Source organism: Bos grunniens, chromosome 18 (assembly GCF_055505025.1).
Source record: "Bos grunniens cultivar Pamir isolate PY7600 chromosome 18, Bosgru_T2T1.0, whole genome shotgun sequence".
Taxonomy (NCBI): domain Eukaryota; kingdom Metazoa; phylum Chordata; class Mammalia; order Artiodactyla; family Bovidae; genus Bos; species Bos grunniens.
Genome location: NC_141182.1, coordinates 65,232,878 through 65,337,518, shown reverse-complemented (window position 1 = coordinate 65,337,518; position 104,641 = coordinate 65,232,878). Strand labels below are relative to the sequence as shown.

The following is a 104,641-nucleotide window of genomic DNA, read 5'->3' as shown; positions in this document are numbered from 1 at the left end:
CCAAATAAATAGCCTTTAAAAAAGAAAGAAAAGAAAGGCAACAGGAGGAGATTCTTTGGAACTCCCCACCTCCATTTCCCAAGTCAGGTGGAGTGAGTGACCACCCCATATAAGATGAGGGAGAGTAAGAGTATGGAAAACAAAACAAGAGGATTGTGTTTGACAAGAAAGGGTCCAGTGCAGCAGCCTGGTCATTATCTGTTCTCTTCTTTCAGTTGGATCCAGGATCAAACCACTTTTCACCCTTCCACTGCCAGGACCCTCAATCCTGTCAACTAAAATTCAATTAACAATCAAGAAGACAGTGGAAACTTTTATTCAAGTCAAACTGAAGGTTATAACCCAGAAGACAGGCTTTCAGAATCTCTGAGAACTGTTGCACCTGTTAGAAGTAGAAGGCACAGTCATATACATTTTTGAGACAAATGACCGTACATCAAAGTGACATACAGACATTTTACATAAACTTCACTAATGCTACAGGGTCCAGGTCAGCGCATGTACAAGGCAAGAAACAAGTTCCTAAGACTCCTACAGAGTTGGGAAACAACGCTGATCCTTTAAGACGGGAGTCCCCAGGCTCCAGGATCTAATGCTTGGTGATCTGAGGTGGAGCTGATGTAATAACAATAGAAATAAAGTGCACAACAAATATAATGTACTTGAATCATCCTGCAACCATCCCCTGTACCCCATTCCATGGAAAAAATAGTTTTCCACAAAACTTGTCCCTGGAGGACTTCCCTGGTTTTCCAGTGGCTAAGACTCTGTGCTCCCAATGCAGCGGGCCCAGGTTCAATCCCTGGCTGGAGAATTAAGATCCCGTATGCTGTGCAACGTGGCCAAAAAAATTAAAAAAAAACAAATTTGTCCCTGCTGCCAGAAAGGTTGTGGACTGATGTTTAAGAAATAACTGTGGGGACTTCCCTGGTGGGTCAGTGACTGCGACGTTATGCTCCAAATGCAGGGGGGTCTAGGTTCAATTCCTGGTCAGGGAACTAGATCCCACATCCCACAACTAAAACTCAGCACAACCAAATAAATTATATATATTGTGCAACTTCCTTGGCCGTCTGGTGGTTAAGATACTGTGCTTCCACTGCAGAGGGCATGAGTTCCATCTCTGGTCAGGGATCTAAGAGCCCATAGGCCGCGTGGCCAAACCAAAAAAAGGTTATGTCGCTAGTGTCAGAAGAAAGGAAAAAAAAATCTTTTTATGGTTCACCAGGAATTCCCTCCTGTGAGGAAATCTGGTTAATGAATAACACAGATGCTCACAAAAGGGGGAGAGGCGAGGCCCAAACAAACACACAGAGGATTTTATGCTTAAGTTGCCTTGTCTTACCCTCAAATATAAATTTTGTGTCATCAGTCCATCCTCTGTCTCTTGGCTTGCTGAAGTCAGCTCCTGACCGGCCTCTTCTTTTCGCCAGGCTTCAGTCTATTCTTAAAGTGGCCACTAGAGGGAGCCTGTTCTACAGTCCTCCAGTCCTGGTGTGGCTCCACCTTGATTTAGCAGAACTTCCCAAACTGGGAGGGCAAGGACCTGCCACCCACATCCCACCCCAACCCTCCTTCCCGCCTGCCTGAACACACTTTCTTCTTCTTCTTTTTTTTCTTTAAAGGGTAAGTAACCTCAGATAATCATTGAGAAAGAGAATCAGAGCCATCACTGACATCCACTCTGGGTAGGCTTGGCAACTTCTAGTAATTCTAGATAGGGAAACAATGGAACTAGTGACAGACTTCATTTTCTTGGTCTCCAAAACGACTGCAGATGGTGACTGCAGCCATGAAATTAAAAGACTCTTACTCCTTGGAAGAAAAGCTGTAACCAACCTAGAGAGCATATTAAAAAGCAGAGACATCTCTTTGACGACAAAGGTCTGTCTAGTCTAAGCTATGGTTTTTCCAGTAGTCATGTATGGATGTGAGAGTTGGACTGTGAAGAGAGCTGAGCACTGAAGAATTGATGCTTTTGAACTGTGGTGTTGGAGAAGACTCTTGAGAGTCCCTTGGACTGCAAGGAGATCCAACCAGTCCATTCTGAAGGAGGTCAGTCCTGGGTGTTCATTGGAAGGACTGATGCTAAAGCTGAAACTCCAGTACTTTGGCCACCTCATGAGAAGTGTTGACTCACTGGAAAAGACCCTGATGCTGGGAGGGATTGAGGGCAGGAGGAGAAGGGGATGACAGAGGATGAGATGGTTGGATGGCATCACCGACTCAATGGACATGAGTTTGAGTGAACTCCAGGAGTTGGTGATGGACAGGGAGGCTTGGCGTGCTGCGATTCATGGGGTCACAAAGAGTCGGACACGACTGAGTGACTGAACTGAACTGAACTGAAACTGCGCAGTCATTTTGGATACAAGATTGGAAAAATAGATAAAATTTTATGTGTTCAGCACACTAAATAATTTTCAAAAAGACTTAAATTTGTGTTTGACATGTATCCTTTTATATGCTCTGTCAGAAGCAGCTACAGGATGGAACAAAGGAGAGGCCCAGGACAACAAAGTTTTCTCTACTCACAGGGACAGTCACATAAGGAGGCCACAGGGGAGAGCTCAGCCAGGCAGTGGGCTCCGTGAAGTAGGTGGGCAGGAGAGGGGGAGAAGGGGCGGATGATCTGAGGGCCAGTGCCTGTCCTGCGGTTCTGTGAGAGCACAGACCAAAGCGTGAAGGGGGATCTCACTGGCCACTCTGAGTGCCCGGTGGTCACAGTGAGGGGAGGCGAAGACAGCAACTGGTGGCAGAGCCAGCCTTCACGCTGGTGCACCTGGCCATCTTGGGGGGACGTTTACACCCTGTCTGTGAGGATGTTCAGGCAGCAGGAAAGTATGACATTTTAAAATTTACAATAGAGACAGCCAGGGTTAGGGTGTTTTTTTTAATTTTTCATTTTTTTGTTGCACTGCACAGCATACGGAATATTCACTGGACCGACAGGGACGTCCAAGCCATTTTTGTTTTTTTTTCTACAAACTCTAAAGTTTAAACCATAGTTGATTAGGATATTGATAGAAAAGATAGATAATGTAATTCTTTATTAGAGGACTTGGCCCTAAAATGAAATTTCAGCATTCATATGTGTATATATGAATCATTCAGTGCCCTTTTCAATATAATTTGGCCTTTTTTGGTGTTTATGAGAAAATCATATTTTATAATGTGTGATTTCTATAAATTGCTTATTCTTATCTAGTTCCCCCAAAAGCACTGAGGTTATAATCACCTCGTGGTTTTCTATATATTTAAATATATTTTCATTGAACTTTTAAAAATAAGTGATTGCTGTTTTATTAATGAGTGATAAATTATTCCTATATGATTTTGTTGACTCTTCCTTATTTGAACTCAATCTGGGTGAAGATGGTTGGTGGCTTCTCGCCAGCGAGGGTGGGAGGACAGGCCTGCTGCTCCTGCAGAAGCAGGGCTGTGTACTTTGGCTGCTCCCAGGGCTGCTGCGCCAGGCGCTGCCCCAGGGGAGCCCCATGAGGGCCGCCTGGTTTCCTGAGCACCACCCTACCCCACAGGTGCCCCAGCAGGACGTCCCCCACCCACCCCCCTGGGCCCAGAAGTGTCTGAGGCCGAGGTCAGGCCGGGGAGCAGCCCCTGAAGGCCCTGGGCGTTGCTGGGGACTCCCGCAGCTGGGCACCAGGGGTCATTGGCATTAAATAGTTTCATAGAGCCTTATATTCTTTGTTTTAGGAATCTTTCGGCACAGGATAATGTAAAAATGAAAAAAGTTATAGTTTTTATAAATACAAATGTGCGAAAAATGTTTTAAATCCTGAAGTTCAGTACATGCATAGTAATACTTTGCCCAGGCAACATTATGAGGATATATTGCAATATTTTTACCTAAGACATTAACAATTCCTTATCTGCAGATCTAGTATTTATTTTCTCTCAAAGATTAAAGTTGGAAATATAGCTCTAATGTCCTAATTAAATCCAATACCATATATTAAATAAGTAATTGCTCTAATATAATTCATGAATTTTTATCAAATACAAAATTCTATATAGACTTACCATATAAATACCTGCAACCATAGATAACTTGCAAGCTCCTTGCTCTGTTCTGCTTTTTTCTATTGTCAGTGGCAATGTGTAATTATTATCCTACTTTATGTAAGGCAAGTTCATTTTGTTAAACTAAATTTTTTTTCTACAAAATTTGTGTTTTGCTGTTAGTATTCAGTTTTCTTTTTTTTAATAATTTGTATTTTTAGTTTTGGCTGTGGTGGGTTTCATGGCTGAGCGTGGGCTTTCTCTAGTTGTGGAGAGTGGCGGCTACTCTCTAGCTGCAGGTCACAAGTCTCTCACTGTGGAGCGTGGGCTCAGTAGCTGTGGCACACGGGCTTAGTTGCCCCATCATACGTGGAATCTTCCTGGACTGGGGATCGAACCTGTGTCCCCTGCATTGGCAGGCGGATCCTTAACCTCTGGACCACCAGGGAAGTCCTAGTATTCAACTTTCATCGGAATTTTATTCAGTAACATAATTTTTAGTGAGAACTGAATTAGTCACGGAACTATTTAGTGAGAACTGAATTATGGTCAACACCAAAATCAGATTGATTATATTCTTTCTTTGCAGGCAAAGATGGAGAAGTCAGCAAAAACAAGATCAGGAGCTGGCTGTGGCTCAGATCATGAGCTCCTTATTGCTAAATTCAGACTGAAATTGAAGAAAGTAGGGAAAACCACTTCTTCGCTTCCGGGTCCGTTGCCAGCTGCACACGCGCAAAACATATATATCAATATATCAATAGGAACATATATATCAATAATTACTTTAAATGTAAATGGATTATATGCTCCAACCAAAAGACACAGACTGGCTAAATGGATACAAAAAAGACCCATATATATGCTGTCTACAAGAAACCCACTTCAGACCTTAAGACACATGCAGACTGAAAGTGAGAGGATGGAAAAATATATTCCATGCAAATGCGAAGCAAAAGAAAGCTGGAGTAGCAACCCTAACATCAGACAACATAGACCTTAAAATAAAGAAGATTACAAGAGATAAGAAAGAACACTCCATAATGATCAATGGATCAATCCAAGAGAAAGACATAATAATTGTAAGTATCTATGCACCCAACACAGGAACACCTCAGTACATATGAAAAACACTAACAGGCATAAAAGGAGAAACTAACAGTAACACAAAAATAGTAGGAGACTTCAACACCCCACTCACACAAATGGATAGATCATCAAAACAGAAAATTAATAAGGAAACACAAGTCTTAAATGATACGTTAGATGAGATGGCTCTCACTGATATCTTCAGGACATTCCATCCAAATGCAGAAGAATACACCTTCTTTTCAAATACACATGGAACACTCTCCAGGATGGACCACATCTTGGGTCACAAATCAAACCTCAGTAAATTTAAGAAAATTGAAATTGTATCAAGCGTCTTCTCCGACCACAATGCTATCAGACTAGATATCAATTACAAGAAAAAAACTGCAAGAAACACAAACACATGGAGATTAAACAACACGTTTCTAAATAACCAACAGGTTATTAAAGAAGTCAAAAGGGAAATAAAAAAAATTCTAGCATCAAATGACAATGAGAACACGACAACTCAAAACCTATCAGTTCAGTTCAGTACAGTTGCTCAGTCGTGTCCGACTCTTTTCGACCCCATGAATCACAGCAGGCCAGGCCTCCCTGTCTATCACCAACTCCCAGAGTCCACCCAAACCTATGTCCATTGAGTCGGTGATGCCATCCAACCATCTCAACCTCTGTCGTCCCCTTCTCCTCCTGCCCTCAATCTTTCCCAGCATCAAGGTCTTTTCCAATGAGTCAGCTCTTCGCATCAGGTGGCCAAAGTATTAGAGTTTCAGCTTCAACATCAGTCCTTCCAATGAACACCCAGGACTGATCTCCTTTAGGATGGACTGGTTGGATCTCCTTGCAGTCCAAGGGACTCTCAAGAGTCTTCTCCAACACCACAGTTCAAAAGCATCCATTCTTCTGCACTCAGCTTTCTTTATAGTCCAACTCTCACATCCATACATGACCACAGGAAAAACCATAGCCTTGACTAGATGGACCTTTGTTGGCAAAGTAATGTCTCTGCTTTTGAATATGCTATCTAGGTTGGTCATAACTTTTCTTCCAAGGAGTAAGCATCTTTTAATTTCACGGCTGCAATCACCATCTGCAGTGATTTTGGACCCCAGAAAAATAAAGTCAGCCACTATTTCCACTATTTCCCCATCTATTTGCCATGAAGTGATGGGACCAGATGCCATGATCTTCGTTTTCTGAATGTTGAGCTTTAAGCCAACTTTTTCACTCTCCACTTTCACTTCCATCAAGAGACTCTTTAGTTCTTCTTTACTTTCTGCCATAAGGGTGGTGTCATCTGCATATCTGACGTTATTGATATTTCTCCCAGCAATCTTGATTCCAGCTTGTGCTTCTTCCAGCCCAGCATTTCTGACGATGTACTCTGCATGTAAGTTAAATAAGTAGGGTGACAATATACAGCCTTGACGTACTCCTTTTCTTATTTGGAACCAGTCTGTTGTTCCACGTCCAGTTCTAACTGTTGCTTCCTGACCTGCATACAGATTTCTCAAGAGGCAGGTCAGGTGGTCTGGTATTCCCATCTTTTGAAGAATTTTCCACAGTTGATTGTGATCCACACAGTCAAAGGCTTTGGCATAGTCAATAAAGCAGAAATAGATGTTTTTCTGGAACTCTCTTGCTTTTTTGATGATCCAGTGGATGTTGGCAATTTGGTCTCTGGTTCCTCTGCCTTTTCTAAAACCAGCTTGAACATCTGGAACTTCACAGTTCACATATTGCTGAAGCCTGGCTTGGAGAATTTTAAGCATTACTTTACTAGCATGTGAGATGAGTGCATTGCGTGGTAGTTTGAGCATTCTTTGGTATTGCCTTTCTTTGGGATTGGAATGAAAACTGACTTTTTCCAGGCCTGTGGCCACTGCTGAGTTTTCCAAATTTGCTGACATATTGAGTGCAGCACTTTCACAGCATCAACTTTCAGGATTTGAAATAGCTCCACCGGAATTCCATCACCTCCACTAGCTTTGCTCAAGTGATGCTTCCTAAGGCCCACTTGACTTCCCATTCCAGGATGTCTGGCTCTAGGTGAGTGGTCACACCATTGTGATTATCTGGGTCGTGAAGATCTTGTTTGTACAGTTCTTCTGTGTATTCTTGCCACCTCTTCTTAATATCTTCTGCTTCTGTTAGGTCCCTACCATTTCTGTCCTTTATTGAGCCCATCTTTGCATGAAGTGTTCCCTTGGTATCTCTAATTTTCTTGAAGGATCTCTAGTCTTTCCCATTCTATTGTTTTCCTCTATTTCTTTGCATTGATCGCTGAGGAAGGCTTTCTTATCTCTCCTTGCTATTCTTTGGAACTCTGCATTCAAATGGGTATATCTTTCCTTTTCTCCTTTGCTTTTCATTTCCCTCTTTCACAGCTATTTGTAAGGCCTCTTCAGACAGCCATTTTGCTTTTTTGCATTTCTCTTTCTTGGGGATGGTCTTGATTCCTGTGTCCTGTACAATGTCACAAACCTCCATTCATAGTTCATCAGACACTATGTCTATCAGATCTAGTCCCTTAAATCTATTTCTCACTTCTACTATATAGTCATAAGGGATTTGATTTATGTCATACCTGAATGGTCTAGTGGTTTTCTCCACTTTCAGTCTGAATTTGGCAGTAAGGCTTTCATGATCTGAGCCACAGTCAGTACCTGGTCTTGTTTTAGCTGACTGTATAGCGCTTCTCCATCTTTGGCTGCAAAGAATATAATCGATCTGATTTCGATGTCGACCATCTGGTGATGCCCATGTGTAGAGTCTTCTCTTGTGTTGTTGGAAAAGGGTGTTGCTGTGACCAGTGTGTTCTCTTGGCAGAACTCTATTAGCCTTTGCTAATAGAGTTGTGTATTCCAAGGCCAAATTTGCCTGTTACTCCAGGTATTTCTTGACTTCCTACTTTTGCATTCCAGTCCCCTATAATGAAAAGGACATCTTTTTTGGGTGTTAGTTCTTGAAGGTCTTGTAGGTCTTCATAGAACTGTTCAACTTCAGCTTCTTTAGTGTTACTGGTCGTGGCATAGACTTGGATTACTGTAATATTGAATGGTTTGCCTTGGAAACGTACAGAGATCATTCTGTCGTTTTTGAGACTGCATCCAAGTAAAACCTATGGGATACAGCAAAAGGAGTTCTAAGAGGGAAGTTTAAGCAATACAATTATACCTTAAGAAACAAGAAAAACATCCAATAGATATCCTAACTTTGCACCTAAAGTAACTGGAAAAAGAAGAAGAAAAAAAAATTAGTAGAAGGAAAGAAATCATAAAGATCCTAGCAGAAATTAATGAAAAAGAAATGAAAGAAAGAATAGTAAAGATTAATAAAACTAAAAGCTGGTTCTTGAGAAGATGAGCAAAGTTGACAAACCCTTAGCCAGACTCATCAAGGAAAAAAGAGAGAAAACTCAAATCAACAGAATTAGAAATGAAAAAGGAGAGATTACAACAGACAATGTAGAAATACAAAGGCTTATAAGAGACTATTATGAACAACTATATGGCAATAAAACAGACAACCTGGAAGAAATGGACACATGCTTAGAAAAGTTCAATCTTCCAAGATTGAACCAGGAAGAAATAGAAATTGTGAACAACCCAATTACAAGCACTGAAATTTAAGCTGTGATAAAAAGTCTTCCAAGAAACAAAAGCCCAGGGCCAGATGGCTTCACCAGAGAATTCTATCAAACATTTAGAGAAGAACTAATGCCTATCCTTCTAAAACTCTTTCAAAAAATGTCAGAAGAAGGAACACTTCCAAATTCATTCTGTGAGTAAATGAATTTGATCTATTCATTTGATACCAAAACCAGACAAAGACAACACAGAAAAAGAAAACTACAGGCCAATATCACTGATGAACATAGATGCAAAAATCCTCACCAAAATTCTAGCAAACAGAATTCACCAACACATCAAAAAGCTCATACACCATAATCAAGTTTGGTTTATTCCAAGGATGAAAGGATTCTTCAATATACAGAAATCAATCAATGTGATACACCATATTAACAAATTGAAAGATAAAAACCATATGATCATCTCAGTAGATATAGAAAAAGCCTTGGACAAAATTCAGCACTTATTTATGATTAAAACTCTTCCAAAAAAATGGGCATAGGAGGAACCTACCTCAACATAATAAAGTCCATATATGATAAGCCTACAGCAAACATTATTCTCAACGGCAAAAAACTGAAAGCATTCCCCATAAGATGAGGAACAAGACAAGGGTGTCCACTTTCACCAGTATTACATAATTCTGGAAGTCCTAGCTACAGCAATCAGAGAAGAAAAAGAAAGAAAATGAATCCAGATTGGAAAATAAGAAGTAAAGCTCTCACTGTTTGCAGATGACATGATACTGTACATAGAAAACCCTAAAGAAAGTATCAGAAAATTACAAGAGCTAATCAGTGAATTTAGCAAAGTTGCAGGCTACAAAAGCAATACACAGAAATCATTTGCATTTCTATATCCTAACAATGAAAAATCAATAAGAGCAATTAAGGAATCAACCCCATTCCCCATTGCAACAAAAAGAATTAAATATCTAGGAATAAACCTACATAAGGAGACAAAAGAACTGTACACGGAAAATTATAAGACACTAATGAAGGAAATCAAAGATGACATAAACAGATGGAGAAATATTCCACGTTCCTGGGTAGGAAGAATCAATATTGTGGAAAATGACAACACTACCAAGTGTAATCTACAGATGCGGTGTGATCCCTATCAAATTATCAATGGCAGTTTTCACAGAACTAGAAGAAAAAAGAATCACAGTTCATATGGAAACACAAAAGACTATGAATAGCCAAAGCAGTCTTGAGGAAGAATAGAGCTGGAGGAATCAAGCTTCCTGACTTCAGGTTATATTACAAAGCTACAGTCATCAAGACAGAATGGTACTGGCACAAAAACAGAAATTTAGATCAATGGAACAAGATAGAAAGCCCAGAAATAAACGCATGCACCTTTGGGTACCTTATTGTTGACAAAGGAGGCAAGAATATACAACGGGACAAAGACAGCCTCCTCAATAAATGGTGCTGGGAGAACTGGACAGCTACACGTAAAAGAATGAAATCAGAACACTTCCTAACACCATACACAAAGATAAACTCAAAATGGATTCAAGACCTAAATGTAAGACCAGAAGCTGTAAAACTCTTAGAGGAAAACATAGGAAGAACACTGGATGACATAAATCAAAACGAGATCCTGTATGACCCCCCTCCTAGAGTAATGGAAATAAAAATAAAAGTAAACAAGTGGGACCTGATTAAACTTAAAAGTTTTTGCACAGCAAAGGAAACTATAAGCAAGGTGAAAAGACGACCCTCAGAATGGGAGGAAATAGTAGCAAATGAAACAACTGACAAAGGATTAATTTCCAAAATATACAAGTGGCTCATACAACTCAATACCAGAAAAACAAACAACCCAATCAAAAAATCGGGAAAAAAAACTAAACATACATTTCTCCAAAGAAGACATACAGATGGCTAACAAACACGTGAAAAGATGCTCAACATCGCTCATTATTAGAGAAATGCAAATCAAAACTGCAATGAGATATATCCCCTCACACGGGTCAGAATGGCCCTCATCAAAAAGTCTACAAACTATAAATGCTGGAAAGGATGTGGAGAACTGTTGGTGGGAATGTAGATTGATACAACCACTATGGAAGATGGTATGGAGTTTCCTTAAAAAACTAGGAATTAAAAAAACCACCATAGGACCCAGTAACCCCACTCCTAGGCATATACCCTGAGGAAACCAAAATTGAAAGAGACACATGTATCCCATTGCTTATTGCAGCTATTGCTATTTACAATAGCTAGAACGTGGAAGCAACCCAGACATCCATCGACAGATGAACGGATAAGGAAACTGTGGTACATATATACAATGGAATATCACTCAGCCATAAAAGGGAATGCATTTGAGTCAGTTCTAATGAGGTGGATGAACCTAGAACCTATTATACAGAGTGAAGTGAGCCAGAAAGAGAAAGATAACTACTGTATTCTAAGACATACATACAGAATCTAGAAAAATGGTACTGAAGAATTTATTTACAGGGCAACAACGGAGAAACAGACATAGAGAATAGGCTTATGGACATGGGGAGAGGGGAGGAGAGGGTGAGACGTGTGGAAAGAGTAATATGGAAACTTACATTACCATATGTAAAATAGACAGCCAAGAAGAATTTGCTGTAAGGCTCAGGAAACTCAAAGAGGGGCTCTGTATCAACCTAGAGGGGTGGGATGGTGAGGGAAACGGGAGGAAGGTTCAAAAGAGAGGGGATATATGTATACCTATGGCTGATTCTTGTTGAGGTTTGACAGAAAACAGCAAAATTCTGTAAAGCAATTATCCTTCAATAAAAAATAAATTAATCTTTTTTTTAAGTTCATGAAGGTTTGAAGTACTCTAACAGGAAAATTTTGGGGGGAATTTGGACAAAAATCTCTCACTTGCAGCTTTTTTAGTGTGCGTATATATAGTGTTTAATTATATACAACAAGAAATTTGCTATTTTACTACAAGTATACAATTAAGTGGCATTAAATATAATTGAAACGTTTTGCATCTACCACCACTAGCTTGAGAAAAAGATCAAGCCAAATGGAAAATACATACCCATAAAGCAATTACTGCCCCATCTTCCCTTGGTTCAGGCTCAGGAAAATCTCTAATCTACTTTCAGTTGGTGCAAGTTTGTCTATTAAAGATATTTCTGATAAGAGGCATCATACATTATCTTTCCTTTTATGTCTTGCTTTAATTGTTTAGGCTGTTTTCAAGGTTTATCATATTGCAGCTTGTGTCAGAACTACACTGCTTTTTATTACCAAATGATATTCCATTGTATGTATGTACCACATGTTAGAAATCCATTCATGTGCCAATGGACACTTGAGTTGTTTACACTTTTTGGCTATCATAAATAACACTGCTATGAACACTGGTGAACAGGAATGTGTTTGAATCTGGGCTTTCAATTCTTTCAGGTGTATCCCCAGCAATGAGGTTCCAGCTCTGGAGCCTGAAGTGACCCATGAACCAGCTCCAGCCTATCTTGGCTGCTATTAGGAGCCCCTGGAAAACGTTGATTTAGAGAAACACCCATGGAGGAGAGGGTCTTTGTGGGAACATAACAGTCCAGAAGGGAAATTCCAGCTCATCACTGGAGAAAAGAAAAATGAACACTGAGCACATTGAAGAGAGTAAGAGAATCAGTTTGACTCTCCTGTCAACCCACCCCGTAAGTAGGACAACCAAGTTCCAAGAGAGGCCTTCTCAGTTGCAATTTCTCCTGTAGGGGGGGAGGAGAGCATGTGAGGAAGTGCCTGCTCCCCCAGCTGCTCAGGATGCTCAGTTCTTATTCCAAGGAGGCTCATGTCTCTCTCATCTTAATCAGAGTGTTAAGGTGTGAAGCTACAAGATTAAGGGCTGGGGAGTGTCTGGGAGAACAGCTCAGGACACAACATATAAAAAGGGACTCAAGGATTTCCCTGGGGGTCCAGTGGTTAACACTCCACACTTCAAAAGCAGGGTGCATGGGTCCAATCCTGGTCAGGGAACTAAGATCCCACATGCCACGGGCAGCAAGTACAAACAATTTTCAATAAAAGCCCTCATATCCCCCATCTTATATAACATTTCTATGTAAAATGTTATATTTCTACTGTGTGCACTACACCATGCTCACCACCAAAATTTAAAATCCATTTATCACACACTGTGGATCCCTTTTACCCATCTCTCCCTCCCACCCCACCTCTTCCCTTCTGGTAATTGCTAATCTGTTCTCTGTCTATGCATTTTTGTTTTTCTTTGGTGTGTTAATTTATTTTTTTTCCCATTCCATATGTGAGAAGAATCTTATTTTATTGTCTTTCTCCATCTGAATTATTTCACTTAGTACAAAATCCTCAAGGTCATCCAAGTCATCACAAGTGACAATATTTCAAATTTTTATGGCTTACTATTAGTAGTATTCCATTGTGTGTGTGGCTTTTCAGAGTCTATTGTGTTTCCATACAATCCTAGTGTTTTTTTTTTTTAACAAAGAACTTATACAGCCTTGCAGGGGGGGTTTGCCTGTAGAAGCCCCCTTCCCAATTTTGTAGTCTGGCAGAACACCATTCAAGTACCTCTTGGATCAGTGCCACCCCTGCCACAGTTCTAATCAACCCCAAATAAACATCTCTTTATTTCAATCAGGTCTCTGTTCGTGAAAATTTGGATTAGCACTCCTCACCTCCTTAAAATATTTGCTGAACTATCGTCTTCCCTATCTCCTAAGTTGTAGTCCTCAGTTCGGCTTGAATAAAACTGTTTCCTGTTCCCACTGTGTGCTGTGTGTGCTAAGTCACTTCAGTCATGTCCGACTCTTTGCAACTCTCTGGACTGTAGCCTGCCAGGCTCCACGGTCCTTGGGATTCTCCAGGCAAGAATGAGCGGATTGCCATTTCCTTCTCAAGGGGATCTTCCCAACCCACGGATCAAATCTGCGTCTCTTATGTCTCCTTAACTGGTAGCCAGTTCTTCACCAGGGGCACCAGTGATTATTTCTGTTGACACTAGATAATGAGACAACAGCATTGTTTTTCACTTGTTAGATCTCAGTTTTTCTGTCCTGCTCCATGTTGGGTGAGTCTTTAAAAAATATTTCATAGGAAAATTGTTCCCAAGGTATTTCTGTAATTTTCAATAGAAACATTATAATCAATATTAATTGCTTTCAATGAATTATACAATCTGCAACTATTTTTCAAAGATAATTTCAACTCCCTCTGAAAGTATTGTCACTGAAATGACAGGTGGCAGGATAATCACTTCCCAGTAAGGAGATGACATCACGGTATTCCAAACCTTTATCTTGGTTGGGCTCAGATGCCCTTTCCACATCTGCACAGATGTTGTCTGGGAGCACACAGTCCTGATTGAGAATGTTACTTGGTAAGTGTCTCTTTTATAGTCAAGGGTCAGATTCACAGGATAACCATAGCACAGAAAATTCAGTTTAAAACACCAATATAAATCAGCTTCTCTCTCATGTTTCCTGGGGTTGGAACACAAGTATACCTCTGTATCCAGCGAGGAATTATGCTTCCTGCACACATTTGATGCATTCCTCCTCTACCCACTCCTCTGCTGCCTGATGTCTCTCCCCTTTCCTCGCATTTTCAGTTTCTATGAAATCTTCCTTCGTGTTTCTTTGACTAAAGATGCCGAAGCTCTCACCATCCACTAAAGACTTCACTCAGCAGGCAAGTGCCCAGCAACTGGATAACAATGCTGATCTCCGAGCTCTGAGTAGTGAATTGCCTGAGGTCTGACTGAGAGGATGGAATGCACAGGTGGTTTTGTTGTATTTTCTTGTTAGCCTGTGTGGTAAAGGGGGGGTCTTTATAATAGAGTTCTCTCATCAGCTAGAGTGCTCACATTTATCTCCTGTTTAGAGAACTGAAAGCTTTATCATTCTTCATGTAAGGAAATGAAATCTTTATCTTAAAAGAAATTATCTCTAATGATTGTAGGATATGGACAAAAAAGATGAATGAAAGCATTCACTATCTTAGGATAGTAACATTACCCTGACATGTAATGTGACTGTTCCAGGAAGGGGGACCATTTCCAGGACCTGAAACTGGGCTCTTGTCTAACACTTGGAAATGAATTGTCCGAGGAGACACATATGCTGACAAAGCAAGAGATTTTATTGGGAAAGGGTGTCCGGGTGGAGAGCAGTAGGGTAAGGGAACCCAGGAGAACCGCTCTGTCGCATGGCTCACAGTCTCAGGTTTCATGGTGATGGGATTAGTTTCCCGGTTGTCTTTAGCCAATCCATCTAACTCAGAGTCCTTCCTGCTGGTGTGCGCCTTGTTCAGCCAAGATGGATGTCAGCAAGAAGGACTCTGGAACGTGGTCAGACATGTGGTGTCTTCTTTTGACCTGGCCGTCTTGGGGGGACGTTTACACCCTGTCTGTGAGGATGTTCAGGCAGCAGGAAAGTATGAAGTTTTAAAATTTACAATAGAGACAGCCAGGTTTAGGGTGTTTTTTTTAAGTTTTCTTTTTTGTTGTTGTTGTTGCACTGCACAGCATATGGAATATTCACTGGACTGACAGGGACGTCCGAGCCATTTTGTTTGTTTGTTTGTTTTTACAAACTCCAAAGTTTAAATCATATTTGACTAGGATCTTGATAGAAAAGATAGATTCTGTAATTCTTTATTAGAGGACTTGACCCTAAAATGAAATTTCAGCATTTATATGTGTACATATGAATCATTCCGTGTCCTTTTCAATATAATTTGGCTTTTTTTGGTGTTTATGGAAGATCATATTTTATAATGTGTGATTTCTAGAAGTTGGTTATTCCTATCTAGTTCCCCCCAAAAGCACTGAGGTTATAATCACCTCTCGGTGTCCTACATATTTAAATATTTTCATTGAGCTTTTATTTGTATTGAATAAGTAGTTGCTGTTTTACTAACGAGTGATAAATTATTCCTATATGATTTTGTTGACTCTTTCTTATTTGAAATCAATCTGGAATTGAGATGGTTAACGGCATCTCACCAGCGACGGTGGGAGGACAGGCCCGCTGCTCCTGGAGAAGCAGGGCCCTGTACTTTGGCTGCTCCCAGGGTTGCTGCGCCAGGCGCTGCCCCAGGGTGAGACCAGGAGGGTGGCCTGGTTTTCGGAGCAGCCCCACACCCCATAGGTGCCCCAGCAGGAGGTCCCCCACCGGTCCCCCTGGGCCCAGAAGTGCCTGAGGCCGAGGTCAGGCCGTGGAGCAGCCCCTGAAAGCCCTGGGCATCGCTGGGCACCTAGGCACCAGGGGCCACCTGCATTAAATGTTTTCATTGAGCTTTATTTTCTTTGCTTTAGGAATTTTTCAGCACAGGATATTATAAAAGTGAAATAAGTTATAATTTTTATAAACACAAATATGCGAAAAATATTTTAAATCCTCAGGTTTGGTACATGCGTAGTAATACTTTGTCCAGGCAACATTGTGAGGATATATTGCAACATTTTTACCTAAGACAGTAAAAATTTCTTATATGCAGATCTAGTATTTATTTTTTTCTCTGAGATTAAAGTTGTTAAAGTTGGAAATATAGCTCTAATGTCCTAATTAAATCTAATACCATATATTAAATAAGTAATTGCTCTAATATAATTCATGAACTTTTATCATACATAAATTTCTATATAGACTTACCATATGCTGCTATTGCTAAGTCACTTCAGTCATGTCGGACTCTGTGTGACCCCATAGACGGCAGCCCACCAGGCTCCCCCGTCCCTGGGATTCTCCAGGGAAGAACACTGGAGTGGGTTGCCATTTCCTTCTCCAGTGCATGAAAGTGAAAAGTGAAAGTGAAGTCGATCAGTCATGTCCGACTTTTAGCGACCCCATGGACTGCAGCCCACCAGGCTCCTCTGTCCATGGGATTTTCCAGGCAAGAGTACTGGAGTGGGGTGCCATTGCCTTCTCCGGACTTACCATATAAATAGCTGCAAACATAGACAACGTGCAAGCTCCTTGCTCTGTTCTGCTTTTTTCTATTGTCAGTGGCAATGTGTAATTATTACCATACTTTATGTAAGGCAAGTTCACTTTGCTAAATTTTTTTTTTACAAAATTTGTGTTGTTTTGATATTAGTATTCAATTTTCATTGGAATTTGTATTCAGTAACATATTTCTTAGCGAGAACTGAATTATTCACACTGGGAAAATTTCCATCCAGGGCAACAGTTTTCTCTGCTGTTACTTAAAATGAATCCTATGGCTTAAATATAGATTTTGGTTTTCACTCACTGTTTTCTGCACGTTAGTTAATTTTAATATTGTTTTCCAAAATTTTACTTATTTATTTTCCTTATACATTTAAAGGAGACTCTTGCCACAAAAGAAAAAAAAATTGGCTATCTTGATTTATGGATATTCTGAATTGTATTACTATCATAATAACAATTCCTTGATTTCTCAAGTGTAAAACCATTTCAGTTCTTGATCATGGAAATGGAAATTCATATCATAGCTGTTATTCTGGACATAATGAAATGGCCATGCCAGGAAAGTGGTGACTCAATAACACCCTGTCCAGCATCGTGGATTTGTGTCTTCACCATTTGAAAATGTCCTCTTATCTCATTACCCAATACTGAAACATCGGTTCATCTGGAAGAAAGAATTGTCCTCATGGTGGGGAAGTCTCCATGGTGTTGTTGAATTAATTTTTCTATTTAATCTTGCATCACTGTATCTTTTCCCATGATGGACAATGTATTATGTGCATCTGCAGGTCTTATCCAAACCAGTCCACTTTATGTGTCAGTTCAAAGATTTCCTACTGTGAAATACTGTCTATGCAGTTACTGTAGGAGAAATGCTTGATATTTACCCTTAATAAGTTTTCTGAACAATGAACTGTTTCCTTAAGCTCTTCTAGCATTAACTTTTGCAATTAATTTTATATCATTTAGAGATATTTAGTTTACCTGAGTCCACTTTTTAGAGTTACTACTGTATGAAAACTGTGCAAAAGTAGCTTCTTTAGTGGGATTTGGTGACATCTGAGTTCTGTTTCCCTCCATCCTGTGTATGACAAGCAGCTTCAGGATTGTCTTGGAAAGTTCCTGTCCTAAGGGTTAAGTAAGCTTGCTTTTCCCCCTCCCCTCAAGACATTGTGTTTACTTATACTGGGACATATATTGAGTCCATAAACTGGGTGTTAGAGTTAGGCATTGTTGTAGGGTTGTCCAAAATTTCCAGATTCTTTTGAATAGCAAGTGAAATGAAATACATGTCAGTTTAAAATCTAATACTGTATGTGTATTTCCTGTTGTTACCAAATGTCAATTTTAACTTTTATTCAAATTCGTTGGCTTTTTATTGGCATTTATTTTGTTGTTGTTCAGTCACTCAGTTGTGTCTGACTCTTTGTGGCCCCGTAGACTGCAGCACGCCAGCTTCCTTGTCCTTCATCATTTCCTGGAGCTTGTTCAAACTCGTGTCCATCGGTTCAGTGATACCGTCCAACCATCTCCTTCTCTTTCACCCCTTTCTGCTCCTGCCTTCAATCTTTCCCAGCATCAGGGTCTTTTCCAATGACTTGGCTCTTCACATCAGGAGGCCAAAGTATTGGAGCTTCAGCCTCAACATCGGTCCCTCCAGTGAATATTTAGCATTGATTTCCTTTCGGATCATCTGGTTTGATCTCCTTGCAGCCCAAGGGAATCTCAAGATTCTTCTCCAACACCACAGTTTAAAAGCACCAATTCTTCAGTGCTCAGCCTTCTTTATGGTCCAACTTTCACATCCATACATGACTATGGGAAAAACCATAGCTTTGACTATAGGGACCTTTGTCGGCAAAGATTTTATCTCCCATAAATACTTGTTCCCATTGATACTAAGTATTTGATTCCGAGATATTCTGCCACTACATTATAGTGAAGTATAGAGGTAATATGTAATGTTTATTTGCAAGTAGTTTTACCTTCATACTATCTCCTTAAGGATATACAGTCAAACTTTTGTTATTTTTAAGTCACTTGAGGTGTTACCCTTACACATAGAGACCACAATTCATTTTTTTAAATTTGTAAACTTAGTGTCTTTAAAACATCTACTTTACTTTAATCGGAGAAGGCAATGGCACCCCACTCCAGTACTTTTGCCTGGAAAATCCCATGGATGGAGGAGCCTGGTGGGCTGCAATCCATGGGGTCGCTAGAGTCGGACATGACTGAGCGACTTCACTTTCACTTTTCACTTTCCTGCACTGGAGAAGGAAATGGCAACCCACTCCAGTGTTCTTGCCTGGAGAATCCCAGGGACGGAGAAGCCTGGTGGGCTGCCGTCTATGGGGTCGCACAGAGTCGGACACGACTAAAGCGACGCAGCAGCACTTTGCTTTAATATTGTTTTATAACTATGTGAAATATGCACACTTGTACAAACAAAACATTCTAACCAATTTTTTTTTCCGTCAACGTCTAGCTTTAGGATTTGCCTGGTGGTCCAGTGGTTATGATCCACCTGCCAATGTCGGGGACACAGCTACAATCTCTGGTCCAGGAAGATCCCAATGCTGTGGAGTAACTAAGCCCATACAACTACTGAATCCCACAACCTAAACCTGTTCTCCTCAAGAAGAGAAGACGCTACAATGAGAAACCCCTGGGCCACAATTAAGACCCAGTGCAGCCAAAAATAAAAAAAATTAAAAAAAAAACAAACTTCTGGTGAATGAGAAAAAAAGGTCTAGCTTTAAATTCTCCCCTACTCTATACAAATACATGTTCCTTGTCTGTATAGTCATTACTCCATGCACTTGGGAATACTCAAGTACACTCTACACACAGTTTTGTACCCAGTTTTTCAATGCATCCGGGTCATAACTATAGATAAGAGGGGTAGAGAACCTTTTCACTCAAACATGTACAAAACTCCGTTGCTCATTCAGGGCCTAATGTATTCACCCATATCCTAGAAATAGACATTACACATTACCAAGTAGAACCAGGATCTTCAGGAGTAAAATCTCCACCCATAAACAGATATTTGATGCTCATCTAAACTGGAAAAGGATGTATCAGCCTTAGCATTGGAGAATACTGGGCATGGTGGTGGTGGGAATAGATTTGTTTTTTTTGTTGTTGTTGAGCTACTCATTTCTCAGGTTCCAACTAAAATAAGTGTCCCATAGATACCAATATGATGGCTTATTCAAAGTGGGAAATGGGAATTGTGTTAGTCATTCAGATGGGAGTGGGGTTCCTTGGGAACTCATTCCTCCTTTGTCTTTATAACTTCATTCTGCTCAGTGGATGCAAGGTGAGACCCACAGACTTGATTCTCAATCAACTCGTCTTAGCCAACTCCTTGGTGCTTTTGTCCAGAGGGATCCCTCATACAATGGCAACTTTTGGATCCAGGAATTTCCTGAACGAGGCTGGATGTAAATTTCTCTTCTATTTTCAAAGAGTGGCCAGAGGGATTTGCCTTAACATGACCTGCCTCCTCAGTGGCTTCCAAGCCATTAGGCTTTGTTCCCATTTCTCTAGGCGGCTGGAGCTCAGTAAGAGATCACCAAAGTGTATTGCATTCTGCTGCTTCCTTTGCTGGATCCTGAATCTTTTAATAAATGTCTGTATTCCTTTCCATGTGACTAGTCCAACTCACAATGAAAACCTTAGTGTAAAGGTAAACTATGGATACTGTTCCACATTGAGTCCAAACAGAAATGTAAGGCTTGTATATCCGGCCATATTCTTCACAATAGACTTTATATGTTTGAGTCTTCTAGTCTGGACTAGTGGCACAATGGTGGTTTTCCTGCTCAGGCACAAGCAGCGAGTCCAACACATTCACGGCAACAGCCATTCTTCCAGAGCTTGTGCTGAGGCGAGAGCCACATCTACCATCTTGATCCTTGCGAGCTCCTTTTGCTCATTGTACTCACTGTCTGCTCTTTTGTCCATTTGGATGAGTCTAGTTGCTATTCCAGGCCAGTGGCTGGTAGACATCTCTATATTTTTGTCTATGTGTTTCCCAACAGTCAGCCCCTTTGTGCTTATTTGCAGTGATACTCGTGTGACTCATAATATATTTACTTCATCTTCTAGGCAAGGAAAACACTTTTTGCTAATTTGGCTGTAACCAGTTGACTCTATTCTCTACAGAAAATTCAATTTCTTTCCCTCGTCTGTTTATATTTAGTATACTAAAATTTTTCAGACTGCGCTTCCCAGTTTTTTCCCTGAATTTTATTTTGAAGCTTCTAGCACTAGAATTGGAAATTATGCTCGATATGTTTTCAATGTTCTTAAAATTACTCAGTATCAATTTGTGTTCCAGCATGTGGTCCATACTAGAAAATGTTCCACGTGCATATGAGAAGGTGTGATTTGTTGCTTTTGGATAAAATGCTCAATAAATATCAATGAAGTACACCTGGTCTAATGTGTCATTAAAAGTATATGTTTCCTTATTGATTTTCTGTCTGGATGATCTGCCCATTGATGAAAGTGGGGTGATAAACAACCCCCATTATTACTGCATTAATGTCAAGTTCTCCCTTTATGGCTGTTAGTATTCACCTTGTATATTGAGGTCCTCCTATATTGGTGCATCTATATTTACAATTGTTATATATTCTTAAATTGATCCCTTAGTAATTATGTAGTGCCCTCCTTGGTCTCTATACCAGTCTTTAATTTAAATTCTATTTTGTCTGATATCAATATTGCTACTCCAGCTTTTTTTTTAGTTTTCATTTGTGTGGAATACTTTTTTCAATCCCATCACTTTCAGCCTATGTGTACATCCTTAGATCTAATGTGTGTCTCATAGACAGCATATATATGGGTCTTGTTTCTGTATCCATTCAACTAGTCTACGTGTTTTGGTTGGAACATTAAATCCACTTACATTTAATGTATTTATTGGTATGCCTGTTATTATTGCAACAATTTTCGGATTATTTATAAAAGAGTATATTTTATGCAGATGGAACCAGTTAGGTCCTAAATGTTTATGTGTGTAAGAGGTCTAATATTGTTGGTGAATATTTATACACTCAAAACTAGCTGTGCTAGCTTCATAAACAGAAAAGTTCATGAAGAAGGGAGAAAAAGATGGCAGAGGAGTAGGTGGACATGGAGTACATCTCTCTCCATGGATACATGAGAAATACACCTTCAGACACAGATGTGCAGGCAGAACACCAGCTGAGAGCAGACAAGAGTACTTGACCAGTGGAAAAGACTATACAGAACCATGCAAAACTTGGTAGGACAAAAGTACTAGGCAGGGAAACAGAGGTGTTAGTAGGACTTGACCTGCCCTTGGCAGGTGGGGAACTAAGGCAGGGGTCTGATCCCCACAGCGGGGCAATTGTCTGAGTCAGAGGAGAAACATTTAAGGTTGAGAGTGAAACACCTAAATTTAAGGTTTAGGTGAGCACCTAAATGGAATGAGAATCAGACAGTCCTTGCCACAGCCATACATACACCAGGCAGGAACGCGGGTCTCCTGGAAGGGACAGAGATTGGGAGCTGAAGTTTAGGGATCGTGGAGCAATCCCAGAGTGAGGGCTGCTGCTGACTGTGGAAAGACAGGTCGAGGGGATGTGAGGGAAGAGATCGTGGTGGGAAATGCTTGGTGGGCTACCTGGAAACAAGGCGATACTGCTGAGTCATGCGTAGGGGGTGGAGCCATCACCATAGCCTCTCTCCACACACCAGCATCAGCAGCTGAACAATGGAGAGGCTGTCCCATCAAACGTCTGATGCACTGAACTACAGAGTAGGACCCCACCCAGGGTGCCCCTTTAAGTGCCTAATGCACCGATTTACAGAGTAGGACCCCAGTCAGGGCATCCCCTCTATGTGCCTGACGCACCCAACAACAGAGAAGGACCCCAGGCAAGGAAGCCCTCTAAGTGCCTGAATGGGCAGAGTTATAGAGAAAGATTGGCCAAAGAGGCCTTCTGATCGCCAGCTACAAGAGGCTTGAAAAAAGACTCTGATAGGGCCATAACTCCTGCCACGGAGGCAGTCTGTGTCCCTGAACACTTGGCGCCACCAGAGTCCCCACAAGCCAAGCACTGCCACCACCTTCATGCTCAACTCTCACTGGGGCAGAGCTGCCACAGGCAGGAAAAAAAAAAAAAAAGCCTTGTATTTATGCACTTCAGTAGTGTCACGCGAGTGTATGTTCCTTGGTTCTTTGTCTCATCACAACAAGGATTTGGAGTGATGGACATTAAAGCCCCTCAGCGTGTCACAGCTCTCAGGTCTTGGATAGACCATGATATAACTCTCAGGTCTTGAAAGGACCATGTTATAGCTCTTAGACAAATCAGTGTTACAGCTCAGTGTTACAGTTCTATTTTATTTAGAAGATAGCAGGAAAATCCATCTCTGAGGCGTGAGGGCACGTGGATCCAAAGACGAGAAGAGAAGAGTGCCCCAGCGCGTGGGAGAGAGAGAGCTAGCTTTGGCTCCTCTTTTTATACGTTTTTCTGTCCCTGGGTCTGTCCTATGTAAATTGGGCCAGCCAGGAGTGTTGTTTGTTTTACCTGAGGTCCTCACTCCAGTCCTCGGACCTTCCTTTGTTCTATTTTCGCGGGCTTTTCCCTTCCTTGTCTTTTAGCCACCACCATTTTGGACTCCTTTTCTCTATTCTACCTACCTAACAAGAGTGTGCAACTCTTTGTGACCCCGTAGACTGGCCTGCCAGGCTTCTCTGTCAGAGAGGGGGGTTCTACAGGCAGGAATACTGGAGCATATTGGCCAATATTTGTTGACATATCCATCTAGAGCACTGTATTTCCTGCTGCCCTAGCCGCCAACCTTCCTGAGTACCTGGTGCTGCCAGAAACACTGCCACCCTAGCAGCTGCACCACTTCCACACTTGGCCCTCACAGGGGCAAACCCAAGCCCTTCAGGGCAGCCTCAGAAGCTAAACCCCAGGGGATAACCCACATGCAGAGGTGAAAATAAAACCACAATTGAAACCCAGGGGCAGTGTGGCTACGGAAGAAGATTCAAAACCTTCTGACAAGCTGTACAAGCTGCGGATTAAATCCACACGATCAATTAGGCAGACTCTGTATCTATGACATATATAAAAGGACATCAAGAGCTCCCACAAAAGAAAACACAGTAGCTCTGATAGCTGTGGTCATTGGAGGCAAGAACACACAGGAGTAGGACCAGATTAGAATCTGAGCTGCCCCCACAGCAGGTCCAGAGATAACAGGGTGTTGGAGGGCATCCTAGGGAGGTAAGGTGGACTGTGATTCCCAGAACTGGAAATGACTCTGACAGCAGTGACTCAATAAAAACATTTATTATTCTTATTTTTTGACTGGATGATCTGCCCACTGATGAAAGTGAAGTGATAAACAACCCCCATTATTATTGTGTTAATGTCAATTTCTCCCTTAATAGCTGTTAGCGTTCACCTTATATATTGAGGTCCTCCAATGTTGGGTGCATCTATATTTACCATTGTTATATATTCTTGAATTGATCCCTTATCATTATGTAGTGCCTTCTTTTATCTCTATTTCAGTCTTTAACGTCTGTTTTGTCTGATGTGAACATTGCTACTCCAGCTTTCTTTTAATTTCCATTTGTGTGGAACACTTTTTTCCATCCCATCACTTTCAGTCTATATGCATCCCTAGATCTGATTTTTCTCTCGTAGACAGTATATATATGGGTCTTGTTTCCATTCTACACTGAATCCAGAAAGAATTAGAAGGTTTATATTCGTGGCCGTATTCTTCACAATAGACTTTACATGTTCAGGTCTCATGGTCTAGGCTAGTGGCTCCATGGTTGTTTTCCTGCACAATCACAAGCAGTGAGTCCAACACATTCACAGCAACTTCCAGAGCTTCTGCCACATCTACCATCTTTGTCCTTGTGAACTCCTTTTTCATCATTTACTCACTGTCTTCTCTTCTGTCCATTTGGATGAGTCTATTTGCTATTCCGGGCCAGTGGCTGGTAGATACCTCTATATTTTTGTCTTTATGTTTCCCAACAATCAGCCCCTTTGTGCTTATTTGCAGCGATACTCATATCACTTGTAATATATTTGCTTCATCTTCTAGGCAAGGAAAACCCTTTTTGCTAATTTGACTGTGACCCCTTGACTCTATTCTCTATAGGATTTCAAATTATTTCCCCTTAACTATTAATATTTGGTTGACTAATATTTTTCAGATTCTTGATATGAAAGCAAATTCTATGTTGATAAGAACAACTAGGTCCTAAAATTCATATTCCAATAAAAGGCCTAATACTGTGGGTGAATATTTATACAATCAATCTAGCTGTTCTAACTTCATCAAAAAACAAAAAGTTCATGAAATTTGATATAGTGTAACAGTAAAATTGAACTTAGGAATTTGGACAAAAATCTCTCACTTAGCAGTTTTTTGGTGTGTGTGTATATACAGTGGTAAATTATATATGACAAGCAATTTGCCACTTTAATTTTCAAATATATAATTCAGTGGCACTAAATACATCTACAATGTTTGGTATCTACTACCACTAAATTAAAAAAAATCAAACAAAATGTAAAATATGTTAATACTCATTCCCCTCTGTGGCCAACCCCTGGAAACCTCTAGTCTACTTTCAGTCTGTACAATTTGGCTATTCTAGTTATTTCTTATAAGTAAATTTGTATACTATCTTTTTATGTCTGGTTTTAATCATGTATTACATTTTGAAGGTTCATCATGTTGTGGCATGTATCAGAACTTCATTCCTTTTTATAACTGGATAATACTACACAGTATGAATGAACCACATTTTTAAACGCCATTCATATGTTAATGTACATTTAAGCTGTTTCTGCCTTTTCCCTATCTCGAATAACGCTGCTATGAACATTGCTGCCCACAGATGTGTTTGAGTCTCTGCTTTCAATTCTTCGGGTGTATACCTAGGAGTGGAATTGCTGAACCCAGTGGCATTTCTGTGTTGTTTATGGGGAGCTGCGGAACTGGTTTTCATATTATTAAACTCGTTCTCACATTGCATCATTTTATATTCCCATCAGCAATGGGCAGTTGTTCCAATTTCTCCACAGCCTCATCAATACTTATTTCCCCTCTTTCCCTGGTAGGTGTAGACTGGTATCGCAAAGTTTTAATTGGAATTTCCCTAGTGAACAGTGACGTTGACATATTAAGTAATTCAATCCTGTTTTTCATGATCCGTTTCCTCCCTATTTCCCCCTCTCTTCTGACCTCTCATCAGTGTACAAACGTGGACTGATATATACTTTCCTAACAGGAAAACTCTCTTCTGTCCACTACCTCCTCAAAGTATTATCTATTTCCTGAGGCTCCCTGGCTCCTCTTCCCCACTGCCCATCCCAATCAGGTTAAATTCCTTCTTTCACAATCTCCCTTCCACTCCCCAAAGTCAGGGAGAGCCATCTTTCTTCCTGGAATAAACTGCATATTGCATACAGCAAAATCGATCTCCAACAGGATATGGGTACATCCCATTAGGAACAGAGGTAGTATATAATGTGACTTGAGCCTGTCATTTTGGGATTTTCTGCCCCGCTTTCAGCTCAGAAAACAATGTCCTTAACTCCAGTAAGTCTCTTTGAAGGCGCTTCTACTTCAAACCACATTTCTTCCAGGCTTTAAATTATTTGCAAGTTTCATGCTATACTCTGAATTTCCAAGTAGTCAGAGCTCAGGGCAGAGGATGGTTGCATTCCTGTATGGGCCTGACAGAAAATGGGATGCCAGCAAGGAAGATGTCTCAGAAATCTGCATGGGGCCACCAGGGTGTCTGGAATAAAACTAAACTGTGCCTGGTCAGGGTGAGACTTCAAAAGGAGGCAGAAATTATTGCTTTTAGGGCTGAGAACTGACTGGAGGATGATCTGGCAATATTAGACCCACCAGAGTGGGGACACCTCCCTGAACACCTTAGGTGTGGTCGGTGGAGACCCCAGAGAGGCTTCACTAAGGAGTAACAGGGTGGCATATATATATATATATGGACAGTAAAGAATCCGTCGGCAATGCAGGAGACCTAGGTTTGACCCCTGGTTTGGGAAGATTTCCTTGAGGAAGGCATGGCAACCCACTCCAGTATTCTTGCCTGGAGAAGCCCACGGACAGAGGAGCCTGGTGGGCTACACTTCATGGGGTCGCAAAGAGTCGGACACGACTGAGCGACTAAGCACAGCACCCTAAGTCACACAACACTGCTGAAGCAGGTGGAGGGGTCAGGAGGAAATGAAAGCAGCCCTGGCTCCCTGCATTTAGGTTTTGACGGTGTCCTACTGCCCCACAAGGGTTTCCCTACTTCCTGAATTCTCTTCAGGTACTTTATTATTTTCTCGTTAAATAACGGGAGGAATTATACTTTAACAGAATCCTCTATTGAACCGTATTGCTTTTCCAGACACCCCGACTTTGGGAAAATGTGCAGGTGAGGGAGATGAGGAGGACCACGGGCCGCCCACCCCGTCCACGGCTGGCCTCCCTCAGAAGGCCCCGGGCCCAGGCGCAGGCTGGTCTAGGGCCCTCCCAGCGCTCTACGCCGGGGGTAGGTTCTGGCCCAGGCTGTCCCTGCTATCGTTCCAAGGGAATCTAGTTAGTTCTTTTCTCCGGAAACAGACGCACTTGAAGGTAGGGAAGCCACTTGTGATCTGAGGTTGCATCCTGAAGAGGGCACCGTCGCCTAGGCACAGTGGCGGCGGGAGGAGAGACAGGCTGGAACTTCAGACCCCATGGTGCCCACTGCCCGTGGGCTGACAGTAACTAAGGCAGAGAGCAGCGGGGCGCAGGAGCCCAACGAGACCCCCGGGGGGAATGGGCACTTTCCTCCCTGGCCCGAGTCTGCGTTCCTTTTCACCCAAGGGCTGAATTCCGACTTCCAGGAGCAGCTGCCAGGGGGCGCCCGCGGAGCCCCGCTAGCTGCCTTGGAGGCGTTCCGAGTGAGAGAGCGCAGAGCGGCTGGGACGCCCCGAGGGCCTCCAGACACCGCAGAGGCTCCTCGGTTCTTCACGCTCTTCCTGGGAAGGTTCAGCCTGGAGCCCCCAGAAGGTTTCCCCCGGCCCCTCTGGGCTTCAGGCACGGGCTCTCCTGTGACGAAGGTCCGCACCCCTCCCCGCCCCTCTCAGAGGTCAAGCCCAGACCCCGGCCGCCGGCGACCAGTCCACGCGGCTCTCCGAGGACCGAGTCCACCCCCGCCCCCCGAAGCCCCTGGCAGTCTCAACTTTTCGCCTATGAAGCCAAATCCCAATCCTTTCCAGGATAGCCCCCAGGTGGCGCAGCCAAACCCGCCGCCAACCCTGATCCTGTCAGATCACGAGCCTGTTTTGCCGTCAGGGGTCGGAGAAGGGTGGGAACGGCTCCCACTCCGGGGAGAGACTCAGGACGCTTCACAAAAGATGCAGATGGGGTCTCCCCTCAACCCCCGCTCCCGGGGAGACCTCCCACGTAGCTCAGACCACCCGGCTCCGCGTAGGGGGTCCAGATGTGAGGTCGAAGCGTCGCCAGCCCCTCACCCGGACAGTTCCCGGGAGAGCCTCCGTTCAGGCCCACAGGGAGACAGCCACCCCTCCGGGACTCCGCGGTCTCGGGGTGGGCGCCAGCTTCCGTGGCTGGTGGCGCCGTGGGAACTACGTTACCCACAATGCCGGATGTCGGGCCCAAGGCATGTAGCCAATGAACGCTCGGAATCAGCGCGTTTCCGCGACCCGAGGATCTGGGCGGGACTTCCGGCGCCTCTGTGGCGGCAGTACGGTGATTGCTCAGTGTACAGCTGCCCCCGGAGACCTTTTGGAGTGTGGACGGAGCCTGGGGGATGAACAGAGCGAGGAGCCTCTAGGGGAGAGGTTGTCCCCCAGCCCAGCGACGAGTCTGCAGGGCTGTGGCGGTAGATGATAATTGTACACAAGTTCCGTCTCTGTCGCCTGTCACTTAAAACCCCGCTGCTTTCAGACTCCGATGGCGGCCGCCGCGCTGAGGGACCCGCCTCAGGTAAACGCTCGACCTCCGGGCCCTCACCGTCCTCACCCCACCAGACACTAAAGCCCTGAGTGCGGAGCGCCTACTCGCGTGCCCTCAGCCCGGACCCCCGAGTCCAGGATGGTGAGGCGGTCATGGGTGGGGCCCTGTGTTTTACAGACAGTGTGATGACGCGTGGGAGAGGGTGACAGGCGGAGGGACAGGTTTATGTAAATTCGCGGAGAATCTTTCCCGTTTGGAATGGGAAGGGGAGGAGTTTTTCTCTCAGGACGCTGGAAGCCATGGAGGGATGTGAAAACAAGAGGTGTGAGTTAGGCTTTTCAAGTTTTCCAGAAGTTGCTTTTTGAACAGACTGCAAAGGGGATGAAAACACCGAGGTACAGGGAGGTTGACTCTTTATCCAAGATCACACAGTTTAAGAGCACTGAGGTCTCAGAGATAATGAGATACTCATTATACTCAGAGATAATGCAGTTATCTCAGGTCACCTTGCTTCGGGGCTAGACAGAAGTAGAGGGAGGCCTGAGCCTACTGAGCCTGCCATGGTTACATGCCTGTAATGACCTCCCTCTTCCCACAGACTCCCATGAGGACAGAAGTGCTTAGGGACTCTTCAAAGGTGAGCAGAGGATGTTCCAGGCCCTCAATGGTCCTGACCCCACCCTTTGTCTCTGGAATTCTTCCAGACCGTGCAACTGGGCACCCTGAAGAAACCCAAAGCCCACATTCGGTTATCTCTGGGAGACACAATTCAGGAGTCCAAGGGGAATTACCTGACAAGAGGGTGGATGTCCTAACGCCAGGCTCAGAGTTTAGATGGTGTCTCCCTGCCCACATGCCTGTAGTTGGTGAATAGACGGTGATCTTGATACCGTAAGAGGAGAGCATGGTACTTGTGGCCCCAAGGCCTGATACTTCCTTCAAGGTGGGGACACTGGGAGGAGAGTTAGCAGGGGATGGATGTCTGGGTGAAGGAACTTGGAATCCTAGGAGAGAAATTGATCATGGAATGATCTGTCCCCCTCATGGCAGGCCTGTGTGACCTTTGAGGACGTGGCCATTTACTTCTCCCAGGAGGAATGGGGGCTCCTTGATGAAGTTCAGAGACACCTGTACTGCAAGGTGATGCTAGAGAACTTTGCACTGACAGCCTCGATGGGTAAGGCCCTCACCCCAGTGTACTGATCTGGGTCGTACTTTCTGTCCCCCAGAGGCAGCTCTGCTCTTTCCATAGTCAGACTATGGGCTCTGTTTACTTCCCCACTTGCTTGGCATATGTGGTGTGGGTGCCAGTGCTGAGCTGAGTGCACTGCCCCAAGTAGTTCTAAGTCTGTTGCCCAAGCTTGCAGGTGAGGATCTGGGATGTAGGAATTTGGCAGTCAGGCTAAAACAAGGCATCTTACCTTGTTTACCTCACCCTGGCAGGATGAATATCCCAGGTGTCATGACACCTGGTGTCCCAAGTCCTGATTCAATAATTTTAACAATAGGCATATAATATTTGACAAACTGTATATATGATATATAATTTTTAGTGATGTTATATATGGAGTCCTGATGGATGGGATCACAGCATTCAGTTCAGTTCAGTTCAGTTCTGTTGCTCAGTCATGTCCGACTCTTTGCGACCTGATGAATCACAGCACGCCAGGACTCCCTGTCCATCACCAACTCCTGGAGTTCACTCAAACTCATGTCCACCGAGTCGGTGATGCCATCCAGCCATCTCATCCTCTGTCATCCCCTTCTCTTCCTGCCCCCAATGCCTCCCAGCATCAGGGTCTTTTCCAGTGAGTCAGCTCTTCGCATGAGGTGGCCAAAGTACTGGAGTTTCAGCTTCAGCATCATTCCCTCCAAAGAAATCCCAGGGGTGATCTCCTTCAGAATGGACTGGTTGGATCTCCTTGCAGTCCAAGGGACTCTCAAGAGTCTTCTGCAACACCACAGTTCAAAAGCATCAATTCTTCAGTGCTCAGCTTTCTTCACAGTCCAACTCTCACATCCATACATGACCACTGGAAAAACTATAGCCTTGACTAGACAGATCTTTGTTGGCAAAGTAATATCTCTGCTTTTCAATATACTATCTAGGTTGGTCATAACTTTCCTTCCAAGGTAAGCGTCTTTTAATTTCATGGCCGCAGTCACCATCTGCAGTGATTTTAGAGCCCCAAAATAAAGTCTGACACTGTTTCCAGTTTCCCCATCTATTTCCCATGAAGTGATGGGACCAGATGCCATGATCTTTGTTTTCTGAGTGCTGAGCTTTAAGCCAACTTTTTCACTCTCCTCTTTCACTTTCATCAAGAGGCTTTTTAGTTCCTCTTCACTTTCTGCCATAAGGGTGGTGTCATCTGCCTATCTGAGGTGATTGGTATTTCTCCCAGCAATCTTGATTCCAGCTTCTGCTTCTTCCACCCCAGTATTTCTCATGGTGTACTCTGCATATAAGTGAAATAAGCAGGGTGACAATATTCAGCCTTGGCATGCTCCTTTTCCTATTTGGAACCAGTCTGTTGTTCCATGTCCAGTTCTAACTGTGGCTTCCTGACCTGCATATAGGTTTCTCAAAAGGCAGGTCAGGTGGTCTGGTATTCCCATCTCTTTCAGAATTTTCCACAGTTTATTGTGATCCACACAGTCAAAGGCTTTGGCATAGTCAATAAAGCAGAAATAGATGTTTTTCTAGAACTCTCTTGCTTTTTCCATGATCCAGCGGATGTTGGCAATTTGATCTCTGGTTTCTCTGCCTTTTCTAAAACCGACTTGAACATCTGGAAGTTCACGGTTCATGTATTGCTGAAGCCTGGCTTGGAGAATTTTGAGTGTTACTTTACTAGTGTGTGTGAAAAGTGCAATTGTGCAGTACTTTGAGCATTCTTTGGCATTGCCTTTCTTTGGGATTGGGATGAAAACTGACCTTTTCCAGTCTTGTGGCCACGAGTTCTAGTAATCCAACATGAGTCACCTTTTCTTTCTTGCTTGCTTTCTTGTTGCACCTCTAGTTCCTGCAAGTTGGAGCTGCTCTGTAGTTGTAGTGGATGGCATTTCCTTGTGGTGGCTTCTCTTGTTATGGAGCACAGGCTCTAGGGCATGCATGCTTCAGTTGTTGTGTACGTGGGCTCTCTATTTGTGGCACACAGGCTCAGTGATTGTCATGCACAGGCTTAGTTGCCCAGTGGCATGTGGGATCTTAGTTCCAAGACCAGGGATTGACCCCACGTCCCCTGCATTGCAAGACAAATTCGTAACCACCAGACCACCAGAGAGGTCCCTAGCCTGTGATTTTCTTGTGTTGTAGTGTTCTTCTTTGGCTTTGGTATAAGGGTGATACTGGCTTTATAAAATGTGTTCCCTCCTCTTCAGTGTTTGTGTTTTGTTTTGTTTTGTTTTGAGCGTTGGTATTAAATGTAATGTTTCCACTTTCGTTTATAATTTTGAGTCCTCTTTTTTTATTACTCTAGAAGGTTTGTCAATTTTATCTTTTCAAAAAATTCTTAGTTTTCATCTTTTCTATTGTCTTTCTAGTCTCTATTTTATTTCCACTTTAATCTTTATTATTTCCCTCCTTCTGCTAACACTGAGTTCAGTTTGTTCTTCTTTTTTAATCTTTGAAGTGTGAAGGTAGGGTTATTTTAAGATTTTTCTTAGTGTATGTATCTGCTAAAACCTTCCCTTTTAGAACTACTTTTGCTGGGTCCCATAAGTTTTTTATCATATTTTGGTCAGAAAAGAGATTTGATATGATTTCAATTTCCTTAAATTGGTGAAGACTTGTTTTATAGCCTGCTCTATGATCTAATCTGGGGGATTATCCCTGCATTCTTGAGTAGTGTGTATTTTGCTGCTGGTTGATGAAATGTTCTGTATATGTCTGTTAGGTCTATTTGATTTATAGTGTTTAAGTCCAGTGTTTCTCTGGCCATGAAGATTTCTTAAGATATCTAAATGTTGTATTATACAGAAAGTTAAAAGAAAAACAAAACATGATGAATACTCTCCTACCATAATCAGCATAATTCACAAATATTTCTCTTCTTTCAGTTTGTTTGCATGAAACACAGACTAAAGAGACACCTTCTGAGCAAAACGTTTCTCTAGAAGCTTTGTCACAGGTCAGGACTCCAAAGGTAGGTCCATTCACCGAGAATGCTCACCCCTGTGAGAAATGTGTCCCAATCCTGAAAGACATTTTGTACCCTGCTGATCTACCAGGGCAGAAACCATACTTTACTGGGGCATCTGCAAACCTACAACAGCTTCAGAAGCATTTCACTACAGAGAAAAGTGACGTGGATAAGGCAGCATTTGTAAAAAGCTGCATAGTCCAGGTGTCAGGGAATCCCTTCACCTGTAGGAAGGTTGGAATGGACTTACCAGGTACAGTGGGTCTCCTCCAGCACCAGATCACTTCCAATAGTGAGAAACCCAACAAAATCACCAAGTTTGGGGAGACTTTTAATGGTAGAAAAAGTCATTACAAATTGCGTGAATGTGGGAAAGCTACCAGCCACAAACACAATCTTGTTTACCACCTAAGAGTCTCTGCTAGAAAAAGAGTTTATGAGTTTAGCAAATATGGGAAAGCCATGCACTGTAAGTACTCACTTGTTCAGCTCCAGAGAGTCCGCACTGGAGAAAGGTCTTATGAGTGCAGTGAATGTGGAAAATCTTTTAGGCAACGAGCCACTCTTATTATACACCAGAGAGTTCACACTGGAGAAAGGCCTTATAAATGTGGTGAGTGTGGAAAGTCCTTTAGTCAGTGCTCCAATCTTATTGAACACTGCAGAATTCACAGTGGAGAGAGGCCTTTTGAGTGTGAGGAATGTGGGAAAACCTTTGGGTGCAAATCCAATCTTATTCGGCACCGGAGAACCCACACTGGAGAAAAGCCTTATGAATGCAGCGAATGTGGGAAATTCTTTAGACAAAGCTTCACCTTGGTTCAACATCGGAGAATTCACACCACAGCAAGGCCTTATGTTTGTGTCCAGTGTGGGAAATCCTTTAGCCAAAGAGCCACTCTCATTCGACACCAGCGAGTTCACACTACTGAAAGGCCTTATGAGTGTGGGGAATGTGGGAAAGCTTTTGGATCCAAATCCAAACTTGAGCGACACAACAGAAGTCACACTGGAGAAAAGCCTTATGAGTGTGCTGAATGTGAAAAATCTTTCAGACAGAGTTACAGCCTCGTTGAACACCAGCGTATTCACAGTAGAACAAGGCCTTTTGAGTGTGGCCAGTGTGGGAAGTCCTTTAGCAGAAGAGCCATCTTCACTAAACACCAGAGAATTCACACTGGAGAAAGGCCTTATAAATGTGGTGAATGTGGGAAATCCTTTAGTCGAAGCACAAGCCTTATTCAGCACTGCAGTATTCACACTGGAGCCAGGCCTTATGAATGTGGGCAGTGTGGGAAATCCTTTAGGCAAAAGTCTGTTCTCATTCAACACCAGGTAGTTCACACTGGAGAAAGGCCTTACGAATGCAGTAAATGTGGCAAATCCTTTAGTCAACGTTCCAGCCTCAATCTCCACCGAAAATTTCACACTGTGGAGTGGCTCCATGAATGCAGGAAATATGGGAAATCCTTTACTCCAAACAGCTAACATTGTTTAGCACCAAGTAATGGTGACTTCATCCATGAAGTTAAAAGACTCTTACTCCTTGGAAGAAAAGTTATGAGCAACCTAGATAGCATATTGAAAAGCAGAGACATTACTTTGCCAACAAAGGTCCGTCTAGTCAAGGCTATGGTTTTTCCAGTGGTCATGTATGGATGTGAGAGTTGGACTGTGAAGAAAGCTGAGCACCGAAGAATTGATGCTTTTGAACTGTGGTGTTGGAGAAGACTCTTGAGAGTCCCTTGGACTTCAAGGAGATCCAACCAGTCCATTCTGAAGGAGATCAGCCCTGGGATTTCTTTGGAAGGAATGATGCTAAAGCTGAAACTCCAATACTTTGGCCACCTCATGCGAAGAGTTGACTCATTGGAAAAGACTCTGATGCTGGGAGGGATTGGGGGCAGGAGGAGAAGGAGACAACAGAGGATGAGGTGGCTGGATGGCATCACTGACTCGATGGACGTGAGTCTGGGTGAACTCCGGGAGTTGGTGATGGACAGGGAGGCCTGGCTTGCTGTGATTCATGGGGTCACAAAGAGTCAGACATGACTGAGCGACTGAACTGAACTGAACTGAATCCACACTTTGAGAAAGATCTTAGAGCTGAAGAATGTGCTCCCTCCTTTTTCATTATAACAGCACTAGACAGCTTTTGTAAGGGAGCCATCTGCCTGAAATTGAACCTCATACTTGCAAACATCTAATGACTTGAAATTCTCAATGAGTTCCAGGTGTCTGTGAGGCTTACAGGAGCTACATTCCATGTTCTAAACTCCCCAGGGCCGTCATCAGAGTTACATCACTGCCAGTTTCTCTGGTAGAACCCATGTCACCTCTTCCTTGTACAGTATTTCATTAGTCACTCTGATTTGCTGACACAAGGGTGATGTCGGTGTGCCCTAATGTTCCCTGGAGGAAATCTTGAGTAGTATGTGCCCTTACATTTTCCTATTTCAATTGATTAAGTATGAATTTGACCTTCGAATTCGTTGGTTTCACTTGATATTTGTGGTTGGTTTTCCTGCCTCCAGGTCACCAGTTTGAAATTGCCCCCTCTTTCTCTGGTTTATGCAGCAATAAAGGTCTTATTGTTTAATCTACCTTTGATCTTGGGGTTGTATTCACTGTGGAGGTGGGTGGAAAACAGAAGTGGCCTGTTTGTTTGAAAGGATGGACAGCTTTCATGGGTGCTCAGCTTTATGTGCCTCAGCAGGGATGATATAATGCTAGGAGAGTATAATATTATTCCAGTTTTAACCTAATATGAATTCCTCCTCAAGGTCTCTTAGGAACTAAAGCAGTGTTTTGTTTAGTTCCTAAATGTGTGACCTGGAATATATGACCTAATGTGTGATCTGGAAGCTTACATATTGTGTGACCAATAGGTTCCCCCTGGGGCTTCCTAGGTGGCTCAGTGGTGAAGAACCTGCCTGCCAATGCAGGAGACACAAGAGATGCAGGTTCAATCCCTGGATTGGGAAGATCCCCTGAAGTAGGAAATGGCAACCCACTCCAGTATTCTTGCCTGGGAAATCCCGTGGACAGAAGAGCCTGGCGGGCTATAGCCCATGGTGTCACAAAGTCAGACACAACTGATTGACTAGGCAACACAGCATATGTAGGTTACCCTGAGGAATGGTCACTCGTTCCAGCAAGCTCCAGGGCCTTTGGGAAGGTCATGAATTTGTTTTCATATTCCCAGAGGGTATCCCTTAATGCTCAGCACTGTTGAGGGGAAGCGTTCCACCAGGTTCTACAAAGGAGCCAAATGTCCTGGAGTTCATAATTCTGTGGACTAGTATCCCTCCTCAGACATCAGGATCCAGGTTTCAACCTTAATTGGTACTGAAATTCTGTTGTTGAGTCACTAAATCATGCCCCACTCTTTTGCGACCCCATGGATTGTAGCCTGACAGGCCCCTCTGCCCGTGGGATTTCCCTGGCAAGAATATTGGGTTCCCATTTCCCCCTCCAGGGGATCCTCCCAACCCAGGAATTGAACCTGAGTCAATTATGTCTCCTGCATTTTCAGACAGATTCTTTACCACTGAGCCACCAGGGAACCCCCTGAAATTGTGGGTGTGATTAATAATCAGTGGAGGCGCCTGCATCAAATTAAATGGAATGTGCCTCTTCTCATGTGCATCCATAAATCTCCCAGTGACTATGGCTGTGTGGAATCACAGCCCTTCCAGAGCTGTGTATCTCCTGTAGCTGAATTTATTGTTGGCAACGTAATCTAAAGGTTTTGTGAATCCCCATTGTCTTTCTGGGCTGGCCACCTCCAGGTCACTGCTGTACAGACAGGGAAATGAGAACAGAGAATGGAGATCCTGCTGTCCAGGAACGTGGCTTTTCTGGTCCATCCAGTGGTCCTGTTGTCCCACACTGGAACAGCCTCTGTTGCTTGCCAGTATTTCCTGCACTGGTTCAGAGCTACCCTTCTCCAGGAATGGGGGAAAATAGGGTGGGGTTAGTATTGAGTTGAGAGAAGGCAATGGCACCCCACTCCAGTACTCTTGCCTGGAAAATCCCATGGACAGAGGAGCCTGGTAGGCTGCAATCCATGGGGTCGCTAAGAGCCAGGCACGACTGAGCGACTTCACTTTCACTTTTCACTTTCATGCAATGGAGAAGGAAATGGCAACCCACTTCAGTGTTCTTGCCTGGAGAATCCCAGGGACGCCAGAGCCTGGTGGGCTGCCGTCAATGAAGTCGCACAGAGTCGGACATGACTGAAGCGACTTAGCAACAGCAGTATTGAGTTGTTAAACCTTCTGGTTTCCAGAAAGAGTGGGAAGTCTGGGTTTTGTTTTTTTTTTTTTTTTTTTAATTTTGAACCATTTTTAAAAGAAATTTTATTGAGGCATAATTGACATACAGTATACATATTTAAGGTATATAGTTTGAAAAGTTTTGCTATAATATAAAGTCATAAAACCATGAGAATCACGATGATGAACACAACCTTGATTTACCTCATGTCCTTTTACAATCTCTCGTTGTCCTTCCCAAGCCTATAGAATGCCACTACCTTCAACAGTAACTTAGTTTGCGTTGTCTAGGATTTATGTTTATCCATCCATCTGCTAATGTGCAGTTGGGTTGTTTCCAGTTTGGTGTTGTTAGAAATAAAGTTCCAATGAACATAAGCATACAGTTCTTTTATGAATATGTGTTTTAGTTCTCTTGTGCCAGTACCTCGGAATATGTGAATTGCAAACTGCCAAATTGTGATCTAAACTGGTTGGATCCTTCTGTGTTCCCATCAACAGTATATGAGAGCTCCTGTTCTTCCCCATCCTGCCGATACTCAGTATTGTCACTCTGTTTAATTTCAGCTGTCTTGGTGGGGTGTAATGGCATCTCACTGTAGTTTTTTAACTGTAGTTCTCTGATGTTTCATGATGTCAAGCACTTTTTTCCTGTTTATTTGCCACTTGTATATCTTCTTTAATGACTGTTAATACCAGTTGCTTATTTTGAAATGGATGTTGACTGATGTTTTCCTTTTTATTAATAAATAAAAGACATTTGTCGAACAAAGATGTGCTGGAACTTCACTTACTCTTCCGCAGTGATGTGTCATCTTTACTAAAAGGAAATACTGTTTTTGATGCTATTGAGCGAGTCATTTCCTAGGCAGGTTGATAGGGAGTCTAGGGGTCCCCAAGGAGAGAGGGGTCTGGAATTCTCAAGGAGGAAGAAAGGACAAACTTTTTTTCTTTCTCCACATTCCTTAGGATTATATAACAATCATGTATCCTGCCTAAGGACAGTCTCTGGATTAAACCTGTTATCTTAAAATGTAAATTATGGGAGTAGACCTGGTTTTTACAAGGATGTATCCTGCCTGAGGACAGTGTTATCTTAAAATGTAAATTATTGCCTGATGAGGTCTTTACAACCTCCAGACATTCTTTGGATTATATAACTTCATTGTTAACACTAGCAAGCGGGTACTCTTTCTGCCCCCTTCTGATGCCTATGTCAGAAGCTTTCTCTGTCTCCTTTATACTTTAATAAAACTTTATTCCACAAAAGCTTTGAGCAGTCAAGCCTCATCTCTGGCCCCGGATTGAATTCTTCTCTTCCGGGGGCCAAGAATCCCAGTGTCTTCGCGTGATTCAACAACAACCTTTCATCTTGGGGGCTCATCCGGGATCCTTCAGGACAAGGTAAGGATGCTTGGAGCTTTAGTTCTTTGTTCTCTTAGCGAACACGTTTTCTGCTGTGCTTTACGAACTCTACCGTGTGCTTGTGTGAATGAATGGCATGCCCTGCGTGAAGCAAGTAAGGAGCCCTGCTCTGCGGTTCCACGGTGATCTCATACGGCTTATGGCAGAAACCTGTTGGGGCGTTATACCGACCTGCCAATGCCAAAGGCACCCAATATCTCCTTCGGGAACCGACCAGAAATGGGCAAAGCGTGTGGACCGAACTCTCCTTTCTCGGTCAAACTTTTTGGTCTCTTTGACCATTTCATAACTCCTTGGGAATTAGAAGTACTAACCTAATCTATCGGATCATAGACTTTCAAGGGACTTGTGATCTATACTGTTACTGTGTACTGCAGCTTAGGTCCCAAACTTGGATTGGTATTCAAGAAAGCACCTAGCCTCGCTAGGAATCGGAAGTTCAGAAACTAGATGGAGCTCTAGCTCCAAGAACATCTCAGAGGTTAAAGGTTACTCAGATTGGGACTGCGATGGGTTTTTTTTTTCTTTGGTAACGCCGGCTTTTAGTGGATCAGAGGAGGCTGTTATACTGGTGTGGTGATGCTTGGAAAGAACATCTCAGTTTTATGTTCCTGTCAGTCTTATTGTAGTCAGGAAATACTCAGGGTCATTCACAGGCACTCAGGTGACGAATGTTTCCCCTAGTAGTCTTAGCTTGGGAGGCATTCTGGAAGGTTACTCTTGATTCACCCCGGGTGACATCAGAGGCAAGCAAGGTGAAGAGCTGGACGTCAAGTAGGGATGCTATCAAGTCTACCCCTGGTACATCCCCACCCCATCTCGGTGGTAGAACCGGGAGGGACGAGTACGGCCCCTGCATCGGTAAGGGACAGACTAAGTCCGACCAGGAAGGAAAAGCTTTTGGTGTAACGTCTGTCTACACCCCCATCTAGAGCAGGGAGGGATGCCTCCAGTAGAAAAAATGGCGCTGGTCGCTTTTTTTCTCTCTTACAGATGGGAGCTAACAATTCCAGCCTCACTCCTTTGAACTGTATCCTGAAAAACTGGGATAGATTTTAATCCCCAGGGCTTAAAGAAGACACACCTGGTCTTCCTATGTGATACTGCATGGCTATGGTATCCATTGGAGGATGGCGAACGGTGGCCAGTTGGAGGGTCTCTTAAGTATAATACTGTTGTACAATTAGACCGGTTCTGTAAGGAACAAGGGAAATGGGTAGAAGTAGCATATGTGTTGCCCTTTTTCTCTCTGCAAAACATGCCCGACTTATGTCCTAAGGGTATAGATTTGGGTGTGAAACCTTCAGCTCCCTCCTGTCCTCTTACTTTGCCCCCGTACCTGGAAATCCAAACTGAGATTCAGACTGCCCACATGGAGGGGGAGGTCCAAACATCTCCTGTCTCAATACGACCTCAGACTACTCTGGTTTCAGTAGAAACTCAGACCATCGAAGTAAGAGATGAGATGGAGGACAGGAGACAAAGAGAAAAAGAAAAACAGGTTTTTCCAATCTATCCCTGGGATCATATGCGCAGAGCAGCCAGAGAGACTGAGGAACAGCCACACAAGCTGTTGCCTCTTTATGAAACACCCACCAGGAGAAATAATCAGTCTGTGAGAGTTAATAAGCCTTTTTCTTGTCAAGAAATACAAAGAATCAAGGAGGATCTGGGAGACTATTTAGAGGACCCAGAAAAATATATTAGAGCCTTTAAAGGTGTTACTCTGCTTTATGACCTCACTTGGAAGGATGTGATGTATATCTTGGGACAAACGCTGACTCCCGAGTCAAAGACTCGAGTTTTGGGAAAAGCGGTTGCTTATGGAGATGAATGGCTTGGTAATGAATCAGTAGGGAAGAGGGAGAACAAGATAGCGGCCTTCCCCACTGGGAATCAGGCGGTCCCAACTATAGAACCAGACTGGGACTACAACACAGCTAAAGGAAGATGGGATCAGAGTCATTTTGTTAGATGTATCCTTGAAGGACTTAGGCAGGCGCATTCTAAGCCTTTAAACTATGGCAAATTGGCAGACATAGAACAGGAGGAGAAGGAAGCTCCTGGTAAATTCCTAGATAGACTGAGAGAAGGCCTTCGCAGATTCACTGAGATTGATCCCGAAAATGAAGAGGGAAAAGTGATCTTAAAGGATAGATTTCTCACTCAGTCGGCTCCAGATATCCGCCGTAAGCTATTAAAACGGGCGTGTAGACCAAATCAGTCTTTAGATACTCTGTTACAACTGGCTCAGACAGTCTATTATGGTAGGGAATACGAGGAAAAGAAAGGCAAGAAAAGACAAAGGAAAAGGCGGAAGCCTTCGCCATGGCTATGAAAAACGTTCTTAAACAGCCTGAGAAAAATGAAACAGCCAGGTGAAAAGGGATGGGCTTGCTGTTACTGTGGAAAGGAGGGGCATCTCAAGCGGGATTGCCCTCAGGCATCTAAGCCACCCCCGGCTCCGTGTCCGGTCTGCAAAGGACCACACTGGAAGAGAGACTACTCCCAGAGGCGTAGGTCTCCGAGGTCGGACTCTCAAGACAATCAGGACTGAAGGTGACCGGGGGTCCCCACACAAGCTCCCATCCTAATAACACCTGAGGAACCCCGGGTATTAATAATTGTGGGGGGCCAATCCGTCAATTTCCTTTTAGATACTGGGGCAAAACTTATTCTGTGCTTACTGAAGCCCCTGGCCCACTTTCTTCCCGATCCGCTTCCGTAATGGGACTGTCTGGATGAGCCAAAAGGTATTATTTCAGTTATTCTTTATCTTGCAACTGGGATTCTGTGCTGTTTTCACACGAGTTTCTGATTGTGCCAGAATCTCCCTCACCCCTTTTGGGAAGGGATGTACTGAGCAAGGTCCATGCCTCTGTTTTCATGAATATGGAGCCCTCCCTTTCTCTCCCTTTAGTTGAACAAAATGTAAATCCTAGAGTATGGGCTGATGGAAAATCTGTGGGTCGAGCACAAAATTCTATTCCTGTAGTTGTTAAGCTTAAAGACCCGCATATATTCCCACATAAGAAGCAGTATCCATTGAAACCTGAGGTTAAGGAAGGGTTAAAACCCATCATCGAAAATTTAAAGGAGCAGGGACTATTAATTCCCTGTAACAGTCCTTGCAACGCTCCTATTTTGGGTATAAAGAAATCGAATGGTAAATGGAGACTAGTTCAAGATTTACAAATAATAAATGAGGCTGTAGTTCCTTTACACCCCGTGGTGCCTAATCCTTATACTCTATTGTCTGAAATTCCTGAAAGGGCCAAATATTTCTCAGTAATTGATTTTAAGGATGCCTTCTATTCAGTGCCTTTGGTGGAAGAAAGTCAATTTCTATTTGCTTTTGAAGACCCTACACAGCTAGCTTCTCAGTTAACCTGGACAGTTTTGCCTCAGGGATTTTGTGACAGTCCTCACTTGTTTGGACAAAGTTTGTCACGGGATCTACAAAACTTTAATAGCTCTGAAGCAGTGGTGTTACAATATGTTAATGATATTTTGCTCTGTGCTGAGACAAAGGAAACTTGTTCGCGAGCCTCAGAAGATTTCTTAAACTTTCTGGCAGGCTGTGGTTACAAGGCATCAAGAGAAAAGGCTCAGCTTTGTCAACAATCAGATATCTGGGCCTAATCATATCAGAAGGGAGTAGGGCCATAGGCCCTGAGAGAACTAAACCTATACTAAATCATCCCCTACCTATGACTTTAAGACAATTGAGAGGATTTTGGGGAATCACAGGTTACTGTCGCATTTGGATTCCGGGCTATTGGGAACTTGCCCGGCCTTTATATAAACTTATAGCTGAAACTCAGCAGGCCCAAACCAACAAACTGATTTGGTCTCCAGAAACTCAAAAGGCTTTTAAGTTTCTTCAGACTGCTCTCCTGCAAGCTCCAGCTCTGAGCTTGCCCACAGGCTCAGAATTTAATTTGTTTGTCACTGAAAGAAAAGATGTGGCATTGGGAGTTTTGACACAACCCCGAGGGCCTCACCAGCAACCTATTGCTTATCTAAGCAGAGAATTAGATGTAGTTTCACGTGGGTGGCCCCACTGCCTAAGAGTAATTGGGGCAGCGGCCTTATTAGCACCTGAAGCTTTAAAAATAATTAATGGATGAAACCTTACTGTACTGACTTCTCATGATGTGAGTGGGATATTAAATTCTAAGTTTAATATTTGGATGACAGACAGTAGGCTTAAGTATCAGTCATTGTTGTTAGAAGGACCAGTAACTAAGCTTAAAGTTTGTGGAAATTTAAATCCTGCCACTTTCCTTCCTGAGAAGGAAAATGAAACACTTGATCACGATTGTTGTCAATTCCTAACTTTAAACTATGCAGCTCGGGAGGATGTCCAGATTTGGAAATCTACATCAGCAGGTTTCACGGTGTTCCTTGAAGTCTTAAAAAGTGAAAGTCGATCAGTCCTGTATGACTCTTTGCGACCCCATGGACTGTAACCTGCCAGACTCCACTGTCCATGGAATTCTCCAGGCCAGAATCCTGGAGTGGGTAGCCTTTCCCTTCTCCAGGGAATCTTCCTAACCCGGGGATTGAATCCAAGTTTCCGCATTGCAGGCAGATTCTTTGCCAGCTGAGCCACCAGGGAAGCCCAAGAATACTGGAGTGGGTAGACTATCCCTTCTCCAGGGGATCTTCCCGACCCCAGGAATCGAACAGGAGTCTCGGACATTGCAGGTGGATTCTTTACCAGCTGAGCTACCGTGGTGTCCTGAGAGCGGTCAATTTCAGGGGTTCACGGTATCCTAACTCCGTTGCTTAAACATTCCCATGATAGGGAAGCGGCAAGGAGGCCGCAGAAATGCCGGGACCCGCCCGCCACCCTTCTATCACCGCAAAGGTTTCCGTGACGTAGGGGCTCATTCATAAAATGCTGTTATAAACTTAGGCGCCGGCGACTGGTTCTTGCCAACCGCACTGCGAGCAGCCCAGCCGTGGGCGGAAAGGCGAGACCGCCCGCCGCCCCCGGGCTCCGCCCCCGAATTCCTCCGGCCTGTCACCACGTGGCGTCCTCCTGCTTCGCCTGCGCCGGCGGGACCAAGACAGTCTCTCTTGATGCCGTGCCCTGGCTGACTTCCACCGCGGGCTCTCCAGACCACGCTCAGGAAGGTTGGGCTAGAGGGGCCGGCAGCTTGGGGGTCACTCCTTCGCTGGGAAGGGAGGCTTCTCGGAGCGCTGGACGTGCTGGAGGCGCGCGCACTGTTGTCCCAGTGAGAACCGTCCCTTCCTCGCGCCGGCTGTTTCTGAGCGCTTCGGCCCTTGGCTCGGTGGCTGGTGTCCGACGAGAGCCGATCAAACGGGTGCCAAACGGACTCCTCACTGGAGGCCGGCTCCCCGAGGGGACAGCAGAAAGCGGCCAACCTCTCTCCGACGGCCCCCCGGAGCAGGCCGGAGGGGCGGGTGTGGGAAGTTCATTGATAAAAAGCGAGTTCCTTCAGGTGACTCTAGGGGGCTCCTGTGTCAGTGCAGAAGTCGGGGTATGCTTATAAACAACCCCTGCGACTGCGTTCCTAGTATTCCCTCAGTATCCCTGGCTCGAAAGAGGGCCGATGACTCAGCTGGTAAAGAATCCGCCTGCGGATGCAGGAGACACAGAGGAAGTTTCCATCCGTGGGTCGGTAGGATGCACTGAAAGAAAAAATGGCAACCCACTCTAGTATTCTTGCCTGAAGCATCCCATGGACAGAGGAGCCTGACCGGCTACAGTCTATGGAGACCAGCACCTGGGGGTGGGGGTCCCCTAGATGAGTGCTATTACTGGGGATCAGGGCAGAGTGTACACAGGTAACAGTCATGAGGGGATTTCACTGGTGGGTTGGAATACCACTAGGTCACAGGGGGAGATAAGGGAAGCTTGAATTGGGGCCACAGCTGCATCACTCTTGTGTATCTGGTCACCCGGGCGGGGTTCCTACAGCCAGTCTGCGGGAACGCTGAGGCAGAATATTTAACTTAAATATTTTATAATACAAACATACATTACCATATGTAAAACAGACAGCCACTGGGAATTTGCTTTATGACTTAGAGAACTCAAACCTGTGTTCTGTGACAACCTAGAGGGGTGAGATAGGATGGAAGGAGGGAAGTTTAAGCCAGAGGGGCCATACGTATACCTATGGCCGATTCATGTTGATGTATGGCAGAAACCAACACAATATTGTAAAGCAATTATCCTTCAATTAAAAATAAATTTTAAAAATTTAAGTTTATGTTACAAGGGTCTTAAAAGACAAGACGCAGAAAACACAACAGGGACGCCTTCAGGAACATTCCATGCCTCGCCTGCTTCACTAGAGCCTCTGCAGTTCCTCCGCCAGCTCTTCTCCAGACCTCTGGGCCCCAGGGTCCTCTGGAGACACCTTTCTCCTGGAGGGATGCTGAAAAAGAACTACCCAGAAGCCTCTGCTACGTTTGGGAGCGCCAGGCTGATGACGTCAATGAAAGGGGCGTTGCCGGCTCGCGTGGTCTGAGGCCGGACTTCCTGCGCCGCCAGAGCAGGGTTTTCCTTTCGAGGCTGGTGTCCCCGCACTCGCTAGGATCTGTAAACGGGATTTGGGTTGCTATTTCCACTCCAGGGGACCTTCCTGACTCAAGGGTCGAACCCGCGACTCCTGCATTGGTAAGCGAATTCTTTTTTGTCAGTGATGGGGACGCGGTGTAAAAGGGAGAGGAAGTGTCTTCTAGAATCCCCCTGACACCATGCCGCTGGTGTGGAAGGACTCGTAGGGCAAAGCGCACACCCCACAGTCCGGAGACCGTTCTGTATGTCTCAGCCACACTCCTTCCCAAGTATAGGACCTTGAGCAACTTTCCCTGCTGCCCTTGGCTTTTATATTAAAGTTCCTCCAACTGGATTGAAAGAACTAGAAAACGCGCGTGAGCTACCTGACGTGTATTCCCGTGTCCAGTGCGGTCCAGGGAGCATCACTCTGGCTCTCTTTTCATGGAGGTGCCTCCTGAGCCCATGTTGATGGCAGAGGCTCATCCCTGGGGGAATCTGACCCTTGGGCTTCCGTGTCCTGTATCCTCTATAAAGATAAGGACTGGGATGGGGAAGAACAGCAGTTGTCTGCAGCACTTTGGGGATTGCTGTTCTACTAGGACAGAGGTGTAAGGACAGTCCAGGAGCCCAGGCCAAGGAATTTACCTTTCAGTTTACAGCCAGTGAATCTAGCTTCCCCCTGACAGTCGTGAATCTATCTTCCTGTTTGTGGTTTGGTTGTATTTGACAAGTGAGTCTGTTCAAATGGTCAGGTATGATGGTGTACAGGAATGTGGGTCCTTTTGGACATAAAAACAAAAGAGGTCCTGCAAAAGAGGGTAACTGCATAGCCATCGCCCTGAGTGCCCTCATCATAGTCTTGATCACTGTCAGAACTTGTCGTATTTGTTACTTTCCCACCCACTTGACGCCCTTCTTCACTTTATGTCAGAATCACTCCCATCCGCTGTCCCGAGAGAGGCTTTCCCGGTGCCCAGTCACAAGTAGACAGTCACCTCAGTCGTCTCTGTTTTCTTGAGTTCGGAACCTTTAGGTCCTCTGACATGGCTGTTGTTTAGTCACTCAGTCGTGTCCTACTCTTTGCGACCCCACGGACTGCAGCACGTCAGGCTTCCCTGGCTATCATCAACTCCCGGAGCTTGTTCAAACTCATATCCATCAAGTCGGTGGTGCCATCCAACCATCTCATTCTCTCATTGCCTTCTCCTCCTGCCTTCAGTCTTTCCCAGCATCTGACATGGTGGTGCCCATTTATTTAGTTGCTTGTTTAGGATCTCTTTCCAGTTCCAGAGTGTGAGCACCTGTTGCTGCTCTCTGCTAAGACATAGAGCAGCTGAGCCTGTAAAAGGTGCTCAACAAATGGTTGAGTGACTGAATGGGTGTCCCACTCAGGTGCTCAGGTCACACTTACAATAGTCTTTCTCCCAACTATGGCCCACAGGGCTACCCTAGCTGTGCCCCTCGCTTACCCCCGCACTTCTCCCCCTTGTCTTCCCTTGCTCACTGCATTCGTCCCTGCCCAGTGTACAGCCTTTGCTCTTGCATTTCGTTCTGTCTGATTCCAGATCTCTGCAGGGCTGTCTCTCCCCTCTCCCTGTGCCTCAGTGTCTCCTCTTAGGATAGTCCTTTCCTGGCCATTTTCCTTCCGGCTGAGATACCCCTGGCTCCCACCTGCCCGTCTTCTGGAAACTCTCCGCCATCTTTTGCTGAATGTTCAAATCTCACATCCTTCCTTAAATTTGAGGTTGTAACTGCCTTTCTTTCCCTTCCTTCTTCTCTCCCTCGCTTCCTCCCCCCCCCTTTTTTTTTCTTTTTTTCCTGCAAGGCATGTGGAACCTTAGTTCCCCAAGCAGGGACCAAACCTGTGGCCTCTAGTGGAAGCATGGAGTCCTAACCACTGGGCCATCAGGGAATTGCCTGTGGCTGACTTGCTGGAGCTGCCTGAGACACAGAGTTGATGATGGCCTTTACCTCGTGTGCCGAGTGGGGGCATTAGTAAAAGTCACAAAGGACGTGGAGCACTTCACTGTGCCAGCCCTCCCGCATCTGGTGTGTGAACATGTTATTTTCTCTTTAGTTCTCAGAATCACGGCACAGTGGGAATGAGCATAGTGTTGATGGTGACACTGATGCTTGGAGAAATGATAAGATGTTGTGCCTACGGTCACACTGCCAGCGTCAGACTTCAGACTCTTCATTTGAACCCTGGATCTCTGGCCCAGAGCAAGGGATCTGCAGTCACTTGAACGTCAGCGTGTGAAGCCCTCCACCTGGGCAGGCGCTCAGACAGGGTGAGGGCAGCTCCGGTGCTGTCGCTGCTGTGGCCATTGTTGGAGTTACGTCTCGAGCATTTTTCCCAGAGCACTTCCCTCTGCCCCCAGACCTCGTGGAACACCACTGTCTGTGTCCTCTCCCGTGGCCTCCTGCACCTGGGCTTTCCTCTCAGCCACAACTGCTTTATGTCCCAAGGCTGCATCTGCTTCCCCCTGAACCCAGCACAGAACTTGGCCATCAGAGGCCTCGTGATTCAGGCCTGGGTCTCTGCACCTTCACCAGCACCACGGTGACAGGCCTGATCCCACCCAAGTGCACATCACCAGTGCTGCTGTGTTTGACTCTCCAGGTGGTGGTGACCTTCAAGGATGTGGCCGTGACCTTTACCCGGGAGGAGTGGGGACAACTTGACCTGGATCAGAGGACCCTGTTCCGGGAGGTGATGCTGGAGACCTGCGGGCTCCTGGTCTCCCTGGGTACGTGCTCAGCTCTTAGACCTGTGGGGACCCCAGGCTCCTCCTGGTTTCTGGCTGATCAGAAGGTCACAGGAGTCACCTTTCCTGCTCCCCACGGGCCCTGCAGTTTGCTGGCCCCTCCTCCTCCTGCCTGATCTGTGTATGTAGCAGGGATCAGAGGGATAGAAGCAGTGTCCCTCTGAACACCTGCCCTCGTCCCAGCGCTCAGCACCCTCAGGCTCAGTCTGAGGTCCCTGTTCCTGACTCCTCTGCTGGGAAGCTGATTGACCCAACACGTGGTGGGGTCACGTGTGCTCACAGCTCAGTTAGCAGGGCTATTCTCAGAAGGGGGCGGGGGTCAGGCAGATCCTCATGGCATTTGTCATCAGTACCACAAGAGATCTCCCTGACCAGCACAGTCTCAGCAGAGAGGCCCCCTGGTTGGCATGACCCTTACATGTGTCCGGGGGCCCTGGTGGATTGCGTGGGGCAGTCCTTGGAGGGCCAGGAAGAGCTTTCTCAGGAGGCTGTATATGCTCGGAATCATCAAATGACAGCTCAGACTCTTTGTCCCCTAGCGTGGAAGCAAGTGGCAGACACGTGAGTGGCACCACTGACAGTTAACCACAGCGAGGCATGAGGGGACATGTTTGCTTTCCGTCCCCACGAAGTGCTGATTGTGTAGAGGTCTTCGTTCTAATGGGAGTTGTGCTTCTGCTGCTGCAAAAGAACGACTCCGTTGTCCTGGAAGGTGACCCTGCCCATCAGCCACTTTGTGCTCCTCAGACTTCTGAATCAACAGGGAGAGAGTGACTGTGCTGGCTCCGGTGGTTCAGTCTGATACCAGGAGCAAACTGGACTCTATTTCCCACTGCTGCTTGCACAAAGGAAGTGTGTCTGGAATGCAGAGGCCCCTGAAGGTGTCTTATTGTGACCCATGATTAAGGCCAATGAGAACTGTAACAGCCTTATTTAGGCAGGACAACTCATAGCCCAGACCCTTCAGGAAGGAATGATTGGTCACCTACTAGGGAATAAAAAAGGAATATCTGAAGTGGTACTGAGAACCAAAGGATTTGGAATGGGTTGCAGAAGAGATACATACTGGTTGTGGTTTTTTGACCATATAGAAATGAGGATAGTAACCTGTAATGTCATAATTATTTCTTCCTTCTTTTGCCATGAATATGTGTGTATGTTCAATATCTTTCTCTTCCTTCTTTCATCCCCTTATATAACAAAAGTAGTGTTGGGTAGTTCCTGGTAGTTCAGTGGTTAGGATTCTGCATTTTCCCTGCAGTGACCCAGGTTCAATCCCTGGTTAGGGAACTAATCCTGTAAGTCACCTAGTTCAGTTCAGTTCAGTTCAGTCACTCAGTCATGTCCGACTCTTTGCGACCCCATGAATCGCAGCACGCCAGGCCTCCCTGTCCATCACCATCTCCCGGAGTTCACCCAGACTTACATCCATTGAGTCGGTGAAGCCATCCAGCCATCTCATCCTCTGTCGTCCCCTTTTCCTCCTGCCCGCAATCCCTCGCAGCATCAGAGTCTTTTCCAGTGAGTCAACTCTTCGCATGAGGTGGCCAAAGTACTGGAGTTTCAGCTTTAGCATCATTCCTTCCTAGTACAGCCAAAAAAAACCCCAAAAAGCTGACTTAACATCTTCATATTTATTCACTATATATCATTAAATTTATACTATTTACTTCTGTTTTATGCTTTGGTATTTTGGCCACTAGGCTTGTGGAATCTTAGCTTCCTGATCGTGCATTGAACCCACATCATTGGAAGGTGAAGTCTTAACCACTGGACCACCAGGGAAGCCCCATATATCATAGTATTTGGTTGTAGCATATCAAGCAGAAGAGTGACCATCACCCAAGGAATCTGCATCCTTTCTGTAGAAACTGTTAGTGTATTTTCTGTCGTACATAGGATAGTTGTATCATGTTAGGTGGAAGTATGACCTTGTTGTCTTTATTTGGAGGATAGGAATGGTTTGAGTTTCTGTGGATGCCAAATTGAGAAGAGCTGGACTTGTGATGATTAATTTTATATTCAACTTGACTAGGGTATATGACGTCTAGATGTTATTCAAACACCAGTCTAGCTTTTGCTGTGAAACTTTTTTTTTTTATGGACTGCACCTATATTTTTTATGTATAATTTTTAAATTCATAGATCAAACACATATTCAAAAAGTATGACTTCAACTTAATGGCATATTGTCCCTTAAGTAAGTAGAGGGGAAAAAAGAAAGTAGAAAAGTAAGGCAAATTAAACAAGACTTGGATTCAGTAGCATACTGAAAATTTTAGTAAAACTAGACATCTATTTAATATTGAGATGTAGGTTATAGTCACCATAACGAGGCAATAAAAAGAAATAAAATTACTCCAAGTTAAGGGTAAAATAAAATTGATCTAATTGATCTAGCTGGGCTGGAAGAAGCAAACGCTGGAATCAAGATTGCTGGGAGAAATATCAATAACCTCAGATATGCAGATGACACCACCCTTATGGCAGAAAGTGAAGAACTAAAGAGGCTCTTGATGAAACTGAAAGAGGAGAGTGAAAAGGTTGGCTTAAAGCTCAACATTCAGAAAACTAAGATCATGGCATCTGGTCCCGTCGCTTCATGGCAAATAGATGGGGAAACAGTGTCAGACTTTATGGGCTCCAAAATCACTGCAGATGGTGACTGCAGCCATCAAATTAAAAGACACTCCTTGGAAGAAAAGTTATGACCAACCTAGACAGCATATTAAAAAGCAGAGACATTACTTTGTCAACAAAGCTCCATTTAGCCAAGGCTATGGTTTTTCCAGTAGTCCTGTATGGATGTGAGTTGGACTATAAAGAAAGCTGAGTGCTGAGGAATTGATGCTTTTGAACTGTGGTGTTGCAGAAGACTCTTGAGAGTCCCTTGGACTGCACAGAGATCCACCCAGTCCATCCTAAAGGAAATTAGTCCTGAGTGTTCATTGGAAGGACTCATGTTGAAGCTGAAACTCTAATACTTTGGCCACCTGATGCGAAGAGCTGACTCATTTGAAAAGACCCTGATGCTGGGAAAGATTGAGGGCAGAAGGAGAAGGGGATGACAGAGGGTGAGATGGTTGGATGCCATCACTGACCCAATGGAGATGAGATTGGGTAAACTCTGGGAGTTGGTGACGGACAGGGAGGCCTGGCATGCTGTAGTTCATGGGGTCAGCAAAGAGTTGGACATGACTGAGTGACTGAACTGAAAATTGATCTATGGAGAAAATTTTATGGGGTCTACCAAAACAAAACAAAACAAAAATATACACAGTGGAATACAGAAAGTGAAAGTGAATACTATTCAGCCATCAAACACGATGAAAAATTTCCATTCGCAACACCATGGATAGACTTGGAGAGTATTATGCTCAGCGAAGTAAGTCAGACTCAGAAAGACAAATTCAGTAGGACAGCACTTACTTGTGGATTTTCTTTTTTGGCCATGCTGCATGGCCTAGGGGAATCTTTGTTCACCGGTCAGGGTTTGAACCTGTGCCCCCTGCTGTGGCAGTGTAACATCTCAACCACTGGACTGCCAGCAAAGTTCCCAGGATATATTCTTAAGTGAAAAACTATAGTCTAGAGCAGTGTACAAAGTATACCATATTTTTTGAGTCATGTAGAAGTAAAAATATATAGGACAGAGATTTAACAATTTGGAAAGACAGGAATGTAAGTTATCACATTTTCTTATGTTATAGTTTTGAGTTTGTAGAAATTTAAGTGTTTTCTATAATGTTTAAACAGCATTCAATCAAAATAGAATTTAAAAATCCATAAAATCAGTAGTAAAATTGAAGAAAAAGTGAGAGAGACTGTATGTTATATTGATGGCACATCTAGGACAAAGAAAAGTGGCTTTAAACCTGGAGGAGGGACTTCCTTGGCAGTCCAGTGGTTAAGACTCTGACTTTCACTGTAGAGGGCATTGGTCTGATCCCTGGTCAGGTAACTTAAGACCCTATGTGCCATGTGGTGTGGCCAAGAAATAAAAATAAAAGCCCTGAGGAATAAACACACACACACTTGAGTACAAATCTAACTAGGGGAATCTGAATAAGTTCAGGGGATAGTAACCAAGTCAAACCATTGTGGTGTCATAACACAGTCTTACTGTTAGGGAAACTGGGTAAAGCACACACAGGGTCTCAGCTTGTGAATCACTGATTTTCACCATAAGTATTTCAGTTTAAAAATCCAAGGGAGGAGGGATTCCCTCATGGTCCAGTGGTTAGGATTCTGCTTTCATTCATTTGAATCAACCCCTTTTTAAAAATTTATAATTTATTATTTTTGTTGTGCTGGGTCTAGTCAAGGCTATGGTTTTTCCAGTGGTCATGTATGGATGTGAGAGTTGGACTGTGAAGAAGGCTGAGCGCCGAGGAATTGATGCTTTTGAACTATGGTGTTGGAGAAGACTCTTGAGAGTCCCTTGGACTGCAAGGAAATCCAACCATTCCATTCTGAAGGAGATCAGCCCTGGGATTTCTTTGGAAGGAATGATGCTAAAGCTGAAACTCCAGTACTTCGGGCACCTCATGCGAAGAGTTGACTCACTGGAAAAGACTCTGATGTTGGGCAGGATTGGGGGCAGGAGGAGAAGGGGACGACAGAGGATGAGATGGCTGGATGGCATCACTGACTCAATGGAGGTGAATCTGAGTGAACTCCGGGAGTTGGTGATGGACAGGGAGGCCTGGCGTGCTGCGGTTCATGGGGTTGCAAAGAGTCAGACACGACCGAGTGACTGAACTGAACTGAACCTCAGTAAGTAAAATTTAAAGAACAGTTAATCTTGGGTTTCCTGAGATAAACATCTTCTAAGAATCAGATACCTGAAATGAAGAGATACTTACCAAATGTGTTTGCTCCCAGGACAAGGTCTGCCATGGCAACCTCTGTGCGTCTGCAGTGAGGGCACATAAGCCTGAGATAAAGGTTTAGACCCCCTGTGATGTGATCTGGCCCTGGCAAAGTGATCACCTGTAAGTGCACCAACAGTTGTTTGTGTAGGGCATGGAGACAAATTCTGAAAAATGGGGCTTGTAACTACCAAGAGTTATGGAAAATGCTTCGTGTGATAGATATCTGTCATCAGTGGAAGAAATTGATGGTGGGAAACTGATTTTTGAAATAATCAAAATCCCACGGGAATGTATGGGGGAAAAACCCCTGAGTTCTAATCAGTGAGGGAAGGAAAATGCCTACTGGGGATTTTTTAATTGATTTAAAGGCTTTTTGCAAAACATGATTTCTTCCCATAACTCAGCACTGAGGGCAGGGAAACTGAAGGAAAAAGCAGAGTGAGGAGAGTTAGAAAGCATATTCACAGTTGTACAAATGAATAAGTATGTATTTTCAATTTGTTCTATATTTCAAGACATTAATATATATCCTAGGAGTTTCAGACATGTTTCTAGAAATATGGAATATGTCAATGCACAACATTTAAATACATATTTCCCTGCTGGAATTTAGTATTTGATAGAAAAATACAATAAGCAGTTCTTCTATTTAAGTTGCATAGTGTCATAGAAGGTGATAGTTCCTAAGGAAGTATCCTAAGGGCAGCAAATGGGTGACAAAAAAGTAAGGAGTTTATGGTGAGTCCAGTCATTAAATTGAGTGTCCATATTTGGACCACTAGTGAAGATGAAAACTAAGGACATACTATAGATGGTTTATTTCCTCATTTCCAATTGCTTCGTATTTATTATTTTGCTTTATAGTGAAATTGGAACTCCAGGATAATGCTGAATTGAGAACAATGAGCAGCTGTCCTTCTTTTATGCTAATAGGAATATTTTAATAATGGTTCAAAAATACAGTATTTATAATAATTTTTGTAGGTGTTATTTATAAAATAATTAAGAAGGATTGCTTCTGTCTGCAGTTTGATATCTCTCTCGGTGTACTAGCACTGAACAATTCACAAAGAAAATTTAATTCCCATTCACAGTATTACCAGATTTAGAAAACACATATGCAAGACCAATAGAAAGAAATCTAAAAAACTGTTAACAAAAATTAAGATCTAAATAGAAGGAAATGTATCATGTTTATGGATTGAGACGGACACTCAGTATTTCTTCCTAAATTGAAAATTAAGGAAATGTTCTGATGGTCCACTGGTTTAGAACTCTTGTGTTTTCACTGCCATTGCCTCGGTTGAGGGACTCTAGATCCTGTAAGCCACACAGCATGGCCAAAAATCAAAAATAAAAAACAAATCAATGCAATCCCAGTCAAATTCCTAGTAGGATTTTTGTACTGTATAAACTAGAAGGTGGATTCTAAACTTCATATGAAAAGCAAAGATCCAAGAATGGCTATGAAGAATTTGAAGAATAAAAAAGGGAAGTCAAAGGAGTACACAACCTTGATTTCAAGACATATTATGAAAACAAATTAGTCAATACATGAAAATACTGATATAAATAAAGTAGGTAAATGCAACAGAATAGAAATTCCAAAAATAAACATACATAAATGATTGACCTTCAATGAAGTACTAAAGCAATTCAGGGGGAAAGGTATAATCTTTAAATTACTATCATGGCAGGAATTGGGTGTCCATATTTTAAAAAATAATCTCCACAATAAACTGAAAATAATTCCCTTACATCAGTAAAATCCCCAAACCATAAAAGTTACAGGAGGAAGCAAGAGAAAAAGTAAAGAGAAAAAATGAACAAATTAGACCACAATAAAATTAAAAACTTTTTCTCTGGATAAGCGATTGAAAAGACAAAACCAATTCTTGAAGATTGTATTGCTAAGTATTTCCATTAGAGTACCTTAATCAGTAAGCAATGACAAAATGTCAAAACTCAGTAATTAGAACAAGTTGTATGAACAGAAATTTCAAGAATGATATGTGGTTGGAGATCAACACATGGAAGACCACTTGGCATCATATCATTAGAGAAATGCAAATTAAAATCACTTGGTCCCACTATGCAACTATGGTGTCACTAAAACGGGAAAGCCTGAACATACCAACTAAGAATGTAAAGAACAGGAACTTGGCTTATGGTGCTTCTGATGAGACTATAAAAGGACACCACCACTTTTGGAAGAGTTGGACTGACCCTACATGAGTTTAACATTCACTTACTCTATGACAAGGAGTTGTGCTACTAGATATTAACTCAAGTGAAGGAAAGCATGAGTCCAGAAGGCATTTCTCCAGTGTGAACATTGGTGGCGCAGTGGTAAAGAGTCCGCCTGCCAATGCAAGAGGCATGGGTTCAATCCCTTGGGCCGGAAGATCCCATGGAGTAGGAAATGGCAACCCAATCCAATAGTCTTGTCTGGAGAGTCCCATGGACAGAGGACCCTGGCAGGCTATAGTTCACAGGGTTGCAAAGAGTTGGACATGATAGAGTGACTGAATGTGCACGCGTGCGCACACACACACATTGGATCATGACCTTGGAGCTGTGTACAAAGAACTACACGCATAAGGCCTTTCTCCACTGTGGGTTCTCTGGTGGACAATTAGACTTGTTTTGTAACTGTAAGGCTTCCCACACTCATTGCACTGAAAAGGCTTCACTCCAGTGTGGATCCTCTGATGGACAATAAGACTTGTTTTGTTACTGTAGGGCTTCCCACATTCACTGCACTGGAAAGGCTTTGCTCTAGTGTGGACATTTTGGTGGCTAATTAGTGTGTTCTTTAGCTTGAAGGCTTTCCCACATTCATTGCACACATAGGGTCTTTCTCCAGTGTGGATTCTCTGGTGCTCATCGAGTGTGATTTTCCTCTTGAACCCTTTCCCACATTCACTGCACTCATAACGCCTCTGTGAGGTGTGAACATTCTGGTGTTTGTTGAGGGCAAAGCTGCTCATAAACAAATTCCCACATTTCTTACAGGCATAAACTTTTTCTCCACTGTGGATTCTCTGGTGGACAATAAGACTCTTTTTGTTGACATAAGCTTTCCCACACTCACCACACATATAAGGCCTTTCTCCAGTGTGAGTTCTCTGGTGAATAATAAGACTTGTTTTGTAACTAAAGGACTTCCCACATTCAGTGCACTTAAAAGGCTTTTCTCCAGTGTGGATTCTCTGGTGCACAAGGAGTTTATTTCTGTACAGGAAGAGCTTCCCACATTCACTGCACTTATGAGGTTTCTCTCCAGTGTGGACTTTTTGGTGCTGGACAAGTGAATCCTTGCGGGCATAGGCTTTCCCACATTCCTGACACTCATAGGGTCTTTCTCCAGTGTGGACTCTTTGGTGCTGAACAAGCTTACATTTGTAGATGAAGACTTTCCCACATTTACCGCAATCGAAAGGCTTTTCTCCTGTGTGCACTCTCCGATGATGAGAGAGACCCCCCCGGAGTCTAAAGAATTTCCCGCAGTCATTGCACTTGTATGGTTTTTCTCCAGTGTGAACTCTCAGGTGCTCTGTGAATTTGTACTTCTTACTGAAGCCTTTGCCACATTCGCTGCACTTGTAATGCCCTTGCCCAGGGTGAGAGCCCCCCCTGCTCTGCCCGCTTCTGTTTGGATGCTCTCCATCGTGGGAGGGCTGGTGTTGGAGAAAGCCAAGGCTACCGAGGAGATCCTGCTCAACCGCTCCACATGTGAACACAGTGTCAGGTACAAAGATCTTGCAGCTTGTCACGAGCAAGGCCCCGCTCTCATCCCTCCTGAGCCGCTGCTCTGCACTTGGCTGTGTCTGGCACTGCTGCAAGTGAGAAGTGAGCATTTTCCCAGAAGCTCCAGAAAAGGGCAGGGTTTTCTCCACCAGGGCACACATGTCAGTGGAAGTGACAGCCTTCAGGATAGATGAGTCCACCTGTGGATTCCTGTCTCGTGTCACTTGTTCTACAGAAACACATTGGTCAGAACGGGCCTCTTCGGTATCTCCTCCACGCCAACACCCTGAAACCATAAAAAGTGCTGATAAAGTGTATGGAGACTCTGGTGGGGAAGGACACATGTAGGAATAAGCCCATGGGTTTGTGTTCAAAACAAGGTAGGAAGGGTGAAGTGGTAGAAGGGGATACTGTGCATTTCTCGGCCCCTGGTGGTCACAGAAATAGAAATGTTTCAAACCAAGGAGAACACGGGATATGGAGCTGTGCCAGGAGGAGACACTGGAGCAACTCAGTCCTTGGCCAGTGGCAGTCAGCAGGGTTTTCTGGTGGAGACAAGTGTCAGCTCTGTAGAACGTGTGTCCTAATCCAGGAAAATGCAATTATACCTGTTTGCCTGGTGTTCAAAAACCATACAAGTAAACATGCAACTTTAAAAATACATTAAACATATAAGATATACTAAACACATAATACTGGAGAACGTTTCAAAGAGAGAGGGAACAGGGAGATGTGGAGGACACTGAGGGAGAAGTCACAGTGAGAGGAAACTGAGGGAGAAGTCACAGTGAGAGGCCAAGTGGGCCGAGTGTCGAAACAGGGAGGAAAAGAAAGAAAAGAGCGTGACCATGAGGAATCGGGCACTAAAACCCTAGTGAGCAAAGGGCATTTCCCTGTAGGATAGAAATGACCTATGATGTGCAGTCCTGCAGCCCCTGCGCACCAGGCCCAGGATCCAGGAACCCTCTTCCAGTGACTAGAGAAGTGTCTGCCTCATCAGGCACCCAGGGCCACCTCCATCCCCAGGTCAGGGTGGGTGACCATGGAACTTACTAGATCCAAGGCCTGAAGGGAAAATGGGGCCGTTATGAGAAACACTGGCCTAGGGTCAATCAACCAATGACAGACCTCAGGAAAAAAAAAAACATATATATATACATATATATAGTACTAGAACCTTAAGTAGTCTCCTACAAATAACCTAGTGTTGACCATAAATGCTGACCACATGTCTCTAATTCCTGAGACAGGCAGTACACAGGTTAAAACCTGTGATACAGATCTTCCACTCAGCAGAACAGTCAACACACAAGTGATGGCAAAGCAAACTGCAAGTGGACAGTTAACAAGCCTCCAAGACCAAACTCTTCTGTGAAAGGCATCAGGGCATGTGATACAGGACTAGACATGCAGAGGTTGGGGCACAAAGCTCAAACGCCAGGAAGCCAGGGAAGGAAGCAGTCAGCGTCCACGGCCCAGCCTGGGGAGGCTGGAGTGAGCCAAGCAGAGAGCAGGGCCGAGCCCAGCACAGCGGTGTGTGTGGATGCAGTTCTTACCCAGGGAGGCTATCAGGGACAGGTTCTCCAGCATGACGTCATAGTATAGGAGTCTCTGAGCCTCGCCGAGGAGCCCCCACTCCTCCTGGGAGAAGGACACCGCCACATCCTCAAAGGTCACATGGCCCTGTCAGGAGGGGGACATGAGTTCACAGCGGCCTCTGTAACCAAAACACCCTCCCCACCCACCCCAAGCTTCATGGCACCAACACTGTGACCTCAGGGCCTGGAATCTGACATGGTCCACCTGCTGTCCACCTGCTCAGGAGTATCTTCACACCTGGACCCCGCCCCCACCTGATCTCCAGATGTGTGTCTAGTTGTACACCTGACACCTCCCGTGAGACACCCCTGCCACATCTCAGACTCAGCACAAGAATACGTAATTTTGGACAGTCCTTCTCATCACTCCTACTTTTTGTTGGCTGCAACAGCTCTTATTTGTGGCATGTGGGATCTAGTTCCCCGACCAGGGATCGAACCCTGGGCCCCCTACATTGGGAGCGCAGAGTCTTAGCCGCTGGACCACGAAGGAAGTCCCATCACTCCTACTTCTCACTTCCCGTCTCAGACACAGTGTCCCTACTCTCACCTAAAGGCAAACGTCAGGGTGTTATGTCAGACGACTGTCTCTCATCCTGCACAGCAGAAAATCATCCAGCTCCTCAGGCTGCTACCCCAGGAAAGGCTCTGCTGTCTTTATCCACCCATGTCCTGGGTCCTGCAGTTTGCTGGACATGCCCCACTTGGTCTCACCTCCAGGCACACGGACAGGCTGGCTCCAGTCCCAGGAACATCTCACCACCTCACCTTCTCCAGTGGATACAGGAGACCACCTCAGTACCACTTCACGGGTCCTGTGCCTGAGGTGACCCCAGGGCCAGAACTAAAGCCCAACAACCCCAGGATAACTGTGTCTCCTGTATCTGTGTGTCAATACCAGGGGTGGGATGACGTCAGGAGAGGTACTGGGGCTTCTTCCACTTACCTGTCCAGGGACCGTAAAGGTTGCTGCTACCATGGGAACCTGTAAAAAGAGGGAGGACCTGAGATCAGGGTCATCTTGGTGAGGATGGAAAGGCGGAACTGTGTACTCCCTTCCCTTTCCTGCAGATGAGTCATCTCAGGCTGACCTCTGACCTCAGAGCTATAACCTGACAACTCAGATAGTCTTTGATAAAGACTCAACCTCCTTGAGTCTCAGTGTCTTCAGGTGTAAAAGGGCAACACTTAAGAGGTCTATCTCCTAATGTGTAAACATCAAATGCATTATTAACCTCTCCCAGGCTAAGATTCACTATGACATAACACAGGATTAAGATTTCTATAATTTTTTTTTTTAATCAGGATTTCCTTACATGTCTTTCAAGGCTTTCTGAGACAAAGTATCTCTTTTCCACCACCAATTATTTGATTTCATGATAGAATTCACTCCTATTATTACACTCCCTAAAATACGTGACCATAAGTTTAAGAGCTCAGTCCCATAAATTGCCCTCTTCTGAGAAGCCAGTTCCAATCCCTGGCCCCCAGGCTACCGGTACTTCTGTCCCACCAGCTACAAATTCAGGGATTCCCCTGAATCCATCAGTATTGATAATTTGATAAAATAACACATGAAAGCTAGGAAAACACTTTTCTTCCTTCTGGATTACTGTAATGGATATAACTTAGAACAGCGCAATGGAAGGGATGTGTAGGTCTAGGTAGTGGGGGTGCAGGGCAGGAAGGGGTTTTAGGCCCTTTCAGTACATGCCACCCTCCCAGCATTTCCATCATTTCAAGGTGTTCCGCGATCTTGAGGCTCCTTGAATTTCATTCCTCAGCAATTTTTATACGTAATCTCCAGTTCCCCTCTGATTCTTGGGAACTTCCACATGGGGCTGAGAATTTAACCTTCTATTCTTCCTGGTGACCAGTCCAATCCTAAGTCACCTAAATTATAAATAAACGCCTGTGCGAAACAGGGGCAAGTTGTAACAAAGACTAGTCCTAAAGCTAGGAAATTCCAAGGAGGCCAAGATAAAACCTAAACATATGTATATTATTATAGCACGGATATTCATTCTCATTTTAAACAGTTAGTACTTGTTTACACAAGATTAACTTGTTAAATCTATACATTTTTAACCTTGTAGTTTCCTGGAAGAGCTGAGGCACCTGTGCCCTTGACTGAACCTAAGATTGACTGGTCAGCATCACCCAATTTTTGTGGCTCCAAAAGGAACGGACAGTCAGCTGGCTGAGTATTCATCACAGTCAATGTACACAACCTCACCCCTCCTTTTCCACCTCCTACCCACCCTTGCTTTCTTAGAAAGCCCTAGAGCCTCAGGATCCTCCCATTTTCAGGCAGCATCTGAAAGTCCTACCCACTCTGCTCTCCAGCCCCACCTCTTCTTTCATCTCAGGTCCCCTTTCACCGGAAAGTGAAAAGATTTTCCCACCTAAATTTGAGATCCAGACTCAGGTGTCACCACAAGGACATCCTTGAGCCAGTGACCTCCTCCCTCGATTCCAGACTATAGATTCTACCAGCCTCTACATTACCTCAATTTTGGAATCTCAGAAATAGCATGAATCAAATTCAATTTTTCTTCTCCCCCTAAAACTGACTTCTCACATCAGTGCGGCCTCAGGTCGTAAAGAAAACCTTTACTGTCCTTTACTCTGTCTTTAGCTCAGAGCCACATTTACTTCACCAGGCAATCGTGCCAAATACCTGTAAGGCTTATTAGGAATATTATCTGTTACGTTCCTTTGGGGGGAAAAATTAATAATTAATAAACAGAAACCTCAATGAGAGTTGGCACACCAGAAGGGGGAGCCCTCACTGACCAGAGACAAGAATGGTATTCCAAAGGAAGAAGAGTCTCCTCTTTCCTGGAAAGGACTCAGCCAAGGAAAAGCCATGCGCTCTTTGGTGCCTACGACCCTTTTAACTTCCCTTTGTAATCTCTATAAAAGTGTTAGCTCCCCCATAGTCACATACCCCAATTGCAATTCCCCAAATGATCCTGGGAGAAAAAAAATTTTAAGCCCATTTTTGTGTGCTAAATACAGGGCAGGCTATTTGTTTCAGGTCAGCAACTTCCATACCCACCACTCTAGTCCATACAACACCTTATTCTTCGGTTTCTAACTCAGAAGCCTCCCCCAGGTCTCCCCGCCTCCACTCTCATCTCCTCCCCAATCTGTACTCCTCGGAGCTGGCTTTGAAATACTTTAAAACTCAAATGTCTTCCTAATTTATTCGCAACCCTCCATGCCTCCCAGAATGCTGTCGGCCCAACTGACCCAGACGATTGACTCTTTATATGCCCGGTCCCTGCAGTTCAGTTCAGTTCAGTTGCTCAGTCCTGTCCGACTCTTTGTAACCCCATGAATCTCTGCACGCCAGGCCTCTCTGTCCATCACCAACTCCCGGAGTTCACTCAGACTCTGCAGAGAGGACTCCAACCCCAAGTTTCCCTAATGCTCTGGCTCGTGTGCCCCTCCAAGGATCAGCACGTGCCGGGCCCACGGCCTTTAACACTCCACACTTCAGCACACACAGTGTCAGAAATGGGACCGCCACACACGCAGGCCTAAAGTTCTGCAGACGGGCCTAAGCCGCGGCGCCGTGAGCAGGAGACCCTCATGGGGGCTTGAGGATCCGGGGACAGAAGTGTCACCTGGGCCGGGTCCTGCAGCGCGTCGGTTGCCATAGGACCCTGTGGGCGCAGTGGTGCCAGCAGACGCGCGGGATAATGGCGGAGACTTGGGCCGAAACTCCTGAAAGTGTCCTGAAATCCGCTCACTCCTGTGCACTGTGGACGGCGCCCCTTGGGTTCTTCCCAGTTTCTCTAAGGCCGGCTGCACCCAGTTATCTAGAGTCTCCGGTTTTGCAGTCGGCAGCAACAGCCGTCAAACGACCGCCATCAAAAAGACGCCGGAAATCCCACCCCTTCCTATTTCACAATCCCGGAAGAGCCCGAGTTTGGGGGGCTTCATTGGTGCGGAGATCAGGGCTGGCCGGCGCGTGGTCTTCTGGGTAGTGTAGTTCCCTCGCTTCCGGTTTGAGTTACAAAACCCTCCGGGTCTCGCCTTACCATATTCTGACGAAAGTACAGATTAAAAAGTAGACCTAAGAAAGTCTCTAGGTATCATCTTTAGAAAATTCTGATTTAACTACCATTTCTCAGCTAAAAGTTAATACAGGTTTAGCAAACAAGCGTTTCCCTCGTGAAAAGACTGAGAGTAGCCACAGTCCTCAGTTTCTATTGCTTTTTATGAAAATCTTGGAGAAATTTTAAAGTAAGTAAAATCAAGTCAGTATGATTTGAAGGGAAAAAAACTTAAAGGGAATTATATGAAACAAAATATCTCGGTGTTTTTCATTACTGGCGAACAGGAAAACCATATGGTCAGATAATAAAGTCTGTAACGGGTGCTGTGGACCTAAATAAACCCCAGAGGCAATAATGTTGCCCAACACGTTTACATAGATAGGATCAAAGAGTTACAATTGCGAACACATTCAAATAGCCACACTAAAGGTGTCCTGATAGGGAATAAACGTCAGGAGCTTTTAAAGGCAAAGAGAGGTTTGTATCACAAAGAATTTTAATTGCAGCTGGACTCAGAAGCTAGAGTATGGTAGCCTAACAGGGTAGAACGGGGTTGAGTGCCAAGGCCGTCACTAGAGGAAGATGTAAGCCCTTTATTGTGGCAAGTTTCAGGCATTCTTTCTGAGTCCTTGGAATATTTACCCTTTGGACCTGGTCAAAGTTCATAGTTTTACCTGGTAGGGAGGTGCAAAGGGTGCACTAATTAACATGTTCAGTTCAGCTCAGTCACTCAGTCGTGTCCAACTCTTTGCAACCCCATGGACTGCAGCACACCAGGCTTCCCTGTCCATCACTAACTCCCAGAGCTTGCTCAAACCCATGTCCATCGAGTTGGTGATGCCATCCAACCATCTCATCCTTTGTTGACCCCTTCTCCTATCACCTTCAATCTTTCCCAGCATCAGGGTCTTTTCAAATGAGTCAGCTCTTTGCATCAGGTGGCCAAAGTATTGGAGTCTGAACTTCAACATCAGTCCTTCCAATGAATATTCAGGACTGATCTCCTTTAGGATGGAATGGTTGGATCTCCTTGCAGTCCAAGGGACTCTCAAGAGTCTTCTCCAATACCACAGCTCAAAAGCACCAATTCTTCAAAGAAAGCGCTCAGCTTTCTTTATGGTCCAACTCTCTCATACGTACATGACTACTGGAAAAACCAGAGCTTTGACTAGATGGACCGTTGTTGACAAAGTAATGTCTTTGCTTTTTAATATGCTGTTTAGGTTCGTCATAACTTTTCTTCCAAGGAGCAAGCATCTTCTAATTCCATGCTGCAGTCACCATCTGCCGTGATTTTGGAGCCCCCCAAAATAAAGTCTGTCACTATTTCCCCATCTATTTGCCATGGAGTGATGGGACCAGATGCCATGATCTTAGTTTTCTGAACATTGAGTTTTAAGCCAAATTTTTCACTCTCCTCTTTCACTTTCATCAAGAGGCTCTTTAGTTCTTCACTTTCTGCCATAAGGGTGGTGTCATCTGCATATCTGAGGTTATTGATATTTCTCCCAGTAATCTTGATTCCAGCCTGTGCTTCATCCATTCCAGCATTTCTCATGGTGTACTCTGCATATAAGTTAAATAAGCAGGATGACAATATACAGCCTTGACATACTCCTTTCTGAATTTGGAACCACACGGTTGTTCCATGTCCAGTTCTAACTCTTCTTGACCTGCATACAGGTTTTGCAGGAGGCATGTCAGATGGTCTAGTATTCCCATCTCTTTAAGAATTTTCCACAGTGTGTTGTGATCTACACAGTCAAAGGCTTTGGCATAGTCAAGAAACCAGACGTCAAGAATAAAGCAGTGGCCACAGGACTGGAAAAGGTCAGTTTTCATTCCAATCCCAAAGAAAAGCAATGCCAATGAATGGTCAAACTACTGCACAATTGCACTCACCTCACACGCTAGCAAAGTAATGCTCAAAGTTATCCAAGCCAGGCTTCAACTGTACATGAACCCTAAAATTCCAGATGTTCAAGCTGGATTTAGAAAAGGCAGAGGAACCAGAGATCAAATTGCCAACATCCGTTGGATCATTGAAAAAGCAAGAGAGTTTCAGAAAACCATCTACTTCTGCTTTATTGACTATGCCAAAGCCTTTGATTGTGTGGATCACAACAAACTGTGAAATTAATGTTAGTTAATTAGTTAACTAACCAGCTCCATGTTAGTGTTAGTCACTCGGTCGTGTGTGACTCTTTGCAACCCCATGGACTGTAGCCTGCCAGGCTCCTCTGTCCATGGGATTCTCCAGGCAAGAATACTGGAGTGGGTTGCCATGCGCTACTCCAGGGAGCTCCATGTTAATCTCTACCCAACCCCCCGTTTTTTTGTTTGTTTGTTTTTGTTTTTGTTTTTTTGCCTAATTGCCCTGTATGCAGGATCCTAGCTCCCCAACCAAGGATCAAACCCTTGCCCTCTGTACTGGGAGCATGGAGTCTTAACCACTGGACAACCAAGGAAATCCTAGATAAAAGATATTCTTGATTGCTGTATTTGGTTGCATTGTTTCACATATTATACTTTAAATTCACTTACAAATGGTTGTCAAGTCAGAGACCTCTATCAACTAAATTTCATTAGGTTGAGAGGCCACAGAGCCCTACCCCTGGAAAGCAGCATAGAATTCATCCCTCAGGAAGCCTCAGTGATTCAAGATTGGGACTCTCTCCACCTTTCCCAGTGAGCAATAGATTTCAGTATCAGTATCAGTTCAGTCCCTCAGTCGTGTCTGACTCTTTGTGACCCCATGAGTCGCAGCACGCCAGGCCTCCCTGTCCATCACCAGCTCCCAGAGTCCACCCAAACCCATGTCCATCGAGTCAGTGATGCCATCCAACCATCTCATCCTCTGTCGTCCCCTTCTCCTCCTGCCCTCAATCTTTCCCAGCATCAGGGTCTTTTCAAATGAGTCGGCTCTTTGCATTAGGTAGCCAAAGTATTGGAGTTTCAGCTTCAGCATCAGTCCTTCCAATGAACACCCAGGACTTATCTCTTTTAGGGTGGACTGGTTGGATCTCCTTGCAGTCCAAGGGACTCTCAAGAGTCTTCTCCAACACCACAGTTCAAAAGCATCAATTCTTCGGCGCTCAGCTTTCTTCACAGTCCAACTCTCACATCCATACATGACCACTGGAAAAACCATAGCCTTGACTAGACGGACCTTTGTTGACAAAGTAATGTCTCTGCTTTTTAACATACTGTCTAGGTTGGTCATAACTCTCCTCCTAAGGAGTAAGCATCTTTTAATTTGATGGCTGCAGTCACCATCTGCAATGATTTTGGAGCCCAGAAAAATAAAGTCAGCCACTGTTTCCACTGTTTCCCTATATATTTGCCACGAAGTGATGGGACCAGATGCCATGATCTTCGTTGTCTGAATGTTGAGCTTTAAGCCAACTTTTTTTCACTTTCATCAAGAGGCTTTTTAGTTCCTCTTCACTTTCTGCCATAAGGGTGGTGTCATCTGCATATCTGAGGTTATTGATGTTTGTCCCGGCAATCTTGACTCCAGCTTGTGCTTCATCCAGCCCAGCGTTTCTCATGATGTACTCTGCATATAAGTTAAATAAGCAGGGTGACAATATACAGCCTTGATGTACTCCTTTTCCTATTTGTAACCAGTCTATTTTTCCATGTCCATTTCTAACTGTTGCTTTCAATCTCATATAAAACCTCAAGATCAACTGGCTGACTCTGGCTCTCAAGCCATTGATGACCTTAAAGAACATGACTGGGTTGTGATGGAAGATTCTAAACTCCTAGTCTTATTTGGTAAGAACCTCTATGCCATGTGGACAACCCAAAGCTCTCTCCTTTGCTGCACCTTTTCCCTCTTTCCTCGCTGATGTCAACTACAAATTGGCACTTGCCAAGAGCATTTGCCAGAGACGAGGAACAACAACAACAAAGGCATTTACCATCTGCCTTCCCTGGTGATTCAGATGGTAAAGAATCTGCCTGAAATGCAGGAGACCCAGGTTTAATCTCTGGGTGGGGAAGATCCCCCTGGAGAAGGAAATGGCAACCCACTCCAGTATTCTTGCCTGGAGAATTCCATGGACAGAGGAGCCTGATGGGCTACAGTTTCAGTTCAGTTCAGTTCAGTCACTCAGTTGTGTCCAACTCTTTGTGACCGCATGGACTGCAGCATGCCAGTCTTCCCTGTCCAGCATCAACTCCCAGTTCAGTTCAGTTCAGTTCATTTGCCCAGTCGTGTCCGACTCTTTGCGACCCCATGAATCACAGCATGCCAGGCCTCCCTGTCCATCACCAACTCCAGGAGTTCACCCAGACTCACGTCCATCGAGTCAGTGATGCCATCCAGCCATCTCATCCTCTGGCGTCCCATTCTTCTCCTGCCCCCAATCCCTCCCAGCATCAGAGTCTTTTCCAATGAGTCGACTCTTCGCATGAGGTGGCCACAGTACTGGAGTTTCAGCTTCAGCATCATTCCCTTCAAAGAAATCCCAGGGCTGATCTCCTTCAGAATGGACTGGTTGGATCTCCTTGTAGTCCAAGGGACTCTCAAGAGTCTTCTCCAACACCACAGTTCAAAAGCATCAATTCTTCGGCACTCAGCCTTCTTCACAGTCCAACTCTCACATCCATACATGACCACTGGAAAAACCATAGCCTTGACTAGATGGACCTTTGTTGGCAAAGTAATCAACTCCCAGAGCTTGCTCAAACTCACGTCTATCGAGTCGGTGATGCTATCCAACTGTAACAGGAGGGAAAGGGGCAGGCAGGGCACAAATTTTAAAAGAATGACATAGCCCAAGGACACAACATAAACGTATCTGACTCTTTGCGACCCCATGGACTGTAGCCTATCAGGCTCCTCCTTCCATGAGATTTTCCAGGCAAGAGTGTTAGAGTAGATTGCCATTTCCTTCTCCAGGGGATCTTCCCCACCCAGGGATCAAACCCTGGTCTCCCACATTGCAGGCAGATGCTTTACCGGTCTGAGCCACCAGGGAGCCCTCAACATAAACCGATTAGAATCAAATGGGACCAAGATTTCAGACAAGATTAGACCTTGATCCTCAATCAGCAAGTGAAATGACACACCCAGAGGTGCCACACGAGTGTTCCAAGGCACTGTCAAAAGACCAAGGAGTGAGTGGTGGCCCAAATCCTGGAAATCTCCACCCCTTCCCAAAAATAGTTGGAATAATCTTCCTACTCATTAACATGTGAAATTATCAAGCCTATAAAAACTAACCACGCCACATTTCAGGACCACACTCACCCTCTGCGATGGCCCACACTCTGTCTGTGGAGTGTGCTTCTCTCTGAATCTGAATAAATCCACTTCTTACCTATCACTTTGTCATCACTGAATTCTTTCTGTCATGAGACATCAAGAACCTGAGCTTCATTAGATCCTGAAACCAGCTACAGTGGGTTTTGGCTGGGTTTGAGTCCCAGTCACATGGGTTTGAATCTCAAGCAAGGTTTTGGCTGGGTTTGAGTCCTAGCCACGTGGGTTCAAGTACCAAACTGGGTTTTGGCTGGGTTCAAGTCCCAATCTGAGGTAAACGAACTCACAATCATCTCATCCTCTGTTGGCCCCTTCTCCTGCCTTCAGTCTTTCCCAGTACCAGGGTCTTTTCCAGTGAGTCAGTTCTTCACATCAGTGGCCAAAGTACTGGTGTTTCCGCTTCAGCATCAGTGCTTCCAATGAATATTCAGAACTGAATTTCCTTTAGGATGGGCTGATTGAATCTCCTTGCTGTCCAAGGGACTCTCAAGAGTCTTCCCCAGCACTACAGCTCAAAAGCATCAATTCTCCAGCACTCAGCCTTCTTTATGGTCCAACTCTTACATCCATATATGACTACTGGGAAAACCATGGCTTTGGCTATAACAGACCTTTGTTGGCAAAGTAATGTCTCTGCTTTATAATATGCTGTCTAGTTTGAGCATAGCTTTTCTTCCAAGGAGCAAGCATCTTTTAATTTCATGGCTGCAGTCACTATCTGCAGTAATTTTGGAGACCAAGAAAATGAAGCCTCTCACTGTTTCCACTGTTTCCCCATCTATTTGCCATGAAGTGACAGGACCGGATGCCATGGTCTTAGCTTTTTGAATGTTGAGTTTCAAGCCAGCTTTTTCACCCTGCACTTAGTGAAAGCACAGGTGGAGCGCAGGTTCTAGGCGCTTCCTTCAGTAACTGCAGCTTGAGGGCTCTAGAGCACAGGCTCAGTAGTTGTGGTACACTGGCTTGGTTGCCTTGCGCATGTGGAATTTTCTCAGATTAGGGATCGCACCCATGTCCCCTGCATTGACAAGTGGATTCTTAAACACTGGATCACCAGGGAAGTGGGGATAAGTTGCCCCCTTTGCACACATGCTCAGACTGTGATCATGCGGTCACTGTCCTAGTAGGAAACAGCATTTAGTAAGTTGCTCTTCTCTTCAGATGTCTCGTTGTTTGTTTTTTTTTTAAATTGTATCTGTCCCAATCCATTTGAAACTAGTTTAGGTCGCCTGCCCACGCCCTCGGTGGCACTTTCGGCAGGGCTCATGCATAGCGCCCTGCTTTTGCTGCAGACACCTCAGAAGAGATACCTGGGTGTTTGGTTTTTTGGCATCTTACTGTTTATAACTTGTCCTAACTTCACATGTACACAGTTATTTTTAGTCCCCTATAGCTTCTTTGTGGGCTTCCCTGATGGCTCAGTGGGTAAGGAATCTGCTTGCAATTCAGGAGACAGCAGAAGACTCAGGTTGGAACCCTGGGTGGGGAAGATCTTCTGGAGAAATAAATGGCAACCCACTCCAGTATTCTATCTGGAGAATTCCATGGACAGAGGAGCCTGATGGGCCACAGTCCATGGGGTCACAAGAGTCAGACATGGCTGAAGCAACTGAGCTCTCACACACATGATATCCTGGGAGCCCGCTCAACTTAGTAGAAGGAAAGCCCAGAGACAAAGAGGGCCCCTAGACAACCACCGTTATTGTTGGATCCTGAGGGCTACAGGCAAATGCCATGAAGGGACTTCACTGGTGCACTGGAATGTCACTCGTCACAAGCGAGAACAAGAAGGGAAGCTAGTTCCGGGAGCCACGGCCTCATCACGCTGGTGTACCCTGAATGAGGGTGTACCCTGAGTGGCGTGCCTGAGCTCAGTCATCACTTGAGCGGGGTGCTCACAGACTGTGGGGATGGTGAAGCAGCAGAACGCAAAGTTTAAAAAATTTACAGTAAGTACGTCCACTTGCTTAGAAACATGCAATGCCTCGTCTCCTTGGTTGGAGTCTCTGTAGGCCCTTTGCCCGCTTCAGTCTCCAGGCCTCTGGGCCATTGGCTCCCAGAAGGAGTGGATTCCTCTTCCCGGCAGAGAAGGCAATGGCACCCCACTCCAGTGCTCTTGCCTGGAAAATCCCATGGACGGAGGAGCCTGGTAGGCTGCAGTCCATGGGGTCGCTCAGAGTCGGACACAACTGAGCGACTTCCCTTTCACTTTTCACTTTCATGCACTGGAGAAGGAAATGGCACCCCACTCCAGTGCTCTTGCCTGGAAAATCCCATGGACAGAGGAGCCTGGTGGGCTGCCGTCTATGGGGTCGCACAGAGTCGGACACGACTGAAGCGATTTAGCAGCAGCCCCTTCACGGACGGAAGCAGGACTACATTACCCAGAAGGCTATGCTCTACGGGGGCTGGGAGGGACGCGAGGATAATATCACAGAAGGGGGCGTTGCCGGCCCGCGTTTTCTGGGGCAGGACTTCCTGCGTCGCCAGGGAGGCTGTTGGTTGTTGATGGGGAGGTTTTGTCTGTCTTTGGTGACTGTTTCCCGGGCTTTGGGGACGGAGCGGCGAGGACAGCAAGGCAGGCCCACGTACGCCTCTGTGCGACCTGGCGGAGGCTCAGCTAAGCCGTCTGGACCCGCCGCTCGCCGGCGTCGTCGCGGGATCCTGCACTCCCCGCGGTGCCATGGCGGCGCTCTTGACCCCGGCGCAGGTGAGTGGACGACGCGCACCCGTTCGGACCTACCCACTGCGGTGCTGGACGGCGGTGTCCTGTGTCTCGTCGCCTTGTCCTCTGCAGGACACTGTCTCGGAGCCTCGGGAGAGGGTCGCTTGTGCTCCGTGTGGGAGCCCAGGTTAGGGCCTCCGTACGGTGGATCCTATTTCTGTCAGTCACTGGGACGCCGAGTAAAAGGGAGAGAGGTGCCTTCTAGAATTCCTCCCTCCAAGCCCACTCCAGTGGCGTGGAAGGACCCGCAGGGCGGAGCGCAGGCCGCACAGTCCCGAGACTTTTCTGCGTGATGAGGCCGCGCCCCTTCCCGAGTCTAGGACCTTGAGTAACTTTCGTTGCTGCCCTTGACTTTTTTTTTTTGGCTGAGTCGTGAGGCATGTGAGATCCTAGTTCCTCGAGCAGGGATCGAACTGGTGTCCCCTGAATAGGGGATTATTAACCACTGGCCCGCCAGGATAGTTCCTGTGCTTGGCTTTTATATTAAAGTTCCTCCACCTGGGATTAGGGAACTAGAAAAGGCACGTGGATGACATGTATTACCAAGTGCCCAGCATGGTCCAGGGAGCATCACTCTGGCTCTCTTTTCATGGAGGTGCCTCCTGAGCCCGTGTTGATGGCAGAGGCTCATCCCTGGGGGAATCTGATCCTTGGCTTCCCTGTCCTGTATCCTCTATAAAGATAAGGGCTGGGCTGCGGAAAAGGCAGCAGTAGCCTGCAGCAGTTAGGGGATTGCTGCTCTGCTAGGACAGAAAAGGTGTCAGGACCAGCTGGGAGCCCAAAAGGCCAAGGAATTTACCTTTAAGCTTCCCGGGTGGCTCTAGAATCTGCTTGCTAGTGCAGGAGATGTAAGGGATGTAGGTTCAATCCTCAGGTTGGGAAGATCCCTTGGAAGAGGGCATGGCAACCCACTCTAGTATTCTGGCCTAGAGAATCCCATGGACAGAAGAGCCTGGCAGGCTACAGTCCACAGGGTCTCACAGAGTCGCTCTAAGCCTGACATAGGACACACACACTTCAGAAGTGGCAGTTGGGTTTTGGTTGGTTTACAGCCAGAGTGAGTCCTTTCAAATGGTCAGGTATGATGGTGTACAGGAATGTGGGGTTCCTTTGGACATAAAAGCACATGAGGTCCTGGGTAACTGCATAGCCATTGCCCTGAGTGCCCGCTTCACAGCCCTGATCACTGTCAGGACTCGTCCTATTTGTTAATTTCCCATCCACTTGGTTCCCTTCTTTACTTTATTTCAGACTCACTCCCGTCGGCTGTCCTGAGAGAGGCTCTCCCTGGTGCCCAATCACAAGCAGGCGGTCACCTTCTCAACCTTCCGGCTCGGTTTCCTTGAGTTTGGAGCCCTTTGGTCCCTCTGACATTGTTGTTCATTTACTTAGTTGTTCATTTAACATCTGTTTCCAGCCCTAGAACTCGAGTGCCTGTAGTGCTCTCTGCCAAGACCTGGAATGGCCCAGGCGTATAAACGCTGCTCAGGAAATGGTGGAATGAACGAGCCTCCCACTCAGGTGCTCTCAGCACAGCTACGATACGTACAGTCTCTGCCCTGGCCCACACGGCTCTACTGGATGTGCCCTGTGGGCCCCTCCACGCGTCTCCCCCTTCCCTACTTCCCTTGCTCACTGCACTCATTTCTGCCTGGTGTGCAGCTTTTGCCCTTGCGTTTCCCCTTGTCTGGGGCCCTGGTCCCGGATCTCTCCCCTCTCCCTGTGCCTCGTGTCTCCTCTTAGGATAGTCCTTTCCTGGCCATTTTCCTTCTGGCTGAGGTACCCCTGGCTCCCACCTGCCCATCTTCTGGTAACTCTCTGCTTTCTTTTGCTGGATGGATGTTCAGTTCCCAGTTCTGTTCCTTTTTTTTTTTTTTTTTACCATGCAACGTGGCTTGTGGGATCTTAGTTCCGCAACCAACAATCGAACCCTGGGCTTTGGCAGTGAAAGCATGGAGTCCTAACCACTGGGCCACCAGGGCATTTCCCTACTTCTGTAACTTAAATCTGAGGTTATGGGTGCCTTTCTAGGGCTCCCTGGACCTAGAGATCTGGCTGAGACAGGGAGGTGATGATAACCTTTCCCTCGAGGGCTGTGGGGGGATTAGTAAAGTCACAAAGGACGTGGAGCACTTCACTGTGCCGGTCCTCCCGCATCTGTTATTATCTCTTTAGTTCTCAGAATCACGGCACAGTGGGAATGAGCATAGTGTTGATGGTGACACTGATGCTTGGAGAAATGAAAAGATGTTGTGCCTACGGTCACACTGCCAGCGTCAGACTTCAGACTCTTCATTTGAACCCTGGATCTCTGGCCCAGAGCAAGGGATCTGCAGTCACTTGAACGTCAGCGTGTGAAGCCCTCCGCCTGGGCAGGCGCTCAGACAGGGTGAGGGCAGCTCCGGTGCTGTCGCTGCTGTGGCCATTGTTGGAGTTACGTCTCGAGCATTTTTCCCAGAGCACTTCCCTCTGCCCCCAGACCTCGTGGAACACCACTGTCTGTGTCCTCTCCCGTGGCCTCCTGCACCTGAGGCTTTCCTCTCAGCCACAACTGCTTTATGTCCCAAGGCTGCATCTGCTTCCCCCTGAACCCAGCACAGAACTTGGCCATCAGAGGCCTCGTGATTCAGGCCTGGGTCTCTGCACCTTCGCCAGCACCACGGTGACAGGCCTGATCCCACCCAAGTGCACATCACCAGTGCTGCTGTGTTTGACTCTCCAGGTGGTGGTGACCTTCAAGGATGTGGCCGTGACCTTTACCCCGGAGGAGTGGGGACAACTTGACCTAGACCAGAGGACCTTGTTCCGGGAGGTGATGCTGGAGACCTGCGGGCTCCTGGTCTCCCTGGGTACGTGCTCAGCTCTTAGACCTGTGGGGACCCCAGGCTCCTCCTGGTTTCTGGCTGATCAGAAGGTCACAGGAGTCACCTTTCCTGCTCCCCACGGGCCCTGCAGTTTGCTGGCCCCTCCTCCTCCTGCCTGATCTGTGTATGTAGCAGGGATCAGAGGGATAGAAGCAGTGTCCCTCTGAACACCAGCCCTCGTCCCAGTGCTCAGCACCCTCAGGCTCAGTCTGAGGTCAGTCCCTGTTCTTGACTCCTCTGCTGGGAAACTGATTGCCCCAACCTGGTGGGGTCACACGTCCCCACAGTTAGCAGGGCTGTTCTCTGAACAGAAGGTGAGTCAGGCAGGCCCTCCATAGCGTTTGACATCACTGCCACCCGGGACTTGAGAACTATTGATGCCTCGATGTGACCCTGAGCAGTTTTGTTTCTTTTGGTTTAAGGTTGGGCTTAGGCATCCTTGGGTGGTTCTGAAGCACAGGGTGACTTAGAGGAATCATCAAAGACGTTCCAGAAGGAGCGTCCCCTTCCCAGGGTCCTGTCCTGTGCCCCTGCGTGGGGCCGGCTTCCAGTGATGACGTTCAAGGGCACAGGTGTTGTGCAGACAGACAACCCCACCCTCTACGGCAGTGGCAGCCCTGGAGTGGTGTGTGCGCCCTTGGTTCCAGGTCACAGATCAACACTTTATTTACTTTGGGAGCAGCTACATTCGTGGTCTTCCTTTTCCTGTCACAGAGTCCCAGACAGGGTGGAGGTTTTCATTCTTCTCATCAAACACCTGTATCCTGTTTCTTGCTCCATCCACAGGGCATCCAATTCCCAAACCAGAGCTGATCCACCTGCTGGAGCACGGGCAGAAGCTGTGGACAGGAACCAGAGGCCTCCCGCATAGCACCAGCCCAGGTAGGAACTGGTAGCTGCTGGCCAGTTTGGCTCATGGCAGCCTTCAGAACGTGCGGGGACCGGTGCCTCTGAGCTGCCATGTGAAGCCCTTCATGGGGTCTGGAGGTTTCTCTCACATTGAGGTTTAGTGTGCGTCAGCTGGCCAGCTTGGGACCACACCATTGTTTAGAGATCCAGACACCGCCTCCTCCTTATTTTTTTCTTCCTTAATTTTCTCTATTAAATTGAGTACAGTTGATTTCCAGTGTTGTGCTAGTTATGCTGTACAGCAAAGTGACTCAGTTACACACATCTGTATATTCTTTCTTTATATTCTTTTCCACTATGGTTTATCCCAGAACATCCGATATAGTTCGCGGTGTTACAGTAGGGCTTGTTGCTTATCCATCCTATATGTAATAGTTTGCATCTGCTGATCCCAAACTCCCAGTCTTCCCCCTCATCACTGCCCCACTTGGCAACAACAAGTCTGTTCTCCACGTCTGTGAATCTTTCTGTTTCATAGACAAGTTCTTTTGTGTCGTATAGTTAGATTTCACATATAAGCGATACCATACGGCATTTGTTTTTCTCTGTCTGACTTATTTCACTAAAGCATAATATCAACACGGTTCCATCTGTGTTCCTGCAAATGGCATAATTTCATCCTTTTTACGGCTGAGTAATATTCCGCTGTATTTAAGCAGCACGTCTTCATCCATTCATCAGCCGATGGACATCAGGCTGCTTCCGTGTCTTGGCTGTTGTGAGCAGTGCCGCTGTGAACACAGGGGGTGTGTCTGACAGCCTGCGGTGAGCGGTGGACACGGGGGTGTGTCTGACAGCCTGCAGCGAGCGATGTCACATTCACGACCTCCAAAGATTTAGCTTCAGGACCAGGGACCAGGCTTGATCACTCAAAAGCTTTTGTGTAGCAGAATTTTATTAAAATGAAAAACTGACAGAGAAAGCTTCTGACGTAGAGATATCAGAAGCAGGACAGTGAGTGCCCCTCTTGCCAGTCTTAGCAAGAGAGCTATATACTTTTTAATTGGTTATTACAGTGAATCAAAAGAATGTCTCATCTCATTCAAAATTGGTGGAGAAATCAAAAGCTTTTCAGACAAGCAAAAGTTAGAATTCAGTGCCACCAAACCAGCTTTACAACAAATACTAAAGGGACTTATATAGTAAGAAATACAAGAGAAGAAAAAGATCTGCAAAAGAATGTCTCAAGGTTGTAAAGATCTTACTAGACCTGCTCCCACAATTTGCATTTTAAGATGACAGGATTCAGATCAGATCAGATCAGTCGCTTGGTTGTGTCCAACTCTTTGCGACCCCATGAATCGCAGCACGCCAGGCCTCCCTGTCCATCACCAACTCCCGGAGTTCACAGAGACTCACGTCCATTGAGTCAGTGATGCCATCCAGCCATCTCATCCTTTGTCGTCCCCTTCTCCTCCTGCCCCCATCCCTCCCAGGATCAGAGTCTTTTCTAATGAGTCAACTCTTCACATGAGGTGGCCAAACTACTGGAGTTTCAGCTTCAGCATCATTCCTTCCAAAGAAATCCCAGGGTTGATCTCCTTCAGAATGGACTGGTTGGATCTCCTTGCAGTCCAAGGGACTCTCAAGAGTCTTCTCCAACACCACAGTTCAAAAGCATCAATTCTTCGGTGCTCAGCTTTCTTCACAGTCCAACTCTCACATCCATACATGACCACAGGAAAAACCATAGCCTTGACTAGACGAACCTTTGTTGGCAAAGTAATGTCTCTGCTTTTGAATATGCTATCTAGGTTAGTCATAACTTTCCTTCCAAGGACTAAGTGTCTTTTAATTTCATGGCTGCAGTCACCATCTGTAGTGATTTTGGAGCCCCAAAAAATAAAGTCTGACACTGTTTCCACTGTTTCCCCATCTATTTCCCATGAAGTGATGGGACCGGATACCATGATCTTCATTTTCTGAATGTTGAGCTGTAAGCCAACTTTTTTACTCTCCACTTTCCCATTCATCAAGAGTCTTTTTAGTTCCTCTTCACTTTCTGCCATAAGAGTGGTGTCATCTGCATATCTGAGGTTATTGATATTTCTCCCGGCAATCTTGATTCCAGCTTGTGCTTCTTCCAGCCCAGCGTTTCTCATGATGTACTCTGCATATAAGTTAAATAAGCAGGGTGACAATATACAGCCTTGACATACTCCTTTTCCTATTTGGAACCAGTCTGTTGTTCCATGTCCAGTTCTAACTGTTGTTTCCTGACCTGCATACAAATTTCTCAAGAGGCAGATCAGGTGGTCTGATATTCCCATCTCTTTCAGAATTTTCCACAGTTTATTGTGATCCACACAGTCAAAGGCTTTGGCATAGTCAATAAAGCAGAAATAGATGTTTTTCTGGAACTCTCTTGCTTTTTCTGTGATCCAGCGAATGTTGGCAATTTGGTCTCTGGTTCCTCTGCCTTTTCTAAAACCATCTTGAACATCAGGAAGTTCACGGTTCACATATTGCTGAAGTCTGGCTCGGAGAATTTTGAGCATTACTTTACTAGCGTGTGAGATGAGTGCATTATGCGGTAGTTTGAGCATTCTTTGGCATTGCCTTTCTTTGGGATTGGAATGAAAACTGACCTTTTGCAGTCCTGTGGCCACTGCTGAGTTTTCCAAATTTGCTGGCATATTGAGTACAGCACTTTCACAGCATCATCTTTCAGGATTTGAAGTAGCTCCACTGGAATTCCATCACCTCCACTAGCTTTGTTCGTAGTGATGCTTTCTAAGGCCCACTTGACTTCCCATTCCAGGATGTCTGGCTCTACGTCAGTGATCACACCATCGTGATTATCTGGGTCGTGAAGATCTTTTTTGTACAGTTCTTCTGTGTATTCTTGTCATCTCTTCTTAATATCTTCTGCTTCTGTTAGGATTAGACTAACAATAGACTAACAATAGAACTAATGACAGGATTAGAACTAACAATAGAAAGATCTTTAGTTCAGTTCAGTCACTCAGTCGTCTCTGACTCTTTTCGACCCCATGAATCGCAGCACGCCAGGCCTCCCTGTCCATCACCAACTCCCGGAGTTCACTCACACTCATGTCCATCGAGTCAGTAATGTCATCCAGCCGTCTCATCCTCTGTCGTCCCCTTCTCCTCCTGCCCCCAACCCCTCCCAGCATCAGGGTCTTTTCCAATGAGTCAGCTCTTCGCATGAGGTGGCCACAGTATTGGAGTTTCAGCTTTAGCATCATTCCTTCCAAAGAACACCCAGGGCTGATCTCCTTTAGAATGGACTGGTTGGATCTCCTTGCAGTCCAAGGGAGTCTCAAGAGTCTTCTCCAACACCACAGTTCAAAAGCATCAATTCTTCGGTGCTCAGCTTTCTTCACAGCCCAACTCTCACATCCATACATGACCACTGGAAAACCATAGCCTTGACTAGACAGACCTTTGTTGGCAAAGTAATGTCTCTGCTTTTGAATATGCTATCTAGGTTGGTCATAAATTTTCTTCCAAGGAGTAAGCATCTTTTAATTTCATGGCTGCAGTCAGCATCTGCAGTGATTTTGGAGCCCCCAAAAATAAAGTCTGACACTGTTTCCACTGTTTCCCCATCTATTTCCCATGAAGTGTTGGGACCAGATGCCAAGATCTTCACTTTCTGAATGTTGAGCTTTAAGCCAACTTTTTCACTCTCCTTTTTCACTTTCATCAAGAGGCTTTTTAGTTCCTCTTCACTTTGTGCCATAATCCATAATATACATTTTAAGATAACAGGATTAGTCAGAAGGTTTTCAAGAAGGAGAAACTCTCCTCAAGCAGAATACATTGTTGTTATACAATCCTTAGTACAGAGTTGAAGCTGAGTTGTTTAGTTGTGTTAAAGAAAAACGTTTTATATGACTAAGACTAAGGAATGTAGAAAAGAAAAGTTTGTTCTTTCTCCTCCTTGAGAACTCCACACCCCTATCTCCTCCTCAGGTACCCCAGAGTTCTTATCAGCCTACCTAAAAATTGACTCTCTCATGTCTTTTCAAACTAGAGTTTTGTCTGGATATGTGCCCAGGAAGAGGATTTCAGCTTCACTTTTTTTTTTTTTTCAGCTTTACTTTTTAATGTACGTATAAACTGAAGTATCCTTTACTGCACCTAAAATTTAGAATATTTCCAGGACTGTGGCAGGTTCTGTTGCCCCATCCTTGTCAGTAGCTGCTCCTATAGCGGTCCCCACTGTTGACACTGTCATTGTGGATAGATTTTCTTTTTTTTTTTCTTTCTTCTTTTTTTTTTTTCTTTGGTGCATGGGCCGGGAACGTGGATAGATTTTCTTTGTTTCTTTCTGAGGATGGGAGTGGGTGCCTTGAACAGCAGTTTCGTTTCTCGAGGCTGGGTGTCACCAAGGTTGGTTTCTTCTGAGGCTTCTTTGTTTGGCATGTAGAACAAGATGGCTTGTCCTGGATGGTGGAGTTGCTGTTATCCTAACTGCCCCCTAAAGCAATGAGGATACTGACATTAGACTGCTTCAGAGAATCAGAGCCAAAAGAGATATGTGTCCATTGAGATCTATTCTATTGATCTGGCTTCATATGATTGTAAGAGCTAAGAGATTTTGAAATCTGCAGGGCAGACCAGAAAGCTGGGAGAGTAGATGCTTGCAGCCTTAAGTCTGGAGGCAGAATTCCTTCCCTCCTAGGGCATCTCAGTCTTTTCTCTCTCTCTCTTTTTTTAAAAGAATTTATGTATTTTTAATTGGAGGATAATTGCTTTACAATGTTGTGTTGGCTTCTGCCATACATTAACATGTATCAGCCATTGGCACACATACCTCTCCTCCCTCTTGGCCTTCCCTCCTACCTCCCGCCCCTGTCTTTGCTCTTCAGTTCAGTTCAGTTCAGTCACTCAGTCGTGTCCGACTCTTTGCAACCCCATGAATCGCAGCACGCCAGGCCTCCCTGTCCATCACCAATTCCTGGAGTTCACTCAGACTCAAGTCCATCGAGTCAGTGATGCCATCCAGCCATCTCATCCTCTGTCTTCCCCTTCTCCTCCTGCCCCCAATCCCTCCCACCATCAGAGTCTTTTCCAATGAGTCAGCTCTTCGCATGAGGTGGCCAAAGTACTGGAGTTTCAGCTTCAGCATCATTCCCTCCAAAGAAATCCCAGGGCTGATCTCCTTCAGAATGGACTGGTTGGATCTCCTTGCAGTCCAAGGGATTCTCAAGAGTCTTCTCCAACACCACAGTTCAAAAGCATCAATTCTTCAGCGCTCAGCCTTCTTCACAGTCCAACTCTCACATCCATACATGACCACTGGAAAACCATAGCCTTGACTAGACAGACCTTTGTTGGCAAAGTAATGTCTCTGCTTTTGAATATGCTATCTAGGTTGGTCATAACTTTTCTTCCAAGGAGTAAGCATCTTTTAATTTCATCGCTGCAATCACCATCTGCAGTGATTTTGGAGCCCCAAAAAATAAAGTCTGACAGTGTTTCCACTGTTTCCCCATCTATTTCCCATGAAGTGATGGGACCAGATGCCATGATCTTCATTTTCTGAATGTTGAGCTTGAAGCCAACTTTTTCACTCTCTACTTTCCCATTCATCAAGAGGCTTTTTAGTTCCTCTTCACTTTCTGCCATAAGGGTGGTGTCATCTGCATATCTGAGGTTATTGATATTTCTCCCGGCAATCTTTTTTTTTTTCTCCCGGCAATCTTGATTCCAGCTTGTGTTTCTTCCAGTCCAGCGTTTCTCATGATGTACTCTGCATATAAGTTAAATAAGCAGGGTGACAATATCCAGCCTTGACGTACTCCTTTTCCTATTTGGAACCAGTCTGTTGTTCCATGTCCAGTTCTAACTGTTGCTCCCTGACCTGCATACAAATTTCTCAAGAGGCAGGTCAGGGGGTCTGGTATTCCCATCTCTTTCAGAATTTTCCACAGTTTATTGTGATCCACACAGTCAAAGGCTTTGGCATAGTCAATAAAGCAGAAATAGATGTTTTTCTGGAACTCTTGCTTTTTCCATGATCCAGCGGATGTTGGCAATTTGATCTCTGGTTCCTCTGCCTTTTCTAAAACTAGCTTGAACATCAGGAAGTTCATGGTTCACGTATTGCTGAAGTCTGGCTTGGAGAATTTTGAGCATTACTTTACTAGCATGTGAGATGAGTGCAATTGTATGGTAGTTTGAGCATTCTTTGGCATTGCCTGTCTTTGGGATTGGAAGGCTACTAATTAATGGATTTGGCCCAACATATGAAGGGGAACCTGCTTTTCTCAAAGTCTGAGAATTTCACTGTCAGTAGTACCTAAAAAGTACCTTCACAGCAGCATGCCAAATGGTATTCGGACAAAGAGCTCGGCACAACCATCAGGCCAACTTGAAGTACAAAGTTAACCACCGAAAACACTCATACGGCGCCAAGAAGTGTGCCAAGAGCTTTGCAGGCATTTTCTCATTTAACCCTCACGACAGCTGGAGAAACAGTCTTCTCGTCTCTCAGGTGAGAAAATCGTAAGTCAGAGAAGAGAGAAGGGACTTCCCTGGCGGGCCAGTGGCGAGAGCTGTGTGCTTCCACTGCACGCGGCAAGGCCTTGATCCCTGGTCAGGGAACTAACGTCCCACAAACCACACCTGGACCCGAGGCGTTCTGACTCCGGAGCCCTTCCTGCTGACACCACATTAATGCCCCTTAGCAGTGGAAAATTGGGTTTCCTACCATTTGGCCTGGTGTGTCCCTCTGCCCCTTCTGAGATTTTCACTGTCTCCTTCCTGTAACCGCCCCTGTAGTGTTGCCTTCATCAGGCTTCTCTTGCTGTTTTCTTTTTCTAACTCTTTTTTTCCTTTTGGTGACATCACAAAGGCTTGTGGGATCTCCAGAGATTGAACCCAGTCCTCAGCAGTGAGGACATGGAGCCGTAATCACTGGGCCGCCAGGGAATTCTTTCTCTTTTTTTTAGGCACTGTTTTCAGTGTTCTGTGTATCAACCACTTGTTTTAGTTCTTGTTAACTCAATAAATTGTGTCTGACTCTTTGTGACCCCATGGACTGTAGCCCGCTGGGCTCCTCTGTCCGTGGGATTCTCCAGGCAAGAATACTGGAGTGGGTTTCCATTTCCTTCTCCAGGGGATCTTCCTGACCCAGGGATCGAACCCATTTCTCTTGCATTAGCAGATGGATTCTTTACCACTGAGCCATCAGGGAAGCATCAGCTACTTAGACAACACTTATTACCTCCCGGGTCATCTTCTTGGCACCTGTTTTTAAAAATCGGAGTAGAGTTGATTTACACCGTCGTGGTAGTTTCAGATGTACAGCAAAGTGAGTGAGTTATACACACGTATATGTGCTTTTTCAGATTCTCTTCCTGTATTGGGTATTGCAAGATATTGAGTATAATCCCTGTGTTATACAGGAGGTCTTTGTTGTTTATCTATTTCATATATAGTAGTGCGTATCAAGTAATCCCAGACTCCTATATATCCTTCCCTCCTCACCCTTTCCCCTTTGGTAACCATAGTTGTTTTCTGTCTGTGGGTCTGTTTCTGTTTTGTAAATAAGTTGAATTTTATCTTTTGGGGTTTTTTTTAGGTTCCACATATAAGTGATATGATATTTATCTTTCTGTGTCTGACTTACTTCACTTAGTATGATCGTCTCTACGTTCATCCATGTTGCTGTAAATGCTTTCATTCTTTTTTTATGGCTGAGTAACATTCCATTTTCTTATAATTCTTAAGCAGTTTCTAGGGGTGAATCTACTCACACTTACTCTTCTATTTCAACCCAGTACCCATCCTTCTTTCTGGCAACTCCCATGTCTGCGTTAGGACCCAGCTTACAGGCTTCCCAGGTGGCACAGTGGTAAAGACTCTGCCTGCCAGTATAGGAGACACAGGAGATGTAGGTTCGACCCCTGAGTCAGGAAGACCCCCTGGAGAAGGAAATGGCAACTCACTTCAGTATTCTTGCCTGGGAAATCCCATGGACAGAGGAGCTTGGTGGGCTACAGTCCATGGGGGTCATAAAGAGTCAGCCATGACCAAGCACGCACGCCCGCATGCACGCGCGCACACACACACACACACCATGTCTCAGGGAAGATGGGCTATTTCTTCCCAGCGTCGCAAGGTGGCATATTTCTGCACTCTCACAGAACCAAGGCGTCAATCCTCGGGGCACATGCTCTCCAGACAGTGTTATTGAAACTGGTCCTCCCTCCCTTGCTCCAGGTCCTCTGTCTCCCAGCCCAGCTTGCCCTTGGCCCACCCCTTTTGTGCTGTCAGGTACAAGGATCGTAAAAGGCAATTGGAAATCTAGGTTATGTTGGCGTAAAGCTACAGCGGGTGTCAGGGGTGCTGCTCTCATTCTCGTTTGTCCACTGAAGTGTTGCTTTAGTTCCTTCCCTGTTGCAGCACTAAAATCCGCCTTCATGTATCGGCTTCTTTCCAGGTGACAGACCAAAATGTCAGACCAGAGACTCAAGCAGTTCTCAGCCAGTTTTATCTGAGGAAGCCTTGCTCCAGGGAAGCCTGACTCTGGGATCTTCCTGGGACTCCAGGTTGGGGCGAGCCGGGGCTCCACAAGGGCTCTTGGAAACGCGGAGAGTTCCAGAGACGCCAGAGATGGATGCTGGCAAGGAGGCCCATCCGGGGAAGGTGAGCCTTGAGGATGACGGTTTAGGGGCAGGTGATGGTCTGCACTTAGGGGCGTTCCAGAAGAGCGTCTCTCAGGGGGATGTTCTCCATGAACGTGACCCGCAGCGACCTGGAAAAGGCCCCCCCAGCCATCACCTCTACAAGTGCAAGCAGTGCGGGAAGGCTTTCAACAGGAAATGGTACCTCGTGCGCCACCAGCGGATTCACACGGGCATGAAGCCCTATGAGTGCAACGCGTGTGGGAAAGCCTTCAGCCAGAGCTCCACGCTGATCCGCCACTACCTCATCCACACCGGGGAGAAGCCATTCCAGTGCGCCGAGTGCGGCAAGGCCTTCAAGCGCAGGTCCTACCTCCGGCAGCACCAGCCGGCGCACACCGGGGAGAAGCCCTACACGTGCAGCCAGTGCCGCAAGGCCTTCACCCACCGCTCCACCTTCATCCGCCACCATCGGACCCACTCCGGCGAAAAACCCTTCGAGTGCAAGGACTGTGAGAAGGCGTTCAGCAGCCGAGCGCACCTCATCCAGCACTACGTCATCCACACTGGGGAGAAGCCCTACGAGTGCGCGGAGTGCGCCAAGGCCTTCCGCTGCAGCTCGGAGCTGCAGCAGCACCAGCGCGTCCACACCGGCGAGAAGCCCTACAGCTGCACCCAGTGCGGCAAGGCCTTCCACCGGAGCACCTACCTCCTGCAGCACTCGGTCATCCATACGCCGGAGACGCCGTTCAAGTGCGCCCAGTGCGGCAAGGCCTTCAAGCGCAGGTCACACCTCCTGCAGCACCGGAGGGTCCACACTTGAGAAGGCGGCCTTCACCCGCCGCTCGCCCGTGGTCTCTAAGGACGAGGTCCAGGCTGGAGGGAAAAGTTCTTCCCAGCAGAGAACGCCGGAGAAGGCTTTTTGGTCCCCTCTTCAAACCCACAGGCGGTCACGTGGGAGAGACGCCTGTGAACGCAGTAAATATCCGGGGCCTTCAGCCCCCGTCATGGGAGGATTCAGGCTGTAGAGAAACTCAGCGAGAAGCCTGGGCACCCGTGGGTCCCCCTCTGTCACCTTCAGGGCACACACCAGGAAGAGACAGCCTGCAGATAACCTGAGCCAAAGAGAAGGGTCTCCTTCCACCTGAGGTGGTGTAGTGAAGAGGCACCACGCGATCATTGCCTTGAGAAAACCTTCTGTGTCAGGTCATCCACCACTCGTGACGCTAGAGCCACGTCAGAACCTCACAGAGCTCGGGCTTTTCCTGTGAGGAAGCATAGAGGGGACAAACTCAGGGGCGTTTTCAGGTACAGCAACCTCCAGCCCTGGGGCTCCCTTGGGTTTGCACTTAAGAGGCAATCTCAGCATTATGTTGAAAAGGAAAATAACAAGGCAACTCCCATGTGGTCCAGGGGTTGCGATTCTGTGCTCTCACTGCTCAGGGCGTGGATTCAATCCCTGGTCAGGGAACTAAGATTCTGCAAGCCCCACAGTGTGGCCAAAAAGAAAAATAGCAAGGAGGTGGAGGGGATGAAAAGGAAGACTATAAACATGAAAAGTGGAAATGTTCGTCACTTAGTCATGTCAGACTCTTTGTGCCCTCATGGGCTTCTCTGTCCATAGAATTCTCCAGACAAGAATACTAGAGTAGGTGGCCATTCCCTTCTCCAAGGGACCTTCCTGACCCAGGGATTGAACCCAGATCTCCTGCATTGCAGGCAGATTCTTTCCCATCTGAGCCACCAGGGAGTCACAAACAAACAACAAAACTGCCTTTGCAAGTTCTTTCAGACTTTCCTGCCAAGGCTGCTGCTGTTTTTGGTCAGTTCTGTTTTTGAGGGGCAGTACTTGGGAGAGAAAAAGGTTGCAGCCCTTTATTTTTATATGTTCACTGCTGTCCCCAGCCATTAGGCACTTAAGTATTTGTGAGAAATATGAAGGCTTGAGTCATGAGCTACTTGAACTAGTAAGAAATTGGAATACTAAAAATATCATTCAGTTCAGTTCAGTCGCTCAGTCGTGTCCGACTCTTTGCGACCCCATGAATCGCAGCACACCAGGCCTCCCTGTCCATCACCAATTCCTGGAGTTCACTCAGACTCACATCCATTGAGTCGGTGATGCCATCCAGCCATCTCATCCTCTGTCGTCCCTTTCTCCTCCTGCCCCCAATCCCTCCCAGCATCAGAGTCTTTTCCAAGGAGTCAACTCTTCACACGAGGTGGCCAAAGTACTGGAGTTTCTGCTTTAGCATCATTCCTTCCAAAGAACACTCAGGACCGATCTTCAGAATGGACTGGTTGGATCTCCTTGCAGTCCAAGGGACTCTCAAGAGTCTTCTCCAACACCACAGTTCAAAAGCATCAATTCTTCAGCGCTCAGCTTTCTTCACAGTCCAACTCTCACATCCATACATGACCACTGGAAAAACCATAGCCTTGACTAGACGAACCTTTGTTGGCAAAGTAATGTCTCTGCTTTTGAATATGCTATCTAGGTTGGTCATAACTTTCCTTCCAAGGAGTAAGTGTCTTTTAATTTCATGGCTGCAGTCACCATCCACAGTGATTTTGGAGCCCCAAAAAATAAAGTCTGACACTGTTTCCACTGTTTCCCCATCTATTTCCCATGAAGTGATGGAATCAGATGCCATGATCTTCATTTTCTGAATGTTGAGCTTTAAGCCAATTTTTCACTCTCTTTCACTTTCATCAAGAGTCTTTTTAGTTCCTCTTCACTTTCTGCCATAAGGGTGGTGTCATCTGCATATCTGAGGTTATTGATATTTCTCCCGGCAGTCTTGATTCCAGCTTGTGCTTCTTCCAGTCCAGCGTTTCTCATGATGTACTCTGCATATAAGTTAAATAAGCAGGGTGACAATATACAGCCTTGACGTACTCCTTTTCCTATTTGGAACCATTCTGTTGTTCCATGTCCAGTCCTAACTGTTGCTTCCTGACCTGCAAAGAGGTTTCTCAAGAGGCAGGTCAGGTGGTCTGGTATTCCCACCTCTTTCAGAATTTTCCACAGTTTATTGTGATCCACACAGTCAAAGGCTTTGGCATAGTCAATAAAGCAGAAATAGATGTTTTTCTGGAACTCTCTTGCTTTTTCTGTGATCCAGCGGATGTTGGCAATTTGGTCTCTGGTTCCTCTGCCTTTTCTAAAACCAGCTTGAATAACTGGAAGTTCACGGTTCACGTGTTGCTGAAGCCTGGCTTGGAGAATTTTGAGCATTACTTTACTAGCGTGTGAGATGAGTGCATTATGCGGTAGTTTGAGCATTCTTTAGCATTGCCTTTCTTTGGGATTGGAATGAAAACGGACCTTTTCCAGTCCTGTGGCCACTGCTGAGTTTTCTAAATTTGCTTGCATATTGAATGCAGCACTTTCACAGCATCATCTTTCAGGATTTGAAGTAACTCAACTGGAATTCCATCACCTCCACTAGCTTTGTTCGTAGTGATGCTTTCTAAGGCCCACTTGACTTCCCATTCCAGGATGTCTGGCTCTAGGTCAGTGATCACACCATCGTGATTATCTTGGTTGTGATGATCTTGTTTGTACAGTTCTTCTGTGTATTCTTGCCACCTCTTCTTAATATCTTCTGCTTCTGTTAGGTGCATACCATTTCTGTCCTTTATCGAGCCCATCTTTGCATGAAATGTTCCCTTGGTATCTCTAATTTTCTTGAAGAGATCTCTAGTCTTTCCCATTCTGTTGTTTTCCTCTATTTCTTTGCATTGATCACTGAGGAAGGCTTTCTTCTCTCTTCTTGCTATTCTTTGGAACTCTGCATTCAGATGCTTATATCTTTCCTTTTCTCCTTTGCTTTTCGCTTCTCTTCTTTTCACAGCTGTTTGTAAGGCCTCCCCAGACAGCCATTTTGCTTTTTTGCATTTCTTTTCCATGGGGATGGTCCTAATCCCTGTCTCCTGTACAATGTCACAAACCTCAGTCCATAGTTCATCAGGCACTCTATCTATCAGATCTAGTCCCTTAAATCTATTTCTCATTTCCACTGTATAATCATAAGGGATTTGATTTAGGTCATACCTAAATGGTCTAGTGGTTTTCCCTACTTTCTTCAATTTAAGTCTGAATTTGGCAATAAGGAATTCATGATCTGAGCCACAGTCAGCTCCTGGTCTTGTTTTTGCTGATTGTATAGAGCTTCTCCATCTTTGGCTGCAAAGAATATAATCAATCTGATTTCGGTGTTGACCATCTGGTCATGTCAGTGTTTATAATGTATATTTAAGGAGAAAATGGTCCGCATAAGGATCACCACATTAAATCTGCACCCAAAAGGCTTTTGAATTTTTTTTTCTAATAAATATACTTGTTTGTCTGGTTCTAAATGCCCAATACTCTCACTCTTCTTATGTTTTTAAGTTTAAAAATAAGTACATTTATTAACATGCACACATTTTGCAAAAATAGCAACAGCTAGTGTATTTAGGGAAATTCACTCCAAAATTCATCAAACCTCAGTGAAAAGAAGTTGCATGCAAATCAGTTACTCAAGGCTGTTAGTAGACTGCATTTTCAGTCTTCACCAGGGTCTTTTTAAAAATATTTAGCAATGTGGAAAATAAATTGATCCACATCACTTAGGGGCTTTATTTTTATTGGAATATAGTTGATTTTCAATGTTGTGTTTCAGATGTACAGAAAAGTGATTTAATTATTCATATACATACATTCATTCTTTTTCAGATTATTTTTCCTTGCAGGTTATTACAAAATATTGAGTATAGCTCCTTGTACTATACAGTAGGTTGTTCTTGGCTATCTATTTTATATATAGTAGTTTGTGTATCTTAATCCTAATCACACAATTTATCTTCCCTCCCCCAACTCTCTTTAAAAAAAAAAATTGTATTTATTTATTTATTTTTAATTGGCGGATGATTCCTTTACAATATTGTGTCTGTTTCTACCATACATCGGCATGAACTAGCCGTAGGTATACATGTGTCCCCTCCCTCTTGAACCTCTCTCCCGCTTCCTACTGCGTCGCTCTTTCTTGATTCCATTCTCAGGTGGGTTTTTTTTAATCATTCTTTTTTCACTTAGATGCCTAAATCACTGTTCTGGGCACTTGAAAGGCATCATTGAACCAAAAAAGTTGAAAAAAAAAAATCTTGCCCTGCAGAGGTAACATAAACAGCATGATAAACTGTAAAAAACTGGATGGTCATAAGTATTACTGAAGGAAAAAACTGGAGCGGGGTAAGTTGAACCATACACACCAAGCTATGAGGGGATAAGGACAGGTCATAAGTGTATCAAACAAAGTTGGGACATCTTCAGGAAGGTGGCTGTTATACAAAGACTTGGAAGAGAAGGCACAGGCTCTGTGGGTATCAGGAGAAATTTTCTCCACATAGAGGGAATGTCCAGTTCAAGGGTTTTCTGGCTGGAATATATCCTGGAATGTTTGAGGCATATCAGGGAGGTTATGCACCTGAATCAGTGATGAAGAGGGAATAACAGGAGATTATTTCAGAGAGGTTTGGGGTTCTGTTTGCAGGCAAACACTGCATAACACTATGAGGGTCTTGGCTTTGACTCTAAATGAAGTGGGGAGACATTGCAGGATTTGAAACAGAAATGGCTTCATCTGCAACGTCTTTGAAGGGCCACACTGCCTGATGTATTGAATGTGGTTTGTCGGTGTGTTTGTTTTCTTTATTGTCTCTTGACAGCAAGGTGATCGTCCTGTACAGGTGTGACCTTCTGAGGTGAGTACTAGTGTTTTCCTCTTTCTGCTGTTTCAGGCTCTCTAATCCTGGGGAGAGGACCAGACATTTCCAAGTCCCCTCTCTGCAGCTTTCTACGGAGAGTGAAAGAGTTAGTCTCTCAGTCATGTCTGACTCTCTGTGACCCCATGGACTGTAGTCCACCCGGCTCCTCTGTCCATGGGATTCTCCAGGCAAGAACACTGGAGTGGGTAGCCATTCCCTTCTCCAGGGGAATCTTCCTGATCCAGGGATCAAATCCGGGTCTCCTGCACTGCAGGCAGATTCTATACCATCTGAGCCATTCAGTAAAATAAAACACATCTGAGTTAAGATGACTATAAAGGGGAAGGAGTCTCCTTGTCCAGTCTTGTTTGTGTGAAGTTTTTTTTGTTTGTTTGTTTGTTTTTTAATAGAAGTGCCAGGGATGTTAGGTGAGTCCAGATGTAAACATGTAGGTATGTTTATGTGGGTTTCACAGTTGGAACCATGAACTTACTTCTTTGCTCTGGCATTGGATGTGAGTGCTTAAAATTTGTCCTGAAGGTTTTTTTTAATCAGTACTAACTTAAAAATTGAGCCATACAAGGACTACCTTGGCAGTCCAGTGGTTAAGGTTCTACACTTCTACTGCAGGGGGCACAGACAATTTCCAACATCAGTAGACTTCACATTAGGACTAAGATGGATGGTAACATTCTAGCACATATTTCAAGGTGAGAGAAGACAGTTTATGTCTTCCTTTCTAATGCAAATATATATATATACATATATATTTTTTTCTCATGTAGAATTAAGTAGTTCCCATGGAGTACTGCTGAAGGACAGAGAAGATACCAGTTATATTTCTTTAGTCCCTGATCTTAAGAGAAATATAACATCATGTATATGGTATATGTTGTAGAATTTTTTTATAGATTAGATGTTTAAGGAAATCCAGTCTATATTTTGCTTTTAAAAAATGGGTGAATTAGCATCAAGTTATACTTTACGCATCTTTTGAATTGATTATATGATATTTTTTTAAAATTTTTCATATAGCTTCAAACTTAGAAAAGTTGCAAGAATAGCAAAAGACATTCTTGCATAAATTTTACCCAGGTTAAACAAGTATCTGTTCTGCACCTTTTTCTTGATCATTGTCTCCACGTACACACTATTGTGTATTTCTGAGCAATTTGCGTTTAATTTGGAAGTATTTTGCCTACAAGTGAATACTTCAATGTATGTTATACCTAAGAGCACATTTTATGTTAGAGTAGTATCATAATCAAGGAAGTTCAATATTGATAAAATACTAATTAAAAAAAAAAATTTGGGCCATGTTAAATGGCTTGTAGGATCCTAGTTACCCAACCAGGGCTCAGACCTGTGCCCCCTGCAGTGGAGTCACACAGTCCTAACCACTGGACCACCAGGGACTTCCAATACTATTATCTAATCCATAGTCCATATTCAAATGTCATCATTCATCCCAATATTGTCCCTTAGCATTTTTCCTGGTCTGTGACCAAATTCAAAATTGCATGTTACATTTAGTTATCATTACCCTCTGCATTCCTTTAATGAAACAGTTTATCAGTGTTTCACTGAGTTCCTTAGACTTGATTATCTGGACAAATATAGGTCATTTATTTTGTAAAATTTCCTTTTATTTTTCTGATGTTCCCTAATGATTGTATTTCATCTCTGTATTATTTAACAGAGAAACCACAGGAGTGATATGTTATATTTCACAGTACTTCTTATCAGGAGGCATGTGGTGTCCATGCCTCTCAATGTTTATATTCATTTTAGGCACTTATTTAAGTTTGTGTTCTTGACTTTAGAATTACTATTTTCCTTTCCAATAAATATTCAGAAGATATTTTGAAACTTTGTAAATACACTGATCCATATCAATATTTCATCCCTTAGTTTTAGCCACCGCTGATGACTTTGAGATTCCATCAGTTTTCTTATTTATTTATTTGACGGCACTGGGTCTTAGTTGTGACATGCAGCATATGGAATCTAGTTCCTTGACCAGGGGTTGAACCCAGGCACCCTGCACTGGGCGCACAGAGTATTAGCCACTGGATCACCAGAGAAGTCTTCCTTCAATTTTCCATAGTCGTTGGCATTCTACTTTGAAATTCAGCTTCCCAAGTGAGTTGCCCGTTAATCTGTATCAATATCAGTGGATTTTTAAATATTTAAGTCATTATTAAGCAGGTTAAAGTCTAGCACTGTCATTTGGTTTGAAACTTAAAATTTCCCAGAGTTAAGTCCATGGGGTTTCCTTCATGCTGGCTGGTTTGTCTCATTTTCATGTCAATATCATATTTTGTGCACTTAGCTGTGGTACAAAAGATATTAACAGTTTTATCCTGCAAGTTGCCTTTTTCCACAAGGAATCTATTTATATAGATTTATATGGTCTGATGGTGATTGCAGCCATGAAATTAAAAGACGCTTACTCCTTGAAAGGAAAGTTATGACCAACCTAGATAGCATATTCAAAAGCAGAGATATTACTTTGCAATAAACGTCCGTCTAGTCAAGGCTATGGTTTTTCCAGTGGTCACATATAGGTGTGAGAGTTGGACTGTGAAGAAAGCTGAGCGCTGAAGAATTGATGCTTTTGAACTGTGGTGTTGGAGAAGACTCTTGAGAGTCCCTTGGACTGCAAGGAGATCCAACCAGTCCATCCTAAAGGAGATCAGTCCTGGGTGTCCTTTGGAGGGACTGATGCTAAAGCAGAAACTCCAGTACTTTGGCCACCTGATGTGAATAGTTGACTCATTAGAAAAGACCCTGATGCTGGGAGGGATTGGGGGCAGGAGGAGAAGGGGACGACAGAGGATGAGATGGCTGGATGGCATCACTGACTCAGTGCACATGAGTTTGGGTGAACTCCGGGAGTTGGTGATGGACAGGGAGGCTTGGAGTGCTGCGATTCATGGGGTGGCAAAGAGTCGGACACGACTGAGCGACTGAACTGAACTGATATGGTCTGAATTTTCAAACTTAAGTTTTACATTCCGTTCTTGAAACTCTCCCTTCTTTTTTCATGCTTTCGACAGGCATGGCAAGGCTACTTAGAAATACCTGACATGTTTTCTGACTGGTGCACGGGTTTATGCGGTGCACGCATCAATGGAAGTTTGCACAAAGGAACAAAGGCTCAAAGTAACAGCAGTGAGTGAACGTCGGCTTTCCTTGGTTTGGGGACATGATGAAAGGTGAAAGTTGCTCAGTCGTGTCTGACTCTTTGTGACCCCATGGACTATACAGTCCCTGAAATTCTCCAGGCCAGAATACTGGAATGGGTAGCTATTCCCTTCTCCAGGGGATCTTCCCGACCCAGGAATCGAACTGGGGTCTCCTGCATTGCAGGCAGATTCTTTACCACCTGAGCTATGTAGTACTAAATGCTTTTTGCAAAATAATTTTAATAGATAACCTAATGAAGGTTTATGATATTTATTAATTTCTCTAGTGTTACCGACATTAGATAATATCAGACTTACTTAGGTCTCATCAATCTGATTGGTTGCCTTTTCCTTTTCCTAATGAAAAATAAAATAATTTTTTTTTAATGTTCATGTGTTTTGTAATTCTGATCTCAAGTGGCATACGAGAATTTTGTCTTTGAAGATTTTCAGTCTTTTCCTCGTTAATTTGTAGTACTTGTTGAATTTACTTATTTATATATTAAAAAATTTATAGATAGCTCAGTATCTTAAGTGTTTTCTTGTTTCAGTTTTTATGTGGTTTTTTTTTAAGCCTGCTATTTTCATATAGTTTGTGTATATACTGTGAAAACATTTATATTTGCTTTGAAAACTGTAAGGCATGACAACTCACTAATGTTCGGAAATGTGAAATAAAGTGGACTCATTTATGTCAAAGGGCTTTTAACCTGGATTTAGGGTGTGTTTTTTTTTTTTTTTTAATTCTACCAGTTTATTGCTACCAACCCAATCTCCTTCCACCCTCATGCATGCGTTCTCAGTCATGTAACCCCATGAACTGCAGTCCGCCAGGCTCCTCTGTACTGGAGTGGGTTGCCATTTCCTTCTCCATAGGAGGCTTTTAATTGTGGGTCTCCTGTACCTCCCCATCTTGTGAAACTATGAACTTTTGATCTGGACCAACCTGCAAATATTCCAAGGACTCTGCAAGAACGTCTGCAACTTATCCCACAGGTTACCTCCCTCTAGTGACAGCCATAGCACTCAAGCCTTTTCTTCCAAGACTAGCTTTTGCCTCCAACTCCAATTAAAATCCTTTGTAATGCGAACCTCTTTTTGTCTTTAAAAGCTCCTTTTATTCCCTAGACAACATCTTTTTTTTTATTGCTATTGATACTTTAATGTGCCTGTATGCTCAATCCCCTCCACTCTTTGGGACCAGCGGGCCAAGCTCCTTTCTCCCTGGGATTTCCCAGACGAGAACACTGGAGTGGGTGGCCATTTCCTCCTCCAGGGAATCTTCCTGACCCAGGGATCGAACGCGAGTCTCTTGAATCTCCTACACTGGCGGGCAGATTCTCACTGCCCCACCTGGGAGCCCTGATACTTTAATGTGCACCGAGTTGCAATTCTTTGATCACAAGTGAATGTGCTGTGGTTGATTATTACCTCGGGTTTATTTAGGCAGGCAGTATCCACTATAGAGTTCTGTTATCTAGTTCCATGTATTTTTTTTAGACAATAATACAGAATTGCCTTTTTTATCCCTAAATCTTATTTCCTTACTTGCAAATGCTTCCAAGGTTTTCATAAAAAACAAACAACGACTCTGGCTACTCAGTCTTTTAGACAACTGGAATGCATTTTTTCTAATCTTGTATCATATTTTATGTTGAGAAATGAGAGATCAGAATTTTTAAAAGATTATACATACAGGCTTTGCTGGGTCTATTTTGATGTGTTTTTAAGAGGTTCTTCCGGCGGATTTGACCCATTAGTGCCCTGCAGGGAGGGAGAGGGTCTGGTCCACACAGCAATCCCTGGACGCAGGGGAACTACATTGTCCAGAAGTCTGTGCGCGGCCTGGTACTCATCTGGGGCCTTTCCGGGAATGTGAAATAGGAGGAGGCGGGACTTCTGGCGTCTTTCTGATGGTCGTTTGACCGTTTTTTGCTGCTGTCTGCAGGATCCAGGGCTCTAAATCACTGGGTGGAGTCGAGCCTAAAGAAACTGGCAAGATCCCGAGGGTCGCCGTCCACATTGCACAGGAGTGAACGGGTTGCGGAACCACTTTTAGGATTTTCGGTCCAGGTTTTCCCTGCTGCACCGAATGGGTCCTATGGCAACCGACGCGCGGCAGGACCCGGCCCAGGTGACTGTTCGTCCCCGGATCCTCAAGCCCCCATGAGGGTCACCTGCTCAGGGCACCGCGGTTCAGTCCCCTTAGTGCAGAACTTTAGGCGTGCGTGTGTGGCGGTCCCATTTCTGACACGCTGTGTGATGAAATGTGGCGTGTTAAAGGCCTTGGGCCGATCCTTGGAGGCGCACACGAACCAGAGCATTAGAGAAACTTGGGGTTGGAGTCCTCTCTGCAGGGACAGAACATTAAGGAGGAGTCAACCATCTGGGTCAGCTGGGCCGATAGTCCGCATTCTGGGAACCATGGAGGGCTGTGAACAAGTCAGAAAGATGCTCGACTTTTAAAGTATTTCAGAGGAGGACTGACTGGGGAGGAGGTGATGAGGTGGAGACTGGGAAACCTGGGAGAGGCTTCTGCGTTAGACTCCAGAGAGTCGAGTGGTTTCCGGACGACACTAGTGACTTTGGAAGTTGCCGGCCTGAAACAATTTGACTGCCCCCATTTCTTTTGTAAAGATGTCTCCCCGCTCAGGAGCATCAGGGATTTGCAGTTGGGGTGTGCCGCTATTACAGCAGGCAGGTCACTAGGTATGAGCGGAGAAATGAGGGCAGGGGCGCCTGCGTCTTGTAAATAGCAGGGATCCAAAGGCAGAGGAAAGCAGTAACTTCCAGCCTGATAGGAAATCACAGATCTTGGGTGGTAAGTGTCTGGGTAGCAGACAAAGAAAGGAGGAGAAAGGTGGGAATCTCCTGTGTCCGAAGGTAACTTTGCTCATGATGCCCTCAATACGGTAAGATTAGCCGGACAGATGAAGAAGTACCCATCAGGCACGGACGTCGTAACACTTATGATCGAAGCTAAGCAAGGACAAAAATCCCTTCTCCCCTTGGAAACGGAGCTGGATTAAAATCCAGGAATCTGACCCCCGGACTTCTCCTTCCTCGCGAGCATTCCACCTCTTCATTTCTATCCCCCTCATAACTGCCTTGCCTGAGAAACCGGGGACGCCAGGTTTTCACCTGTCTCTCCTCTCCCGCTGAGAGCATAACCTTGCTTAAATAGACTCTCACTTTACTTTCTTAACCTCTCTATTTGTCTCCAAATTCTTTCGCTGTGAAGAAAGAATTTTAAATTCAAGGGCAATACAACCGTCCTGAGCTAACACTTTATGTAGATTAAAGAAGGAAGTTAGATGGGCTGTAGCCACCAATGAGTCCATGGCTTTTCACTGTCTGAGTCCTTGCCAGGAAAGAAGAGACTCTTCTTTTGAATACCATTACTGTCTCAGGTCAGTAAGGGCTCCCCCTCCAGTGGGCCAACCCTAATTGAGGTTTCTGTTAATTAATTTTTTTTCAAACTTTTTATTTTGTATTGAGATATAAACAATTAACAATGTTTTGTGTTTATTAATTTTTAATAAATGAATTAAATAATAAAAGGAATATGAATGATATTAATTAAAATATAGGCATTAATTATATTATTTATAAGGAACAACAGACTAGTTCCAAACAGGAAAAGGAGTACGTCAAGGCTGGATATCGTCACCCTGCTTATTTAACTTCTATGCAGAGTACATCATGAGAAACGCTGGGCTGGAAGAAGCACAAGTGGAATCAAGATTGCCGGGAGAAATATCAATAACCTCAGATAAGCAGATGACACCACCCTTATGGTAGAAAGTGAAGAGGAACTAAAAAGCCTCTTGATGAAAGTGAAAGAGGAGAGTGAAAAAGTTGGCTTAAAGCTCAACGTTCAGAAAATGAAGATCATGGCATCTGGTCCCATCACTTCATGGGAAATAGATGGGGAAACAGTGTCAGATTTTATTTTTGGGGGCTCCAAAATCACTGCAAGTGGTGATTGCAGCCATGAAATTAAAAGACACTTACTCCTTGGAAGGAAAGTTATGACCAACCTAGATAGTGTATTGAAAAGCAGAGACATTACTTTGCCAACAAAGGTCCTTCTAGTCAAGGCTATGATTTTTCCAGTGGTCATGTATGGCTGTGAGCGTTGGACTGTGAAGAAAGCTGAGCACCGAAGAATTGATGTTTTTGAACTGTGGTGTTGGAGAAGACTCTTGAGAGTCCCTTGGACTGCAACGAGATCCAACCAGTCCATCCTAAAGGAGATCAGTCCTGGGTGTTCGTTGGAAGGACTGATGCTGAAGCTGAAACTCCAATACTTTGGCCACCTCATGCAAAGAGTTGACTCATTGGAAAAGACCCTGATGCTGGGAGGGATTGGGGGCAGGAGGAGAAGAGGATGACAGAGGATGAGATGGCTGGATGACATCACTGACTCTATGGACGTGAGTCTCAGTGAACTCTGGGAGTTGGTGATGGACAGGGAGGCCTGGCATGCTGCAATTCATGGGATCGCAAAGAGTCAGACACGACTGAGTGACTGAACTGAACTAAACTGAAGGAATATAAATAATTGTATTATAAAACCTTAAAGATAATTGGCAGGATTTCCTGGTGCAGTAAATGTGGCTCTGAGTAAAGGACAGTAAAGGTTTTCTTTTGGCTGAGCATCTGTAAGACCTGAGACCACACTGATGTGAGAAGTCAGTTTTAGGGAGATAGTAAAAGTTGAATTAGGGATGTGCTGTTTCTTAGATTCGGAAGTTGAGATAACATAGGGGTTGCTGAAATTTATAGTTTAGAATTGAGGGAGGAGGTCACTGGCTGAAGGATGTCCATGTAGTGATAGCCTAAGTGCTGGACTCCAGCCATGTCTGGATCTCAAATTTAGGAGGGAAAGTCTTGTCACTTTTCAATGAAAGGGAACCTGAGATGAAAGAGAGAGCTAGGGCTGGAGAGCAGAGAGTGGGACTTTCTGAGGTTGCCAGATGGGAGGGTCCTGTGTCTCCAGAGCTTTCTGGGGGAAGCAGGGTATAAGCAGTAAGGAACCTTGACTGGGGTGGAGATGGAGAAGGAGCCGGGCGGTGCACTGACTGCTGTGAACACTCAGACAACTTCTATTCCTTGTGGTGCCAGAACAATTGGGCCATACTGACCAGTGAGTCAAGCTCAGATTCAGCCAAAGCACAGACGCCTCAGGTCTTTCAGGAAACCACACGGTTAAAAATGTATAGATTTAACAAGTTAATCTTGTGTAAGCAAATAATAACTGCTGAAAATGACAATCTCTGTCTGTGTATAATCTTACATATATATTTAACATAGTTTTTGTCTTGGGCTCTTCACATAGATCTCTGAACCCCGTGGAATTTCCTAGGAGTTTAGGACTTTTTTTGTTATTCACAAGTAGCCCCCTTTTCACTCAGGAGTTTTTATGATGAGATGACTTAGGGTGGGTCTCCTAGGTAGCCTTAGCATGGTATCGGTCACCAGAAAAACCAAGCAATTAGTGTAAACCCCCATCCCCACCCTAGGGCCTCCCAAGGATCAGAAGGAAACTAGATTAGGTATAAAAACTGCTGAAGAGTGAAATGAGGTTTCCTTCAGATTGGTGAACACATTGAAATGGTGGAGGTCCTAGGATGGTGGCATGTACTGAAAGGACCTGGAAACCCCCTGCTTCCCTTCACCCACCCCCACCCCGCCTTCCCCACCTAGCCTTCTCTTCCACTGGGCTGTTTCTAAGTTGTATGCATTACAGTGAACCAGAAGAAAGGAAAGTGATTTCTTTACTTTCGTGGGTCACTTTATCAAATTATCAAAACTGAGGAGGGGTTCATGGGAATCCTTGAATTTGTAGGCAAGTGGAACAGAAGTACTGGTAGCCTGGGAACCACAGGTCAGAACTGGCCTCTCTAAAAAGGGATAGTCCAGTGAGACTGAGCCCTTAAACCTTTAAATTTTGTCCCTAACCTCTGGATGCCAGAATACGATTAATGTAGGGCACCCAGTTGGTATCATGGAATCTGATCATTGGTGGTAGGAAAGATATCATATATTTGGTGTCAGATAGGAAATTATATGGAGAAGGCAACGGCAACCCACTCCAGTACTCTTGCCTGGAAAATCCCATGGAAGGAGGAGCCTGGTAGGCTTCAGTCCATGGGGTTGCGAAGAGTCAGACACGCCTGAGCGACTTCACTTTCACTTTTCACTTTCATGCATTGGAGAAGGAAATGGCAACCCACTCCAGTGTTCTTGCCTGGAGAATCCCAGGGACAGGGGAGCCTGGTGGGCTGCCGTCTCTGGGGTCGCACAGAGTCGGACACAACTGAAGTAACTTAGCAGCAGCAGGAAATCATAGAAGGAATCACATAAACTTCAAGGTGTTGATTAAATGTCAGATTTATATAATGACTTAAAAGACATGTAAGAAGTATCAAATTTTCAAAAACATTTGTGAATGTGTTAATCCTGTGTTCTGTTATAGCTCAGTGATAGCCCAGACATACAGTAACAATGCATCTGATGCCTACAGTAACATCATGAGATAGGCACCATAAATGTTGCCATTTTACACATGAAGACACGGAAACTGAAGGAAGTTGAATCTTTGTCGAAGGCTATCTGAGTTGTCAGGTTATTGCTCTGAAGCCTGAGGGTGTAGGGTCAGAGCCTGAAGTGACTCATGTCCAGGAAAGGGAAGGGAGGACACAGCTCCGCCTTTCCATGCTCACCAAGATGACCCTGATCTCAGATCCTCCCTCAGAGCCTGAAGTGACTCATGTCCAGGAAAGGGAAGGAAGGACGAAGCTCCGCCTTTCCATCCTCACCAAGACACCCTTGATCTCAGATCCTCCCTCTTTTCACAGGTTCCCACGGTACCAGCAATGTTTATGGTTCCTGGACAGGTAAGTGGAAGAAGTCGCAGTACCTCCCCAGACATCATCCCACCGCTGGTCCTAACACACAGATACAGGAGACTCAGTTGGCCTGGGGTTGTTGGGCCTTAGTCCTGGCTCTGGGTCACCTCAGGCACAGGACCCTCTTTAGACTGGCCAATTCTGGTCTCTGGTTCCCAGGCTACCAGTACTTCTGTCCCACTTGCCTACAAATTCAGGGATTCCCATGAACCCCCTCCTCAGTTTTGATTGTTGTACTGAGGTGGTCTCCTGTGTCCAGTGGAGAAGGTGAGGTGGTGAGATGTTCCTGGGACAGGAGCCAGCCTGTCCGTGTGCCTGGAGGTGAGACCAAGTGGGGCGTGTCCAGCAAAATGCAGGACCCAGGACGTGGGTGGATAAAGACAGCAGAGCCTTTCCTGGGGTGGCAGCCTGAGGAGCTGAATGATTTTCTGCTGTGCAGGGTGAGAGACAGTCGTCTGACATAACACCCTGACGTTTGCCTTTAGGTGAGAGTAGGGACACTGTGTCTGAGACGGGAAGTGAGAAGTAGGAGTGATGGGACTTCCTTGGTGGCCTAGCGGCTAAGACTCTGCGCTCCCAATGTAGGGGGCCCAGGGTTCGATCCCTGGTCGGGGAACTAGATCCCACATGCCACAAATAAGAGCTGGTGCAGCCAACAAAAAGTAGGAGTGATGAGAAGGACTGTCCAAAATTACGTATTCTTGTGCTGAGTCTGAGATGTGGCAGGGGTGTCTCACGGGAGGTGTCAGGTGTACAACTAGACACACATCTGGAGATCAGGTGGGGGCGGGGTCCAGGTGTGAAGATACTCCTGAGCAGGTGGACAGCAGGGGGACCATGTCAGATTCCAGGCCCTGAGGTCACAGTGTTGGTGCCATGAAGCTTGGGGTGGGTGGGGAGGGTGTTTTGGTTACAGAGGCCGCTGTGAACTCGTGTCCCCCTCCTGACAGGGCCATGTGACCTTTGAGGATGTGGCGGTGTCCTTCTCCCAGGAGGAGTGGGGGCTCCTCGGCGAGGCTCAGAGACTCCTATACTATGACGTCATGCTGGAGAACCTGTCCCTGATAGCCTCCCTGGGTAAGAACTGCATCCACACACACCGCCTGTGCTGGGCTCGGCCCTTCTCTCTGCTTGGCTCACTCCAGCCTCCCCAGGCTGGGCCGTGGACGCTGACTGCTTCCTTCCCTGGCTTCCTGGCATTTGAGCTGTGTCCCCCACTCATAGGTGTTCAGTCTGTGTCACACGCCCTGAAGCCTTTCACAGAGGGTTTGCTCTTGGAGGCTTGTTGCCTGCTTGTCCACTTCTTTGCTTTGCCAGTACTTGGTGTATTGACTGTTCTGCTGGGTGGAAGACCTGTGTCACGGGTTCTAACCTTTTTTTGTGTAGCACCTGCCTCAGTGATAACAGACACTTACGTGGTCAGCATTTGTGGTCAACACTAGGTTATTTTTCAAGACTCTCCTCAAGGTTCTCCTAATAAAAGTTTTTTTCCTGAAGTCTGTCACTTTCCTGAAGTTGGGTCACTCTGGGCTGGTGTCTTTGACTGCCCAGTTTGATCTGGTAGGTTCATCAGGCCTTTGATCTGGTAGGTTCCACCTTCACCCATCCTGAGCTGAGGGGCAGAGGCAGCCCTGGGTGCCTGACGAGGTAGACATCTGTCTGGTCATAGGAAGAGGGTTAACAGGATCTAGGGCCTGGTGAGCAGGAGCTGTAGGAAGGCACGATGTCACTGATGAGTTCTAACCCTGCAGGAACAGGTCTTTCCGCCATGACTGGGTTAGTCTTTAGCTTATCCTGGCTGCACCTCGTTTCTATCTTCCCCATTTTGACACTTCCCCCTTCTGTCTGTTTCTCTGAGTTCATACCCCTGTCCTTTTCTACCCCAGTGTCACCTGCGTCTCTCCTTTCCCTCCCTCCCTGAAATCTTCTCCAATAGCAGTCTGGTCTTTTTTGCTAGTTTTTGTGTTTGTTCACTGGTTTTTGCCACACTGCTGGCATGTGGGGTCTTAGTTCCCCAACCAGGGGTGGAACCCCCTCCCACTCCAGCATTGGATGGTGGATTCTTTACCACCAGATCACTGGGGAAGTCCCAGTAGTTGATTCTTTTTTAATTTTAATTGGAAGGTATTACTTTACAATATTGTGATGCCTCCGCCATACATCAACATGAATTGGCAATAGGCATGCGTATGTCCCCTCCTTCTTGAACCCCTCCTCCCACCTTCCTCCCCACCCCATCCCTCCAGGTTGTCACAGAGCACCGGCTTTGGTCATACAGCAAATTTCCATTGGTTATCTGTTTAACATATGGTAATGTATGTTTCAATGCTATTCTCTCAAGTCATCCCACTTTCTCCTCCTTCCACTGTTTCCAAATGTCTGCTGTTTCTGTCTCTGTCTGTTTTGCTACCCTGCACTGTTTACAATAGCTAGCATGTGGGACAACCTAGATGTCCATTGGCAGATGAATGGATAAGGAAGTTGTGGTACATACATACAATGGAATACTGCTCACCTATAAAAGGAACATACTTGAATTAGTTCTAATGAGGTGGATGAACCTGGAACCTATTACACAGAGTGAAATAAGTCAGAAAGAGAAAAACAAATATATTAATGTGTGTATATATATGTGTGTATGTATATATATATATTTGAAATCTAGAAAGACAGTACCAGTAGTCCATTCTTAGTGTATCTTGGGAGGTGCACATTCTTATATAGTCCTCAAACACTGAGTAGTCAGATGTGAATGCATTTTCCTGAAGTGGGACACATTCTACCTGGTACACTTGTCACCACCCCAAAATCCTGCTGAGCACCACTAGCAGAAGAGTGGGTAGTTCCTCTTAGCACAGCACCATATCCCGGCATCCTGTCTTTTTCCCTGTTCTCTGATCACAGAGGCCTAGTATTCGCAGTAGCCCCTTCTGCCACATGTCTGCCTCCCTTTTTTGAATCGTTTGCCGTGGACTTACTCTCTGGTGTCATACAGAAATCTGCAAATGGGTTTCTGTCCGACAAAAGTCTCCACACACTCTATCAGTACTTTCTGTCTTCCTTTCAGGTTGTTGGCAGGGAGGAAAAGCTGAGAAGGCCATTTCCAAACAGTGTGTCTCTGTAGAGCAGGTGACACGGGACAGAAGCCCACAGCCAGACCCTTCTACCTTGAAGACTCTTGCCTCCAGTGTGTGTGCCCTGGTAGAGAGAGACGTTCTCTACCTGGCTGACCCTGCGCTCAGGCGCAGAGAGATTGAGAAGACTTTCCTCGGCAGCCTGGGCTTTCTCCAGAACCATTCTTCCCACGATGGAGAGCATCCATGCAGAAGCAGGCAGAGGAGAGAGGCCCCCCACTCTGGGCAGGGCCATTACAAGTGCAGCGAATGTGGCAAAGCCTTCAGGAAGAAGTACAAATTCACGGAGCACTGGAGAGTTCACACTGGAGAAAAACCGTATTTGTGCAGTGACTGCGGGAAGTTCTTTAGACAGAGCTCCAGTCTTATTCACCATCGGAAAGTTCACACAGGAGAAAGGCCATATGAGTGCTGTGACTGTGGGAAGGTCTTTGTCCACAAATATAAACTTTTTGAACACCAGAGAACCCACACTGGAAAAAGACCCTATGAGTGTAATGAATGTGAGAAAGCCTTTGCCCGCAAGGATTCACTTGTCCAGCATCAAAAAATCCACACTGGAGAGAATCCTCATAAGTGCAGTGAGTGTGGGAAGTGCTTCCTGTACAGAAATAACCTTCTTGCTCACCAAAGGATCCATCCTGGAGAAAAGCCTTATGGGTGTAGCAAATGTGGTCTTTCATCTTCAAAATAAGGCTGCTTTATCACCAGCGAGTCCACACTGGAGAAAAACCTTTCATGTGCAGTGAATGTGGGAAAGCCTATGTCTACAAAGGAAGTCTTGTTGTGCATAAGAGAATTCATACTTTGGAGAAGGCATATGGGTGTAACAAATGTGGGAAACTGTTTACAACCAGCTTTGCCCTCAACAGACATGAGAGTATTCACGCTGCACGAAGGCATTACCAGTGCACCGAATGTGGGAAAGCTCTCAATGGCAAAGTTAAACTCGATAAGCACCAGAGAACCCACACTGGAGAAAGACCCTATAAGTGTAACAAATGTGAGAAAGCCTTCATGCGCAAGGCTACACTTGTTCAGCACCAAAAAGCCCACCCTGGAGTAAAGCCTTTTAAATGCAGTGAATGTGGGAGGCCCTTCACTTACAAAACAAGTCTTGTTGTCCACCAGAGAACTCACACTAGATGAAAGCCTCATAAGCATGGCTCTTTGTAGGCAGCTCCAAGTTCATAAAAAACAGGAAAGTTCACACTTGGGAAGTGCCCTTCTGAATTTAGACTTGCCTTCATTCGAGTTAACATCTGGTAACACAGCTCCTGTGTTACGAGTAGGTGGATGTGCAACTTTTGCAGAGTCACTCAGATTTTTCTAAAGTGGTTAAATCTTTACAGTCTCACTGGAAGCACTAAAATCTGAGTTTCTGTTCTTTCCATTCTTGCCAACACTTGGTGTGTTTGGGCTTTCTCATTTCTGTGATATCATAGCTGTATCCAGTGATTTGAAGTAGCATTTTCCTAATGACATGATGCTGAGTCATTTTCCATGTGTTAATTTCTACGCATATATCATTGAAATTGCTGTTCATATGATTTGCCCTCTTAACTACTGACTTAATCTTTCTTCATGGATTATTGATTAAGGTACTCTGCTGGAAATATTTACCAGTATTCCGCCAGACTTGGTCATCTCAGTTCAGTCACATTTCCAGAGAAAGAGTTTTGTTTTGTTTTGTTTGTTTATTTGTTTATTTATTTTTGGCCATGCTGCTGGGCATGAGGGATCTAGGTCCCCAACCAAGGATCAAACCTGTGCCTCCAGCAGTGGGAGCACAGAGTGCTAACCACTGTACCACCTGAGAATTCCCAAGACGCTTTAATTTTAGTGTAGTTTAATTTGTCCATTTATTCTTTTACTGATTATTCTTTTTGTATTGTAAATAAGAAATGTTTCCCAAATTTAAAGACAGAATTTTTCCTGTATTTCCTTCTGTAACTTTTAAATTTACATATCTTAATATTAATGAGCCATACTCACTTGATTTGGAAAGTTATTTTTTTTTAATATGGATACCCAATTGCTGCAGTGATATTGATTTAAATAGTATAGCTTATTTCTTGAATTGCTTTAGTGTCTTCGTGGAAGGTCAATCTATTTCTGGACTTTCTCTTCAGTTGCATTTATCCACTTTATTTATGCCAATACTTTCATGTGTTGAATAATTTATTTTTAACAATAATATGTCTTGATCTCAAGGTTGTATACTCCTTGGACTTTCTTTATCCAAGTTATTATGGCCATTCTTGGTCCTTTGCCTTTCTGTATGAAGTTTGTTTGGCCGCTCAGCATATGGGATCTTAGTTCTCTGAGGAGGAATTGAACCTGTACCCTTGGCAGTGGAAGTGCAGAGTTCTAACCACTGCATCACCAGGGAATTCCCCCATATAAAGTTTAGAATCCACTTTTCAATTTGTGCATAACAAAAATTCCCACTAGAATTTTGATTGGAATTGCATTTAATCTTCAGTATGGTGAAAGTGAAAGAGGAAAGTGAAAAAGTTGGCTTAAAGCTCAACATTCAGAAAACGAAAATCATAGCATCTGGTCCCATCACTTCATGGGAAATAGATGGGGAAACAGTGGAAACAGTGTCAGATTTTATTTTTGGGGTTTCCAAAATCACTGCAGATGTGAAGTTAAAAGACACTTGCTCCTTGGAAGGAAAGTTATGACCAACCTAGATAGCATATTCAAAAGCAGAGACATTACTTTGCCAACAAAGGTCCGTCTAGTCAAGGCTATGGTTTTTCCAGTGGTCATGTATGGATGTGAGAGTTGGACTGTGAAGAAAGCTGAGCACCGAAGAATTGATGCTTTTGAACTGTGGTGTTGGAGAAGACTCTTGAGAGTCCCTTGGATTGCAAGGAGATCCAACCAGTCCATCCTAAAGGAGATCAGTCCTGGGTGTTCTTTGGAAGGAATGATGCTGAAGCTGAAACTCCAATACTTTGGCCACCTCATGTGAAGAGTTGACTCATTGGAAAAGACTTTGATGCTGGGAGGGATTGGGAGCAGGAGGAAAAGGGGACAACAGAGGATGAGATGGCTGGATGGCATCAGCAACTCGATGGACGTGAGTCTGGGTGAACTCTGGGAGTTGGTGATGGACAGGGAGGCCTGGTGTGCTGCAATTCATGGGGT

At 45.0% G+C, this 104,641-nt stretch overlaps 5 protein-coding genes and 2 long non-coding RNA genes across 16 annotated transcripts; 5 read left to right on the top strand and 2 right to left on the bottom strand.

Moving 5' to 3' along the window:
- Nucleotides 1-27,862: 27,862 nt before the first annotated feature.
- Nucleotides 27,863-37,877, top strand: LOC147354825 (uncharacterized). 2 transcript variants are annotated; one of them, XM_086354791.1, is made up of 4 exons: nucleotides 27,863-28,713; nucleotides 29,282-29,320; nucleotides 29,734-29,860; nucleotides 32,746-37,877. In XM_086354791.1, the coding sequence occupies exons 1-4, from the start codon at nucleotides 28,681-28,683 to the stop codon at nucleotides 34,314-34,316; spliced, it is 1,770 nt and encodes a 589-aa protein (XP_086210917.1). In that variant the 5' UTR covers nucleotides 27,863-28,680; the 3' UTR covers nucleotides 34,317-37,877. The 2 variants fall into 2 exon arrangements, with proteins under 2 accessions (XP_086210917.1, XP_086210918.1); XM_086354792.1 differs by lacking the exon at nucleotides 29,282-29,320 and having other exon boundaries at nucleotides 27,873-28,713.
- Nucleotides 37,878-43,802: 5,925 nt separating this feature from the next.
- LOC147354824 (uncharacterized) lies at nucleotides 43,803-44,621 on the bottom strand. Its single transcript, XR_015146623.1, has 2 exons — nucleotides 44,547-44,621; nucleotides 43,803-44,191 (listed from the first exon to the last, which is right to left on the bottom strand). It is a non-coding gene; the product is annotated as an uncharacterized LOC147354824 (long non-coding RNA).
- Nucleotides 44,622-44,637: 16 nt separating this feature from the next.
- LOC147354823 (uncharacterized) lies at nucleotides 44,638-50,059 on the top strand. The gene is made up of 4 exons (XM_086349433.1): nucleotides 44,638-44,673; nucleotides 44,910-45,185; nucleotides 47,692-47,818; nucleotides 48,376-50,059. The coding sequence occupies exons 1-4, from the start codon at nucleotides 44,638-44,640 to the stop codon at nucleotides 48,399-48,401; spliced, it is 465 nt and encodes a 154-aa protein (XP_086205559.1). The 3' UTR covers nucleotides 48,402-50,059.
- Nucleotides 50,060-52,589: 2,530 nt separating this feature from the next.
- On the top strand, nucleotides 52,590-53,722 carry LOC147354822 (uncharacterized). The gene is made up of 2 exons (XR_015146617.1): nucleotides 52,590-52,830; nucleotides 53,575-53,722. It is a non-coding gene; the product is annotated as an uncharacterized LOC147354822 (long non-coding RNA).
- Nucleotides 53,171-61,946, bottom strand: LOC147354821 (uncharacterized). Of its 3 annotated transcripts, none has more exons than XM_086354817.1 (4): nucleotides 61,691-61,946; nucleotides 59,005-59,043; nucleotides 58,017-58,143; nucleotides 53,171-56,746 (listed from the first exon to the last, which is right to left on the bottom strand). In XM_086354817.1, exons 1-4 carry the CDS (start codon nucleotides 61,721-61,723, stop codon nucleotides 55,272-55,274), a joined length of 1,674 nt encoding a protein of 557 aa, XP_086210943.1. In that variant the 5' UTR covers nucleotides 61,724-61,946; the 3' UTR covers nucleotides 53,171-55,271. The 3 variants fall into 3 exon arrangements, with proteins under 3 accessions (XP_086210943.1, XP_086210944.1, XP_086210945.1); XM_086354818.1 differs by having other exon boundaries at nucleotides 54,225-56,746; nucleotides 61,314-61,946; XM_086354819.1 differs by lacking the exon at nucleotides 61,691-61,946 and adding an exon at nucleotides 60,855-60,944 and having other exon boundaries at nucleotides 54,225-56,746.
- A 7,854-nt stretch (nucleotides 61,947-69,800) lies between these two features.
- Nucleotides 69,801-92,149, top strand: LOC147354820 (zinc finger protein 550-like). 7 transcript variants are annotated; one of them, XR_015146592.1, is made up of 6 exons: nucleotides 69,863-70,107; nucleotides 72,298-72,511; nucleotides 72,845-72,971; nucleotides 73,773-73,868; nucleotides 82,312-83,803; nucleotides 91,306-92,149. XR_015146592.1 is itself a non-coding variant. In XM_086354914.1 (5 exons), the coding sequence occupies exons 3-5, from the start codon at nucleotides 72,938-72,940 to the stop codon at nucleotides 83,316-83,318; spliced, it is 1,137 nt and encodes a 378-aa protein (XP_086211040.1). In that variant the 5' UTR covers nucleotides 69,863-70,107; nucleotides 72,298-72,511; nucleotides 72,845-72,937; the 3' UTR covers nucleotides 83,319-83,875. The 7 variants fall into 7 exon arrangements, 3 of the variants coding, with proteins under 3 accessions (XP_086211039.1, XP_086211040.1, XP_086211042.1); XR_015146590.1 differs by lacking the exon at nucleotides 72,298-72,511 and having other exon boundaries at nucleotides 69,801-70,107; XR_015146589.1 differs by lacking the exon at nucleotides 72,298-72,511 and having other exon boundaries at nucleotides 69,801-70,107; nucleotides 82,312-84,317.
- A 916-nt stretch (nucleotides 92,150-93,065) lies between these two features.
- LOC147354819 (uncharacterized) lies at nucleotides 93,066-102,771 on the top strand. Its single transcript, XM_086354889.1, is given in 5 exon segments — nucleotides 93,066-93,568; nucleotides 98,298-98,336; nucleotides 99,299-99,425; nucleotides 101,416-102,156; nucleotides 102,159-102,771. Coding segments are annotated over 5 exon segments (1,422 nt in total). The 5' UTR covers nucleotides 93,066-93,526; the 3' UTR covers nucleotides 102,632-102,771.
- The last annotated feature ends 1,870 nt before the right edge of the window (nucleotides 102,772-104,641 follow it).

Bases quoted from the DNA above. Each gene is read 5' to 3' on its own strand.
- LOC147354825 (XM_086354791.1), top strand. From the start codon at position 28,681: ATGGCGGCCGCCGCGCTGAGGGACCCGCCTCAG. The intron at 28,714-29,281 runs GTAAACGCTCGA...CTCTTCCCACAG, and splicing joins CGCTGAGGGACCCGCCTCAG to ACTCCCATGAGGACAGAAGT. The intron at 29,321-29,733 runs GTGAGCAGAGGA...CCCTCATGGCAG, and splicing joins TGCTTAGGGACTCTTCAAAG to GCCTGTGTGACCTTTGAGGA.
- LOC147354823 (XM_086349433.1), top strand. From the start codon at position 44,638: ATGGAAGGAGGGAAGTTTAAGCCAGAGGGGCCATAC. The intron at 44,674-44,909 runs GTATACCTATGG...TCTGGGCCCCAG, and splicing joins TTAAGCCAGAGGGGCCATAC to GGTCCTCTGGAGACACCTTT. The intron at 45,186-47,691 runs GTAAGCGAATTC...TTGACTCTCCAG, and splicing joins AACCCGCGACTCCTGCATTG to GTGGTGGTGACCTTCAAGGA.
- LOC147354821 (XM_086354819.1), bottom strand. From the start codon at position 60,929: ATGGCTTTTCCTTGGCTGAGTCCTTTCCAGGAAAGAGGAGACTCTTCT. The intron at 59,044-60,854 runs GTCAGTGAGGGC...CTCTTTTTACAG, and splicing joins GAATACCATTCTTGTCTCTG to GTTCCCATGGTAGCAGCAAC. The intron at 56,747-58,016 runs GTAAGAACTGCA...TTATGGTTTCAG, and splicing joins GTCCCTGATAGCCTCCCTGG to GGTGTTGGCGTGGAGGAGAT.
- LOC147354820 (XM_086354913.1), top strand. From the start codon at position 70,081: ATGGCGGCGCTCTTGACCCCGGCGCAG. The intron at 70,108-72,844 runs GTGAGTGGACGA...TTGACTCTCCAG, and splicing joins CGCTCTTGACCCCGGCGCAG to GTGGTGGTGACCTTCAAGGA. The intron at 72,972-73,772 runs GTACGTGCTCAG...CTCCATCCACAG, and splicing joins CGGGCTCCTGGTCTCCCTGG to GGCATCCAATTCCCAAACCA.